The 144179-nt window shown below is 36.4% G+C and overlaps 3 protein-coding genes across 13 annotated transcripts in view; 1 reads left to right on the top strand and 2 right to left on the bottom strand.

Moving 5' to 3' along the window:
* The window catches only part of LOC139141078 (26S proteasome regulatory subunit 6A-B), a 48082-nt gene extending 29470 nt beyond the window's left edge, over nt 1–18612 (bottom strand). Inside the window, exons 1-9 of one of the 2 annotated variants that reach the window (XM_070710652.1) lie at nt 18492–18612; nt 17991–18071; nt 13961–14086; nt 9084–9191; nt 6393–6502; nt 5060–5150; nt 1830–1902; nt 1506–1576; nt 282–527 (exon numbers count right to left, since the gene is read on the bottom strand). In XM_070710652.1, the coding sequence (XP_070566753.1) occupies nt 282–527; nt 1506–1576; nt 1830–1902; nt 5060–5150; nt 6393–6502; nt 9084–9191; nt 13961–14086; nt 17991–18071; nt 18492–18536 (951 nt within the window). In that variant the 5' untranslated portion in view covers nt 18537–18612. The remainder of the gene's footprint in view (nt 1–281; nt 528–1505; nt 1577–1829; nt 1903–5059; nt 5151–6392; nt 6503–9083; nt 9192–13960; nt 14087–17990; nt 18072–18491) is intronic. The other variant, XM_070710651.1, reaches the window with a different exon arrangement.
* A 1797-nt stretch (nt 18613–20409) lies between these two features.
* On the bottom strand, nt 20410–59742 carry LOC139141080 (bifunctional arginine demethylase and lysyl-hydroxylase PSR-like). Of its 10 annotated transcripts, none has more exons than XR_011554125.1 (10): nt 59621–59742; nt 57935–58411; nt 55949–56060; nt 53998–54147; nt 51907–52012; nt 43497–43638; nt 26656–26838; nt 25999–26086; nt 21225–22588; nt 20410–21150 (listed from the first exon to the last, which is right to left on the bottom strand). XR_011554125.1 is itself a non-coding variant. In XM_070710653.1 (9 exons), exons 2-9 carry the CDS (start codon nt 58327–58329, stop codon nt 22472–22474), a joined length of 1293 nt encoding a protein of 430 aa, XP_070566754.1. In that variant the 5' UTR covers nt 58330–58411; nt 59621–59727; the 3' UTR covers nt 20410–22471. The 10 variants fall into 10 exon arrangements, 6 of the variants coding, with proteins under 6 accessions (XP_070566754.1, XP_070566755.1, XP_070566759.1 ...); XR_011554126.1 differs by having other exon boundaries at nt 20410–21094; nt 59621–59735; XR_011554128.1 differs by having other exon boundaries at nt 58282–58411; nt 59621–59714.
* An 8602-nt stretch (nt 59743–68344) lies between these two features.
* LOC139141076 (TBC1 domain family member 2B-like) lies at nt 68345–127566 on the top strand. The gene is made up of 30 exons (XM_070710649.1): nt 68345–68524; nt 71091–71173; nt 79261–79329; nt 79731–79805; nt 81061–81133; nt 82463–82531; nt 84582–84651; nt 85139–85289; nt 86182–86298; nt 91979–92011; nt 94851–94896; nt 95101–95228; nt 97081–97215; nt 97431–97530; nt 97911–98027; nt 98552–98658; nt 99580–99665; nt 111170–111272; nt 113142–113253; nt 113706–113792; nt 114091–114155; nt 115083–115158; nt 116201–116296; nt 117480–117545; nt 117785–117843; nt 118292–118435; nt 119092–119158; nt 121944–122123; nt 123350–123427; nt 125633–127566. Exons 1-30 carry the CDS (start codon nt 68357–68359, stop codon nt 125723–125725), a joined length of 2853 nt encoding a protein of 950 aa, XP_070566750.1. The 5' UTR covers nt 68345–68356; the 3' UTR covers nt 125726–127566.
* Nucleotides 127567–144179: the final 16613 nt, after the last annotated feature.

The following is a 144179-nucleotide window of genomic DNA, read 5'->3' as shown; positions in this document are numbered from 1 at the left end:
TACCTACATCTCATACTTTCATTAAAAGTATCTCAAAGTATCTGAAATAAATTGACCCTTTTTTTATCACTTATGATACATGTAGAATTTGCTACACTTATTCAAAAAGGTAAGTTCCCGATGTGATTAAACAGAAATGAAATTTTTTCAACAGATTATAAATTAAACATGAAACCAAGGCTTGCAAAGTGTGAATTAGATGGGTGCATGCAGCAAAGAGTAGATGTGCAATGCCAAGATATATGTTCCTTTATAGGATGCATGTTGAAGGCAAAAATCACCTTGATTTGTTCTGTGGATGAGAATCCATCTAACTGATTGAGTAACTCCAACATGGTTCTCTGGACTTCCCTGTCGCCGGCCTTTTCACTGTCAAATCTCTTGGTACCGATGGCATCCAACTCATCTATGAAGATTATAGCTGGCAGTTTCTCCTTTGCCAGGGAGAATGCATCCCGCACGAGTTTGGCCCCATCACCGATGAACATCTGGACAAGCTGTGGACCGGCTAATTTCAAGAAGGTAGACTGTGAAATGAAGAAAGCCAGAAAAGTATGAAAGTGAAGAACTCAAGAGTCAAACTTTCAATGAAAGGGCCAGCAGCTGATGATTGATGATTTTTCACTATCTTTATTTTAGCGTCCACTACAGTTTCTTGTCCCACTCCTAAAGCATGTTAATATTACAGTATTCAGCTTGTCAACTAAGCCTGTACATGTATACACTGCATTGTTATAGTTGACAAGTGATCCTGGTCCGGACTAGAATTCAAATGTAAACAATAACACAGCATTTTACACATACATGTACAGATGATGTGTTGACAAGCTAAATAGTATTTTTATTTATCCTATTTTATTCTCATCACAGATAAGTTAAAATCTGAAATATGAAATATAAATCTAATAAGGACAAATTTGAAAATGAAGAAACTATATGTAAGGGACATATAACAGATTAAAATCACATAGACAAGACCGCAAAGATATTTGTTTTGTAAAGATGCAGTGAATTGCAAAAGATATCACCATAAGCTGGAAATGCTACCAATGAACCTTCTCTTTGTAACATTGACTCTGTTATGAGGTATATGTACATTAGGTCCCCTCTTCTCTAGAGAGGAATGTTGAGACCAAAGAAAGAAACACTATCTGTGCATTCAAAAAAGATGACAAAAGTCTTCTTGAGGAATCACAGAAATACAAGGTCAAAAATATCCTAACAACAGTAAATGTGGAATATGACAAAAATTGCAGAGTAAATCATAGTCACTATTGCACCACACACTGCTGTCCTTGTGAAAGCTGTGTTTGACATAGGAAGTGTTTTTACATGATTTGGTAACTAGAACAAGAACTTGCGCACTTGATATGCTAAGCAAAACTGGTGAAAAATCAGGAGGAGTTACAACTACTGGCCCTTTAATCTGTTTAATATAAGATCTGAACATCGCAGGCTGAGAGTACCAAGTTTGCTATTGACTTGATTTGAAAGCAAAGCTTTACCTTTGTTTGTGCAGCACATGCCCTTGCCAATAGTGTTTTGCCAGTTCCTGGAGGTCCATACAGTAACACACCTGGAATAACAACAGTGTGAAATGGTAAGTGTTCCATTACACTAGCCAATGTGGGAAACACGGGCAAAATGTAACTTTTTGAGAGCAAGAAAATTTTTGAAGAGTGGCAGGTCATTTGGAGAACATGATGTGACGTATAGTGTACAGATGATTTTCCCTATTGCAAAAATAATTTTCTTACCAGTGACATGCTAATTGTTTGCCTGTTTTGATAAATTCCAAAAGTGGCACACGAGAAATGATTGTAACATACCTTTAGGAGGCTGAATTCCTAGATTTTCAAATCTGTCTTTGTGAGTCATCGGTAAAACTACAGCTTCCACAAGCTGTGAAATGTCAAACATAAAAATTATGAGTATACATGTAAGTCAATGCTATAAATACACTGGTGTGCGGAGGCTTTTTTAACCTGCATGACTGGTGTGAAAGAATAAAATCACCCACGTGAGGACTATTCAATCACAGCAAATTAAAAATAGTTTCATTCTTATTCTACTTTTACTATTTAATAGCTTGGAATTACTCTACCACTTTCTTTCAGTACATTGTACAATATACTTGTGGAGATGTGGCAAAGACAGTGTTTTGTGCTGTGGGCACTAAGCTGGCATAAATTATCTCAGTCAACAAAGTTAGTGTCTCGGTCTGTGGGTGTTAACGATGCGACTCAGGTTCAAAGGTCAATTTTAGCAATTTTTTTTTTATTTCAAATTTCGAACCACTGACACATGGTCTTTCTTTTGGGGAAAGGTGTTGGGTCACATCGTACCGGGAAATTCCTGAAATATTACTAAAATGGCAAACTATCAGCTACACCACGTGCCATTATTTCCCTTTTGTCTTAACGGTCGCGGATTACCGACCTCGATATCTTTGATAAACACGCAGAGATTATGTATAGGCTTTGCGGTATAGTGCGCATGCGCTAGCTTCAACGTTACGCTCAGCGTTTTGAACTCCGCATGTATCGGTACGGCAAACACGTCGAGCAGACCAAAGCCGGCGCTCGCGCTCCGTACCGTCGAAAAGCAAGCGAGGTCCACAAAAGCGGACCTGAAAAAGACGGCAACGTGCGCAAAGGTCGATTTAAATGTAAAACAGTCCTACTTTGGCTCATACTCCCTGCAATAACGATCAAGAATGCAGTGAAGAGTCAGATTTGGCCGAGGACGCAGACGATAACGGAGACGTGCTCAGTTCAACAACTATGAAAGTATTTGACACACTGCTTTTCGAACATATTAGGCTATGCTGATTACATACCCGAGTCCAAAAATTAGCCTGAGCGAGATGAAACTTCAGTTAGTTGCGATAATTTTATCACTCTTGCTGTACATGCTTGGTGTTAGTATCGTGTTCTTTTATATTTTTAAACTCAAGTTTCTATCGTGCAGTCTTTTCGTGTCTGCTGAGAAACCTTGAACAACACCGTACCCGACATCATGCGACATTTATGTCAAGGAGTTTCCCAAGCCAGTGCAGGAGTTCATACACAGATAATGTAGATTCACAAGAGCAAGTTCACCGATCTGCTAATTTTTCGAAACGAAATGCAAATATTTTTTTATTTCATGCTTTTTCTTTCTTTAAATATAAACCAAAAATTAAATTACGTCAAACGTGAATTGCGAGGGTTCACAAATGATTCTTGTGTGCGTGTTGTCTAAACTTATCAATTACCAGCAGACTCCACAGCTGCTAGCTGGACCTCAACACTGAACGTAAAACAAACCTGGCTCAACTTCTAGAAGTGCTGAAACTAGCAATTTTTGCTATATGAGGTCAGTCATCGAAAGTTTGACTAAAAGTGAAAATCTCCGAAATAATTATGTGTGCGCTGGTATTGCGCAAGTCGAGTGACTCCACTGTAGACTAGTCGATACTCTGTCTCTCGGAACACGCTGTCGATGACAGCCTGCACTATTCTACGCTACGGCGTGATTATTATTAGTTTGATAAAATCGGTACAAGAACACATATAAATAAAGTTTGAAAAAATAACACGAGTCAATCTCTCCCGTCGTAACGAAGGGCGACAAGTTTGCAGTGCTGTGCAAAAGCTAAGAAAATACGACAGACATTTTATGTTGTCAAGAGTTACGTGTGTTCGTCTCATCTTGAGGTAGGAAAACTAGCAAGTGACGTCCCGTTCGCACAGTGTCGGCGCTCACATGAACTTGACGATCACTTTTCACAAAGAACATGCATAAATTGCCGATCACGAGACAGGAAGTAGACAACTTGAGTCAAGAACAAGTGAATGCCCGACGCGATCGCGCGACGACAGCACATAAGTCTCGATCGGATAGACTTTTTTACGCAAGTTTTGACGTCTTCGTCTTGACTGTGAACTCTGGTAACCAGATTGTAACCGTTGAGACAACAGTATACAGTTAATCTACTAGTTAAACGTTCCAAAAATGGATTAAATCGCTAAATATCCCTCTGTGTTTGTTGTGTAAATACCACCCACTGCTGGCACTAAGCATTTGCCAGTTCAGTGTATAATTTCTTTCTATTTTCACACGATCTGCAATCCTAAACATATTCAAAATTCCCAAAACTGACTCTAAATATTTCAACTTAGTCCTGGTGTAAGAAAATTCGCAGAAAATAGTGCGCGAGTCGGACTTCTTGGTCCCAATGTGTGACGCATAGGTCGTTTACACAAATCGTCGATTTTCTCAGTTCCGTTTTTGGCAGTGCGTACATTATTCAAATAAGTATAAGTCGGCGGCGCCTGGACAGACTAGCCTGATTTTTCACCTGTGGACAGTGAATGAATATTTCTGAAAGACCGTGTCTCAGATTTCCGATAAAGGGCCTGGAAGTGAAGATATCCTGACAAACGTGAACAAAGGCCGATAATTTATGCAAAAAACGTCAAGTTGACACTTTGAAGATGCATTGTGCGAAAACAAAAGCGAATTTCAAAAATCCGGGACATGGTTTTTTGCCCAGTATACCCAGCCGTCGATTGCCGTAAACAGATTACCAAGGCCGATTGGAGATTTGTACTTACACTTTTTTGAGTAAAAAAACTAAAAAACACGTGTTTTTGAGTAAAACAGCCGTATGCGCACTGTTTTTAAAAAACTAACAAATTTTCTGAACTCTTCGGTGACCGAGCAGATAAAAAAAGTACCACATGTTGGGTGTGTGACCACGTCTTCTTCATGAAAATGAGGATTGAAAATAAGTGACAATGAACCTGAGTCGCTACCTTAAGCTGGCTCACTATCTGGGTTGACAAAGTTACCGACTTGTGCTGTTGGCGGTAAGCTGGGACGTTTTCCTGGGTTTCACAGTCATTTTAATGCACCTGGGACAGTAGTAATGATGATGCACTTGTGAAACCATAACATATGCAAATGGTAACTCAGCATAGAAAACCTAAGCATATGGACTGAATGTGAATGCATTCATTAAAATGTTCCTTGTAACGCCCTGAATCACAACCGTTCTGTGGGAAACTTGACTTACCTCTTGGATTTGTTTATCTAGACCACCGATATCACTGTACTGTTCAGTTGGCCTTTCATCCACCTCCATTGCTTTCACTCTTGAATCAAACCTGTCAGCAAGAGACAGTTGTTTAAAAAGTTGTATGCAGGAAACTTCACATGCAATAAGAACTGATTTCCAAGGAAATAGACTTGGGTGCAGCTTGTTTAATTATCAGAGATTATCAGAGATTTTGAAGGCAAAGATTTGTTGGTTCTTGTCACCCTATTCAGTGTTTTTGTTAAGGCTGGTAATCCGGTAAATGTTACCAGGGTTCCCTTTGATATATCAATGCAATCAGATGTAGGGACAGCAGAAATGTTACCGGAGTTCCCAAATCATTTCAGAACCTTAGCAAAAACACTGATACAATGTATTGCACATGTACACCATGTACACGCACATGCAATTCAACACAATAATTAGGTAGTACTCACTAAGCCTGTAGTCTGAGCTTTAACATTAAACTTACTATATCCTCCTCATGTGTGTGATATATATTTGTAAGTTTGAAGCAAGAGCCAATCTTGGCTCTTAAATGCTTTCATGAGCAAAAAAGTTGAAATTACTCATGAACAAGAAATAGAACTTATAAAAGTACCGCAATGATATAGTGTCGCTCACATTTGATCATAATTGGTACATTGGGTACCAAAGATCAACAATAAATGTTGTTTCTATCTGTTCAGTGCAGGAAAATTCTACATTGATGTTGTGACAATGATTTCAGAAAAACAACAAGAAATATTTAAACCAGAAAAACAAAAATGACAAAAGTAAATAAGGTCTGAAACTTTAGGTACTGGAGGTCAACTTTAGATACATGCATAGCAGAAACAGCTAGTCCCTCTTAGTTTGCGCAGGTCTGTTAATATGTAACAGTTCATAAACAATGACAGGAAATGACCCAAGGTCAGTGGAGTAGCCTGTTTCAGTCATTGGCATGCCACCATGCACTCCTGCACATTTGCAGGATTTCCCTTTTTCTTACCTCATTTGCGCATTTTTGACACTGACATGTTCATTTGAATAACGTCACACGTCAACCCCTGCATCTACCTGTACACCAAATACTGAGATGGTAGCTTTGACGGGATGGGAGCTTTTGCGTGTGACGGACATACATACCCACATACATACAGACGCCACCGACTCACCATAGAAGCTCCTTTTGGTATTTATATACATACCAAATGTGAGCCAAAAAAGATTTCTTCATAGATCTTGATTTTGGACAGTACAATATTATAAACAGTATGATATGTAAACCTGTCCCTGGTGGGAGCCAAGACACTACTAATCTGATACTTACTCTTGGGGCAGTGTCTCTAGAATGAGATAAGAGTCTTTATTAACACCGACGAGGTCACCTGGTTTCAGCTGTTCTGCATCCACAAGTCCTATCACAGGTAAGAAATATGTCTGAAAGGTGATAAAAGCACAGAGATTATTAAGGTGTAGAAAATAGCCAGCTGGCAAAAACAACCAGCTGTCAGCTAAAATTTGCTGGCTGTGAACATTTTCTTTATAGAAAAAGATAGGGACATTTGCTAAACTTTGATGTGCTCAAACACTACTTGTAACAGACTACACTTTTATTTTCACCACTTACTGCTGAAATCACTGATGTGTTCAAAACGTCAAAACAAAGGCCCAGCCGCCAGCGCGTCTTACCGCAAGATATTCCCAGCTGTCACTCAACTTGTCAAGTGAAAACATCAACCCGAAAAACTCAAAAGATCGTGGCGCGAAATAGAAAAGTTCTACCTGCTAAAGAAAATCTGTTAAACCACGCCTCCAATTTTGACCTCAAATTTCACGATCAACCACTTTCTCAGACGTTGTTCAGACTTTATGGTCCTGTCGACTGGCGCGGCCGGCAGCTATTCTGTCGTTCATCTTTGGAAAATTGTAAAATTGTGAGACGATGCACAGGATTTACCCGAACAGAACATCGACACGCCACGGGAGAAACAACTAGAAGCATGGCTCGAAATCATGGACTAGGACTTTGTGAAATATGCAAGAACTGGAAATCAAAGAACGGGATTTTGTTTGGGTGTTGTACAGAAAAAAATTCACATATTCATCACAGTTAGTGAATTTCTCATAGGCTACTGGCGCGGCGTCAGTTTTATAAAAGTCCATTCCCAAACTGACCATCGGCTTCTCACACCTCGTGCGACGGCACTGGTTGAGACATCTTCTGCACTATTGCCATATACGTCATTTTCTTTTTCTTTGAGAGATATCTAACGCTTTACACAATACAGAAGCGTTACCATAAATTTCGTAACCCACGATTGCTGAAACGGAACTTTTCGCCACCTCTCTGAATGACCAGAAAATCGCCAGTAACTTTATCCCCACCACACAGTAAGATTTCCATGACAATCAGCTCCTGTAACTGGGGCAAGATTGTCTTCCCACTCCTAAATCTCCTTTTGAGCAATTAGGGTGTCACAGGACGAAGTAAACCAGAGAATTGGTTCAAGTTGGTGAATTTTCAAAAAATAAAATGATCTGTAAAAGTTCATCGTGTAAAATTTGGCAGCCCAGGTCAGGTTTTCGTAGCGATCAAACGCGTTTTTATTTAGTCTGTGCAGCTACAGTGAGTTAGTTTGTGCTGGGTGAAACTTCCCTGTATCGCGTTCACCCCACTCAATGCGTTCATATCATCCTACTCACACGTTTCACATGAAAACAGAACACAAATCATTGCATTCCAAGGGTTCACCCAACTCACACGTTCACAAATCATGAACTTGAACCAAGTCTAGTAAACCAGTAAGTAAATCGAGAGAAAAGCTGTCCACAAACACGCTTCAAACACAGTGTAAGTGTGCGGTGGTCAGCGTTCGGAAGGTGGGCATGGTTTTATGTTTTTGGTCTTGGCAGTCAAACTTTTCTGTTTCGCGCGTCGATGTTTTGAATTTGGCGGGCTCATGTTTTCGGTTGACAAGTCTAGCTGACAGCCAGAAAAAGTTGCGGTCAGACATGCTGGCGGCAGGGTCTTTGTTTTTACATTTTGAATACATTAGTGATTTCAGCAGTGTGACCAAAATTTTCTAAATCCTGATTATTACAGAAGGAGGTGCAAGAGAACGAGTTTTGTTTTACCAAATTGTCCATTTTGTTGAAACAAGTGTATGTCATTCACCATATCCATTTTTTGAAAATTTTCCTAGTTGTAACTGAACAGATGTACATATCTGTTGTAGTTTAGCTGCACTACACAAATGACATTAGTAGGGCAAAAACTGCCCATTCTACATTAAACAAAGGTACATGTACTGGCTATCAAATTCATTTATCTCCAGGTTGTTTCATTACTTTACACTACAAGCCTTTCAATAAAACTTCTCACTGAAAGCATTGAGTATTCTTACACATTCCTAATTACTTGCATTTGACTAAGTAAGGCATATTAGTTGCAATATTTGAACGCTTCTTCAGTAATTTCTGGTGCTATGCACCTTGAAATGTGTGATTCTGCTAAATTACAGAGTCTATCATCTATGTGAAGACAAACATGATGAAATGAATTCTAAAACTTTGAAGAAATGTTAATGTTCTTGTATCGACAATGCATCCATGTTACATGCAATGCAAAATACAGTATATTATATCCCAAATGAGTGATAATTTGACCGAGGGTAACTGACCATTTGCCCTCTTTACATTGGACAAATAGTCTCCTGCCTCGAGGGTACACAGTCCCTTGTTTCAGCTATAATGTTTTTATTACATACCTCTCGCACAGTTTTCACCCCAAATGTTTGTTTTTAATAGCAAATGACAATCATATGCTTTATTTCCATGATAGATGATAATCTGTTAAAAACTTTCAGTCAAAACTATGTGGCCTGAATCCTATGGTGTGTGTGATATTCTATATACGAGGTATGCAATAAAACTGACATTACAGACTCTGTATGTCTGGTACAAAAGTCTGAAGGCCCAGTTGAGTAACAGTAATACAGAGACATAGAAGCATTCCTACCTGTCTGGTGGATGTTTTGATAACAGCACATTTGCCTTTCCTCTGAGAATCCAAGTCAACATTGGCACCATCTTCCTCGGCTTGGTCTTCTGGATCAACGTCAAGAAGCTAAGGATCAAATAAACCAAAGATGTATGCAGTATGGGATATGAATACAAGTACATCAAGAAAAACTGCTCAGTCTATGTTATAAATATCTTTCACTTTAGACTGGGTCATGTATAAAAAATAAAGGCAAAACAACACGCCATACATAGAAATAAGAGTATGCAACACCGGACTACAAAACAATAAAGAATACAAAAACAGATACTAATCAAACTTATGCAAAAACTGAACTTGTATTTCATTCTATTGTGACACTTCTTCCAGTTGACTATTTGCTTGTTATCTATCTATGTCACTCTATACATGGTTTGCGTTTTTCAGAATGACATGGAAGATATCACTTGTCAGATGACTACAAACCAAGGCAGCAATACTGACTTATATTTCCTTAGAAGCATTAATTTTGTGCCAAACTCCTAATTATGAACATAAAACATTTACAATATTATCAGCATAGATGTAGCAGTAACAGCATATTCGGTTTTGGTTTCAATTTAAGAATAAATTCCAATTCCAATTGGAAACATAGGGCCAAAGTCCCTGAAGCTACTATAGACATGGATACAAAATTAAGTATTTCCTGACTGTATGAAATTATCTCACTAAGGTCATCCTAGGGACATGTAAACCAAATATTAAAGCTGTCTGACCAGCGGTTTTGAAAAAACAAGCGACTCAACAGTTGACAGAGCTCTGCTGTGTTATGTAGAGAATAACCTTTTGTGAAACATGTATTGATGAAGAAGGTGGATATCTTTGATAGCTCATTTCAGGATGGCCTGACCAAAAATGGAAAAAAATTCTGTAAAAATACAGATTTGCACATTTCATAAGACTATATTAGTCTATAATAGCAAATAAACGAGAGTTGATTACATTCTAATTAAAGTAAACAAGACTTGCTTAAATCAAGATTTACGTCATAAAAAAACAGCATATCTGTCAGGTTATAAAGAATCTTGAGCTGGTTATCTTTTAATATCAGTATTTTCATCCTATTAACCAAGCACATTTTAACTTTCAAATTAACATTGTAAGTTAGTTCTGTTGAATAAGTTGAGACTGTATGTACTCAGAGAAAGCACACTGAAGAGACAAATGTTTGTAACTTAAGAAGTTCAAGGTCATCAAAAGCATTATAAGGAATCATGTAACACTTTCATTGCACTGTTTACACAGATTGCATAATTGCTGTAAATAGCACATGAGGAATCTTACAGCCCAGCTTTACCATAAAAACCCTATCACTTTGACCACTCTTTTAATTGACCACTCTATTTTTTCCTCAAAAAGTAATCTTATTTTATCCTTACCAAGTCAACCATAAATAGAAATTAGAACTTTCTCTATCTCTATTTATTTGACCACCCTATCATGACAAACTATTATGAGCAATTTCTTTTAGATAACATAAATGGTGGTTCAGAATATATCAACGTTGGGATTCAGGAAAGTTGCCTTTACATGTTCTAATCCTCAATTCACTATGAACTGTCAAAAAAAGTTGAACTTTCTGATAATTCCACACTAAAATTATTTTGGCTTTGATGATTTCCTAATTAATTCAATTATTTAAAATCATATTGATTATTTTTTTCTGGGTGAATTGATAGAGTTTATACAGTACAAGAATTACATACAATGTAAGTCAAACTTTGACCAATAATGACAAAAAAATTCCTTAAAAATACACATTTGCATATTTCATCACAATTTGAACAAATCTAAGTTGGGTTATCCCTAGGGACCTGTATACCAAATAACAAAGCTGTCTGACCAGCGGTTATGAAGAAGAAGATTTTTTACCAAAAACACCTTTTTTGGCATTAATTTGCCTATTTTCAACAATATCAAAAAATTAAAAAAAAAAGTTTCTCAAAATCATATTTTTAATCTACACAACAAATATCAAATCAGTAAGTACTGCGGTTCTCAAGATATTTGAGTGGACGGACGCCTCACAAACGGACATACATACATACATACATACATCAGGGTTCTCAAAAATTTTTGAAGTTGGCGGAAAATTCAGAAAAGTAGGCGGTTAGCTAATGTGTGCAACCAGGTTCCCTGGGCGGGGGGGGGGGGGGGGGGGGAGATAGTTCTAAGCAATTTCAAGCATTCTTATACAGTGTATAAAGGCTATTCCAACATACACACAGGAGGGAGGGTTCAAGCGGGGGGTCCCCTCCCTGAAAGCAAGAAATTTTTAAAATTTGAAGACATTTTGGAATAATTTCATGCATTATTGTACTGTATGAAAAACTATTTCAGCATGAGAGTGTTAAGGATTATTTTTAAATTTGAAGACATTTCTGAGCAATTTCATGCATTCTTATACAGTGTATAAAAGGCTATTTAACATACACAAAGGGGGAGGGTTTCAGGGACGTGACGGGGGTGGGCAAGAAATTTTTAAATTTTGAAGACATTTTGGAGTAATTTTATGCATTCTTGTACAGTATTAAAGACCGTTTCAGCATACAGAATAATCATTATCATTGCCAATTACAACATGTTTTCAAGGGATAAAGTTTTAAAAAAAGTCAGAAAAATTAATTTGATATCACTTGGGCCTGTCAACTACATTCAGTTGACAAGGATAATAGCAAAATTTCACCAGACTGTTGTGTAGAATTATGTTTAGCTCATGACTTGAACAAACATTTTGAAATACATCATAGAATGGGGCCTAGGGTTTTCACAACCCAGGTAACGATCCGCTAGAATCCTGACCAGCCTGGCTGTACAAAGTGTTTTACTGATTTAAATAAACTTGATTGAAGATACAGTAAAATCAAAGAGTTTATTCAATTCAATGAATTATAGGAACACAATTTTCAGTGATTTAATTCACTGTACTAATTTCACAATAAAACGAATCCGCGAGCTGATTATTGATTTTTTGCTGATGTTGAATATAATTGAAAAAGAGAGCTAAATTTCAGTGTTCATGTTTGATAAAACCTCAAACTATAAACGACACTGAACGCCAGCCTGTACTACACTGGTAGTCAATTGTAACACAGTACACACAACGCGATATCGGTCGACCTGAAATTTGACACTGTGATCGACGTAGCGTTTCAAAAGTACGAAAAGTGAGACTAAGTAATTTTTTGTTTATTTAGATTTGACCTAAACCTCCCATAACCAACAGACAAAGTCACAAAATCAAAGTTTTCAAGCGTCGACTTTCTCTTCCGCGATGCACACAACCACAGCCCCTCCACAAAGCGCGATGTCGATCGACTTGAGTTGAATATTGACATCGTGATCGACCATGGATAGATTGACGTGGCGTTTCGAAAGTATGAACACTGAGACTCAGTAACTTGTGGTCGCTTTAGATTTTATCAAAACCTACCAAACCCATCAGACTAGGCCCTACTCTTGCGCAGAAAACCAAAGCTCTCAAGCGTCGACTTTCTCTTCCGCGTTTGAGCGAAACAAAAGTCGGCTTCATTCGGAAATGGTCGGCTATTCGCGGGCATAACGTAATTGTATGTTAGTCCAATTTTCGGCTATACCCGATGTGAACGTCGGAATAATTCGGGCTGTGATCGGGCGAGCGAGGTTGACCTCGAGAGCGATGCCCAGTGTATAGTACAACACGTTCGCTGATCGCGGTACTACAGTGATAGCAACAAGTTCACCGCGTAAATTGCTAGACTACATATACCCACATCGGCACTTCTGAAATATTATCTGCGGCTTGCAAGACCACCAAAAAAATCTAATTATTGTTATCTAAACCAGAATTTCCGGGCCAGAGAGCGAAACAGTGCTGTAAAGTAGCCGGCCAAAATACGAAAGTAGCCGGTCAATTTGGCCGGCATCCGGCTAAAAATGAACACGCTGTACATACATACATACATACAGACTGACGCCGGACGCCGGACGGATACCCATCCCAATAGCTTCTATAGACTATAGTCTATAGTAGCTAATAAAAAAATGATTCCCCCTGGATTGGCTTGAACCTGTAGTGACTTCATTGAACTGTGGTCTGCACTATGCAATGTCAAATCAACATAACTATACTACCAGATCCATTATTGGCATGTCCTGACGGCAAAGTAAAATCTAGACCACATGGTGTAAGCTACTTGAAGAATAGTTTAGACAATTGGATATCTCAATTTATTGCCGAATATACTGTATTACATCATACACCAGTATATTGATGGCGCAAATGCAGTGATCTGATTGGTGGAGACGCGAAAAGAACTGTGGTATATTCGCGATATAACATGGCTGGCACACGCGCAAACTCTCGGCAAGAGCCAAAATCCTTTTTTTGACGTTCTATGCCAGAATTTCAATATACTATTATGATATAATAGCAATAAATTACACACATCAACTGTATATCACGATATTTTGACCAGTTCACTTCATATATGCACTCGCTATCGCTCGTGCATATATGTCGTGAACTGGTAAGAACCTCGTGGTATACCATCGCTGGGTGTGCTTTATTGCTTAATATATATTCCTCTCAGCAAGTTGACACCTTTGAAGATGCTACAAACTTTTATGCGTAATCACCATTGCAGTTTGGAACACCAAGAGAACACAATAGAAAGTAATCCATGTTGTCTATTGATGCTGTCACAGTATTGGCACAACATCACTTCAACATATATCATCATTTTCATGACTTAATCACTGTCTAGAAAACAGAAAGTAAAAATGATTAAATTTTCTTTGGAATCTGGAAATTTTAGATCCTACATCATCAAAAGCACACTATAAATTTGACTTACCTCTATGACATTTGATACTAGATAAGGTAAAGTTTTGTTGACTTTGATTTTTTCTGTATTTTCTTTGATTTTTTCTTTCTGGGCTTGCAGTTCATGGGATATCCTCATAGTCTCACTTTTCATAATCTACAGATGCAAATAAAAATGAATGCAAACCAGATTTGTAAGAATTGAATTCCACTCAAATTCTCAGCTCAGGGCTCGAAATACTTTTTTTCAAACACCTGTCCACTGGACAAGTCAAAATAAAAAGTACCTGTCCCAGTGAGAAAAGTACCTGTCCTAAATGGCACAATTTATTCTAAGAAATGATACTAGTTTCAATTCAATTCAATAAACTCATGCCTGTATCATATGCAAACTGGCGTAACAACAGTGTCAAGATAGCTCTGAGATATCTTCCAATCTAAGAGATTTGAGACATGACCTTAGATAAATCAATATAGCTGCCTCCTGTAAACAGTGATTAGATATTATCGAATTTTCTTTTATTTTTTCTCTCAGGTAAATATCCAAATAATGATTTTCAAAATTGTAAAAGGTATATACTGTAACAGCGTTTTTTGTTAACGCAAAATCCTGCGTATTTACGCAAAATAGTCTGAAATACGCAAAAAAATCATGACTGCGTAAACTAATTAATACGCCTTGAGAAATGCCGCCCCATGACACGGACGTACTTGGCTCACACTACATTGCCTCAACGTGGTTCAATGCAGGACAAAAATAGAACATATGCACCTGCTTGCAAGTGACATTTATCATGATGCAACATTTTAGACTTGAGCGGACGGCAACTCTTTATGAAACCTTGTATTTCATCACCACAAAGCATTGTCAATCAGTTCTGTATAGACAATGACACTACAGATGCAAAAAATTGGAGAATCCATCGAGTCTACGTTGTTGGTAACACAATACAGTTAATCATGGTCATTTAACACTTTCCAAATAACATGCGACCTAATAGGTCGCATGTTATTTGGAAAGTGTTTACGGGTGACCATTTACACTCTGTAGGGTTGCATCTTGAGAGCTCCCGCTGGATTTTGATCAGTATCTGCTTTTTGTTGGCCCTTTGAAAACACTAATTTCATTGTCAGAAAGTATTTTCTTTGAAACTTTGAACATGAAGTCATTAGGCTGCTCAACGATCATATACGAGACATGCATCATGGCATTGCAAGCGTTCAGCTACTATACCTTGAAGCCCCCCGTGTTATTGTTTTTTGTTAACAGAGCATGCGCATTAAAGGAAACCCCCAAGTTCGACAGAAAAGACTACCCAACTCACTTCAGATACCTATTCTCACCAACATCGTACGAGTTGTTGATACATTTTACGCAAATAAGAACCAAGTTGCGTAAAATCGTACGCAAGTTTTGAAATTGTAACGGAAACGCTGTTATATAAATTTAAACTTATGAATATTTGCTGTAGTCAATAGGTTGAAATACTGGTTGCAGGCTGAAAAAACCTACCTGTCCACTTGGACAAGTGCTTTTCAAAACTACTTGTCCCAGGCCAAATTTCACTTGTCCGGGACAGGCAGACAGGTAATATTTCGAGCCCTGAAAAATGACAAAAATTGCCCCAAAACAGTAATATTTCCAATTTTGTCGTAATTTCAACAATTAGAAGGGTAACATCCTTGCAAACGTCAAATCCAAATTTGAGAGCAATCGGGCTAGCGGTTTCAGAGAAGAATAAATTTTACTTAAAATGAGAAAAATAACCAAAAAATTCAGCAAAAATATAAAATTCAAGATATCTTCACGATATGCATCAAACTGATTTTGATCAACCTTAGTAACCTGTATACCAAATATCAAAGCTATCAGATTAGTTATTCTTGAATAAAAAAAAATTTGACCAAAAATTTGGAAAATTGCCCCAAAATTACAAATATGAAAATTTCAATTCAATTTGTATACACTTGACTGAGGTCATCCTGAGGAACATGTATACCAATTTTCAAAGCAATCAGATTAGTGGTTTCTGAGTTAACCATTTTTTGACTAAAAACTGAAAAAATTACCTGAAAAATAGAAACATGCAAATTTCATCCCAAATTTTAAACACCTACTTTAGAATACCTAAAGGAACCTGCACACCAAGTTTCAACCCTATCTGACCAACAGTTACAGAGTTTTAGCAATTTGCAGGGTTTTTCCTTTTTTCCCCCTCATTTGCATATTTTTGACACTGACAAGTTCATTTGAACAAATTCACATCTCCACCCCTAGGTGCACCTGTACACCAAATACTAAGACAGTAGGTTCTGCCGTTTAGCTGTTTTTGATGTGGACGGACATACATACATACATACATACATATATACAGACATGCAAATGGGATGCAAATGAACTGATTCAGCTTATACGATAACCTCACATTGGTATACCAAATGTGAGCTAAAAATTGCCTTAAAAATACAAATGTGCAAATTTCACCACGATTTGAACAAATCTGACTGAAGTCACCCTAAGTAAACTGCATATCAAATTTCAAATCAATCGGACAAGCGGTTTCAGAGAAGAAGACTTTTTTACCGAAAACACCAAAAAATGCTCCAAAAATACAAATATGCAAATTTCACCACGATTTGAATAAACTTAAGTGAGGTCACCTCAAGTGAACTGCATATAAAATTTCGAAGCAATTGGACTTGCGGTTTCAGAGGAGAAGGCAATTGTTGACGGACGACGACAACGGACAACGACGGAAAATCAACCTATTTGATAAGCTCCGCGTCACTGGCAGCGGAGCTAAAATTTTCATTGTAGACCACACGGACAAATGTGTTTCAAATGATTTTGGCGAGAATGCATACATTGCTATCCATTATCACAGCAGTAGCAGCAGTCGAATAGCTGCAGGTCTGAAGGCAAAGGTTACGCATATAGATTTGACGGCTGGAGTTGAAAGAGTCAGCAAAGCACAGTACAATTGTACACTAAGCATGTTAAATAATTGAATGAAAAATAGCATTGACAATTAGAAATATTAGTGATAGTGCCGGTCCCAGACAAAAATTGACTTGGGAGGAAAAAAAACACAGCACTGAAACTACTTTGGCTGTAATAGTTAAGTATTGAAACAACCGGTTACTGGGAGATTGACACATGATTAACTGGGGAATAGTTGACTTTTCAGATTTTCAGACTCAAATTTACACCTCAACTCTAACATCAATTAGTTTTATTCATTCTATACTATTACCAGTTATGAACTGCAATGAAATGTGAAATATGTGGTGTAAGACCGTTTCAAAATTGACAGATTTACTGGTTGGAAAGTCTCTGTCTTGGTAAATCCTCGGAATTCAAGATTGCCTGATTATGTACATCTCCATGTAAGTTCTGTAGAGGATGTATACTGTTACAGTCCTCTGGCGTTAATCACTTATGAATTGTTGTATGTAATACGGTTTAACCCATTTCCTGCCAGACAGTATCACTTCCCCATCAGCCAAGTCAATTAAGTGGTTTTGAGCCAAAACATGGCATATTTTCACCCACTTGGCTTGGTATGTTATAGCATTTTTAGTCCATAAAAATCAATTTTACAGTATTTATGCCTTCAACTAAATGTTCAATACTATGTTAAAATACACCATATGAAATATTGTGTTTCATTAATTTTAACCATCTTGACCTGATGGTGAAAAATGGACTTGGCAGGAAAAGGGTTATGCCTTTCCGTATCAAAATATGTTTCATTTTTCTATTTTATGTCATCAATTCTTGTTCATGATAGTTTGAGAGTTCCGAGATTTTAATTTTGATGTGAACTTTGCAAAGTTCCTGAGATCTAAATCTGAGATTCTGAAAAGTAAACTCTACCGATCGACTTTTGCATAAATGTGACTTAGACAGGACATTTATAAGCCTTCTAGCAGGGTCCATAGACAAACGATAGAAATATTTACATATACCACTTGGGAAAAAAGAGGATTGATTTATATAATTATGTACTTGTCACAAGAATCTCCCTGTACTCTTCTGTTCATCCTATTCATTTACTCACTTTAATTTCGTTATCAAGAAGCCTCGTCCTTTGAATAATTTCTTCAGTTGACATCCGTAACACTTCCTCGCCGATGGACTCCTGTAAGTGTAACGGTGAAATAATGCATACTCATTGTGTGTACATATTGCCACACATCGTTGTTCCCGTTCGCCTGAAGTGCAGTTACCATGACACTTATGTCTCTGGAATCACGAACAACACAGGCTAGTTGACAGCTGATTGTCTATACTTATTTCAAATTTTATAAATGCAGATGAGATAGAGTGCTTGTGTCAAAATTTTCTACATAGTCTGCGAAAAGCTAAGCATGTATGCACGCGTGCATGTTCAAAATCAATGACTAATGATAATGGTTACTATGATCACTTTCGAAAGCTTGTGTCACGATGATTTTCCAGATATAATTTAGAGGTCTACATAGCTCTAGTCTTCCACGTTACAAGATATGTTTCTAGTGGAAATAAACTACATATTAGGGAAAATCACTATGAAATTTACCTCTCCATCCTCCCAAATCGCCTTGTCCTCTAAGGTCTGCGCCATTTTGGATTTAGTTTGTTTGAGAAAGCGTGTCTCCTCTGCACCGAAAACTTGACTGCGCGATCTGTCGACTGGGGGCGCACTTCGAACCAGAACGGGAAGGTGCATGGATGGTGATCACACGGACAGCAAGCACCAGCCTCTACAAAATATGGAGGGAATGTGGTCAGTACAACCACAGTCCCTCAAACCACAATAGAAATGACAGTTGCAGTTTTCTGTAAAATACTTCCTATTTTTTTATCAGTCTAATATGAAATGCAAGGGAAGACAATGCTACATGCAGCTTATACTTTTACTTTATTGCTCAGGCAACTACAGAATAACTTTTTAATATAGAAAGTACTCATAATTTGATCGTTCATGATGACACGTTTATTATTGTAATGGACCCCTTTCATGCTGGATAAAGGTGTATGATAAACTTTTTGCATCAGAGAACTAATAGAAGCAACTATTGAGTTACTGTTGATCCTGTCAAGACAAAGGGCCATCAAATGACTTCAATTATCTGCCGTTGGTACCGGTGGTGCTCTTTTCTTTACAAAGAGCCTGTCCAACGATATTTTTACTGGAACCAACAAAATATTTTTAAGGCTCTAGGATTACCTAGAGGCAGAACATCACGACAGGAAAATGGAAAGTTGACTGTAATCTCTGTCAAAGCTATTCAAATTTACTATTATATTCATACGGGTTGAAACTATTCTTCCTGATCATGTTATTGCCTGGAAATTGAAAATTATAATAACATTATAGGGCAACATGCAGAATGTAAAATGGAAACGTGAACAAAAAGCACACTTTTGCTAAACTGCATGTTGAGGATGAATGGGACAAGTATTTAAGTTGTATAACAAAAGTCCCAGCTCTGCAGCTGATTTATGTCTGCCGTACTTTCAAACTTACAGTTTACTCTTTAAATAAATGACACAATTACACCACAAAAAAGGTTTCTGTTTAAAGTAAAATGACATAACCTAGAAAAACCCTCTGACCCTAAACATTTTTTTCACATTTTCAAATACAAGTGAATTTTCTATTTTAACTATATTTTATGTGTCTCAGCCAACGACAAACAAATAAAAAAAATTCCTCTAACCCACCCACCATGATTTTCAGAGGCAAGTTACCAAGTATACACATAATTTTAGTTGGCCTTAGGTATTCACTATTTTGCTTTTGTGAAAATTTATTTTTTACCCCGGTTTCAAATGTTTGTAAAAAAATTTCACAATGACCTCTTATTCTTAGTTGTGGGTCAGATTTGTACAGAGCAAGAAATCATTTTGAAGAAAATGATACACTAAAGCTACACAGTACGCTGATGATGTGCTCCCTGGCAAAACATGGTTTAACCCTTTGAGCGCCAAAGTCAATTTTTGTGGCCTTTATAAAATATACCCTAGGCCCTGTCAAGTTTTTTTTCAGATTTTTGCAGAAATTTTGATACAAATCTGCAGCCAGCGAAATGTGATGTCCATTTGGGCCAAAATTATCAAAAACTTTACAGGAAATTCATAAAAACTGGTGAAATGTTGCAGTAAAATCTTGGTGGGAAAAATTGCAACAACCCAAGGGTTAAGTTAACATGAATCATACTCTTCATACGGACTTTTGACGGGATGCACCTGCCTGTTTCATGACAATTTTTTCTTCAGCAAGTGAACAAAGTATGAAATAATTAATTAGTTTCTACATCAAAATATAAGATGATGAAAGACAGCTCTGAAAAGTTTACAAAACATTAAATCAAGTGGCATCAAAAAATAAGATACTTTGCAATTAAAAGAGCCACAAAAATATCTAAAACTATATTGTATTATGAATGAAAAATAAAATCTTTCATAAAAGATGAAACAACAAATATGCTAAATTATCTTTGTATATTGCACAATTTATTTCACATCATTTATCAATGACCATGTCAAAACTAGAACTCTAATCACTTTGATACAAAAATGCATAAACTAACTCTAGTAAACGTGTACACTGATCCAAGTTGAAGAGAGCTGCTGTCTAGGTAACTAATAGTACTGAATGTAGAAATAACTTCAATTAAAAAAAAAAGTGAAGCTGAAACAGACTCTGAGTAGACGGTGAAGGTATACAGCATACTGTACTAAAATGAAGTTCTGAAAGGATCATTGTTGAAATACACACAAAGCAAAATGTACATTTCTTCAAGACCTCTACCGGGGTATGTGTACAAGGTGACTACACAAATATCATGAAATCAATTTGTGATGATCTCATCCCCACTGTAAGCAGTTTCATTGCTTAAAGGTGTTCCCTGCACTTCCTTCCTTCAAACCCTTTCACCACCATGGTTTGGCTCTAACCCTTTCCCCACCATGGTTTGGCTCTAACCCTTTCCCCACCATGGTTTGGCCCTAACCCTTTCCCCACCATGGTTTGGCCCTAACCCTTTCCCCACCATGGTTTGGCCCTAACCCTTTCACCACCATGGCTTGGCCCTAACCCTTTCACCACCATGGTTTGGCCCAAACCCTTTAACCACCATGGTTTGGGCCAAACCCTTTCACCACCATGGTTTGGCCCTAACCCTTTCACCACCATGGTTTGGCCCTAACCCTTTCAACACCATGGTTTGGCCCTAACCCTTTCACCACCATGGTTTGGCCCTAACCATTTCAACACCATGGTTTGGCCCTAACCCTTTGGTTTGGCCCTAACCCTTTCAACACCATGGTTTGGCCCTAACCCTTTCACCACCTTGGTTTGGCCCCTATAACCCTTTAACCACCATGGTTTGGCCCAAACCCTTTCACCACCATGGTTTGGCCCTAACCCTTTGTTATAAATGGTTAGTGTGGATCTGTTCAAAGGGAATTGAAGAGAGAGGGAGATAGGGATCAAGTTACATTGTACTCCAAACAACTCAGGAGATAAAAATGTTAAGAATGTTCTTTTCACAAATAGCACTTAAATCTATAAATCTATAAAAACTGCAGCTTCTTGGCAAAATAAAACATGACAAAAGTCTAAATACAAATGAAAATAAAACCTACACATCGTCTTGGATCATGTGTATGATAGTACACACCAGTATATGAATTCACAAAGTAGGAATAGAAGTGATGTGTAAAATATGTACACTACAGAATATGAATTCACAAAGTAGAAATGGCAAATCTATACTATCTAGCAAACTTTTAATAATTTATGTCAGAAAATAAAGTTACAAAATTTAAAAATAGTCTCTTTTCTCAAGGAACTTACTGACAATAATGGTTACTAAGAAGTACTATGATATGGTATTTCTTAAAATGAGGTTTTTCATCAACAATGATATTCTATGCATTTACACCCATTATATTAAAATTTACCAGAGATTTATACAATGTTCTTTATCCATCATATTTTTACATTTCCCAGAGAAGCAAAAGAATTGCAGGTGATAAAATTAGATAACCACAGCAACAGATATTCATGGATTGTGCATTCTACATTAACTCCTGAAATAATATTTCTCACTGCAAGATTCCACAGCAAATTACAGACAAATGATTATCTGCGTCATGAATGGAATTTGTTTCCTAATACAACAATTCCAGCTAATTTTTTAAATATCACTGTTCAGTCACAAATGTTACTTGGCCCTGTCTGTAAAAAGCTGGATTTAAATACATGATTCTATAAATCATCAATATTGCTAAAGTTTATTTCATATTGCCTTAAAGAGCATGATGACTTTCCTTAAACAACGTCCCCTACAACTGCTAAAATAAAGTGTCTAATAAACAATAGAAATGCCTAAAATTCAAAGTTCAAGACCAACATACATCCAACATGGTCATGTATCCCAAGATCATTATGATACATTTGTCAGTCTGTACACATACATGTAAGGTCATGTATCTTCTAACAAAATTATTGGCACAATGAGAATACCATAATCATCAAATTACACATCACTATGGTAACCTTTGTTTATAGAGGTCTTCACCAGCGACCTGCTTCATGATTTTCTCTGTCACTTCTTTTCCCTTTCTCAAGATTTCCTTTGGTAGCAGTGACATTACAGTCTCAACCTGCAAAGAATTTCACACAAATCGTTACTCATCATATATAATTGAAAAATTAAGGTTTACATTGATCTTGACAAATCTTGCTGACTCAATCAGTGGGTTATGAAAGTCTTTCCTCATGTCAAAGCACTTTAAAATATTAAGAAAAGTTAAGTTCCTTACATAAAAGACATAAAATTCTTGAATTCAACAAGACAGACAAGAACAGTACACATTAGGGGAAGGCTGCATTAACTTGCATGGTACCTGAAACCCGAGTCCTTGCCTGACCAACTCGGGTGACAAACAGAAGACTTTTAATCCCCAAGGTGTGAATGTTCCATTGTTATGTTTATCTAATCCAGCTGGTGCCATTGTAGTGCCATTGTAGGAAAGGCAGGTCTGTGAAATTGATCCTCTAGGGAAGTCGGGTATTCCTAAGTTAATGGAGCTTTCCCGTAATGAATTAAAAGAAAGAAATAAAAAAATTGTAACAACACATAACATTAAAGGGTCAGTAATGCTAACTTTTGATGATTTTTCTAATTATAATCTTTATTTTATATATGAATACCAAGATGTTGAATCACTCGCTAATTAGTTTGTAATTGTTGTGTCTACACGTGTTAAATGTATTATTATTGTTCACAGTTGAATTCTGTTCAGTAACCAGAATTCACTTGTCAACAATAACAATGCAGTTTAAACATGTACAAGCTGAGTTGACAAGCTGAGTTGACAAGCTGAATACAGTGAATCATTAGGGGAAGGCTCCATTAACTCGGATGGTACCTGAAACCCGAGTTGCTGCCTGTCAACTCGGGTGACAAACAGAAGACTTTTAATCCCCAAAGGTGTTAATGTTCCATTGTTGCATTTATCTTATCCAGCTGGTGCCATGATAGGAACATTAGGGCTGTAACAACTCACTCAATACCACGGGCACCCACATATGCTTGCACATGGAACTATATTGACAGGAAAAAGTGAACTAACCACTTTTCAATGCAAGTAATATAGTTTCTTCTTTAATTTAGGCTCTAAACTAAGTTTTAGAAATATGGTGAAACAAAATATCGTTCTTCGTTCATTTTCATTCAAGTTTCCTATTTTCGGACGCTTCACTTCAGTAACGCGCATTGATCATATATGCAAATATGATCAGAACAGTATGGAACGTTCTTTCCACGTGTCCAGCTTTTTCATGCACATGCAGACAACGTAACGTGTCCTTACTCCAAGAGCTGCGCGTATCCTGTGACATCTCCGACAAAAAGAACGAAATCAATGAATTGCTAGCCAGAAACCGTTTGTAACAGTATGGCCATTCTTACATATAAGAAAGGAGAAATGGTAGAGGCAGTTGACGAGGCCGGCCGGTGGACGGTAGCATGAGTAATTGACTGTGACACAGAGCCAGAAGACAATGGAAAAATTTCAGTGACTTTCCCAGGGTGGAGAAGAAAATTCAATATGACTGTTTCTCCCAAAGTCAAAAGACAAAGTCCTACTCTTATGCAGAAAATCAGAGTTTTAAAGCGTAGACTTTCCCTTCCACTTAACCACGGCCCCTCCACAAAACGCGATGTCGATCGACTTGAATATTGACACTATGATCGACCATGGATGGATTGACGTGGCGTTTCAAAAGTATGAAAAATGAGACTCAGTAACTTTTGGTCGCTTTACATTTGATCAAAAACCTACCAAACCCATCAGACAAGGCCCTACTCTTACACAGAAAACCAAAGCTCTCAAGCGTCGACTTTCTCTTCCGCGTTTGACTTTCTTCTCTTTCGCGTTTGAGAGAAACAAACGTCGGCTTTATTCGGAAATGGTCGGCTATTTGTGGGCGTAACGTCAGTCCAATGGTAAGCTACACCCGATGTGAACGTCGGAATAATTTGGGCTGTAGTCGGGAAAGCAAGGTTGACCTCGAGAGCGATTCCCAGTACAGTACACGTTCGCAGATCGCGGTACTACAGGCTGATACTAGATAGCAACAAGTTCACCGCGTAAATTGCTAGACTACGGTACAAATAGCCACATCGGCACTTCTGAAATGTTATCTCCGGCTTGCAAGACAACAAAAATATCAAAATATTATTATCAAAACCATAATTTCGGGGCTAGAGAGCGAAACATTGCTGAAAAGTAGCCGGCCAAAATACGGAAGTAGCCGGTCAATTTGGCCGGCATCCGGCTAAAAATGAACACGCTGCAAACGGAGAGGCTTGTTGCGATGGACAAGTAGCCTTTGGCTTTTTGACCAGAAAAATAAGTGAGTGTTCATTGATAATTCAAAGACTGGATCCGTTGACACCAAAGTTTGCTCGTGACTTTTATTGCATTGCATGCACCTTTCCGCAATGCCACTCATTGAGTCTGAACTGAAATTGAAAGAGTATGTTTTAGTAAAAGTCCTGTTTTGTTGTGCTGATTTTCGCTACCGTACTTTCTTTTATAGGGTTATAAACATTCATACAAAGCAAAAAATCGTCAGTTTGTCTCCTTTCGATCGTACAGAGATATTGTGTGACAGGAAAACTTTAGTTCAAAGGGCAATCATCTTTGTGAACGTACCCTCAACAAGCTTAAATAGCTTTTCGTATGCAAAATCAGCGTACGTTAATTAACTGCTGGTATTGTTTAAACAGCATTTTATTGAAAGGGATTCTATAGTACCATTTTTTTGTAAACTTTTCATGCAATTTTATGAACTAAATGATGACCTCAAAGTAACAGCAAGTGCTGGACGGCACTTTTAACGCTGGTCGGAAATCCTGAGTGCTGGACAGAGCAGAGCCGTCATCAAGTTAAGCGCCAAATGGCGTGGGCCATGCTAAAAGTAGTTCCGGCAGTGCTAATGTTTTGTTTACACTAAAAGATAATCTGTTCGCATATGTTGACATAGAGATTAATCCTATGATAACCAACTCGGGTTACTCGGGTACTTCTAAGTTAATGGAGCGTTCCCCTAATGTCAAAATGCTTTGTGGAGTGGAACAAGAAATTAAGGTTGACATTAAAAACAAACATAGTTAAAAATTCATAAAAGTTAGCATTACTAGTCCCTTATGGCTCCTCCAAGTAGTGAATGAATAAGTAATTTAAAGAAACCTTTGAAAAAGTACCGACATTTTCTATTATTCTCAAGTTCAAAGGAACAGCTCCTGTTACCTGAAATTACCTTTTGAAAAACATGGTTGTGACTCTCTGAAATGAATGTCTAAGGATCCTTTTATCTCCCCCTCCCCATTGCACTGTACTTGAGTCTGCTTATCCTGTTGGTCACAACAGGAATATACCAAGGTCTGGTAGTTATTATAAAGAGGGGTTACAACCACACTCATTGAGTACAAACCAAAATATGTAAATTGCACTGCGGTTAAATAATTTACAGATTTGTTATCAGTTGTGATATGTATACATACCTGTTGCCGGGGCGACATTGACTCAAATCCAAACGGCAAGTCCTGATCTTCAATATTATCTGCTATTAATATCTCATGGAGGACAATTCTACAGAGAAAACAGAACATAAATAGATACTTTCTCTGACCGAAGCTGACAACACTTGAAAGTTCAAATAGTCACTATGTATCAACAGTTTTTGGTTAACAAATTCATAGACAGATTCAGATTCTTGCCTAATTTCTGCCATTTTTGAAACAATGGCCATAAATTGCCATCTAATTTGAATAAAAAGACCCTACAAAACAACTCAAACCCATGCATTGACAATTAAGGCTAATAAAGTGGGCCAATATTAGAATTTGAATGTCTAGCTTGAAAATCTGAATACTTTTCTGTTTGTAAGGAAAGTGTCGTAAAAACAGTAGATAAACAATCAATACTTCATATAGGCAGAAACAAAGGTGAGTAGCCATGAGTTCCATTTTTCTCTTTACAACATCACAAAAACACACAATAGACTGCTGATTCTGACTGTCGTGATTAAAAAGTACACATGCAAGCAATCTGGGAGCTTAAGAAGCCCAAAATAAATGAAGTTAACTGAACTTGAAATACTTAGAATATGGCAAATCGTATTCTGAGACCAATTTTTGCCTTCTTTTCAGGATACATACTCATAATTGTTTGTATTCATAACTTGGCTGCTGATTGCCATGGTTTCCTCCAGATTGTACGCCTGATGGAACCATCCTGTCGGTATGAGAAGCAACTCCCCTGGGTACTGGTCAAACTCAATGGCTTTGGCATGTTTGAATTTGGGGTATTTCTTAACGTCAACATCTTGGGTGTCAACTGGACTATAAGTGAAAAATGAATCAGAATTGAAGAACTTTGTTGAGAAAGCTGTGACTTTTGAGTAGTAGATTGTGTTGCTATCTTTATGTGAGTTATTAAGGTAGTAAAAGAATTGAACTTTTGTTCAAACTTTTCTCAATGAAACTCTAAGACACATTCTTACCAAATCTAGAATACCATTCAGGGGTCACCATGCAAATTTTGGTACTAGAGAGACGAATTACATATCATTTATTGATATTTGAAATTCAAAATGGCTGCCATCCCTGTGTTAAGTCCCTAGGGAAAATAAAATTTTGATTTTCAAAGAATTAAAACAGTGAAAATATTTGTTACTCCAAGAGCTTTAAAATGAGCCCCCAAAAGTGGTTGATCAGGAAGAGCATTGTAAAAGTTTGAGAGTCTGAATATCTGTCCCCGAGGTGCATTCTACCTTAATAGTAATTTTTCAATACATAAACTATATTGAGAAAGCTGTGACTTTTGAGTGGTAGGTTGTTTTGGCAGCTTTATGTGTGTTGTTAATAGTAATTTTTCAACATGTGAACTATATTGAGAAAGCTGTGACTTTTGAGTGGTAGGTTGTGTTGGCAGCTTTTTGTGTGTTGTTAATAGTAATTTTTCAACATGTGAACTATATTGAGAAAGCTGTGACTTTTGAGTGGTAGGTTGTGTTGGCAGCTTTTTGTGTGTTGTTAATAGTAATTTTTCAACATGTGAACTATATTGAGAAAGCTGTGACTTTTGAGTGGTAGGTTGTGTTGGCAGCTTTTTGTGTGTTGTTAATAGTAATTTTTCAACATGTGAACTATTGAGAAAGCTGTGACTTTTGAACGGTAGATGTGTTGGCAGCTTTTTGCGTTGCTAATAGAAATTTTTCAATACATGAACTATATTGAGAAAACTGGGACTTTTGAGTGGTAAGGGACGGTTCAGAATTTACTTGAGGGGGGGGGGGGTGGAGGATTTTCAGGGGGGGGGGGGGCCACCCATTTTTTCCAAGAAAATTTAGGGGGGCCAGACAAAAATACCAGAATCTTTTAGGGGGGCCAAGGAAAAAAAACATCAATTCAATATTTGCCCAGAATTTCTGATCTCTACAAAAGAGAACCATAGACGCTACCTGGGTGACAGATAAACTCAACATGTTCAGTTAAACTCCTTTAGCTGCCAAATTCGGTAATATTCACAGTGGTTTGTTTTATGCATCTACTGCAGTATCTTGTTCTCCTCCCTGAAGCGTCATGAAATGTCCAGTATTTAGCATGTCAACACAAACCATATAGTGAACAGTCAGGGTTGTTTTGTTGAAAAGAGATCTGGGATCAAGTCCAGACTAGAATTCATTTATCAACAATAACAATGGTCATTTATGTTTGCACTGGTATGTTACTAAATACAGCATTGGGTGTTCTATATAGTGATAGAATAACAAACAAATGCTGATACACAGAGATGAACATTGAAAAAATGCTAAAAATTACAGCAAATGTCTTTTTAAGGTTGGGTTTACCTTGTAGCTTGTAAAGCAGTTGAAAGTTGCATGATAAAGAAGAGTTAATTTATGCAAATGTATGCAAATCACCCGATTTCTTGGCTTCTTTTGCCTCCCAATTTCAAAATTTCCAAATTAGGATGGAAAATGCCAAATAAAATAGTTGTTTTTTTCTACACATACTCTCCTTTCAAGTGAAATATTACATTTCAGAAAATACTGTCTAGTTTTTGACTTAAATTAATTTTCATCATTAATACCAAAATTGAGGTTTTTTACCCGAAATATACACCCACTTCATCCTTTGAGTAAACTACTGCTACCATACTAAACTTTAGAGTCTCTGCTTTTTAAAAATATATGGTATGAGGGGGTTTCCTTGTCATCTTTGATGAGAAATATTGCTTTGAAAAAAACTGTGTTGACAACATGCAGCTCCACCTTAATTCAAACAAAACGACTTGCTACTCTGCCACTTCTTAAAGTAACATGGTCACGTTGGTTCTCTGGGATTTTGTCAGTGTCAGTGTCTGTGTCACTATCATATTCAGAACCAACACCACCATCATCACTCTCAATGACTCCATTGACAGAGGTTTCCCATTCAGAGTCACTGCTATCTGACTCTAACTCATCTGTGACATGAGTTGTTACAATATCTTTCCCTGACAGTTTTCTTAAATTGAATGAAGGTTGTGCATGTATACGTGGGGTTATAATTTGAACTTTTTCAGCTTTCAATTTTTTTTGTTTTGGTAATTTATGTTTATCAAGGTATTTATTTAATTCTTTTACGTTTAAATTTTGAAGGTTCCCACTCATGAGCAACTTTAACCAGTCATAGTCCTCGTATTTTTTATCCTCTCTTCTTTTCTGCTCCTTTTTTCTATGTTTCATTCTCATCAATTTTACCCTTTCTAAATTTTTTTGATGTTCTACATAATATTTTACAGTGCTTACATCTACTATAAACTTTTTTGAAAATAAATTTACGGCCGTCTCATCTTCAAGTTGCTTTTCAGCAAATAGTTTTTTAATGTTGAAAATAAAAATATTATGTATTACTGTCAAAATATATGGTGAAAAATTTACAAAAGGGTTGATTTTCCAATAATCCTGTATGTGCATCCAGAAGATCATGTGGCACTGCATCAATGCTATGGTGTCGGATTGTTAAAATATTTTGTACACAAGAAATTTGCTGTAGTCCAAGAAGTGATCTCAGTGTGTATGAGGCTAGGAGAAATGTGGGTAGGCTTACACATTGTGTATTGATGCTAATACTTTTGTGTCCCATTCATTCTGATATGTATAATAAAAGATTTCTCGGTGGTGGCTGGCAGAAAAGGCAAAAAAACAAATTAACATGTATTGTTTCATGTCATATGAAAACATGCACATCATGACTATTTTAAAATTAAAGTTTGTTAAAAAAATTTGAAATATGAATGCTCTGTCAATTTTGAAAAATACTGCTGACAAAATGTGAACTTTTACTTACACAGGGTTATCTGCATTTTAATATGAACATTGGATTGTGAATGGAATGAGCAGAATAACATGTGAATTCATGTTTTGGATAAGGTGTTTTGTTCAAGAAATGTTCTAAAATATTCCTCAGCATTGTTGCTTTCAGTGGCAGCTACTTGGTTTTATGACAACCAAATTAGAAAAAAAGAGAAAATTAAAAACAAGTTGGCTTTCACCAATTTTGATTGCTAATGTTTAAAACTTTCACCGTGAGTCTGCAAATATTCAGCATCATCAAATGAAAATGTATGCTGAACTTGTGCATGTACATGTACATCTCACTTTCCAGAAATATCTGGATATCTGCAAATGATCACAGTACCATTAAACTTCAAGATATATATCACTTTGCCAATTATCTGCTCCTCTGATTTTTTGGCCACCATTTCTAGCTGACATCTTTGCTTGTCTTTGTGTGCATCATATGTATCACTATCACTGAGACATAACGAAAAAAGTATTCATATTTAGTAATTAACTTTTCTTCAGAAATTTACAAACAGATATGTTTATTGCTACCCTTTCCAAAAGTGTGCCGCTTGCAGTCCCTGCAAATCATTCTTTTTATAGTCACATAACCCTGAAATGATTTGTTATATCATCAATTAAATGTCGAGTTCCTGCAACTTGTTAGACTGGATATGTCTATAGTGTATAAGCATGCATGTATATATAAGGGGGGGGGGGAGGGGGGGGGGCATGGAAAACAAGTCATCGTTGATGGACACAGTCCCCACTTGTTCATGGGTATTTGATTACAGGTCCTCTTCATTGGGTCTGTGATAAATACTTTTGAATGAATTCGCTTGATACATGTCTGAGTTATGGTTCAGGACATGAAAAAATCGTAACAAAATGGCCGCACAGTGGCCATATTGGATCGCATCACAAAACAAATTGATGTGCATAGCTATGACATTGGTCGATGTCCTTGTACCAACTGTTATGTAGGTCATTTACCCCACACTCATCATGACCTGAGTTCAATTAGTCTAGAACATTCTCAAGGTCACTGCCCTTGATGACCTCACAACCTTGAATTCAATTAGTCATGTTTGGAATGTTCTGGAAAGTTGATTAGTTGTGTAAGGGAGATAATTTTAGAACAGTAATTAGCATGTCAATAAAAGTTCTAGATTGTTCTTATATGCCTTTATAAAAGGGACGTGCACAGCTTCCAGTCAGACTTTTGGGATCGTGTCTCTTGTGTGTTACTAAACTCCAGCAGTAGTCATTCTCAAGACTTTTCAAGACCTTCACTGCCAACGCTGGATTTATACTGTGGATTTTGTGCAGTTTCAAGCCTGCAAGCCAAAGGACTGTTCATTCATCCGACTGACTGTTACAACTCTGAGACTGGAGCTCTGCCGTCCCAGCTGAGATAAGTAGTCTGTACACTTTTAAAGCTTGTACTCTATCCCTGACTTAGCAATTAGTTTTATTTTCGTAATAAATTTTGTTTAAACGTTAACTGCTGAGTTCACCCTTTTGTTCGTTTTCTCTGCACGTAACAAAATTGGGGGCTCGTCCGGGAGACGAATATTTTGAGCCGTTTGACAACATTTTGACAGCCTTTTCAAAACTACTATATACTGTGAACTCAGCGAAATTTAATCATGGCGGAATTTAAGCCAGACGAATTATGGATGACCTGATCAGGACACATTTAATTCCCTCAGAAAAGACAACCTCATTGCACTGGCCAATTCCCTTAAAGTAGATGTCAAAAGATCTATGCGCAAGCGAGAAATTCAATTCAAGATTGCAAAACATTTAGTTAATTCTGGCCATTTTGAAGAGTCTGCCTTAAAAGATTATGAGCCTGAGTCTTCCTTCGAACTCAAAAAATTAGAATTAGAAATTCAGGCAGATTTGGAGCTTAAAAAATTGGCGTTAGAAAAAGAAAAAATACAAATGCAATTACAAATGAAAGAAAAAGAATTGCAAATGGAAGAAAGACAGAAAGAAAAAGAAAGGCAGGAAAGATTAGAAATGGAAGAAAGACAGAAAGAGAGGGAATTGGAAATGAAAGAAAAAGAATTGCAAATGGAAGAAAGACAAAGGGAGAAAGAAAGAGAGGAAAAAGAAAAGGAAGAGAATTAGCTGAAACACCGACTGCAGTTAGAAATGAGACGTTTAGAGCTTGGAAAGTCAGGAAAATTCTTCCCTTCAGACAATTTTGACATCACTAAGCATTTCAGGTTAGTTCCCCCTTTCCAAGAAAAGGATGTTGATAAATATTTCCTTCATTTTGAGAAAATTGCTCAGAGTCTGAATTGGCCTAAGGAGTCCTGGTCTATGCTTTTGCAGAGTGCTTTGGTGGGTAAAGCCAGAGAAATTTACATTCAGTTGTCAGTAGAGCAGGCTTCAGATTATGATTCTGTGAAGGAATTAATTCTCAAGGGCTATGAGTTGGTGCCTGAAGCTTACCGTCAGAAATTTAGGGATTGTGAGAAGGTGAAAGATCAAACTTACGTTGAATTTGCTCGAACAAAAGAACAACTGTTGATCGTTGGTGTTCTTCGGAAAAGGTCAGTCAGAATTATGACAAATTACGACAACTTGTTTTGATTGAGGAATTTAAAAGGTGCATCCGGAGTGACATCAAGACGTTTATCAATGAACAAAAGGCAGATACATTGGAGGTTGCTGCACGTTTGGCCGATGATTATTCATTGACTCACAAATCTTCATTTCTCAGCAAACCATCCCAGTCCTTTTCCTACAGAAACAATGCAGGCAAATTTAACTCCTCCTTTTCATCCAAGAATTTTTCAAAGGAGAGTAGGAAATCAAATGAAAACAGTTCACAAAATTCAAGTAACACTTCCACATCATCAGATCCCAAGTCTCAATCTCCTTCTGACAAACAGTTCGGTACACTTTCTTGTAATTATTGTAAGAAAGACGGCCATTTAATGTCAGAGTGTTTCAAATTGAAAAGAAAACGTGAAGGTCAAAGTGGTCAAAGTGGATCTAAGCCCACCGGCTTTATTTCTTCATCAACTCAATTAGAGTCTAATAATGTGTGCAACACATTTTCTGAGGTTAAACCCCTCTTATCCCCAATTAATGAGGTCAAGGTCAATTCTTATCAAGATAGCATTATGGGTATTTTCGAACCATTTATTCATGATGGTTTTATATCACTTTCTAGTGATTTTTCTTCTGCTACCCCTGTCAAAATTTTAAGAGATACCAGGGCTTCCCACTCTCTTTTGTTGGCAGATACCCTGCCGTTTTCTGAAAAGTCATTTTCAGGTTCTAAAGTTCTTATTAAGGGGGTAGATTGTAATGACTACATTCCTGTTCCTCTCCATAATGTCTATTTGTCTTCGGACTTTGTTTCTGGACCTGTGACTTTGGGTATTAGGCCTTTTTTGCCTTTTGAAGGGATTCACCTTCTTCTGGAAACGACCTTGCTGGGGACAAGGTCATTACTAATCCACTTGTGACTGATAATCCTAGTTTAGATCAGGATCCAGAGCCAATTGAACAAGAGATACCCTATTTATTTCCTTCATGTGCCATTACTCGAGCCATGTCAAAGAAAACTTCCGAGAATCAAAATACTCTCAAAAATAATGTCACAGATGTTGACTTAATGACACCTTTCTCAGTCAGGTGTTTGACACGGATCATTCCGTTATCCCTCGTGGATTTGAAACTTCCAGTAAAACTTCTGCTGACCAAAGTCAGACATTTTCTAGATCAAATCTCATTGCAGAACAACACAAAGACCCAGATATTTTGTCTTTGTTTGACAGGGTAGATGATGAAGGTAAAACTTCAGATAGCTCTGTTTCCTATTATACAAAATCTGGTATTCTCATGCGTAAATGGAGACCTCCAGATGTCTTGGTTGATGACGACTGGGCTATAAACATCAAATTGTGGTTCCAAAGCCCTATCGTGCTGAAATATTGCGCCTGGCCCATGAAACGCCCTGGGCTGGTCATTTGGGAGTAAGGAAAACTTATCATAAAATTCTCAGTCACTTTTATTGGCCTAATCTCAGGCAGGATGTAGCACATTTCTGTAAAACTTGTCACACATGTCAAATGGTAGGAAAGCCAAATCAGACCATTCCAAAGGCCCCTTTACAGCCAATTCCTGCATTTCAAGAACCATTTAGTAGGATTCTAATAGACTGTGTTGGGCCCCTACCAAAAACAAGGTCAGGAAATGAGTACATGCTGACAATAATGTGTACATCAACTCGGTTCCCAGAAGCCATACCACTGAGAAATATAAAGACAAAGACTATAGTGAAAGCTTTAGTCAAATTTTTCACTTTATTTGGCCTCCCTAAATGTGTCCAGTCCGATCAAGGCTCCAACTTTATGTCTGGTATTTTTCAACAAGTAGTGGATCAGCTAGGCATTAAACAGTATAGGTCATCCGCCTATCATCCAGAAAGTCAGGGTGCTCTTGAGCGATTTCATCAAACTTTGAAAAACATGATTAGGACCTACTGTTTTGACACAGAGAAGCAGTGGGATGAAGGAATTCATTTTCTGCTCTTTGCTGTTAGAGAGTCAATTCAAGAGTCTCTTGGTTTTAGCCCATTTGAGCTTGTATTTGGACATACAGTCCGTGGCCCACTTAAGCTCGTTAAAGAGAAATTCCTATCAGACGATGATGATTGTCTGAATATTTTGCAATATGTGTCAGATTTTCGTACAAAACTCTCTAAAGCATGTGAATTAGCCAGAGAAAATCTTGAGTCATCTCAGCAGTCAATGAAAACCAAATATGATAAAAACACCTCAAAACGGAAGTTTGAACCAGGTCAAAAAGTTCTTGTTCTACTTCCGGTTCCTGGCAAACCACTCCATGCTCGTTACTTTGGGCCATATCTAATTGATAAGAAATTGAGTGATTTAAATTACATCATAATAACACCTGACAGGCGAAAACAAAAACAGCTATGTCACATAAATATGCTTAAGCCATATTTAGATAGGGATAATCCTACTAAGACAAAGCCTGTCAGTGCAGTCAGTTCAAACCATTATGAAGATAGTGATACTGAAACTGACTTGAGTGAAAATACTCTAAACTCAAAGCTGGGCTCGGTCAAGCTTCAGAACTCAGAAATCCTGGAGAAGCTGGAGTCTACAAAGTTGGCACACCTCCAGCCAGAACAACAACAACAGGTGAAAGAACTGCTCCATGAATATAAACACCTGTTTCAAGATGTTCCAACGAGGACAAACGTCATCTATCACGACGTTGATGTTGGGGACAGTAAGCCTGTAAAACAACATCCATACAGACTGAATCCAACAAAAGCGAAATATCTCCAGGAAGAAGTCAAATACCTGCTGGACAATGACTTTATTGAACCCAGTAAAGTAACTGGAGTTCGCCGTGCATACTTGTTCCCAAATCAGACCACAGTTATCGTATGTGCACGGACTTTAGGAAGGTCAACACTTTAACAAAGACAGACACTTTCCCAATCCCGAGGATTGATGACTGCATCGACCGAGTGGGAAAAGCCAAGTATGTGACAAAATTTGACCTACTGAAGGGATTTTGGCAAGTCCCTCTGACGGATCGTGCTCGTGAAATATCCGCCTTTGTTACACCAGACGGATTGTTCCAGTACAAGGTGATGCCATTTGGAATGAAGAACTCTCCGGCAACGTTTCAACGGATGATCAACGACGTCACATCCGGGCTAGACGGGTGTGCAGCTTACGTTGACGACGTCATCCTGTATAGTGACACCTGGGAGGAACACATTAAGCTCATGCGGAAGTTCTTCGAGAGACTGAGTAAAGCAATGTTGACTGTCAACCTTGCCAAATCTGAGTTTGGTTGGGCGAGGGTAACTTACCTCGGACATACTGTAGGACAGGGTGAGGTAAACCTGTTGATGCCAAAATCAGTGCCATTTCAAGTTTTCCATACCAAACTGCAAACGACAACTGATGCGCTTTCTCGGTATGGCTGGTTACTACAGAAAATTCTGTCCAAATTTCTCCACAATTACTGAGCCTTTGACTAACTTACTTAAAAAGAAAGTAAAGTTTGTTTGGTCAGAGCAATGCCAACAGGCATTTGATACACTTAAAGCCATACTGCAAAGTGCCCCAGTGTGTCTGCACCAGATTTCACTTTGCCATTCAAATTAGCTGTAGATGCTAGTGATACGGCTGCTGGTGCTGTTTTATTGCAAGAGGATAGTCATGGTATAGATCATCCTGTTTGCTATTTTTCACGCAAATTTAACAAATCCCAGAGAAACTACTCTACAATTGAAAAAGAGTGTTTATCTTTGATATTAGCTTTACAGCATTTTGAAGTTTATGTTACTTCTTCAAATCAGCCAATAGTGGTTTATATTGATCACAACCCTCTTGTTTTTCTGCAGAAATTTAAAGGCAAAAATCAGAGATTGCTAAGATGGAGTTTAATGTTACAGGAGTTTAATCTTGATATTAGACATATCAAAGGCAGAGACAATTTAATTGCAGACTGTCTTTCTCGTATTTAGAGTTTATTGTTGTTCAATTTCAAGAAGTTTTACTTTAGAAAAAAAAATTGAGTACTTAAATCTTTTTCAAGATTACATTTGCAAAAGAAAGATTTTTCTTTGAAAAATTTTCTTTTTTTTGAAGAGGGGGTGTTATGTAGGTCATTCCCCCCACACTCATCATGACCTGAGTTCAATTAGTCTAGAACATTCTCAAGGTCACTGCCCTTGATGACCTCACAACCTTGAATTCAATTAGTCATGTTTGGAATGTTCTGGAAAGTTGATTAGTTGTGTAAGGGAGATAATTTTAGAACAGTAATTAGCATGTCAATAAAAGTTCTAGATTGTTCTTATATGCCTTTATAAAAGGGACGTGCACAGCTTCCAGTCAGACTTTTGGGATCGTGTCTCTTGTGTGTTACTAAACTCCAGCAGTAGTCATTCTCAAGACTTTTCAAGACCTTCACTGCCAACGCTGGATTTATACTGTGGACTTTGTGCAGTTTCAAGCCTGCAAGCCAAAGGACTGTTCATTCATCCGACTGACTGTTACAACTCTGAGACTGGAGCTCTGCCGTCCCAGCTGAGATAAGTAGTCTGTACACTTTTAAAGCTTGTACTCTATCCCTGACTTAGCAATTAGTTTTATTTTCGTAATAAATTTTGTTTAAACGTTAACTGCTGAGTTCACCCTTTTGTTCGTTTTCTCTGCACGTAACACAACTTTGAATAAAATCGGTTGAAACATGCGGATATACCTGAGTAATGGCTCTGTACATGAAAAAATCGTAATAAAATGGCCGCCTGGCAGCCATATTGGATCGTATCACAAAACAGATTGACGTGCATATGTATGACATAGGTCAATATCCTTGTACCAACTTTGAATAAATTGGTTGAGATATGCCTGAGTTATGGCTCTGTACATGAAAAAATCGTAACAAAATGGCCGCACAGTGGCCATTTTGGATCGTATCACAAAACAAATTGATGTGCATAGCTATGACATTTGTCAATGTCCTTGTACCAACCTTGAATAAAATCGGTTGAAACATGCCTGAGTAATGGCTCTGTACATGAAAAAATTGTAATAAAATGGCCGCCTGGCGGCCATATTGGATCGTATCACAAAACTAATTGACGCGCATATCTATGACATTGGTCAATGTCCTTGTACCAACTTTGAATAAAATCGGTTGGAACATGCCTGAGTTATGGCTCTGTACATGAAAAAATCGTAATAAAATGGCCGCTTGGCAGCCATATTGGATCGTATCACAAAACAAATCGATGTGCATCTGTATGATATATGAAGTAATCCTTGTACCAAGTTTGAATGAAATCGCTCCAGGCATCTCTGAGATATCTGTGTGAACGGACGCACGCACGCACGCACGCACGCACGGACATGACCAAACCTATAAGCCCCCACGGACATCGACTAAAAAACCCAGGAAAGATGAGGGGGGGGGGGGACTAGATTTTTTCTATAATTTATTAGGGGGCCATGGAAAAAAATCACCCAAAAAATAGAAAATCCTCCACCCTCCCCCTGGAAGTAAATTCTGAATCGTCCCTAAGTTGTATTAGCAGCTTTTTGTGTTTTGTAATGATGTATTTCACATCTTTAAGACCTGGATTGTATGTATGTGGTATTCAAATCTGCTTTTACATTTCACTTTTTTTTGTTTTCTTTAACCCTTTGAGTGCCGTAATTTTCCAAACCAAAATTTTAGTGCAACATTTTACCAATTTTAATTAGATTATTTGTAAGTTTTTTGATAATTTTTAACCAAATGGGTATAACATTTAATTGGCTACTGTTCTTTGCTAAAATTTTGGCAAAAATCAGAAAAATATAGTTATCAAAACAAGCCAACAATTGTATGAAACATGGACGTGAATTCTTCTCAACAGTAGGAAGAAATTTAGCAAGTAAATTCACCACAAGTCGTCATCACAGACCCTTTGTTTCCTCCAACCGTATGCACACCACATTTAAATTCAATCCCACCTGTGCTGAGGTCGTTGAAAAATTGCTGCATAAATTATCTGTCAAGAAAGCTTTTGGTTTTGACGGTATGTCACCCAAATTGCTGAAAGCCGCTGCACCTGTGATCTCTTGGCCGTTAGCTACTATATTCAACTACTCACTCCAAACGGGTGATCTACCCAATGATTGGAAAATTGCAAAGGTCTGTCCTGTGTATAAGGATGGGTCAGTACTAGATACTTCAAACTATAGACCTATATCATTGCTGTCTATCTGTCTTAAAGTATTTGAGAAATTGTCCACCAACAACTGTATTTCTACTTAACTTCAAATAATTTCTTAGTGTACATCAATCGGGGTTCCGCCCATCTCATTCCACTGCTACTGCTCTTGTAGATGTCACTGACTACATTTTAGAAAATACGCACAAGGGTTTGTACACGGGTGTCGTCTTTCTAGATCTAAAGAAAGCATTCGACACCGTTGATGTTTCACTTCTTTAGATAAGCTTTCAGCTATTGGACTGCAGGACAATGAGTATACCTGGTTTAAAAACTACTTATTCAACAGAAAGCAATGTGTCTCTGTAAATGGTGTGACATCTGATCTTCTCCCAGTTGACTACGGGGTTCCTCAAGGATCCGTCCTTGGCCCCTTATTATTTATCATTTACATCAATGACCTTCATGGTCAGGTTAGCAACTCAAAAGTGGTTCTGTATGCAGATGACACTGCCCTGTTTTACGCTTCAAAGGATACTAAAGAAATTGAAACTAAACTGCAAGAAGATATGATGTCAATCAATGATTGGTTAAGCGAAAACAAGTTGACACTGAATGTTAAGAAAACAAAGTGTATGATGTTTGGACCGCGTAGAAAACTGCGCGGCGATTCAACTAATTTAAATATCAAAGTTAGTAATGAATCTTTGGAACAAGTTGATACTTTCAAATATTTGGGTTTGTGGTTCGACAAACTTCTCACCTGGGACTCACATATTGCCAAAATAAGAGCAAAAATTTCACAGAGGCTTGGTATAATTCGTAGAATCAGGTCTGCTTTACCGCAGAAAAACTGCCAAAATGTTAGTTACATCTATGGTTTTGCCAATTTTTGATTATGGGAATGTCGTTTGGTAAAACTGTACTAGTAAGTTACTGTCTAAACTCCAAATATTACATAATAGAGCTGGTAAATTAATACTAAATTGCCACCCTTACACCCCGTCATGTCAAGTAAGGCAAACTTTAAACTGGTATTCGCTACTAGAAAGACAGAATTTTCATATTTGCTCATTGATGTTTAAATGTTACCATGGTATAGCTCCACACTATTTGTTAGAATGCTTCACACGAGTCTCCAATACACATAAATACAATACACGTTTCAGTTATGCTAGCACTGTTTACATTAAAGGGGAAGTTCACCAAGGATGATTTTTACATATGTGCTAGCTTTGTGGTCACTTACCCCGGAAAAGCTATTTTCGCCATTTATAACTTGCAAGATTTTTTACAAAAAACAATAGAAATAGTACAGGAAGTTGCCCATGTAATTTGAATCATGGGAAAAAGCGCCAAGCTTGGAGCTTGCATAATGTAATATGGAAGGGACTATTTTCCCATGGGTATGGCATTGTCCACTCACCCATGCTTGAACCAGGCTGTGCGTATTTACATAATTTTTGTTTATACTGTTCATTCTTGCATAAACAATGAATCACTTATAATAAACTTTCCACTGTCAGATTTTGTGTTGCTGTTTACTACTGTGTTACTGTGAGTGGACAATGTGGGGGCCATACCCGTCCGAAGATGGTCCCTTCCATATCACATTATGCAAGCTCCAAGTTTGGAGCTTTTTTCCCATGATTCAAATTACATGGGCAACTTCCTGTACTATTTTATCGTTTTTTGTAAAAAATCCTGCGAGTTATAAATGGTGAAAATAGTTTTTCCTGGGTAAATGACCACAGAGCTAGCACATATGTAAAAATCATCCTTGGTGAACTTCCCCTTTAAACCAGCTCATAATAATTATGCAACACGTAAGTTTACTCATAGAGGTGGAAAGCTATGGAATTCATTACCTGATCACGTAAAGCAGGCAAATACTTTTAATCACTTCAAATCACTATATAAAGATCATTATGTATAGTTACTGTATAGTATGTGATTTTTGTCACAGTTCTGTAATTTATTGTTCTTGTGATTCTATGTATATTTATTGAGTGTTTGCTGTTTGTTTGTTTTTTATACTGAGTGAGGGCCTCAATGTAAAGAAGCTGATCAACTAGTTTGCGAGGCTTATTGAGATAACCTGAATAAAGATATTTAAAATAAAAAAAAATAAAATAAAAATAATAAAAAACATACATACAGACAGTCTGACATACACAGACTGGCACAGAGTGATGACATTGACACTCAAGTGTGCCCTGACCCATGGAGAATGATAAAGATATAATAAACAGCTGAATGTAATGAATAAAATAGTTAAATACAGGCCTACAGGTACACAGGGTGAATATATTACAGCAATTTGATTAGTTTCTTTTCCTTTTCTACTTCTGTGATAATTTTTAAGACGATCAGTCTGCAAGGCAGTTTATGTAGTGACAAATATGTTATCTTTTACAAGCACACAGCAAAGTGTTCTTGATTTTTCATTTACAAAATTTCACATAGCTTGAAAATACATAACATGCAACTAATGTTTACATTTTGCCCATACATCAGATACATGGAGAGATTTCAACATACAATCATCAACTCAGAAACCCTACAGGGAAAAGTAAACATTGTTTTCTTCCAGAACAGCTGGTGCATCCACATCTGGAACAACTTACAAACTTAACCAATTACACAAAGATGATGACACAAGAGATAAAGTTAAGAAATTTAACTGTGGTGAACTTGACATCATAAAATAATATACACTGAATGGACATTTGTTAGGAATTGTTTTCAAAATCTGCCAGGAACCCCCAGGATATCAAATGGTCTACCTCATTGACCATCTTTGCATGAGATACACAATGACCAGATGGCAGGAAGTGTGTCAGCTATTTACAACCTTGATACTCTTAAACATTGAAAAAATTTGGAATATATTTGTTGGAAACCAAACCTGCCAAAATCACCTCAGCTATGTTTTCTAATGATATTTTACCGCATTTCAACACGAAATACACAGGTTATCATATCAAATGCTTACTAAATCACCACATTATATACCCTTAGTTCCAGTAGGTATAAAATTACCAAAAAAAATCTTAAAAATACAATATGAAAGATGTCCCTTTAAAATTGACAGTTTCGCAAAGTTGCCCCAAAAATTCAAAATTCCAGATTTCAACCTCATTTCAATATATCATATTAACATAAACCCTAGGAACTTGTTTACTAAATATCAAAGCAATCAGACCGGTAAATTTCGAGAAACAAATTTTTTGACCAAAAATGAGAAAAATTGCACCCAAAATACAAAATTGCAGATGTCATCCTAATTTCAATATATCTTATTAACATAAACCCTAGGAACACTACATATCAAAGCTACAAGATCATTAGTTTTAGGAGAAAATTTTTTTTGACCATAAAAGGCAAAAATTGCCCCCAAAATAAAAAAATTGCCAGTTACGACCTTACTTCAATACATTATATTGAAATAAATCTTAGATACCTGTACACCAAATATCAAAGCCATCAGATCAGTAGTTTTTGGATGAAAAAACTGGAAATTGGGAAATTTGGGAAAATTGCCCCAAAATTACAAATATGATAATATCAATACACTTTGTACAAACTTGACTGAAGTCATCCTGAGGAACATGAATATTAACTTTCAGAGCAATAAGACGAACGATTTAAGTGAACAAGATTTTTTGACTAAAAACCGAAAAAATGCCCTAAAAATACAAACATGCAAATTTCACCCTAATTTGTGCACACATACTTAAGAATACCTAAGAGAATCTGCATACTAACCTTCAACCCAATCTGAACAATGCTTACTGAGTTTTAACCATTTGCAGGACTTTTCCTTTTTTCCTCCTCAGTTGCATATTTTTGGCACTGACATGTTCATTTGAACAAATTCACATCTCCACCCCTGGGTGCACCTGTACACCAAATACTAAGGCGGCAGCCGCTGCGGTTTAGGAGATTTTGATCTGGACCGCAGACTAACAGACATACATACATACATACATACATACATACATACATACATACATACACACAGACGCCATTTTGCCACCTTATAAGAATACCTCCCATTTGCATGTATACATATGCATATATGGGAGCTAAAAATTGACTGGGGTATCATATATTTTATAAAAGTGACAAAAATTGACTTTGGCCAAAGTCAATTTTTGTCACTTTTATAAAATATATAATACCCCAGTCAATTTTTAGCTCCCATATATGCATATGTATACATGCAAATGGGAGGTATTCTTATAAGGTGGCAAAATGGCGTCTGTGTGTATGTACGTATGTATGTATGTATGTCTGTTAATCTGCGGTCCAGATCAAAATCTCCTAAACCGCAGCGGCTGCGCCTTAGTATTTGGTGTACAGGTTAAATTTATGAATAGCAGAGAATCATACTTTACCATTGTCTGATTCATATCAGAATAACAACCCAAAGTTTGAAAATGGCAACGTTAAACTGTATTGTTATCTACAATTAAGGCCGAACAAAAACATTGTGCTGTTCTGATAACCCCGACATACCCTATTTTTTACCTGCCGATCCTTAAATTTTTAGAGCTATGTATAACATGGTAGTAAAAAATAAGAAAGAAAAAATCCGTAAAATCACATATTCAGTACTAGGCATTTTTTTTTTGCTTGACTGAGGATGTCTTTTATATTTTTCCCTTTTATATGTATGATTCACTTTTATGGAAATGTTGTGGCCAATGTTTGACCACCCAGAACCCCTGAAAAATGCATATTTAAAAATAAAAATATTTCGGAAAAAAAATTTTCATGCCAACCTACCTACCTTATTTTTGAAAGCCATGTTATCGGAACAGCACAATTTATTTTTTTTTGGCCTAATATTGACTGTGGGTTTTCCATATGAAATGGTCTATACATCAGTGAAAAGTTTGTCAAAACACTTGGCAATATCTATTTCTTACCTATTATACTTGTAACAATCCAGTGGAAATCCAGATCTTTGATCTTCCATGACATAGAGATAATGATCTTGACCTGGGGGGTAAAGTTTCCATCTTTTAATTCCCTTCAGGACAGCATTTGTCCCCGTCCAATTGTACGGATCTGAAATTGAGACAAAAGAATTAGAAAAAACTCTGTGATATTTTTGTTTACAGTTTAGCTCAATGGTTGATAGACGACCTTATTCATTGAGTATGTTAAATCATAACATCTATCAGCAGGGTTTGAAATTAACTTATTTCCCTGGTAGTCCACTTAGGCTACCATTTTCTGAAGTTGGTAGCCCTGTGACAATGGCTGGTAGCCCATGCATATTTTAGTTTAGGGATATTTTTTCATTAACATGACAAACAAAAAAGCTATTTTTCAAGATTCTGGCCATGAAGTGAATTTTCTAGTCATTTGATGTGAACACTTGCACACCTTTATAACCAAAGGAAATGGGTATAATGGACAACAGTGATAATCAAAGTTTGGTGACATATTGACAATCCATTTCATTCTCAGAGTTAACGGACTGGTCAGTTTCTTCAGCCTGGGGGGGCCGGTGGATTCATGGGGGGGGTCACCATGTTTTTTGACTTTGGTGATAGGGGGGGTCACCATGTTTTTGAAATACCCAATAGGGGGGGTCAGTGTGTTTTTGAATTTTGACACAGGCTCATCATTGCCTAAAATGCTAGTGTCAGCCACAAATTTCATCTTTCAGTTGTATTTTTCGGCGCGCCCTTCGGGCGCGTAACTTTAATAATCAGTCATATTTTTCAGCACGCCAAACTTTAACATATCAAGCATACATACATCAGAGATATCTGTATGTTCAATATTTTCAGCGTGCTCTTCAAGCTCATTACTTTAATATATCAGACATTTTTCAGCATGCCCTTCAGGTGCATGACTTAAATATACAAGGCATATATATCAGAGATATCAGGATGTTTCATATTTTTCGGCGCGCCCTTCGGGCGCCATACTTTGATAAATCAGAGATATCTTGATGTTTGTAAAGTGAAAGTGTACATTATGAAATCTGCATTTCATATGAAAAGGATGACAAATTCCTGATACTTTTCTGTTCTCTCCATGAGAATTCAGTATGAGAAAGCAACATGAACAAATATTTCACAATATATATTTGATACAGTGACTTATTTTAGAGATAGAAAAATGACAAGATATCTTTCCTTCTCATTGATGCAATTATTTTCTTTTGTGTCACAGGTTTTCTGTAGAAAGATGCTTTTTTATGAACAAAATAACAGTTAAAAAAGGCAGTTTTTGTCATTATTAGCTGTGCTTTTATGGTTTCAATGTTACAAGAAAAGGTCCTCTCAGACACTGTACACATCAGATTTGGCTAAAAAAGCTCTCTATGGCTCCTCAGGAGATTTAATTGGATGGTTGGCAAGTCTTAACACCCATCAAAGTTTTTGATTCACTGCTTTTTCCTCTTTGATATTAATGATTGACATCCATTTCTGTACAACAGTTCAGGACATCTGGTTAAGCATAGAAAGTGTGAAATACGTTCACAGCTCATTCAAAATACAGCTCATTCAAAATGTACTGTATTCAAACTTTAAGATTGACACTTTGAAATTCCTATCTTACAACTGACATGTTAACAATTTCATTAAAACATAGAATGACTATTTAAAATATAATATATATGTAAAATGTAAAATATAATATATATATATATATATATATTATATATATATATATATATATATATATATATATATAAAAATTTATGTCCACCTTTTTTTTACCTATGTCGCGCGCCGGGGGGGGGGGGTCACCCTGTTTTCGAAATTTGGAATAGGGGGGGTCACCCTGTTTTCAAAATTTGGAATAGGGGGGTCAGCCACTTTTTGACGTCGGCAAAAAATAATCCACCGGCCCCCCCAGGCCGAAGAAACTGACCAGTCCCTAACGTTGTATGCAAACTTTGATAGTCATCATGACAACGACCACGACCTTTTCAGCAAGTGAGACATACTGTAACAGGGTTAAAAATAGACCATGGGCTATGTAGGGAGGAGGCATAATATCTGTGCAATTGTGATTGATACATTTGATCAAAATGCAAGGAAAATGCGTTTTGATTGGCCATCATTTCCTGTGCCTGTCATCCAAGTACATCAGTATCAGATACTGAAACTTGGTTGCAAAGTTCCTCAGCATATGGTTGTCTGTGTAATTTGCATAACAAAGTCTTAGTCTGGACTTTCTGTTTCGAGCTGGGTTTGACAGCATTTAGCCTGTCCCAAAGTGAAGGACCAGACATGGCAGTACCGACTGAATTTCATGTCCCAGGCTTTGGTAGTCGGTGTGGGCTACCATTTCATGGATTTTGGTACCCCAGGGAAAAGTTGATAGTCTATATGTGTAGTGTTTCAACACTATCTCACATCTGCTCACTTCCATCAAGTAAACATCCTTGAGTCAATATACTGACTTGACAATCACATACCACAGATTAAACACAGGGGGCTGTCTACATGTCCGTCCCCAGGGGTGGGTAGGTGTTTCGTTGTATCGCTAATAAAGATATATTCTACCAACCTTTGGTGTTTCGGTCTTAACTTAGCACTGCCCTTGACAATCTTGCGTATACGTTTTATCAACATGCTGCGTCTATTATCTGATGAGTTTGAGTGCCTAATTAGCCAAAGTAATCAAGGGTAAATTACTAATCTGTGGACGCTCTCACCAGATTATCACCGGATTAAATTTGACAAAGTCAATAACGAACGCACCAGCAAGGTATAACTGTTCAGTTATACCTTGCTGGTGCGTTCGTTATTGACTTTGTCAAATTTAATCCGGTGATAATCTGGTGAGAGCGTCCACAGATTAGTAATTTACCCTTGATTACTTTGGCTAATTAGGCACTCAAACTCATCAGATAATAGACGCAGCACGTTGATAAAACGTATACGCAAGATTGTCAAGGGCAGTGCCAAGTTAAGACCGAAACACCAAAGGTTGGTAGAATATATCTTTATTAGCGATACATCGAAACACCTACCCACCCCTGGGGACGGACATGTAGACAGCCCCCTGTAGATTAAAGCCGCACTTTTCAATCCTAGGTTCTCGCATTAGTGGAGTTCTCCTCCCAGTCAAACACTTGGGCAGAACGATGTTTGATTTCTATGACATTAATTACACAAACTGATCTCAACCTTTTGTCACCTTTTGCTAATCCTGCAAACAGAGTTTATACAAAAAATTGTCTTCCAGTTGTGTTAGACTTTGAATATAACCACAGATTTCGATCAGCAGAAACTTCATGCTGACTGCTTGGCAGTCTCTCTGCGTTTTTGCGGCCGGGGAAAACTAAAAAGTGGCATTTTCTGGTGCGTGTGCCCGCATGTTGCCTGTTTGGTGACATGTCCATTTACAAAATAAACGCCGCCATAGCTTCGCGTCCTTTTAAAGGGAGGCTCCGCCTTTAAGCATCCATGACGAGATATATGTTACAGTCTTTACACTTAGACAATAAAGTAATCAGTTCTAGTTTAGACATCAAGCCTACAACAGTGTCTGTCCCTGAGTCCACACACATCACACACACAGACACATCACATTGGCGACGAGGATTAGCTAATGCGAAAAAAATTCACATACAAGCTACAGTGGATTGAGACGATCCGTACAATCAAAGATATCATGGCAACCGGAGCTGTTCGTCACTATGAACCATTTTCAGTCCATGCCAAAGCTGGATCCAATGCGACCAGATGGGAAGAATGGTTGAAAGGTTTCAAGCACCTCATGGAAGGCTTCAACATAACGGAAAACAAGACAAAACGTGCTCTACTACTTTTCCACTACGCCGGTAAAGACGTGCAGTATGATATCGAGTCAATGACAGAGGCAGAAATAGGTGGCAATGAAGATTACCAGAAGTTAGTCCATGCGCTAACAGCCCTTTACTCAATAAAAGTAACGAAAGCGTACTACAGACATCTATTTCATCAAGCCAAACAGAAACCAGGTGAATCAATCGACAGATACCAGGCAAGACTACGGGTACTGATCAAAAAGTGTGAATACTATGACAACGATGACGAAATCCTTACTCAAATCATCGAACACTATTCATCACAAAGAGTACGAAGACGAGGTGTACGTGAAGAAATGACTTTGAAGGATTTACTACAGTACATCCGATCACTTGAAATCTCAGAATCGCAAACTCATCATGAGTAAAGAAAATCCCCAAGAGAAACATCAAACAAGAAAATGGCGACAATGAAGAGGAAGAGGAAAGAGAAATAAATACGACACCGCTGAACAAGGACGAGCAAACAGAAGAAACACATGTGCCAACATCAGAACTGACACCGACCCAGGACAAAGGAAAGAGATATCAGGAACGAGAAAGACGTGCACCAAAATACCTCGAGGATTACGTGACTAAGTGAGAAAAGATTTAGTCAGCCAGAAATACACTAGTCCTGTTGGGGAGCAGAATAATCTCCTGACTAGATGTATACAGGGACCGGATAGTCCAACCCGATCTCTTAGCTAAATTAGAAATAGAATTAGAATGCATGCAATAGGATAGCAATATATTTACTTTCATTTTATTAATTTTAGAATTTCAAGTGGAAACTTTTTACTCATTTATCAACGGACAATATGAACTCTATTTTGAACTCTCTTATCAAACAGTCAACACATCAGCATCCAATCATTCAACATTTTGGAACTATTACAAATAATCCAAATTTAATTAAAGGAGGGATGTAGTGTTTCAACACTATCTCACATCTGCTTACTTCCATCAAGTAAACATCCTTGAGTCAATATCAGTGTGCGAAATAAAAAGAAAATAGCTTCAGGTCATAAGGACCTGCACCAAGCTAAAGCTTCAGGTCCTTACAGAAAACTGCCGGTCCTCAATAAAGGCAGTTGTAAACGACCATTTAAGTCAACTTCTCTTCAATACTATGCTTTTGAATGTTGTAATATTTTAATTTTTCATGTCCTTCATGTCCTTTTATCAATAGAGTCAGCAAGTATTCACTCCAAAAGACTACTGTTCACATAAAATGCAGAATAGTGTAAGTGAATGATCATGAAATATTCATCTACATGATCTGGAATCTGACAGGATCTGTCATGCGCACACATTTATCAATGTTTTCCACACGGGGGGGGGGGGGGGGGGGGGGGGGGGGGGGGGGGACTATGGACTGACAGGAAAAATTGACATTTTTTCTAGCATGTCAAATCCCCCACTCTCAGACTATAAAATGATGTCAAACACCCAGGGGCCGGGGAATGCAGGCTCATGCACTGGCTGCAGGTGGATGATGAAAGCGAGAAAGTTTGTCTCTCATGACTTTATATGGGGAATGTTGTTCTCTACATTGCTGTGTACAATTGTACACTACACCAGGGCATGTAATATTGTGATTTGAAAATGGTTGGCGAGCTGAAAATCACTTCTGAAATTAGCCAACGCAGGTGGTAGAAGAGTGAGTGAATAACTTAGTACCCTGAAAAAGTCATGAGTAAGGGGAGTGTATGAATAAATTTTTATGCAAACATTGATCGCTACGACTTTTTAATTGTAACGTAAAACAGAAGGGAGAAAATACCTGGTATGTATTTTTATATGACGTATGGATTACTTTCAAAATTTTTCAATAAATAAATATGCTTAAATATGACCTCTGTTGCATTCATGAAGAAACAGATGAAGTTATATTTTTAATTAAAAGGACAAGTATCGTAACTTTTTCTCAATTATAGAAATTGCAGACAACATGAATGGCACATTTTCTGATTGAAAAGTTTTGCCTGAGTGATTGCTGGGTCTCATCGCCCTTTGAAAGCTTAAAATTATTAAAATGACTCTGAAAAGTTTGACAGACACTCGATACTGCTGAAAACCATCGCGACACGATCAGTTATGATACCGTAAAATCTTAAAAGACGTAATTTTTGCGACATATAGGCCTATACAGTCCAGGATGACGGTGAGTTTTGCCTGCCTGTCGTAAAACGGTATACATGGAAACAATTTGAAGCCCTACTCTCGGCCTCTGAGAGTATACACGACGGATCGTGCAACTCGACAAAACTGTTAATGATAAGGCCGCTCTGTTTTATAAAATGTACACTTGTTATCACGTCAATATATTGTGCTAACAGTCCGTCTTGTGAACTTTGGTTGAAGACAAACTAGCAAGCAAGATGTTCTAGCGGTCCACAAACAAACGCAGCAAAACGTGCACTTGCCTGTTGACTGCAGGTAGCACAATTGGGCTGTCGTGTAACATCTAGTCCTTGTATCGGGCGTAGTTCAAAACCATGGAGGTAAAAAATACCTCCATGTTCAAAACCAAATATGTTTATTTTAGTCAACAGCACTGTTCTCGTAGTAGGTTTTTGTCTTAAACTCTTCTATGAACCGCTTATGTTTTGAACGCTTCTATGGAAAATCAAAGCAGAGAAAACGGAGTCAGTTTGATAAAATTAAGGGCTGTATTATGTACATTTGTGTACATGTAAATTCCAAACACTTAAAGTGTAGAACTAGTGAAGTGATTCAGGGTGTTGTTATCATATGACACAGATATGCTAACATTACCAGGCTTACACTCACTAGACGAGTATTATTATAATATTGTGTCACATTGTTTGCACCAAAATCAATGCATTCCATTGCTAGAATCTGCATGCACGGACGTAATTCATACTGATCTGAATGTAATCAGCTGCACTGTGCTCTGCGCGTCGATCGGAGGGATTAGACTTTTCGTAAATGTAAAAAGTCGCAATACCAAAAATTACTATGTTGCGACAGTGACAGTGTACCATAGATCGAATTCCCCACTACCAGGACACGAAGTGCGATCAATATCCCTTGTTGCCCCGCACTCCCACGGTGGAAAACATTGATAGGTGCATGACATTCAAGTTTGAATCACATGATTCAGAGTCAGTCATCATCTGCATCTGTTACAGGTCTTGATGGAGAAATTTTCATCATCTATTCCAAATTCCAGCCGGTCATAAGGACCAACATATTGCTAAAAACTTTCGGCCCAACGAGAAATCTGTCGGTCTCGGACCGTCGGACCGACGTTAATTTCACACACTGGTCAATATACTGACTTGACAATCACATTCCAGAGATTAAGCATCCATGACCTGATATGTTACAGTCTTTACACTTAGACAATAAAGTAATCAGTTCTAGTTTAGACGTCAAGTCTACAGTGTCTGTCCCTGTGTCCACACACATCACACACACAGACACATCACACTATGGACGTGGGACTACCGCTAATTTTGAGCCCTGTTATCAGTATAGGTATTACAGAGAGAAGAAGATAACTGTTTCTTGGATTTCCTTGGCAATTGAGGATAAAGAGGCAGGGAGCTAATTTAACATACTGTACGGGGCCATCAATAATAAAAGCTGACGCACGGCAAACGTAATTCTTTTGTTTAGGAGGGGGTAAGAGCTCATTTTGTTTATGTGCGTCAAAATCGCATAAGGATTTTCCGTCTATTGTTTTCGAAGTGCAACTTTGCAGTGAGAACGCAATACTACCTTCGCGTTTATCGAGGACAAAATGACCACAAAATACGGAGACAGAAAAGACAACGAAGAGACATACATGTGAAATAAAAACTTGTGTCCTTTTTCAACATGAAACATGTAGAAACATTTTCCTACGTGCGAAATATGTTCTGTGTCTTAAAATAGTGAAAATGCGTAAAGTGGAGGTTTACTATATGCACTTTCTGTATTTTTTCATGGGTGAGCGGATCGGAGAGGTGCGTGTGGGTTTGTCAGAAAAGTCATAATACGAAATTGATTTCGCATAAGAACTTTCATTTTGAGGGGGAGGGAGGGGGTTTGAAGTAAAACGAAGGAATTATGTTTCTTGTGCGTCAACTTTTATTATCAACGGCCCTTACAAGTAAGAGCATGCTTGCCTTTGGTATGATACGACTGTCACAAACTACAATGCAATCGGTGCAATATTGCATTCACTGTGAAATAAAACAACAATAATTTTGTGACTAATTACGTGTCAGTGCTACAAAAGTAAACTGATGTATATTTGTTTGTTTGAAGTATTCATCAATGAGACATGATCTGCCGTCTTCATTCAATTACAACATGAATGCTTACATTACCCTGCAATTGTATGATCATTTTTAGAAAAACACTGTAGCTCACATCATACAGCACCTTCATGATAATACTAACAGTAAACTGTCTCTTTTGACGGTTAAAAAAAAAAGAAGTCTAAATATAAGCTTAAAATTAATGCAAATAGCATGAATAATATGATTTTTTCTTTCAGTTTTCTTTCCAGCTCATGAACTCACCAATGTGTAATGATGATCTGGAGTGAGCTGTTCCCCATAGTAACATTGCATCCCATGGTCGAACTTCTTCAGGAAACAACTTAAAAAAGTCTTCTTGTAAATAAATCTGCAGTGTGAATGAAATTGTAACAGAATTAAAACTTAGTTTACTATACCTTGCACTATACATCTTGTGAGATCAATTCAGCCGCAAGTACTGTACTAAGCAATACAACCTCCATTTGGTTTGAAATGTTGGTTACCCAAACACTCATTCAAAATCTAAATACTGCTATCTATTTTTAAGGTATCAAACTGTGATGCGATTAAAGTGATTTGAAGATAAATATGATATGAAGTACCCAAAGACAGTAACTTTAACTTGACAGAAGAATGATGAAAAGGTTTGCAATGACAAAGAGATGAATGGGACAACAGACTATCAGTGACATAGAGATGAATGGGACAACAGACTATCAGCTGACATGGTGTAAGTACTATACAACACTAAAGTTCCCCTAATCAATTGTACAATCACACGCCATTTTAACAGAGATATTGTTCCTGAACTGTGGTTGACCATGTATTTTAAATTAACACCCTTGTACTACAATCCACTTGCCATGGACTATCAGACTTTCATGGCACTATTCTGTGGTTTTAGTCAAGAGAGTACATAATATGCTAAATGCCGTAAGGACTTCCTCCAGTCATATCACGATTAATCTATCTATGTGTTTGGCTTACTGCAGCACATCTCAAAGAGCTACTTGAGGGGCTTTCCATTTTGGTTCTGTCCATGTTTGTCTCATGCCAGCCATCTCTCAGGAAAGCCTCCATTTGTTTTGGAAAAGTTCCATGGAACCATAAGTCTGACCTTAATTAATCAGTCACATTCAAAAATCAGCAAGGAATGTGTCACCAGTGATACCTCCAGCAATTTAAAATGTTTGAAAGTTATTCTGACATTTGCTACAAAAGATAAAATAACTCTTCAAATCAGTTTTATTACCTGTATGACTATAATATGTCACTTTACTTTGAACCATAAAAGATATACCTATTATAATTTAACTTTACATATAGACATTTATTCAGTGGATCTCAAAAACTCAATCAGTTAATGGTGTTGATTTACTGACAAATCTGCTCGCCGATCATTTATCTTTCATGATTTTCTATTGTTCAACATTGACAACATATGCCACAGAGACTGTGGAGAGGCTGTGCACAGATGTGTAAAGTTTATATGTCATTCAACAGATTACTATAGCATCGGGTAATTTTCCTATATAAATATTAGAATCATAACATCAATTTCAATATCCTTATATAGAAATCGAGCTGTGTTCTTTTAGGACTATTTGATGCTGAACTTTACATCACTCTACAGCATATTGACATTCAAAATGGCCGCCATTGTGTGCAGGGACTTTATCACCATGCAGTTACTATGGAAAATTGAATGGTCTTTTGCCAGTACAGACTCAACCATACACTGGCAAAAATAAAACCTGGTTTCTGATAATGATCTGCAGAAGCTGTTCCATCATCATTATACATGTAGCAGAAATATATTTTTCTCCATATCAACCATACATTTCTACTGCGCAAGTGGAAAGGCCTAATAATCGGCTTGTATGCGTGTTCGGCAAAGTGTTGCTATTGACAATCAAGATTTCTCTGTTTCAGCTTGAATTCAGTTATCAACAATAACAACTATGCACCTTTCAATGTGTTCACAAATCTAATAGTATGTATTTCAGAACAAGTCTACTGAATACTGGGTCTTTCAGCACAAGTCAAATACTGGGTATTTCAGCACAAGTCAAATACAGGATATTTTTAACACGTCTAATATTGGGCATTTCAGCACAAGTTTTATACTGGGTATTTCAGCAGAAGTCTAATACTCTAGGTATTTCAGCATGCTGTAAGGATAATAATAGAATGTGGTAGAAAATTGTGAAATGTATATAGGTGACCCTTTGACCCCACTCTCTTGTATGCAGGTCCATCTATCATTAAAAGGATGGGAATGTATCGATGTTGTGTGGTGAAGTGTGTGAAAAGCTTTGAACTGGGATTAGTCACAACACAATGACAACTTACCACTTCCCCAATATCTGCCATCAGTTCTGGCCTCTGTTTGATGAACAGTTCATCTTCTAAGTAAGTCCACACATTGGGACGTCCCTCATGAACGTGATCAACAAAGAGATGTAAAGGCAATGCCAGACTTTCAGCCTTCTCAAGTTTACCCTTGATGGAGATAACATTGAATATAAGTCTCACAACCAATGGCAAGGTTTTTTCACCTTTGTGAACTTTCTATATTCAATTCATCATTGCATAATTTTAGAAGGTGAGAACTATGCCATAAAAGCATTAACTTTCCAATGGTGTTTAATTTGCTGTATAGATGAATGTAATCGTAATCCCATAGAGAATGTTAAGGTGGAATGCGCCTCAGGGACAGATATTTGGGCTCGCAAACTTTTACAATTCTTTTCTGATCTACCACATGTGAGGGTACATTTTAAAGCTCTTGGCATAAGAAACATTTTCACTGTCTTAGTTTTTAGAAAATCAAATTTTTTTTTGGTTATTGAGTTAACACAGGAATGGTGGTCATTTTGAATTTCAAATATTGGTACTAGAACCAAAATTTGCATGGTGATCCCCGATTTTTATTCTTGATTTTGAAAGAGAATGATTGAAATATTCCTTGCGAGGAAAGTTTGAGCAAAAGTTGGAGTCTTTTGCTTTTAAGGTGCAGACTACCTCAATAAGTAAAATGAATATCTATTGTTTTACAGAATGGATGAAGTTTTATCCATATGAAGATGTCTCAAACATCACAATACAAATTCCTTATATAAAACATCCTATAACAGTGACCGTATATCTAAATTTTTGGGAAAAAAGCTGCTACACATCAAGAATTAACATGATTCCCATTATACAGTTATATTTTTGTATCTTGCAGCGATCAAAAGAGAAGCATGTTAGGACACAAAGGGAAAAAAATAAGTATGACTGCACACATATCTTGTCCTGATTATCTTTCTAATAATATTCCATGGATATCTCAAAAGGTTGCATCATGGTATCTGTTTACCTTTTACAAGCCTGATTTTTACTTTTGTATGTGCTCACTTTTATTTGTAAGCTTTTACCTGGAAGAAGGCAACTTGTGTGTTGCCGAAACGTCGGTATATTTTAAATAAAGATCGTTAGAAGACAAAGAGTACTGGTTGAACTGCCTCCTTTATAAAAGTATCTATAGTTGTTGATCAAGTACTTGAAGTAGGCTCAATAGCATCTTGAGCATAAGTATTTTTCTTGAGACAAAAAGGGTTGGGCCAAAACCCAAGTACTGTAAAACAAGACACAATATGACATTGTTCATTTAATTTCCCACTGTTTGAGAGTAATCATTGTTTTAATGATTATGATAACATTTTAGCCCAGCAATATTTTCATTTAATATTTTGATATCATCAAGAAATGTCTGGTGATGTTCACTTCTACGTCGTTAGCAGTTTGAAATATGCCAAATGGACAATTTTAATGTTCTCCTACTTTTGAATTGTTGCTTTGATGAAAGTGACCTTGCAAAATTACAGTTGTTCTCAAACGTGATGATTTGAAATGGATATGCTTACTGCAATTACTGGTAACAATTAGTGGGACAGAACAAAAAAAATTGCTTCAAATTTTGCAATGCTGCAGGCTGGCTGAAACACTGAAGAAACTATTGACTTTTACTCCCTGTACTAACTCTGTCATTCATGTTTGACATGATGATCATGTCAACATTTAACCTTGAACAATACACTCCATGATTGAAATAAAAAAGATCAACACTTTTCAGCATTCAAACTGTTGTTGGGATATCATATCATACCTGTTTATCCATAAACAAATCAACAGATAATAAATAATAAAGAAATACATAAAAAACTCAATTCATGTATGATTATTCTGATTCAAAATGACTAGGATTTGCATGCAGTAACTATACAACATGCACAGTTTTAATAATTATTGATACACTTACATCCACAGCTTTCATGGCTACTCTTACATCGTGGTAATTTTTCTTGAAGAATTTCCCTGACCACTTATTGAAAGCTGGCCATTTTGGCACAACATCTGTCACTAACACTGGCCTGTTTGACAGAATAGAATTAGTCAGATGTTATAGAATGGCTACATTATCAAATGCCAGCTGGTAGTACGCTGGGATGTAATGTTTTACCCAGGATATATCCCTGTACATGGACAATGTAGACAATTCATTTGATATTGATATTTGTTCCATTACTGAAATTACAGTTTGTATCAATATGACAAACTTTACAATCATATTCAACACATTTAAGATTTGTTTGTTAAATTGCAAGTGAATGGGAATTCGTGAACAGTATCTAGAATATAAATGTATGGTGTTTTCTGATTCAGCTGATGTGGATGCTGGCCCATAGCGACATTCCTGTACAGTAACATGGTCAAATGTATTCCTCATTGTACAGAGAATCAGAAAGATTTCAGAAAGCCTTCTTGAGTTGTAATTATTTTCAATCCATACCCTTTTCCAAAGGGTCCTGGCTTTGACGCTTGAAGGTGTTTCAGTACATACTTTCAGGTGTGGCTGTGCAACCCATTCTATAAAATGAATGGTTTCTGAGAGAAAGGTATTGATGTGTAAGACTTGATGACAGCAATGCAGGCTCTGCATTGTCTGAATAAAAGCCCCCCACAGACTTAAATGCTCACCAGCAGACGAAAACATTATTTGTTGTGGTATGCCACCCTGTTATCGGCTTATTTGTGATTATAGTTTGAAAGTATTTCCAAGGGTATGAAAAACAAGTTAGAAGGCATTACAGTCATACAACCAATGGAGCTAGACTTTCCCTTAATAAAATCGAGCAAAATAATTCCTAAATCCCACTGATTTTTCATGGGAAAACATATTTAAGTAATCATATTATTAACATGTAAATAATTAAGGACATGCTGTAATTATGTTCAAAGCTAAATTTTGAAAGTAATAGCAACAAGGCAATCATATGGAGGCTATAGCTGTGTTCCCAAACTGACATGAAATAATATGTCAACAAAGTGCTTGGTTGGTAATATGTTCAACATGTTTGGCCTGAGGATACATGCACATGCCATATGCTGTTTAAAAATTGACATGCAGTACACAGTACTTTATCACTGCAATTATTTCAACAGACTGTGTGAACAGTCAAATGCCGTTGATAAATATTGGATTATTGCTTCTTAAAGAAATAACGTTTTCTTGCAATCTTGCTGAACGTTGCTGATTTTACTGATTACTTCAATCAAAATTTTGGAAATGATGCATAATTTTCCCCTTTTTGGTAGAACTCTGACCATCAATCATGTTGGGAAAGGTGTGGAGTGGAATCAATTTTACCACACATCAGTTGCATATAGTAGTGGCCTTTTAAATTTGCATATTGATGAGCACTGCAATTGGTTTTATAAATAAACTAACAATGGAGTTTCATTCAATAGCAATTCTTTGATAGCTTAGATTAAATGACCATGATGAAAATATGTTATCAAATATGTTGTTAAAGCATATAGCAAGCAAGTTTACTCCTCTCATGAACTTATATTGAAAATTACATCTGCAGCACATGGGGAAAGAGTGATCAAATTCAAGACAGAAATTAACCTTATTTTACTGAAAGAAATCATTAAAATTAGTTGTATTGTATTTCATGAGAAACTATAAATTTCCACTTAGAGAAATTGCATGAGATACCATGACAGCTATTCATTATTTAAGCACATGCAATGGCATTTTGAAGTGTGAAATATATTGAATAAAAAATTTAATGCTCTAGTAATTATACTAGTTGTCTGCTGGGTATACTTGTCCACACAGAGCTTTTTGATATCAACTTTGAAGCAAATTTAGTATCATTTAAATTTATCTAAAGCTAGAAAGAAATATAGAAAGAAATGACAACTTTATTTCTGAAATAAGAGAATTTAAAGTTTTTACCACTTGGCGTCATATACATCCAAGTATTCTTGCAAGCTCAAATTCGACCTCCTGTCAATGTGGTTTAGTGAATATGTCACATTGTAAAATGCAAGTTTCTCTTGCAGGCCAAGTTCTGGTTTGGTGCTATCGATGTTGAAGATTGTGTAGTGTGATTCCAGAAAATTTGTCTTTTGACTTCTGGACCATAATGATCCAAAGCAGACTATGACAATGACAAACAAAACCGCAGCTGCAATCAGAATAGATGAACTGTTTTTCCTTGAAAGCTGTATCTCCTCAACAGTACTCTGCTCTGTCTTGTCACTCTTATTATGTTCTTTTCCTTGTTTTTTTCCATGACTTGCCTTCTGCATGTTCTTCTGCTGTACTTTATGCCGTTGTTTCACAGTCATAGCTGATCACAAAGGTATTAAATACTTGTTGGAGGCTTGAAAGTAGTAGTGCTACCACCGAAAATTGTCTTGCAGGGATCATCTGAAATTTAATTTGAAAAAAGGATTGATGAATAAATATGACCACTGTCAAGAAGATTATAATAAATTTATATTATCCATTTGATCATTTTCAATTCATGGGACAGATGTCATCCAAATTCACTCCTGTGGCATCATTCACTTCATGGTCAATGACATTGATACATTAACCCCCTCCCTATAAATGTTCTTGTGGGACACTATGATAACATGCAGTCTCATGGTCATGGCCTAAACTGTTTTACCTGCTGTTCCCCTCCCCCCTGAAAGTTAGTAAACTAAATTGCTGATTGATTTTTGATTGCTTGCTTGCTTGATTGATTGATTGATTCATTAAATTTCTTTGTATGTGTTACGAGGACTTTTTGTAGGAAAAATGCAATGAATACAATGAATGTGATGGATGAGAATGTACTGAAAATGACGAGGAAAAATGAAAATGAAATAAAAAGTATGACTTTGATGCAAATATTTTTTGAAATTGTAGAACAAAATAATAGTTCTTGTTGATGATAACGATGATGATGATTTTGTAATTGTTGCTGTTGTGACGATGATAATGATGTTGATCATCAATATTGATAGCCCTGCGTACGATGCTGTGTGTTCCGCTACAGCTAATAGCCCCGCTCACCACAGTGAGTGTGGTGAGCGGGGCTATTAGCTGTAGCGGAACACACAGCATCGTACGCAGGGCTACAATATTGAAAAACACTGCTGAAAACAACATAATGGCATTCAACTATGCACTGTCTTCACTCATAAGCTCAGCGGAGGCGAAATTGCCGCCGACGAGATCTGTAATTGTGCAACTGCAAGTCTTGCATCCAATTCCATAGACCCTAGAGTATGATCCATGGCATGCCATAATATATCACATGAACCTGCAACGTGCGCTTCAACAAGCTTTATACAGGTTCTGCTTTCAAGGTTCTGATCACTCACCCAGATGTATGAATTTAAAACCAGGAATTGAAGAAGGTCATTATGGGGTTATGCCGGCGCGCCGCTTGCAACTTTCACCACAGTCACCTTGTGGTCTATTCCGCTCTGCGTCGCAGCGCCCCATAGACGTGTGTATATACTATATATATGCTTGAGAAGAACCTGACTGTGTTTTAGCCTATGCTGAAATTTAAACTACGTCTTCCCTTATCAATAGAAATGCTCGTCTTCAGCAGCGAAAAATGATTTTGATATACGAACTTACGCAACTTAGTGTTGGTTGGCGCCGTCTGTTCTGTACGGTCGGTCCTGAGCGAATTCAGTGCAATGTTTACATATCATATGTGTACTCTTGTCGTATTTGTATTCTGGTTCACATCCGGGTTACACCGGATACACCGGCGGCACCAAAGTTATGAGCGCCCCCAACCCGTTCAAGTCTCTGGGAAGTGCAGCGCATCCTAGATAAGAACCCTCAATGAGTAAAAACACCGGAATAAAGTTATGAGTCAAAATGAAAGTATTCTGAATAATCTATTTTGTAGCTGAACAGCATAGTGTTACAAATTTCCAAGTTTTGTTTATCCGGAATCAATCCGTGACATTATTCGGCCAACCATTTTTTCACCCTGAAATCAGAGAATGAAAATCGAAATATGGGCAAATTTCATGATTTCATTGGTTCACTTGACCATTTACATTAAAATTGGACCAAATTTCCATCTTGAATTTGCTCTGTTTGCATTCTATTTCTGAATTAAGAATGACACGTTCTGCGCGGTATCTTTTGCGGCCAACCTTATTTCTAATCAATAATACAACGGGAATTACAAATTGAGTGAATTACTAAATTGTAGTTGCCAGTGGTTTTCCCGAGTAGGAATAGCGACGTGAACTGCTAGCTGTGCAATGTTAACTGCAAATCGAAATTAAAAATTAGAAATTGGCACCATGTTACCAACTTTAGGGAGCTTCCATATTTTAAAGAGGTGTCGGCGGAAATCAGGGGGTTTAGTTTTACGACACGGCTGGAGTCAGACATTACAAAACACACTGTTTGTGGGGTTATTCTATATAAGCTTTATTTGTAGAACTATGGCAATAACAACAAAATTAAGATAGGAAATGAGTACATGGATTTAACTGCAGCAGTTGTCTGTAAAACTGTGACAGTTTACGAGCTTTCTGTAAACAGAACTACAGTACTGTTTTGAAACTAACACGAACAGTAAAATGGTACATTCACTTCTTGATATGACACTTTAGCCTACGATTAATCGTTTGATTCTGACGAGTTACTTTGAATGTCAAGTTCGTGGATGCCAAAACCCTCTACAGGGAGTAGTAAACTTGCCACTAAAAGTGACCCCTCAGAAGCCAATGATTAATTGTAGGCAAACTGCGGTCAAACGTCTCAGTAATCCGCGTAAAAGTGATCATTTGATTCTGAGGGGACTAACTTTAGTGTCAAGTTCACTACACCCTGTAAAGGGAGTTGACATCCGTGAATTTGACACCCAACGTAATTTGTCAGAATCAAAAGATTGAATTGTAGACAAAAAGTGTCACAACTATAGATGTATATACGAGTTCATTGTTCTCGTTCGTTTTAACTGTTGTTCTATTCATCGAATGTTCGTAAACTACTACAGTTGTATTGATGTAGACACCCGCTGCAGTTATTATCGCATGGACATCCATGACAGTTGTGTCAATACAGAGATTGTAAACTATTAAGGTTATACTCACATCGAATGTACATCGATTCATGGTTGTGTAAAGTAAAGTAAAGTAAAGTAAGCCTTTATTGAAATCGTATCCCAGTTGGGATCTTGATCATAAAGTACAATAAAGGTTTTGCAAAAACAACAATGAAAGAGTATATATAATATATATATAAATATAAATATCTATACATGAGGTCAACATATTAAAGGTTCATAAATAGTTTACTTTGTCTTTTTCATTTTGTCTTGTCTGAGTTTAAAACATGTATGTATGTATTTTCCCAATTCACATAGTGATGCTTTATCTGTCCTTGAAAAGATGCTTACAAGGTCTTGTGTGCCTCTGAATGCGTTTTTACAAATGTTTAGTTTACTGAAAAAATCATGTCTAATGTCTGTGTATCCTTTGCAATGAAAAAGAAAATGTATCTCATCTTCTACTTGTTTGTTTTGGCAAATTGGGCATGCTCTGTCTATGACATCAAGGTTTCTATATCTACCTGTTTCTATGTGTAGTATGTGTGCACTAATGCGTAACTTGCACAGGGCTGATCTGTGATCTGGGTTTTTTATAACATGAAGGTAGCTTTCGAGAGAGAAATCTTTTTTCAACTCTCTGTATGTGCGAAGTTTATTTTTATGGTGCCCTTGTCTGGTATCATCATGAATCAATTCAAATGCACATTTTTCAAATAGCTGTTTAACTTTTACATTGAAATTAGTTTTAAAGTGTTTGTCATTTTCTATCTTTACATTCATGGCATCTCCAATATTTACGAGCAGCAACGATTGTTTAATTCCTGACACCCAATTATCTGTATGTGCATTGTCCAGTTGACAACCCAGATCATAAGCCTCACGAGTCAGTGTTGTATCAGATTTCGTACTTATTTTTAACCAATATTTGACCATTTGTGTTATGCTTGAAACAATTAGAGGATATCTACCCAGTTCCATTAGACATGCTATGTTGGATGCTTTGTTATTCACTTTAAGTATGTGCTTGCAAAATTTAATGTGCAACTTTTCAATTGTGTTTGTTAAGTTTGTGAGTATGGTTTTTGCATTTGTGCATATGTCTGCAGTCCATACTTCTGTACAGTATAGCAGAATAGGTTTTATCATGGCATCAAACATTTGTAAATGGACCTTAATTGGAATATTTAACTCTGCAAAGAGTAACTGTCTCAATTTAAAACATGCCTTCATAGCTCTGTTTTTCAAATCAATTTGTGCTCTGTTTAGTTTTCCTGTAATATTTAACTTTATGCCAAGGTAAGTGTATGTTGACACATTTTCCAACTCATTACCATGTATAGTAAATTTAAATTTGTTGAAAATTTTCCCCGATTTGTTGAAAACCATGATTTTTGATTTGAGAATGTTTATGCCTAAATGCCATTTTTCACAATAATGCCCTACTGAATTTATAGCATTCTGTAGCCCCGTAGGTGTCTCAGATAGTAGAAGTAAGTCATCTGCATAAAGTAGACATGATAAAGTACTCCGTAATAAAGTTGGTGGGTCATTGCTGACACAATTAAGCGAATCTTTTATGTCATTAATGTATAGGTTAAAAAGCAGTGGGCTTAAGCCGTCACCTTGCCTTATTCCTCTCTCCATGGGAAAATGTTCAGTGAGTCCCTCTTTCACCCTAATGCAACCCTTCGAATTTAAATAAATTGACTTAATGATGTTATAAAATTTCCCTGTGATACCATACTTTATTAATTTGTGTAGAAGCCCCACATGCCAAATTGAATCAAAGGCTTTCTGAAAGTCTATGAAACAGCCAAAAATATATTTCCCCTTACTCAGATACTTTGTAAGTAATTGTTTTAAAACAAATATATGATCACATGTACTAAACTCTGGCATAAAGCCAATTTGTTCCCTAATTATAAGGTTTTCATTTTTAATATGAGTAATTAGTCTTTGTTTTAGAACTGAAGTAAAAAGTTTACTAATTGTACTTAGCAATGTTATCCCTCGTAATTTCTCGGGTCATTTTTGTCTCCTTTTTTATATATCGGTACAATAATGCCTGTGTTATGCATCAGGAAAGTGACCGCTAGCTAAGATTATGTTGAAAAGAGTTTTGATTTGTTTAATTAATACATGTCTACTTGCTTTTATCATTTCATTTGTTATTTTATCCATACCTGGGGCTTTCCTGTTCTTTAAAGTACTGATGGCTTTTTGAATTTCTAATTCAGAAATGGGTTTGTCCAAAGCTGATATCTGTGTTCCCAGCCTCTGTTGATCTATCATAACATTCTCATCTATTAATGGCAAATCTACCTTTGTATTAAGTGCCTTAAATGACTGTACCACCTTTCTTTTTCAATTGGTGTGTGTTCACTGCTATTATTTTGTGAATCTGATTTCAACTCATTAATCAGCTCCCAGTACTTATTTGGGTTTGATTTCCCCAAGCTGTCTAATTTGTTTAAAATCTGACTTTTAAATTCTCTTCTCTTTGTTTTAACTAGACGTTTATATTGTTTCTTTAAATTGTAGCACGAGCTCCGTAATTCAGTATTATATGGGTCTCTGCTCAACTTAGTTGATAATTTGTAAACATCATTTTTTAATTACCAAGATCATTGGTATACCACTTTGTTTCCTAGAGGTGCTTAACTTCTTGCCCTTTTGTTCCTTTTTTTTCCTTATAATGCGTTTATGGAGACTAGCTCCTGCTGTTTGTAGGAATATGTTGATAACATTGCACAAGCTGTATTAACTGACTGTATTGTGGCATCAAAATTTGTTTTTAAAATTATTAATGAGTGATGCAATGTGTGGATTATGTAATGCTTCATAAAAGTAATACCTAGAGTCGCAGTCCCATACAAAAGTAAAATCATTGCTACGTCTATCTTGATTAATTTTTATATTAGTATCTACATTATTTAAGTAGGCGTTAGTTTGTAACTGAAATTCAGTTTGGCAATGATCTGATATAGAAATGTTCAGTGGGTGAACCTTAAAAAATAGAATTTTGCTAAATAAGTTAGTACTGACGATACTATAGTCCACAGTACTGCTGCCATGCCTTTGGTGACAGGTGAATTTTCCAATACTGTCTCCAATACATCTCCCATTAAGAATTACCATATCGGTGGCCATGCACAGATCTAAAAGTTGGTCACCATAATAATTTTTCATTGAAATATCCTGTGAATTTCGTTTTTTGAAAGCAATGTCTGCATTTGATAAATGATAGTCGTCTTGTTCATAAATTGCAACCTCCTGTATATTCTTAGTACGTGCATTGAAATCTCCAGTGAGAATAATTGCCCCCTTTTTTGAAAATTTTGCAATATCTTTTTCCAACAGCTGAAACTGGTTTGACTCTTTCCAGCTAAAAATACTTGACCCTTGTGGACTAAAATATAGGGTACAAATAAAGATATCATCATCTAAGTTAAAAAAGTTACTATCTAAACGAACCCAAATAAAATCTTCAGAACTACTTTCCATCTGCGTAATACCAGCAGTAAAAATATCTCTAAAATAAAATGCAACTCCTCCAGAGGGTGAGCGTGCTTTTCTATGTTGTTTGGTTCTAGCCGAATGAAAATAACTATATTTTGAAATATTAATATTTGAGTCAACTCTTGTTTTTGTCTCTACTAGACTTAAAAAATCAAACCTTTCTAAACTACTTAAAAAACTGCTATCTCTAACTTTCTGTTCTAAATTTCCATAAATATTCCATGTAGTAAATTTCAGTGTACTTCTCGCTATTGCGGAACACACCATGTCAAGAGTTCAAAAGTAGTGACAGTGAAGTTAAGTATTGTGACATAAAGATACCTGATTCAAGGTCCTCACATATCTAAAGGACGGATGTCAATGATGTATTCATTTGTTGATAAAATTCAATATGTTCGTCAAAAACTCCCTCACGAGGTGCTTTCCTTTATCGTTATTGCTGTTGCTGTTGTGATTGTTGTTTGCATTGTATTTGTAATTCCAGGAGCCATTAGTGTTATACTCTCTCCCTCGATTAGTGCATTTCTTTGGAATGTGCTCTTCTCCAATCCTTGGATTTGGCTGATTGTTACCCATCTGTGTCAGAATAACTTTGTAGATGCTTCTCTTCATGTTTGCCACTAGGAAAGCAGTGCCTTTGTAATTTGGATGTACTTCATCTTCAAACAACTCCAATCTAATATTATTCACTCTGTCTTGGAAATTGTTTTGTATGAAGTGTAGGTTTTGTGAATTGTCACTCATGAAATGGAGAGTGTCATTAAATTCACTGCTGGCGTGATTGAAGGTATCATTGCCTAACCTCGGTAAAATGCTTGATATAAACACTTTACTTTTTGGATAGGTTGCTCTAGTTGTGTCGATTAGATCTTTATACTTCTTTTGGCACATGTCAAGTGGTGTCCCGTTTGCAATGTTATTTGATCCAATGTGTATTACATATCATTCAATTTTGTTGGTGTTACCATAGTTAAACAAACATCTAGAACTGTCTTTTTAATGTCTGACGCCCGAACAGTGTTGAAAAACTAAATCCCTTGCTATCTACCGCCACCCCGTCGTCAAAAACGAAAGTTCCCTAAGTTGGAATCACGTGGTGCAAATTTCTAAATTTTAATTTCGATTTGCTGTTAGGCCCTAACATTGCACAACTAGAGGTTTCGTCTGTAAAGTCGCTATTCCTACTTAGGAAAACCAACACAATTTAGCATGTTACTCAATTCTCAATTTCTATTTGCATTTACTGATTAAAAGTAAGGTTGGCCGACAAAGATATCGCGCTGAACGTGTTATTCATAATTGAGGAATACAGCGCTAAGGAAACACACCTAAGGGATCGTTCAGTTTTTACGGCGGGGGGGGGGGGGGCGGCAAAATCTTGTCGCCGGTGTTCAAAAAAGTATAGAACCCCCTGCATTTTTCGTGATAAAAAGATGACCCCCTTTGTCAGACGAAAAAATTTGATGACCCCCCCCCCCCCGCTGAAAAATAACCAAAGCCTACATGTCAACCCGCACGGTTTGGATTTGAACTCCGGTACGCGGCGCACTTTATTCGTGTAGCAGAGATGCCAGTGCACAAACTTCTCAGCCACATCCATGCAAACGTCTGTTAATTAGGACGACTGTAAGGCAATTTTAACTTCATTTCCATAGATAACTTATGTCCATGGTCATTGTATAAAGTAAACTTTATTGGAGTGGTTCGCCAAAGGCAGCCCTCCGGTTAAGAGGGTCATGGGCCATTACGTAAAGTCAACTTTATTCTAGTGGGCCACCAAAGGTGGCCCGCTGGTAAAGAGGGTCGATCATGGCCATGGCATAAAGTGAACTTTATTGTAGGTATTATGTTTTTGAAAATGTGGTGACCCCCCTTTCCTACCAGTGAAAAAGCGATGACCCCCCTTTCGCGGATTCCAAAATTACGATGACCCCCCCCGGATTTTGCCGCCCCCCCCCGGCCGTAAAAACTGAACGGTCCCTAAGATCGAAATTTGGTCCAATTTTAGTGTAAATGGTCAAGTGAACCGATGATATCATGAAATTTGCCTATATTTCGACTTTCATTCTCTGATTTCAGGGTGAAAAAATGGTTGGCCGAATAATGTCACCGAGTCACGTGTAATGTTTTCTTATTATTGATGACTCAAATACTTTTCTCGAAATTAAAGTTAAAAAGGTAAAATCGAATAGTTTGATACGTCAGAGTTTAACCATTAGAATGCAAAAGTAAACTTGTGTTCAAAATTTTCGAACATTGTTTTTCATCAACAAAATAACATTTTCAGGAAAGGGTGAAAACGATCTATGATACCTCCGATGTTTCAATTGAAAATTGTAAAAACTACGATATCATTATAGGCTCCGTCCACGAGCTGGAGTAATGAGTTACAGGAACACAAACCAAAGTTGTCCGAATTTTAACGATAAATATCGCGCTTGCATTACTATATTTAGTATTGTTGTTGTAAATGTAAATGCAAGTATTCTGTCTATTGTTTAATGGGTTACTGGGTTAACTCTACTTAGCAGACCTTAGACATATCATGCAAATGGTCAGATATTTGTCGTTACTGCGTAGTATACTGTATACATTCAATTTGGCATATTGAACAGTAGCAGCAACAACGAAGTAAATGATGACTTCGCTTTTTTATCTATTGAAGGAAACAAAAGAAAGACGAAAACAAAATCCTAACTAATTTCGGAATTCCGAAGTCCGAAAAGTACGCATATAATGTCATAGGTGTATATTTGTAGGCGGTTTACAAATATAACACTACAGAAATGTGTTACCCTAGAATTTGTGCTACACCGTTCCAAGCTTCGCTTGCCAAGGCCTGTCTGTTCGGGCAGCTGGATGCTTCCCGTATTTAGTGGAAGACTCCTGTCTGGCTAACGAGCCGTGCGAGCGGACGATGCGTTCCAAGAGCATGTGATAAGCAATCAGCTGGGTGATTTTTAGATATCATTTGAAAAATAAGCCGCACATCTTGTTTTTAGACAAAAAAATTAGCAGATTTTTTAGAAATTATTAAAAAATTCCATTCAGCTGAAAATTTTAGGAGATTTGCAAGAAATTAGCTGATATTTTTTCCTGAATTGCTTTGTTCTTCTGAAAAATCAGTTGATATTTTTTCCCGAATTGCTTTGTTCATCCAAAATATCAGCTGAATTTTTTAGTGAATATGAATTTTAAAATGACATTTTTAGGATGTGAAATATCTTAACTGGAAAGTTATGGTACAATTATATTCAGTATTAGGGGGCCTATAGTAACATGAACTTTAATATCTGGTCAGAAAATTTGAGAAATTTACGCCGCTTTGTTCGGAGATCAGTTCGGAATGCGTTGAAAGTTACTCGCCCATGTTGTCTTCTTGAACTTGGCAATGATTATTTTCAATACAACGTGTACATTGACGGTAAAAGCGCCGAAATTATACTGTACCAAGCACAGGTCTACAGTCTACACGGCCCATTGCCCGAAAGAGGACAGTCACTTAGGTTAAAGGTCAAATTTCTTACACGGTATTTGTACTATATAACATGTATAATATGCATTGGGACCTAAATTACTCCTTGATATTTCTTACGAACATCAAAATACAACAATGCAATTATTTGACAACAGTTTTGCTTCACCTTTATAATCTATGGACAATCCTGTCTTTCAAATTACTTTATTTACATATTGCATTTATAGTAATATTCTGATTTAAATCCGGAAGTTTGTTCTGAAGGTCTTCGCTTGCTTCACACAGCTTCAATACAAACATGGCGTCGGCGGGTACAGAAGAACGACGCTCTGCGCTAGAAGTTCCGACTGCAACCTTGATTTCCTTCGACGATGTCGGCGATTCTGAGCCAAAGCAAGAAACTCAGATTAAAACGGAAGAACAGAGGTGCAAGAAAGAAGAAGAGAAACCAGAAGAATTCAGCCAGGTAGAGTGAACACAGACAAAGTTTAGTGCGCGAACCGGGCCAAGCACCTGTACATAGTTGTGAACACCATGTCAGTATGTGTATTACATGTTCAGAAGGGACGACACTGTCCATCACTGGTAGAGCGCAATAAAGAATGTTTCCATACGCAAAGACAGTGGAACACAAACAGAAACTACGTGTTTAATACTTAGAAACTATGCGATTCTACCATAGTCATTTTACTCGTACACAGTTTCAGTTTTTGTGCGGAAATACCACGCCCCCCAAAAGCGAGTATAAGTATACTATTAGTAGAACCAGAGCCTTTATTAAAGTTTATTCTCGACTTTGCACGACAATCGTGCTAGCTGTCCTGTACTGCACAGACACATGCGGAAGTTCAAGGAGACAAAGAAATGTGCAACAATAGCAATGGTAAACAGGGAAGTTGAAAAAAGACATTTAAAAATAAGGGAAACCACGACAAGAGAAACGAAAAAACTCTTGCTTTGAACAATTTTGCCCCCTGCTACTTAAATATAATGCAGAACAGCCATGTACAGTGTACTGCTTAACATACAAATGTAATAAAAACGAAGATGTATAACGTTAAGAATTTTTAATTGTGTAACGCAATGTGTGTCCATGTACCCCTTTATTTCTTTTGTCAACAAACCAACATGGTTCTACATCCATTCAGTTTATCTACACGGAACAGCATGTGCAACATATAGTTTAATGTACACAAATTATAAACTGTGAAAGTAATACCTTTATGCTCATATTATAATCAAAAGGAGCAAAAACAGCAATCACTGCTCCAGGCACTCAGATATGTTTTTGATGTCTGTTGTAACCTTCAAACAATTTTAATTTATTAGTAATTGTCATGAAGTAGACTACAGCATTTGCAACTGTACAAATTGTGTTCATTCTGGTAGATCTTTTCCATGAAAATGAAAGACAGCATATAAACTCTTTCACCAGCATGGTGCGTCCCTTGCATCAGATTCTTTTCTCAGGAGAAGCTGGATTTGTAGACAGTGAATTGTGGTACAAGTATTGAAGCAGGAAATATGAAAAAGGGTTGTATTGCAGTTTTGTTGGTAGACCAGCTAGCACTAGTGTGCTGAATGGTTGTAAAACAATGTTTTGTACCCCTGAAATATAGTTACACTGTTAAATGTTAATGTTCAAATTTTATGTTTTATAGTTTGTTTTTGATTGTTTTTACGGTTGTATTCTGGCTTTATTGTGAACAGATGTTTTATTTTCTGTGGCCCAGACCAACCATGTGTTTTCCTTTGGCCAATGATTCAAAATAGGAAAAAACAACAACTACATAAAGTTTCAGTTATAGGTTCAATTGCCCAAACAGCAAATCAAAGCAAGGTTACATATTTCTCGCTAGTCACTACTTTACAAATGCTAGGATTAGCGAGCAACACAGTTCAATAACTTGATTAACTTTATATCTCATCTGGTATGTATTGATGGATTCATAAAATGTCAACACTGATCAGATGTGCTGAATAACAATTTTTCATGTAACTTCTGAACTTCTTCAAATGAAATCAGAATAGTATACCGGTATATTAGTCATGTCTTTAATTTCACCAGTATGGGTTACTTCAGTTGGCGGATACTCTGGAGTTTATCATGTGAAGTTCAAACATGTGACTTCCTGATAAGATAGGGTAACAGGAAAGTTCCTGTAACTCTGTCAGCATAACAGTGGGATGTGATTTAGCAGATATGCCGAACACATCAAAAAATAACTGTGTGTGCTTTATTCTGTTGTTCATATATTTAAAATGCAACAGTAGTCAGTTTTCTTCATTGTACAGTACCATGAACTTTAAATGTTCGTGTAGACAAACCATCAACACCTACACACATGTAAAAGAATCCATGGCTCTACAAGAGTTATAACAGATGCTTTTCAGTGTGTTACCTGATGTATCAGATATCGCTGGTGAGTAAGGCTCACATGATTCTGTTATTTCATTGTATCTCTGCTTCCTCTTGGAAACAGTGTCTTACCATGTCAACTGGCTGAACATGAAATTATCACATACTGAAATTGATTTTAGAGAAGTCAAGTGGAGCATCCATTGTATTGCATTAATTTCAACCAGTAAAACACTTCAATGATGCATAATTTTTTTTTTGTGCGACTACGTTTTGAAGTATCAGTTCATTCAAGGTAGTATGCACCTTGAAAATGAAAGACTTAAACTTTTGCTAAAAGTTTTCTCAAGTAATCTGTCAACCATTCTCTTCAAAATCAAGAATAAAATCAGGGACCATCATGTAAATTTGGTAATGGAGAAATAACATACCCAATATTTACTGATATTTGAAATTCAAAATGGCCGCCATCCCTGTGTTACTTCTATGGAGCAAAAGAAAATTTTCAATTTTTGAGAAACTAAGATGATGAACTTTTTTCTTACACCAAGAGCTTTAAAATGAACCTCCACAAGTTGTAAATTAGAGAAAAATTGTAAAATTTGAGAGTCCAGATATCTGTCCCTTACCTTTAATAAAGTACTTACCGGTACCTTTTATGCTTATCGTTCAGACAGAAACTTCAAAACCAAAACTGTGTGGATATCTTGACAAACTAGGCGCCAAGGGGCTGATAAAATCATACAAGACAAGATGGTAAGTAAATAAGTGTTTCATTATTGTATAATTACACTCTTATGGCACTTTAGTCTAGCGTTTGTTAGTATGTGGGGTTGCAAACCCCAAGGTACAATTGCTCGGGGACAGATATTTGGACTCTCCAACTTTTACAATATTCTTTTTGCCTGTGACTTGTGGGGGCTCATTTTGAAACTTTAAGCAAACAAAGTTTTCAATGGCTCGGTTTTGTGAAAATCAGGAATTCTTATTTTGCCCCTAGAGATACACAGGGATGTTGATCATTTTGAATTTCAAATATCAGTAAAGTTTGGGTAATTTATTTCTCCAGTACCAAAATTTGCTTGATGACCTCCAATATACTGATTTTGAAATAGAATGGTTGAAAGTTTGCTTGAGGAAAGTTTTAGCAAAAGTTGAAGTCTTTCATTTTTATCGCAAAAGTTGAAGTCTTTCATTTTATCGCAAAATTTCAGCCAGAAACTGAAACTTTCAGACCAAGATATTCTTCACACTTGAAGATCAATATTATAGGAATACTTTTCAGGGAAAAAACGAATTTCGTGTTTTCGACGTAAGATGCCCCGGTAAATGTGGAAAGCTACCTTAACTTGATAGATACTATACTAATGCAGTTTCAACTATGCTATTGTCTTTTTGTGCATTTCTTTAAGCAAAATGCTGTTGATTGACAGTGGTTGTTTGCACTTTCATTTCTCCACCACATTTTTGTCACATTTATAAAGAAAAATTAAGTACACCTTGTCAAGAGTCTAAGTCTTCAAGAAAATTTTTAAAAAATTGATCCTGGATTCTGCATAATCAGGGCTCAAACTGAACTTTTTTATCTACCGGTATTTGACTTGATCTACAGGCAAGTATCCAGAAAGTTTACTTGCCAAATGGGTAAACCTTGCTTGCCTCAATTTTTAGTTCATAGTTGGTATGTATATAAATACCATAAAGAACTTATATGGTGAGTTGGTGGCATCTGTATGTCTGTATGTATGTATGTATGTGCAGATGTATGTCCGTCACATGCAAAAGCTCCCAAACTGCTGTAAAGTTGTTCAAATGAACACGTCAGTGTCAAAAATATGCAAATGAGGGAAGAAAAAGGGAAATCCTGTAAATGTGCGGGAGTGGTGGCATTAACTGAAACAGCGCACACATCTGAGTTGGAGATTCCGTAATCTCTAACCTGTTGGTATGCAGTGTACCTATTATGTGTAGGAGTGGTGGCAGTGACTGAAACAGGCTACTCCACTGACCTTGAGTCATTTCCTGCCATTGTTCATAAACTGATAAATATTGGTAGACCTGCTGAAACCATATGAAGGATTGTGTTGAAATATTCTTCTGCTAAGACCTTATTTACTTTTGTCATTCTTGTTTTTCTGGTTTTAATATTTCTTGATGGACCAATTCAAACCAAATATGAGCACACTGTCCTTGACGGTATTTTTTTGTCTCTGTCTATTTTTTGTTAGCTCCCATAGCCATATGTATATATGGCAATGGAAGCTATTCTTATAGGCTAGGGAAATGTCTGTATGTATGTATGTCTGTATGTCTGTATGTCTGTATGTCTGTATGTCTGTCCGTCAACATCAAAAACTCCAAAACCGCTGCACATTTCATCTTGATATTTGGTGTGTACATGGATGATGGGCTGTAGATGAGATTTTGTTCAAATGAAGTTGTCATTGCCAAAATATGCAAATTAAGTGAAAAAATGTAAAAACAGTCAAAATTGAAAATCTCAATAACCACTGAGCAGATTACATAAAAAATTAGCATGTAAGTACTTTGGGCTGACCTGAAATAATTGTGCTTTTTTTGATTTTTGATATTGTTGAAAATATACAAATTAGTGCCAAAAAGGCGTTTTTGGTAAAAAATCTTCTTCTTCATGAACCGCTGGTCAGACAGCTTTGATATTTGGTATACAGGTCCCTAGGGATAACCCAAATTGGATTTGTTCAAATTGTGATGAAATATGCAAATCTGTATTTTTAAGGAATTTTTTTGTCATTTTTGGTCAAAAATTTATTTCATCAAAAACGCTCGTCTGACAGCTTTGATATTTGGTATACAGGTCCCTAGGGATAACCCAATTTGGATTTGTTCAAATTGTGATGAAATATGCAAATCTGTATTTTTAAGGAATTTTTTTGTCATTTTTGGTCAAAAATTTATTTCATCAAAACCGCTCGTCTGACAGCTTTGATATTTGGTATACAGGTCCCTAGGGATAACCCAATTTGGATTTGTTCAAATTGTGATGAAATATGCAAATCTGTATTTTTAAGGAATTTTTTTGTCATTTTTGGTCAAAAATTTATTTCATCAAAACCGCTCGTCTGACAGTTTTGATATTTGGTATACAGGTTCCTACAGATAAACTAAATATGATATATAGAATATATGATGAAATCTGCAATTTTGTATTTTTGGTGCAATTTTTGACATTTTGGTCAAAAATGTGTTGCTCAAAAACTACGTGTCTGATGCCTTTGATATTTGGTATACAGGTTCCTGGGGGTTCTCCTTGTGTGATATAGTGAAATTTGATGAAATCTTCAATTTTTGTATTTTTGGGTCAATATTTGCCATTTTGGTCAAAATATTTGTTTCTCAAAAGTTACTCATGTGATAGCTTTGATATTTTGTATACATTTTTATACATAATTATGATGAACTCATCAATTTCGTATATTTGCAGCTAATGTTGCCATTTAGGTCAGGCCATCCTGAAATGAGCTATCAAAGATCTCAACCATCTTCATCAATACATATGTCACAAAAAGTTGCTCTCTACATAACACAGCAGAGCTCTGTCGACTATTGGGTCGCTTGTTTTTTTCAAAACCGCTGGTCAGACAGCTTTAATATTGGTTAACAGGTCCCTAGGATGACCTAGTGAGATGATTTCATACAGTCAGGAAATACTTAATTTTGTATCCATGTCTATAGTAGCTTCAGGGACATTGGCCCTATGTTTAAGATAATGTTTTGATTCAGTAAGCATTTGAAATGGTAAACTGTATTTGGTGTTGAAATGCGGTAAAAAATAATGAGAAAACATAGCTGAGGTGATTTTAGCAGGTTTGGTTTCCAACAAATATATTCAAAGTTTTTTTCAATGTTAAAGAGTGATGGAGGGGGGGGGGGGTCCTGGCAGATTTTGAAAAAAATCCAAACAAATGTCAATAAAAAAATCAGCCACAGAAGGTTTGTCAAAAAGAAAAGGTGGGATAGTGGGAAAAAAAGAATGTACAGTGTATCGGATAAAAAAGATGTTCCTCATCAATCTTCCAGACAACCCCCTTTTATCAAATGGTACACCCCTGATGTATTTTTGTGTGCCATTAAACATGCAGTGTATTTTAGTTTAAGATGTCAATCAAGTTAGGTAAGGATTTGAAAGGAATAGTCAAGTTCACCACAGTTTAACTTTATCTCTTGTGTCATCATCCTTGTGTAATTGGTTAAGTTTGTAAGTTGCTCCAGATGTGGATATACCAGCTGTTCTGGAAGAAAACAATGTTTACTTTTCCCTATAGGGTTTCTGAGTTAATGATTGCATGTTGAAATCTCTCCATGTATCTGGTGCATGGGCAAAATGTAAATATTTGTTGCATGTTATGTATTTCAGTCTATGTCAAATATTGTAAATGAAAAATCAAGAACAGTTTGCTGTGTGCTTGTACAAGATAACATGTATGTCAATTAAATTATATAAAATAATTAAATATTAAATATTAAATTAAATTATGTCAATTAAATATTAAAACTGCCTTGCAGTTTGATTGTCTTAAAAATTATCACAGAAGTAGAAAATGAAAAGAAACTAATCAAATTGCTGTAACATATTCACCTCAGTGTCTGTAGGCCTATACTTAACTATTTTATCATTACATTCAGCTTTTTGTTATATCTTTATCACTCTCCATGGGCCAAGGCACACTTGGGGTCAATGTCATCACTCTGTGCCAGTCTGTGAATGTCCGTGAGTCTGTCTGTATTTAGGCGCATGTTTCATACAATTGGTGGTTTGTTTTGATAACTATATTTGGTATATAGGGATAACCTAGCAATACAATTTTTTTGACAAAATGTGACATGACTTCGGTGACCTTTGACCTCAAATATACATATTTGTCCATAACTCCAGTAACCACAAGTGCTACACCCTTCATGTATAGTATGATTGGACACCTTATGCCACATATTGTACCTCATTAATTATGTGCATATCTAATTTTGAGCAAGCCAATAGAGCCAGAGGTCTGATTTTTGATATATAGGGATAACTATAGGAGAGAATTTTTTTTTGACAAATGTAATGTGACCTCGGTGACCTTTGACCTCAAATATACATATTTGTCCATAACTCAGTAACCACAAGTGCTACACCCTTCATATCTGGTATGATTGGACACCTTATGATGCCACATATTGTAGCTCATTAATTATGCACATATCTCATTCTGAGCAAGCCAATAGAGCTGGATGTCTGATTTTTGGTATATAGGGATAACTATAGAAGAGAAATTTTTTGACCAAATGTCATGTGACCTTGATGACCTTTTACCTAAAATATATGTTTTATGTCAATAAATAAGTAACTACAAGTGCTATGTCCTTGTATTTAGTAGGATGGGAGACCTTATGACAACACATGCTTTACCTCATTAATTTTGCACACATCTAATTCTGGGCAAGTGAATAGAGCTAGAGGTCTGATTTTTTGGCATATAGGGATTAATTAGCAATATAATTTTTTTTTCAAAATGTCATGTAACCTCAATGACCTTTGACCTTGATTATACATATATATGCATATCTCAGTAACCACAAGTTCTATACCCTCCAATTTTGATAGGATATTAGACCTTAAGATGTCACATCTTGTACCTCATTTATTATGTGCATATGTATTTCTTGGCTGGCCAATACTGCTAGAGGTCTGATCTTTTTTCCCGATTTAGAACCATAACTTAGACATGCCTCATGTGTTTCAAATTGGGAACAACGACATAGACCTATTTGCCCATAGATCTCAACATATACACTCCAGTGATACTTCTTAATGACCACATTTCCCTGCCCCATCAAGACTAATACTCCTATTACAAGTGGGGACTGTCATTGTCAATGACTTGTTCAGTTAATGGTTGTATCACAGTATACGATATTTCTAATTCTGTATTTTTTCCATTTTCTATTCTGAATAAATACATTAAACATATTTCACTGTCTCCAGTACATTACATTTAAGTATTTTCACTTCATGCACTTTATCCCTTTCACACATGTTCAAATATCTGACCAGAGAACAAACACTAAATAGTCCAGGATGGGAGCTACAGTGTCATTGACGCTATTTTTTGTTTTGTTTGTATTGATGTTCTTGTCTATTGTCACAATCCATAAGTGTTGGTCTTTGTGATCTTTGCCTACTCGTCCACTGATATTCCAGTGTAGGGTTGGAGTCATAGAGGTGAAGGGGAGGCCCATCAATAGATATTAACATAAGCATATCAAGGGCTTATGATGAACAACGAAATAGATGCTTTGCGAAATCGCGAAATCACGAAATGACAACATTTCCACAACCCCAAATTTTTTTTTTCAATAAAGTCTACCGTAATATTTAAATAATGTCCGTGACCACAGCAGTTGGTTTACTGGGTTTAATGAACGGATTAGGTACGTAATGGAATATTTTGAAGTGACTTCAATCACGGTCGAACTACAAAGTGATACATGGCGAAATCATGGGCCGCCATGAAAATATCAGTATGAACACGTACTCCCACAGTCACTACGGTATCTGTTTAGTCAGGGGAGTTGTGAAGCTTCACAAATCTCTCACGAAATAAAGCCATAACATTTTGGAATTGAGGTTTTTAATCTTCAAACACTAGCTGTCGAAACACAGCTATCTGTAGGCGGGAAGCATGCGTAGCTATACGATGGCGGGGTTGACCTTTGATCTGCATAGCTCGCTTTGCATGACAGGGCTGGTTTTCGCCGGAGTGCTCATGGGTTGAATGAGATGACCAATGGTGGCAGATACGAATGCTTCCCTCGCATTGATAGAGAAAAGTAGGCTTTGTGGAAGTTTACAAGCGAGGCTGGGTAGTGTGTTACCGGCGTTATACGGCCTCCCACCACAGCCTTGCAGACTGATATAGAAAAAACCGCTGTGGCTCCTCAGAAATACGGTGGGCAGTTTTGCCGAAAACAGCCCATTTTGAATCCAAAACTGGCATTGATCTTCGTTTTCGAGCACACCCACCTCGCCTAGGTACACGATGTACCCAGCCGCGCTTGTAAACTTCCGCAAAACCTACTTTTCTCTATCTCATTCAACCCATGAGCACTCGGGCAAAAACAACCCCGCCACCGCATAGCTTAAGCTACGCACGCCAACAGATAGCTGCATTTCGACAGCTAGTGTTTGAAGATTAAAACCTCAATTCCAAAATGTTATGGCTTTATTTCGAGAGAGTTTTGCGAAGCTTCACAACTCCCCTGACTAAACAGGTGACTGTGGAAATACGTGTTCATACTGATATTTTCATGGCGGCCCATGATTTCGCCATGTATCACTTTGTAGTTCGACCGTGATTGAAGTCACTTCAAAATATTCCATTACGTACCTAATCCGTTCATTAAACCCAGTAAACCAACTGCTGTGGTCACGGACATTATTTAAATATTAGATTTTATTGAAAAAAAATTTGGGGGTTGTGGAAATGTTGTCATTTCGTGATTTCGCGATTTCGCAAAGCATCTATTTCGTTGTTCATCATAAGCCCATATCAAGTGTCTTTGGAGTCAGTTGCGACAAGTGCAAGTTTTACATTAATGAGATTAGATTTCTCTAGGGAGGAAAGACAACAGCTGGATATCAATGTGCATTGCTGAATGTTGACGTCTCGCAGATTAATAGTTGTTGGCTTGTCAGTGTAATCACCGCTTCAGTGACTTGAAACTCGATAACAGTGAGCATTGTTCAACAAAATTTATTGAGTCTTTTATTTCCAAAACATGTAAATTTGATATCAGTCTGTCACTTGCCCAAAGGGGAAAGTGCAATTGATTTTTACTTGCCTGATTTCAGGTTTTACTTGCCCAGGGCAAGTGGGCAACCTTTAAGTTTGAGCTCTGGTAATGAAAGGTGGTAGATGCAAAAAGTATGAAGAATTACCATACATTACTGTGTTTCTTATAATTATGTGATCTGATTAAAGAAGTGACCCTATTGTAATCAGATCAATAGGATTGATTTATAACACTTGGTTTTGATCAACTAGTTATAACATACACAGCTGTCATTTCCCTGCATAAAACTGCTGCTACTAAAGACTATGAAAGAGCAAATATTTGCTGTAAGAAATTATGTAATTTTCTATTTACTTACAGCTCATCAAACTTAAAAGCATACAGTTCAATGTTTTGGATGTTAGAAGCACTGAAATCTTTGTGTTCTTCAATGGACAGCCATGATGAATGTTTCTGCGTGGTGTATTGAGACTGTCTGAATGTGTACTGAAGTACACTAAGTAACGTCTGAGCGTAGTCTGTGTAACTACACTTTAGCAATGATTACACAAGTCAACATTATGTGCACTTTCTTGTGTGATTTGATTTCCAATCGATTTATGATAATCGTGTTTGTATTTACTATTATTCTTCTGGAGTACATTCCACTATCACAAATGACAGAACTAGTATTAAAGCTCCATAAGTTGTATCTTTTGGCTATTTTTTCAGAACTTGTTTTGTGGTTTCCCTACAATTTCTGCATTGAATCCCTAAACTGTAATTTAATGCCAAGTATTTAGCATATCAACACAACCTATATGAGTATAATCTCCATTGTTATTGTTGAAAATTGGTTTCAAGCATGACACATGGATTACGGTCAGACACGGTAGTTGATATCAGAAGCAGAATACTGAAAAACTTGCCACAAGTTACAGCTTATGTCCCTTTAAAAAAGTAATCTTTAAAAAATTGATGATATGATAGTACAGAATTTTCATCTCTTCTGTTACTGATGAGACTTACTTATCTTGTTTGTTGTAAAGGTTTATTTATGACCCAAGACGATGTCAACTGTACTACTACAGAACACCGAACGATTTTGTTCCGCTTGGGTAAGGAGTTTTTACATTTGAGTGTGCATAATGAGTTCATTTTATACTGGAACACTGATGAACTTCCCATTTTCAAAAAGGTAATACAGAATATGTGACATGTTTCAGCAAATTGGTTCTTTCCAGTAACTAATAACATTCTTGACATAACTTTATAGAGAGCAATCATGCATATAACCAGTACCATTCAATAAAAATTTAAGCTCTTCCCAAAAATGCTTCCAACATTCTGTTTGTTCCAAAAATTGATTCCTTGCTGTCTTGGACTAAATATCCACTTTGTGAATAGGGATATCAAATTTGATGTGTTTTGATATTCATTTTCCAATATTCATGTTCCAATATCAATATTTCAGACTTGCCATTTGCAAAGAATAAAAGAATCTCACTTTTGTTTTCAGGTCGATTGAAATTGCAAATGCATCATTTACATTTGACCAAAATGACAGTGAAAAAAAGGGCCAATTTGAAATTGTGTAAGTATAGACGTCTTTAGTACGGAGTATTGTTGAATGAGACCAAACATATTCAATTACATGTAACCAGAGTGCTTCAGGAACAAGAACTGGGAGAAAAAGAACAGTTAAAATATTTTTGCTTTTGCTTTACCAAGAAGTTACTGATGTTTGCTCCATGATCTGATGAAAGCATTATTATGTCTTTTGAAAATGTAGATTGTTGATGAATGAACTGAAATGTCACCAGTCACCAATTGCAAATGTAGATATGTTACTAAATATAGCATTGTATGCTGACATTTAAAATGCTGCAATTAACAGAAATGCAGATAAATTTGGCTTTTTATTCTATTAACATTTATGTAGTAACCTTTTGAATGCCAAAGTCAATTTTGTTGCATTGATAGCATATATATATATATACATTCCTTCCTGTGAAATCAGAATTATATGGACTGATTTAGTCTGAAATAAAGTGAAATAATAATAAAATAAATGTATACCAAACTTTCTTTTTTGCAGATCAAGACTTCAAATATTTTTGTCAAAAAGTAGCTCATGGAAATTGTTGTCCATTTGTTCTAAAATTATTAGAAAATATTACAGAATATTAAAAAAATGGTAAAATGTGTGATGAAAAAATTTGATGGGAAAATTACAGCACTCAAATGGTTAAAAAATGGATTTGTGTTTCTGTCAATCTTGTGTATGTTATTGTATATTGTAGTAAGTTTTGTCAAAAATATCACTAAGACATATAGAGGATTTATTATTTAATTTATATGATATTATTTATTCAATATTTATTTATATATATAGAACTTGTGACATCATTAGGAGTGTGCCCTGTGGTTAGTGAAGGTGTGGTTGATTTTCAGGCAATAGGGCTGTTCACAATTGATGTTAAATAAATAGTGTCTGCATTTTTAAATTATGCTTTTGAAAATTACGCTTGCAAGAATGACGAAAATTCATCTCAGTAGGCGACTGATAGTGTAACAATGAATACTAAAAGGCATATTCATGACTCAGAGTACAAGCTGGAAAAACGGCCATGCATGCAACATTGATAAAATTTATTTGCATTTAAAGCAGTAGTGTCCAATGTTGAACACTTACAGCTATATTTACTTACAAATCTGTAACTGTGAACAGCACTAATTGTATCAATGCAGTTTAACCTACACCCAAGGTATTACTCAACAATGGACAGTTCAACCAGCTTAACTTTTGTTCGGCTACTTCAACCTATTTTTCTGTTTACATGTCACAGAACAAAAGATCGCACCTATCATCTCCAAGCCAAGGATAAGCACACTATGATGTTCTGGTTGCAAGAACTTCAAGTAAGTGTCATGCAGAATATTGTGATATCACTGAGTACAGAAGTGAACTTGACTTAAATCAGATGTTATCTATTCCAATATTGCTTCGGTATTTTTCTATTGTTTAGTATGGTGACTTTGAATATTATTCAGGAAAATGGGAATCCAGTTCGATTAGTACGATCATGATCGTGATTTGCCAATCATTATCGTGATCGCCCTTTCGAATATGCCCAATAACAAGTATGATTGACGATCACAACAATCATGGCCCAGAGCGTGATTGGTGTGATTACAAGATGGCGGACAAGGCAGCCACCAGTGCTGAAGGCAGAAACGGTGCTAATTTTAAAGTTTCAGAGAGTAAAATTTGATCATTAAAGCAATATTTTAAGTGGATTGTAGTCACAAGATGCTGGTTTAATTGCTTCTGTTATACTAAAAATAAATACCATGATTTACACGAATTTTGAAAAAAATGCTTATTTGTTCAGAACACAGTGCAGGCTAGGCGCACTACCGAGTACATACAGTTAGTACAATAAACTATTCCACGTAATGAAAATTTGATGGAAATGTTTACCGATAAACTTTAACACCAGGAGAACCGTAGGTAGGGATCATTACGTATGCTGCAGCTCGGCAGAAATGCATCAACTCTGAGGGCAGCCGTGTCCACTGAAAACATGATCATGATAACCGGTTTTGCTGACAACCTCGATTTAGAAAATGATGTCACATATATCATAATCATGATCATGCAAATCAAACGCACCCCAATTGTCTGAGAGGGTGCACCATTGGTGCATCCAATTGTCTGAGAGGACACACCATTGGTTCATCAAATTGTCTGAGAGGGCACACCATTGGTGCATCCAATTGTCTGAGAGGGCACACCATTGGTGCATCCAATTGTCTGAGAGGGCACACCATTGGTGCATCCATGTCTGAGACGGCACACCATTGGTGCATCCAATTGTCTGAGAGGACACACCACATTACGGGAAAGCTCCATTAACTTAGGAATACCATACTTCCCTACTTAGTTATCAGAGGATCAATTTCACAGACCTGCCTTCACTACAATGGCACTACAATGGCACCAGCTGGATAAGATAAACATAACAATGGAACATTCACACCTTGGGGGGATTAAAAGTGTTCTGTTTGTCACCCAAGTTGGTCAGGCAAGGACCCGGGTTTCAGGTACCATGCAAGTTAATGCAATCTTTCCCTAATGATTGGTGCATCCAATTGTCTGAGAGGACACTTTATGAAAATCAATATTACAGATAATCACCTGATACAAATTCTATAATTTATTACAATTTTTTTCTCTCAATTTTACAGGAAAGGAGGAGAGAGTACAGTCAGTTGAGAACTTCACAATCCAAGGAAAGAAATATGGCATCAGTACTGGTATGTTTTATTGTGTAGACTTTTATTAGTCCCCACGGACACCGTCTGTGGCAACTTATAGGTTTGGTCGTGTCCGTGTGTGCGTGCGTGCGTGCGTGCATGCGTGCGTGCGTCTGTCCGTGCGTCCGTGCGTCCGTTCACGCAGATATCTCAGAGACGCCTGGAGCGATTTCATTCAAACTTGGTACAAGGATTACTTCATATGTCATACAGATGCACGTCGATTTGTTTTGTGATATGATCCAATATGGCTGCCGGGCGGCCATTTTATTACGATTTTTTCATGTACAGAGCCATTACTCAGGCATGTTTCAACCTTTTTTATTCAAAGTTGGTACAAGGACATTGACCTAATGTCATACATATGCACTTCAATTTGTTTTGTGATACAATCCAATATGGCCGCCAGGCGGCCATTTTATTACGATTTTTTCATGTACAGAGCCATTACTCAGGCATGTTTCAAACGATTTTATTCAAAGTTGGTACAAGGATATTGACCAATGTCATAGATATGCACGTTAATTTGTTTTGTGATACGATCCAATATGGCTGCTGTGCGGCCATTTTATTACGATTTTTTCATATACAGAGCCATAACTCAGGCATATCTCAATCGATTGACAAACTTGATACAAGGACATTGACCTATGTCATACATATGCACGTCAATTTGTTTTGTGATAATATCCAATATGGCTGCCAGGCGGCCATTTTATTACGATTTTTTCATGTACAGAGCCATTACTCAGGCATGTTTCAAACGATTTTATTCAAAGTTGGTACAAGGACATTGACCTACAGTATGTCACACACATTCACTTTGAATTGTTTTGTGATAAGATCCAATATGGCTGCCGTGTGGCCATTTTATCACGATTTTTTCATGTCCTGAACCACAACTCAGACATGTATCAAGCGAATTTATTAAAAAGTATATTTATCACAGACCTAATGAAGAGGACTCTATCCTCTCTGAGGACCTGTAATCAAAGTACCCATTAACAAGTGGGGACTGTGTCATCAACGATGACTTGTTCTTGTTACTTTCTTTGAATATTGACTGGATATCATCATTCTGATTTTCAATTCTGTTCAGTTATAGATGATGGGTGATTACTGCTGTGTTTTCTTATTTTAAAATTTCATGTATCAGAAAACATTCAGAGATTGTGTGCAGATTCAATATTGAATGTAATTTGTTTTATTTTGTTCCAATGTAAAGATTATCTTGCAGTCGTTTTGCAACCAGTCCATCTATACAGTTCATTAAGGGTAATTTTAACCCCAAAACACAGTCCAGCCCAGTGCTTTTGAAATCTGAACTTCAATTTAATATACATTTGCAAAAGGAGAACTCCAACTAATACACAGTGGTGACTCATTCGCTGGTGACTATTTGCTAATCAGTTGTGAGATATTTTGTGCCAGGAGATATAGTAAAACCTGTTGATAATTTACAACCAGTCACTTTAAGTTAAAATCTGTCAGTTTGAACATTGTACATTATGTATAACCAATTTGTTGTGTTCTTCTCATGCAAATGTACGGCATGTATTTCTTCATATATTTCAAAACCAAGAGAACAAGGCTGGACAGTACTTTTGAGCTAGCTGCACAGTTATACATAGTTGTTTCACTGTGTAAGGTTAGAAACTTGTATGGAAACTCTAATATGTTATGAAATGTCATATACTACGTAGTTGCAAGTCCAGAATTAAATTTGCAAATTGATTACATTTCAAAGAAAAATTACTTGAATTTGTGAAACATTTATCTGTATGCTTTGGTGTGGTGGTTATTTCCCACACCTTTGTGATCTATGCAAATAATAACAATGACAATATAACCTGAAAGTGTACTTGAATGTAGACATTTCTTTGTTGTTTAGTGACCTTTGACTTCATGTCATAAGATATGCAAGTGTTTACCCAACAGTTGGCAGTTGTTAGTAAGTGCATGGTTGTTTAACAGCCAACAATTGGTAAATCATATCTACCAGGTGTACATTAGATTGATTTTAATAGATGACATTATTCTATTTCTTTAGCGACCTACATCTGGCCTGTTACATACTTCTGAACCCAATGAGGAATCCAGCATATCAGAGACATTGACCGGTAATAATTTTTTAAATATTTTTCTTTGCAAGGTCATCTAAATTTCTGTTCATTCTTAAAACAATATTTTGAACATTTTGATCTAATATGGACAGTTTTATCCCTATAATGTTTCATATAAATATGGACATTGCCATAGATACAACTGTTGGTATTAAAAATATGAACAAAATCTTTATTATTGTTATAATTATCTGTTATGGAAGCAAACAGATACTTTACATTGTGGCTTTGCTTTAAAGGTATTGCAGAAAGACCCATTTTCAAAACACAACTGCACATGGTAAAATAGATGCGATATTTTGTCCATGTACATCTTTCTCAGGTGTGGCCAGCAAATGACTCTACCAAAATTATGGAGGATAAAAAAAGTTTAAAAGGATTCATAGAATATTCCCAACTCAATTATCACATTTTCTACTGTAACTTGCTACCGTTACAGTTTAGAGATGTATTTAATAAAAGCTATTGCTTATCTATCACACAGCTTTACCGTCAGTCATATCTCAAGTTGATGTTCCCAGTGGTACTGTGGGTGAAGAGTCTGCTCACACAAACTGTACAAATCATTCCGGAATATTAAATTGGTCAATCACCAACTGGAAAACTGAACTTCGGAACCAAATGACTACTTTTCGGTAAAGCTAAGATGCATAATTTTTCTGTTTGCAACAATACTTTTTGGAGTGTTTACTTGTAAACTACTGTACTTGGTTGAACAAATCCACTGGTCAGATGTCCATTGACCACCAAAAGTTTTGCTCTTAACCAATAATTATTAAGTTTGCAGTTGAATGCAAATGAATTAAAATCATATGATAAAGAATAAATGAAGAACTAGCAAACTAGACTGCAGGACCAGCAAATTGGACTCTTTGGACTAGCAACAATCAAAACTGCAAGACCAGCAAACTATACTGTATGACCAGCAAACTATACTGTTTGACCAGCAAACTAGACTGTTGGACCAGCAAACTATGCTGTAGGATCAGCAAACTAGATTGTGGGACCAGGAAACTAGACTGCAAGACTACTTATGACCAGAATGAAAGCTTGTCTTCAAACCAGGACCACTTAACCTGCCGATGAATAGACTTTTTCTGAGGATCCCCAACTACCAAATTTAATTGCTTAATAACCATTATGTATACTTGGATCAAATCAATTCAAATCGTTCATATTTTGCAGTTTGGTTTGATGTATTTTGGGAAGAAAATGAAGGTTTGGGTATTGATGCTCCATTTCAGGTTGGGGTGAAAGCAGACTACATTGACATCAAGATCATACAAATTCACAAGTCTGACAAGTGACTTTGGTTGTCTGTGATGTCAAACCATTTGATTTTGCTTATAGATAGGTATAGTATTTTCAGCTGTAAATATTCATAAATTATCATCGATATAAGAATACTGTCTCCCAAACAATGAGATTGAAATTATTTTTTGCTGGATATTTTTACTGCAAGTATTTGTGCATTCATTCTGTGCCATGTAAGAACTATTGACATTTGACCTGTTGACTGTTTCACAGAACAAGGACTCCAAGTAGTTCGTCTAGTCAGAACTCACGGCCCACAAGCACCTTCTATGACCTGGATGACGAAGAAGATTTTGTTATGTTGGAAGCAGAGAAAAATAAACAGAAATCGTAAGCCCTTTTAAAATTTGTTTACAAGCATTATCCCTTAACTCTTCAGAAAAAGACTGGGAAACAGCCAGTAATTTTCAACAGAATGGTGTAGACTTTAAGAAAACAAACACAAAATATCACATAAGGATTTATGCACATTGTAAGACTTTTTTTTGTTGATCAACACAATTATACTAAGAAATCGGTAGAAAACATGTCACTACATATTTGTATCATTTTCATATGTTTGCACAGCAATGTGCCTGATGGACAGATATTAAATTCTGTGTTTATTTATTATATTATAGCTTTGTCAATACCAGTGAATTTTGTGACGTCATATCCCCACATTATTACTGATAATGTATTCCATTATTCAGCATTGTGGCCCCACAAAAAAGGACAGCACATTTAAAAGGAGGGAAAGTATGGGATAAACCATATATAATACAAAAAACGATAAATCTTGATAATAGTGCACAATATTGATAATAATGTCTTACTGTACGATTTATCAATTTTTTGAGTCCTCCCACATGCACTTGTCGTCTGCTCTGTCTGGCTCGCGCTCAGCATGCAGTCCCCGTCCAATATGCTGTATATGCAGTACTACTACTACGTTGTTTACAACATGGTTCGCTTCGTGATATCATTTGCAATTGAATGCTGCTCTTCTCAAGAAGCCATCGAAAATCAAATTTATAGACACAATTAGAAATTTAAACATTTGAATAACATAGTTGAACTCTGTTGATATCGTTTGCAATTGAATGCTGTACTACTAGCAACATAATAATGATCGTATTGATCAGCTGATACCATGCAGCTCGCTGATCATGCTGATGTCGATGCATGAACATTCCGTTTTCTTTATGTCTGGCACTTCACCGTATCGGCTTTTTGAATGGCATGATATTGAAAGGTGATATTTGAAGTTCGATATAGACGGTAGGAATGCTATTCCTTTTCCTTTCCTTCGAACATGCATCGTTTTTTATTTCCAAATTGAACCGTGAAAGTGCTGCTCATTTTTTGTGTTGAACTTGCGTGTTCAGTGCAGTGTGGAGTGTGTGTTAATGTATACAGTATACGGAGTCAGGGCCAATCATGCCGTACAATGCTCACTGGTTTCAAACTCAGTTTAAATTTCCTTTTTTAGCTACTATAGACTATAGTCTATAGAAGCTATTGGGATGGGTATCCGTCCGGCGTCCGTCGTCAGTCTGTATGTATGTATGTATGTATGTATGTATGTATGTATGTATGTATGTCCGTTTGTGAGGCGTCCCGTCCACTCAAATATCTTGAGAACCGCAGTACTTACTGATTTGATATTTGGTGTGTAGATGAAAAATATGATTTTGAGAAACTATTTTTTTTAGTTTTTAGCTACTATAGACTATAGTCTATAGAAGCTATTGGGATGGGTATCCGTCCGGCGTCCGGCATCAGTCTGTATGTATGTATGTATGTATGTATGTATGTATGTATGTATGTATGTATGTATGTCCGTTTGTGAGGCGTCCGTCCACTCAAATATCTTGAGAACCGCAGTACTTACTGATTTGATATTTGTTGTGTAGATGAAAAATATGATTTTGAGAAACTATTTTTTTTAATTTTTTGATATTGTTGAAAATAGGCAAATTAATGCCAAAAAAAGGTGTTTTTGGTAAAAAATCTTCTTCTTCATAACCGCTGGTCAGACAGCTTTGTTATTTGGTATACAGGTCCCTAGGGTAACCCAACTTAGATTTGTTCAAATTGTGATGAAATATGCAAATCTGTATTTTTAAGGAATTTTTTTGTCATTTTTGGTCAAAATTTGACTTACATTGTATGTAATTCTTGTACTGTATAAACCCTATCAATTCACCAGAAAAAAATAATTAATATGATTTTAAATAATTGAATTAATTAGGAAATCATCAAAGCCAAAATAATTTTAGTGTAGAATTATCAGAAAGTTCAACTTTTTTTGACAGTTCATAGTGAAATGCTTACCATCTTGGAGGATTAAAACATGTAAAGGCAACTTTCCTGAATCCCAACTTTGACATATTATGAACCGTCATTATTGTGCCCTGTATGTTATCTAAAAGAAATTGCTCAAAATAGTCAATAGAGATAGAGATAGAGATAGAGATAGAGAAAGTTCTAATTTCCATTTATGGTTGACTTGGTAAGGATAAAATAAAATTACTTTTTGAGGAAAAAAATTGTGGTCAATTAAAGAGTGGTCAAAGTGATAGGGTTTTTTATGGTAAAGCTGGGCTGTATAAAGATTACTCATGTGCTATTTATAGCAATTATGCAATCTGTGTAAACAGTGCAATGAAAGTGTAACATGATTCCTTATAATGCTTTTGATGACCTTGAACTTCTTAAGTTTCAAACCTTTGTCTCTTCAGTGTGCTTTCTCTGAGTATGTACAGTCTCAACTTATTAAACAGAACTCACAATGTTAATCAAAGATATCCACCTTCTTCATCAATACATGTGTCACAAAAGGTTATTCTCTACATAACTCAACAGAGCTCTGTCAACTGTTGAGTTGCTTGTTCTTTCAAAACCGCTGGTCAGACAGCTTTAATATTTAGTTTACTTGTCCGTAGGATGACCTTAGTGAGATAATTTCATACAGTAAGGAAATACTTAATTTTGTATCCATGTCTATAGTAGCTTCAGGGACTTTGGCCCTATGTTTTGATATTGTTGAAAATAGGCAAATTAATGCCAAAAAAGGTGTTTTTGGTAAAAAATTTTCTTCATAACCGCTGGTCAGACAGCTTTGTTATTTGGTATACAGGTCCCTAGGGATAACACAACTTAGATTTGTTCAAATTGTGATGAAATATGCAAATGTGTATTTTTAAGGAATTTTTTTGTCATTTTTGGTCAAAGTTTGACTTACATTGTATGTAATTCTTGTACTGTATAAACCCTATCAATTCACCCAGAAAAAAATAATTAATATGATTTTAAATAATTGAATTAGTTTAGGAATCATCAAAGCCAAAATAATTTTAGTGTGGAATTATCAGAAAGTACAACTTTTTTTTGACAGTTCATAGTGAATTGAGGATTAAAACATGTAAAGGCAACTTTCCTGAATCCCAACTTTGATATATTCTGAACCACCATTTATGTTATGTAAAAGAAATTGCTCATAATAGTTTGTCATGATAGGGTGGTCAAATAAACAGAGATAGAGAAAGTTCTAATTCCATTTATGGTTGACTTGGTAAGGATAAAATAAGATAACCTTTTGAGGAAAAAAATAGTCTAAGAGTGGTCAATTAAAAGAGTGGTCAAAGTGATAGGGTTTTTATGGTAAAGCTGGGCTGTAAGATTCCTCATGTGCTATTTATAGCAATTATGCAATCTGTGTAAACAGTGCATTGAAAGTGTAACATGATTCCTTATAATGCTTTTGATGACCTTGAACTTCTTAAGTTTCAAACATTTGTCTCTTCAGTGTGCTTTCTCTGAGTACGTACAGTCTCAACTTATTCAACAGAACTTACTTACAATGTTAATTTGAAAGTTATAGTGTGCTTGGTTAATAGGATGAAAATACTGATATTAAAAGATAATCAGCTCAAGATTCTTTATAACCTGACAGATATGCTGTTTTTTTATGACGTAAATCTTGATTGAAGCAAGTCTGTTTACTTTAATGAGAATGTAATTAACTCTCGTTTATTTGCTATTATAGACTAATATAGTCTGATGAAATATGCAAATCTGTATTTTTACAGAATTTTTTTCCATTTTTGGTCAGGCCATCCTGAAATGAGCTATCAAAGATATCCACCTTCTTCATCAATACATGTGTCACAAAAGGTTATTCTCTACATAATACAGCAGAGCTCTGTCAACTGTTGAGTCGCTTGTTTTTTCAAAACCGCTGGTCAGACAGCTTTAATATTTGGTTTACATGTCCCTAGGATTACCTTAGTGAGATAATTTCATACAGTCAGGATATACTTAATTTTGTATCCATGTCAACTTTTTTTGACAGTTCATAGTGAAATGGCTTACCATCTTGGAGGATTAAAACCTGTAAAGGTAACTTTCCTGAATCCCAACTTTGACATATTCTGAACCGTCATTTATTGTGCCCTGTATGTTATATAAAAGAAATTGCTCATAATAGTTTGTCATGATAGGGTGGTCAAATAAATAGAGATAGAGAAAGTTCTAATTTCCATTTATGGTTGACTTGGTAAGGATAAAATAAAATTACTTTTTGAGGAAAAAAATAGAGTGGTCAATTAAAAGAGTGGTCAAAGTGATAGGGTTTTTATGGTAAAGCTGGGCTGTAAGATTCCTCATGTGCTATTTATAGCAATTATGCAATCTGTGTAAACAGTGCAATGAAAGTGTTACATGATTCCTTATAATGCTTTTGATGACCTTGAACTTCTTAAGTTTCAAACATTTGTCTCTTCAGTGTGCTTTCTCTGAGTACGTACAGTCTCAACTTATTCAACAGAACTTTAATACTTACAATGTTAATTTGAAAGTTAAAATGAAAATACTGATAAAGGTAACCAGCTTAAGATTCTTTATAACCTGACAGAAATGCTGTTTTTTTATGACGTAAATCTTGATTTAAGCAAGTCTTGTTTACTTTAATTAGAATGTAATTAACTCTCGTTTATTAGCTACTATAGACTAATATGGTCAGACAGCTTTAATATGTGGTTTACAAGTCCCTAGGATGACCTTAGTGAGATAATTTCATACAGTCAGGAAATGTCTATAGTAGCTTCAGGGACTTTGGCCCTATGTTTATTCATTTTCTACGTCCACAAATTCACTGGCATTGCCAAAACTATAAAATAATAGCAATAATGTTACCCTTCACGGTCCATAATGGACGAAAGCAAACTTTGCACGACATAATGTACCCGGCTTTGCCTCGTACATATGTCATGCAAAGTTTGCTTTCGTCCATTATGGGCCAGGAGGGGGCACATTATTGCTTAAAGCCGCACTTTTCAATCCCAGGTTCTCGCATTAGTGGAGTTCTCCTCCCATTCAAACACATGGCCAGTATGATGTCTGATTTCCGTAACATTAATTACACAAAGTGACCTCAACCTTTAGTCACATTTTGCTAATCCTGCAAACAGAGTTTATGCAAGCTTTTGATTGACAGTTAGTTCAAATTGCCAACGGTCATTGATTCCCCGCTATAAACGCTCGAATTTCCTAAAAAATTGTCTTCCAGTTGCGTTAGACGTTGAATATAACCACAGAGTTCGATCGGCAGCAACTTCACGCTGACCGCTTTGCAGTCTGTCTGTGTTTTTGTGGCCGGGGAAAACTACAAAAAAGGCATTTTCTGGAGCGTGTGCCCGCGTGTTGCCTGTTTGGTGTCCACTTACACAGGGAACGCCGCCATACCTTGGCGTCCTTTTAAAGGGAGGCTCCGCCTTTAAACAATAATGTTCTTGTCATTATGAATGTTTGCAATGATATTTATTGAACATTACTATTTAGAGAAATACCATTGGTAATAAAATGCAAATCACAGTGACATACAGGAAACACTAGATAGTGAAACAGCATGTGTTGATTTATTCACCAATTTTTGGGTAATTTGAAATCTTAAATTGTATGATTTGCCACTTTAACATACCGTACATAATTCACACTTACCATGTTTGTATATTTAATTTCTTTCCAGGCCAAAAGAGGGAATTGCGTCATCTATAAAAAAGTAATGTGATAATTTCATCAATTCATTTTGTTTTCTTATGTGTGTTCTGTCTTACCATCAATGTTTCCTATGCTTATATTTCTCAAAAAGTAGATCGTATGCCATTCAGTTTCTATTAATATGTACAATATATAAAATATCAGTGATTGTGAAAACTGGCCTCTATCAAAGATTCTTTACCTTAATTTGGAAAAAACTCTTTTTAGTCCCCACGGACACCGTCCGGGGGGACTTATAGGTTTGGTCATGTCCGTGCGTCAGTCCGTCTGTGCGTGCGTGCGTCCGTCCGTTCACGCAGATATCTCAGAGACGCCTGGAGCGATTTCGTTCAAACTTGGTACAAGGATAGTACCCTACCTCATACAGATGCACGTCGATTTGTTTCACAATGTGATCAAATTTGGCCGTGTTAGAGGACTTTTTAGTTTTCACCTCCATAGACTCCCCTGTATAAGGCAGTCCATAGACTCCCATGTATAAGGCAGTCCATAGACTCCCATGTATAAGGCGGTCCATAGACTCCCATGTATAAGGAAGTCCATAGACTCCCATGTATAAGGAAGTCCATAGACTCCCATGGATAAGGCAGTCCATAGACTCCCATGTATAAGGCAGTCCATAGACTCCCATGTATAAGGCCAAGAAAAATAAAAATTAAGTTTCTCATCGTATTCATATTGGAAAAAAGGATGCAGTGACACAGTTTTTAGTCCCCACAGATAAAGTCCAAGGGGCTTATAGATTGGGTCATGTCCGTCCGTGAGTCCATCCGTTCACGCAGATATCTCAGACACTTTGACAAAATGTCACGTGACCTTGGTGACCTTTGACCTCAAATATACAAATTTGTCCATAACTCAGTAACCACAAGTGCTAAACCTTTCATATACATGGTATGATGGGACGCCCTATGACACCACATGTTGTACCTCATTAATTATGCGCATATCTAATTTTGAGCGAGCCAATAGAACTAGAGGTCTGATTTTTGGTACATATGGATAACTTAGCAATACAATTTTTTTGACAAAATGTCACGTGACCTCAATGACCTTTGACCTCAAATAAACATATTTGTCCATAACTCAGTAACCACAAGTGCTACACCCTTCATATTTGGTATGATGGGACACCTTATGAGGCCATATATTGCATCTCATTAATTATGTGCATATCTAATTTTGAGCGAGCCAATAGAGCTAGAAGTCTGATTTGTGGTATATAGGGATAACTTAGCAATACAATTTTTTTGACAAAATGTCATGTGACCTCAATGACCTTTGACCTCAAATATACATATTTGTGCATAACTCAGTAACCACAAGTGCTACACTCTTCATATATGGTATGATGGGACACCTTATGACACCACATATTGTACGTCATTAATTATGTGCATATCTAATTTTGAGCGAGCCAATAGAGCTAGATGTATGATTTTTAGTCCCCACGGACACGGTCCGGGTAACTTATAGGTTTGGTCATGTCCGTCCGTCCGTCCGTCCGTCCGTCCGTTCACGTAGATATCTCAGAGGTGCCTGGAGCAATTTTGTTCAAACTTGGTACAAGGATTATTACCTATGCCATAGATATGCACGTCGAATTGTTTTACGATCCGATCCAATATGGCCTTCTGGCGGCCATTTTGTTTCCTGTATTTGATGTCGGTGTGTATGTTCACGCAAATTTCTCAGTGATGCTAGGAGCAATTCAATTCAAACTTGGTACATAGATTACTCTATATGTTATACATATCCACATTGATTTTTGTTTTGATCCAGTCTAAAATGGCTACCTGGCAGCCATTTTGTTTCCTATATTGACGACTCTGTGTTTGTTCACGTAAATTTCTCAGCGATGCCGGGTGCGATTGCATTGAAAGTTGGTACATATATTAATCCCTATCACATATATATAGCATGCCAATTTTTGTAATGATTCTATCGAAAATGGCTGTGTGACGGTCGTTTTCTTTCCTGTAGTAGATATCCATCAACAGGCTCCCCAGCTATGATCCATAGGGGTTCCATGATGGTATTAATATTAATGCTGTGTCCATTCATAGGATGTTGAATATACAAAGATTTACCAGTCAAGAAAAGCATTTTAATTTTAACAGTATCAATAGCTATTTTATAGCAAGCCTCTTCTTTACTGAACATCAGGACATTTTGGTTCACATCTGGCAGACCTTTTAATGTCAAGAGCAATTACTCAGACATGCCTGGACCAGTTTCTTGAATAAAATTTGAATTTCGACATTTAAAAAGCCAGGGCATGGCATACCTAATTCTGTTAAACATGGTAAAATCACCTAGCCCTTTACCACTACTTGTTTACAATCCAATCCAATAAGGGCATCAGTCACAGACAGGGCTTTGGCACCCGCATTCCTTCTTTCATGCACATCATGTCAACTTCAATTTTTTGTCACTTCCAGTGACAAAGTCCCAATTACAAGTGGAGACTATGTCATTGACAATGACTTGTTGTGTTAGAAAATTGGGTTTCACATCATGGATATTTATACAATACATTATTTTGTGCATACTACCAGTATATATTTCATCAACAAATTCCTTACAACATTCCTATGTTGTGATAAAATACCCATCAACAGGTAGTGTCAGCTCCTGTCTGTGTTTTTATACCTGGGCAAATTTTACCAGGGTTCCTGAGTAATTTTACTGTGGTTCCCCATGCAATATTGTGTGATGACAGAAATGGTAAAGGCTTGCTAAATCATCAACCTGTGGGGTCAACAAAAATACTGCCTATCATAAATTTATTTATTGAGGAAGCATCTGATTTTTGTCTTTTTATGTGTGTTTTTGTGCAGAAAGTTTACGTTGCCAAGACCAGGGAGTGACGGTGAACTTGCTCAGGTGAGACTTTGCAAATTTTTTTGGTTTACATGTTATTGCTTTGCATAATCATGAATTCTGTAAGATTGGTATGTCAATGTGATAATAGTTCATGCATTTATGTGATATTTTGTAGCACTTCCCAAAATTTTGTCAGAAATGATAGTCAAACTAATCAGTTTTGTAGTTCTCACAACAAGGTATCACTAATTCATTGTCCTACAGACACAGCTCCAGTTGACAATGCTGAGGGAAGAATTTGAAGACGTTGAAACAGAATTAAAAGCCAGTAAGGAGGTGATGGCACTTCTGCACAATCAGTTGAAGGCAACACAATTGGAAAAAGACTCTCTGTAAATATTTATTCATTTCCTTATACATTTGTGCCACTTTTTTTTAAACCAATGCAGTATTTCAGAGCAATTAGAAAAAAAAGCATATCAAGTACAGTCACATAATATATCCATTTCACACACTGTCTCATGATTTACGGATTAATTGATGGATTATTCAAAATCCAACCATTGATCAAAAGCTTGTCAAAACCAAGGATATTATGTGTACATGTACTTGATACGCACACATACATCAAAAATTGATATTTTGGCAGTACCAGTAAATTTTACCTGTTGAAGATTCCAAGAACCCACACCTTACATATTGTAAATGGTCAGTAGCCACATGTTTGTGCTCTTTATTAGCTCATATTTGGTTTTATATATAAATACCAAAAAGAGCTTATATGATGAGTTTGAGTGGCGTCTGTATGTCTGTATATTTGTGGGTATGTGCGGATGTATGTCCGTCACACACAAAGGCTCCCATACCGCCAAAGCTACCGTCTCAGTATTTGGTGTACAGGTAGATGTAGGGGTTGAGATGTGAATTTGTTCAAATGAACACATCAGTGTCAAAAATGTGCAAATGAGGTAAGAAAAAGGGAAATTCTGCAAATGTTCATGAGTGGTTGCATGCCAATGGCTGAAACAGGATACTCCACTGACCTGTAGTCATTTCCTGTCATTGTTTATGAACTGTTACATATTAACAGACCTGCTCAAACTAAGGGACGGACCATTAGATCTTGGGAGGGGGTGGTCACAATGAAATTGTGAACATCTTTTTTTTACAACTGTAAATTTCAAAAAAAAATTTTTCCAAATGAGAAAAGCTGTGCTAATATTTTTTACTAAGTAAATTTTCAGATTTATAATTTTTTTTAGTTAGATGCTGTCTGAGATACAATGTATATCCATATCACTAGCGCAAATAAGATTGCATGCTGTAACTACTTATGGCCCAGTGATTTATATTGCTGATAGATTCCGCGAAATGTTGCAGATCATCTTTTGACAAGCTGAGAAGCTGTTTGCAAAAAATGTGGTGAAATTTCAATATTTATGTTTTTAGGACAATTTTTGCCCTTTTTTGATCAAAACATCAATTTCTCTGTAGCAGTATGTCAAACTTCTGTCATTCTTGTTGTTTTTCTGGTTGTACTGTGCAGAAATTATTGTCATAACATCAACGTAGAATTTTCCTGCACTGAACAGATAGAAACAACATTTATTGTTGATCTTTGATACCCATACTGGTATGTACCAATTCTGATCAAATGTGAGCGACACCGTATAATTGCGGTATTTTTTTAAGAAGTAGTGGTCAAATTTTCTGACTTCATCAGAATAGTTTACCTTCTAATCAAATGGAGGTTGCACAGTGTGCCGCTTACTAAGTACCGTACACCTGACAGCAAACATTATGGATGTACAAACCAACCCAGTTGTACAAATGTCATTGACAGTATGTGTATTTCTATGCCAATTTGTGCATGTAGTTTGTACTGTTGTCCATTTAAATTCTGAATTTAATCTATTGTACTCATATTGGAAGCAGGACACAAGCTTTATCTTGTATGTCACATGTTTCCATATGACTTTTGATCAAGAAATGAATGTCATGACTTTTAGTGGAAGAATGATGTTGAGGTTCATCAATTCACCAGCACATACTCATATGTACCTGCATCACCAGGGGGCAGGGACACCACTAACCAGAAGAGTAATGCCACACCTGTTTTTGTCCCTTTAGGGCACATACATGTATTTCACATTTGTACACAGGTTTGACAGTGCATTAAGATTTTTGTTTGTGAAAAGATAGATTACCTATTGTCTGTTGTCTGTTTGATTACATCATGTACAGTGGTGCCTACCTGAAGTGTGACAATGACAAAGAGCAGGCACTACTCATCCAGAGGAAAGACAAACAACTTATCCAACTGAATCAACTCTTGGATGAATTCAGAGATGAGAGAGAAAACCTTCAGGATCAACTTAGGTGAGTAATTTGTTAGTGATTTGAAATGGAAACTGATCTTATGATGAAGGGTTGTTCTGTAAAAACATGAATTCAGAGATGACTGAAGAAATTCTAATTTATGAACCTAGAGAGACATCTACTATAGATCTGATAGAGAGTTGCCAGTATATATAGGTTTATATAGCAGTTTCTATTGAATCTCAATGGACACCTTGTACTTCTTTGATACACAGATCAAGTAATCTGGAAATAGAAGCCCTCAAAGACCAGAACAACATGCTCATGGAAATGATCAAAGCAAAAGATGAAATCGTGATCCGTTTGACCAATGAGGTGAGTCCAAGAAAAAGAGATAGCCAATGTCTGCCCAGGATCTGATGTACGTGCACATATGTTAACATGATTATAGCGGTAGAACTTGGAGTATTTATGTGTTTCTTTCTCAAGTACTATTTGTAGTTGCTAGTCTGTACCCAATGTTGAGTTGAAATAGACCAGTGTAGCAGTCCAAACAGTAGCTGTTTTTATCATAGAATTTCAAACTTATGCATTACTGAAACTGTACTGTAACTTACTTGTACAGTCAGTCAGTGGACTGGTTCCATACAATCCATGAAACAAAACCTGTTGACTGCACACATCTTCAGGTATTTCATACCACATGTACTAAAGATAACTTGACAATACATAGTGTACATTTTCTCATCCTATAGCTGTCTGAAGTGGAGGAAAACCCTGCAAATGCAGGCACATGGCCCAAACAGAGATCATCCAGCACAAGCAGTGCATTGAAGGCAATGGAAGATGCAAAGGAGATAGAGAAGTTAAAGGTGAGCTATGTGTATTACTCATAGTTGCAAAGAAGTTCATAAATGAGAGTTTGGAAGAAGTATGCATATGTGTAATTATTATTACTCATTGTAAATGCTACATATTTTTATCATGGATTATCTTTTTATGTTCTGAGTTTATTCAATAACTCTTGCTGTAGAAATTTCCTCAAGAAGTGATGATATTTTTGTAGTTCAGCTTTCTTGAATGCCACTTGTTTATCAACTATTCATCTCTGAGTCATCTTTCCTCATTGAGTCTTTAAACTATGATCGACAGAGAGGTTTATTTAACCGCAGCCTAAACACAGAAATGCTGCAAATGACACTTGAAACTGTTTTCCTTGTTCGTACTGAAGTTCAATGAAAATAAAGTGCCCTTTACTACATAGCCAACATGCTGGGCTGTAACCCTATTCTATGGATTGTTCTGGAAGATACGGGAATAATATCAGTGGGAAATGTCTGACTCAATCCCTTCTCATGAAATCCAAAGGTCTGATACTTTTCTCATTTTATTCCAGGATGCTTATCAAGCATTTGAAACCCAAAATAAATTTCTCAACAAGGAAATCCTAGAGTTAAATGAGCTGAGACAGAATGACATGGCCAGAGAAAGGAAATTAATAGAGTAAGTGTGTTGTACATGTCATCTTATTTTAGCCATCAATGTCACTCACAATGTTGTGAATTCTAGAAACCATGCAACCCTTCTCAGTAGTAGTCCCTGTTTGATAAATTCTTGAAATGGATCTTGAGATCTGGGTCCCGTGTTCCAATACATGTATGAGTGTTGTTTTGGTAATTAAATCCCTTACCTTAACTGATTTCATTTAGAGTTTTACACTACGTTGATAAACAAGTCATTCTCACCGGCTGATTGAATCAGTCTTGATTGAAGCAGCATATCTCAAGTAATGAGTTTTTCTTGAAAAGTTTACTGTGTAATCCTGGGTTTGGTTATCTTGCGTAAAAATCTATGATACAAATCAAGTGAAGCTAGGATATTTTAGAAATGTTATCAGTATAGCCAATAGTTCTTTTACAGGTTCCATGATGCAGTGCACGCTAGGATATATAAATTGTACATTACTCATAGAACTTTTTTGCTGTAGGGTATAAACAGTGTATGTTACTCATAGAATACTAAGGCAGATTACATCCTGACCTATATTTTCATTGCCCATGGATACAAAATATACGAGGCATTTTTTGGATTTGAAAATGTGTGTCATTCTTGTATAACAATCCATTGTACAACACAAAATAAGTATATTTTTGTTGTTACATGCATAGTGTTTGATACAGCCGTAGTGATGCATCATGGGATAACCGGGGAAAGGTCTATGCACAGTCCCAGTCAGAAATCCAGGGAGTAAAAAGTATGCCTGTACTATGACAAGCAAACAGTTTACAAATTGCATTCACAGCCAGTATTCCTCACTGAGTTAGGTTGTTGCCAAAGAAGTCACCAGCACAAACTACAAGTCAAAGACTTCAAAACCTTCAGATATTTCCAATCAAATCAATATAATTGTCCTTCACATTACAGAAAGCATGCCTTAGCTGAAGCAGAGTTTTTAAGAATCCAGAGTAAATACTTCTTGCTGTTGAAAGAAATGGATGCACCCAGGAGAGGTTAGTTGTATTACATTCTAATTTGAAACCCGAGATGTATTATGGATATGACACTATCACTATTTGCTTTGTCACATCTTCATCATTGTTCACTTTTGGTTGGATTTATGGCATCTTGAGTATGGTAATAGGGTGAGTAAATTTGCTCTGTAGATGTAGGTGGTCCCAAGTACTAATAACAATATTTAATGCTGTCATGAGTACAATATCAATATTTTTGGTGTTTTCAAGTAATAGCTATTAGTGCAAGATACGAGGTATAATGATATTCAAATATGCAGATTACATTAATGAGCATTGTTTTGGTATTAAAATTCCATGCTTATGACCCTTAATCAATGTGGAATATTTATGTACCTCTGGTCTTGCATTGTATAAGTAATAGTATCAATATGCTAAGTGGTACCATGGTCTGAAGATTTTAGGTGCTCCCGAGTATTATCACTATGTAAGATGGCCTTAAGTACTTCATATCGGTATTCAGGGTTATCTCTAAGTTTTAGTTCAGGTGGTTGAAATAAAATATCAGACGGCGAGGGAGCAGAGCAGCCGAGCAGGGGTTGTGCTCCCAACCGCTGAAGATTTTTTGTTAGCTCTCATTTGGTATACCAAAGAGAGCTAATCGTATAAGTAGCCATATCAGGCCAATTTTAAATATTGGGAATAGAGAATTGGAATGTACTTCAATCTAAAGATCTCACTGAGGGGAACAAAACAAGCCTTGAATGATCAAGATTGGATGAGTAGTTCCAGAGATACAGATTTTTAAAGTGATAAATTTTCATATTTTTTCTGCTGTTCATTAAAAGTTTTTGACGTTTTTAATTTTAATGAAGTTTTGATGTCAATATATCAGAAATAATACATAAATAACTTTGATGAAAGCTTAAAACCTGTGGCAATATTCCTTTTGAAACAAATGGTGGCCATTCACTCTGAAAAAACTTATTCAACTACAAAATATATGCGATCAAAATTTGAATATTATCTAATTTCACCGACCGTAAAAACAGTGCGTCACAGAAAAACTAAGTCCACCTAATTAAATATGCAAAAATTAAATATCTCGATTATTCTTCCACATAGAGACATAGAATTTTCAACTTGTAGGTTTTCAAACATGCTGAATTCAATGAAATCATTCAAAATGATGTCTGACTATATCCTATGTAGTTTCCCTGATCAGCCTTTCAGGTATGCTAATTTATGCAAATTATTACATTTCAAAAAGATTTATTCATCGTAAGTTTCTGTAATTAGCAATATGTCAGCTAAATGGGTAACTACAATCATTTGTGCCAGACTAGCCCATAAAAACCACTCATGGTGTGCAATGTATGCATTCTGCCACTAAATTTGTTTGCATTTGTTTTTTAAAGAAAGTAACATTTTGTTCAGTTTACGAAAATTTACCAGTCCCATAGCATCTTCTGAAGTAAATTCTAAATCACAGTGGTTTCAAACTTTCCAAAGATATGAGTAAATACTTTGTTTTACGTGAATATATACAATCTATGAGCACAGCCACCCGGCCTTGCTCGGTCATAACGTCAGTGGCGCTTGGGCTTCTAATTGACTCAACGCAATTGTCGATCAATTTCCATCAAAATCGCTCGTCAAATTTTCATGACACTTCACAATCTTACTAATTATGAAGTAAACTTTATCATCAGAAAGTCAGTCACCCCCAATTTTGCTGTCTTGACGTCAAAATTTTCCATCAAAGTTCGTTCATTTTGCATACTGCCAGCTGCCACCCGATGTTTATTAGCATTTGTTAACAATAAAGCCATATAGTCCATTTGTTCAGAAAAAAATTACAACTTCCATTTTTAAAGCATCGTCTGAAGTAATCCTGAATCACAGTGGTTTCAACTTTCCAAAACTACGAGTAAACATTTTGTTTTTACGCGAATATACACTCATCCAAACTGTCTATGCAGTACGCTATAGCGTACACACTGGCCTCACTCAAGTCACAATGTCGGTAGCTGCAATAATTGTAGCCCACGGGCCTTTGTTTACCATGTAGGCTATTCAGCCCTGGCCATGCCAGTGGCTGAATACCTAACATGGCAAAACAAAGACACGTGGACTTCAATTACAGGGCTCGACATAAGCGCTAGCCCACTAGCCCGAGGCTAGTAAATTTTCAAGAGGACTAGTAAAAATGTCTTCGGAGGTAGTCCTGCGGACTAGTGCAATTTTCAAGTTCCGTAGCTGTCCAGGAAAGTTTATCGCTACAAAACTAATGGGACGCCGGGCCACTCATTCGATAAGAATGAACCACGCCTCGATCATTTAAAAAAAAAATAAACTAACTTTTACCCAAACAAATTGGACAGTGAAACAGTGAAGCAAACTTTATTGATCACCAACTTAAAATGAAACAGTTTACCTGCTACGGAGAATCAAATGTACTGTACATGCCAGTAACATGGCCCCGGGAAACATGGCCGGCTCAATGCAACGCTGAGCATCAAACGGAATTGTCTGCACGTCGTGTATTTTGGTTTACTTGAAGCTCATCACTTCGCCTAAAAACATGAGCAACCCCACAATTTCGTTAAAACACTGTATCCTTGCCTTTCAAAGAAGATTTTTCTCAAGATTTCTTCAGGGGCATTCCCAAACAACACCTCCGATAGTTCGTAGCCAGCTTGACCCTGCTTTAGAATGCCTCCACATGCTGACCTCCATATATAGTCAAGACCCCCTAGCTTGATTGAAGCTGATCTTATAAAGAGCCATCTAGCTTGCCAAACAGTGCTATGACAAGTTGCTACTGCTTGTACAGGTGAGGGAATTCCTCACAGATAATAACTTGGTGCTAGCAACTTATTGTTTTGCCATTTTAGTGGAAAAGTGTAAATTATTGGGCAATAACAGTGAAGTGAACCTTAAAACAGTAGTGAAAAAACAACGTATGAAATGGGTGTATCAGACTGTCGTATCCAATCACTTCTGGGAGTCATTGGTTATTTTTGTGCTAATCACATTGTGTTACCAGTAACTGGCAAAAACTCATAAAAGACACAAGCACATGAAATGGTAAAATGCAACATTTTTACTATTAAAAACAAAATTTTTCACAAACCATTATTACAAATGAGAGGTCCTCCCCACAAGCTGGTCAATTTTAAAATGTGATATATGTCAAAAATATGAAGGCACTCCACTGGAACATTTGTGAATGGCTGTATGAATTTCAGTTCTGGAGAAACAAATCTGTCCCCACCATGAACAAACATGTTCTTTGCAAATTAATGCGCACTACCTGAGCTATGAAGGATTTTCCAACAAATTCATCCCTACCTCTGATTTTATTCTCGATGGCAATAGGCTATTTTCATGACCTCTCCTCCTACACAGGACATTTCATTCAGGTTATTTTTGTGGTTTATATATGATTCAAAGTTAAACATTTTGCAGTAAGCAAATGTGCTAGTCTTGCATGAAAGTTAGTTATTGGGTTTAAAAACCTTTGCGACAAAAAATATGAGAATATGTCATATACACCTCTTTACAACATGAGAGCAACATTTGGCTTTGCTTGAACAGGACTAGTAGATTTCATTAAGGACTACTCAAAATGAGCTGCTACTAGTCCTTCGGGCTAGTGGATGATTTGACCTTACGTCGAGCCCTGAATTATTGCAGCTATGTTGACAGCCAACACGGCAAACAAAGGCCCGTGGGCTAAATTTTTTGCAGCGGAAAAGTCGATAGTGGCACTCATGCTACCTCTCGATCGCGCTCAACATACTTGTTGATCAATTTCCATCGAAACCGCTCAACAAAATTTCATGAAACCTTCGAATCTTACTAAATATACACTAAATTTTATCATCAGACAGCCGCTCATACAAAATTTTGCTGTCTTGAGGTCGAGATTTTCGATCAAAGTTCTTCTTTCAATTTCAAACGATGACATCATGTGAATATCGCAACATCGGGGCTCTGACGCATTAGAAAATTATCTGACGTTTCCAACAAGGGGTCATACATTGAAATCGGCCCATACGTTTCAGTGGAATGTTCCATTTAATATAGGGGTCGCAAAATCACCCTTTTCTGGCGATCCACGCAAGAGAACAAAACCCAATTTTCAAGTTGTTATAACTTTTTATTAGTTTTATTTTTTCGATGTTATTTCTTTACAAATGAAAGAAGAAGTTTATGACAATCAAAATGAAGTATCACGAGTGAAAAAAACATCATTTATTTAGGAGAAATATGCCTTTGAGAAGCTGTTTGCAAAAAATGTGGTGAAATTTCAATATTTGTGTTTTTAGGACAATTTTTGCCCCTTTTTGATCAAAACATCTATTTCTCTGTAGCAGCGTGTCCAACTTTTGTCAACTTGTTTTTCTGGGTTAAATATTTCTTGTATTTTTAGCTCCGCTGTCAGCGACGCGGAGCTTATCAAATAGGTTGATTATCCGTCGTCGTCCGTCGTCCGTCGTCGTCGTCCGTCGTCCGTCGTCGTCCGTCAACAATTGCCTTCTCCTCTGAAACCACCAGTCCAATTGCTTTGAAATTTTATATGCAGTTCACTTGGGGTGACCTCACTTCAGTTTGTTCAAATCATGGTGAAATTTGCATATTTGTATTTTTGGGGCATTTTTTGGTGTTTTTGGTAAAAAATCTTCTTCTCTGAAACCGCTTGTCCGATTGCTTTGAAATTTGATATGCAGTTTGCTTAGGGTGACTTAAATCAGATTTGTTCAAATGGTGGTGAAATTTGCATATTTGTATTTTTAAGGCAATTTTTGTCATTTTTGGTAAAAAATCTTTAAAAATCTTCTCTTCAAAACTACTGGTCAGATAGCTTTATATTTGGTACATATGTCCCTAGGGATGATCTATTTCAGATTTGTTCAAATTGTGCAGAAATATGCAAATTTGCATTTTTAAGGCAATTTTTGCCATTTTTGTCAAAAAATGTATTTCTCAAAAAGTACTGGTCTGATAGTTTTGAAATTTGGTATACAGGTTTCTATAGATTAACTAAGTAATATATATTGAATTTCTGATGAAATCTGTAATTTTGTATTTTTGGGGCAATTTTTGCCATTTTTGGTCAAAAAATGTGTATTTCCAAAACTACTCATCTGATAGCTTTGAAATTTGGTATAGAGGTTTCTACAGATGAACTAAATGATATTTATTGAAATAATGATGAAATCTGCAATTTGTAATTTTGGGGCAATTTTTGCCATTTTTGGTCAAAACATGTGTTTCTCAAAAAGTACTGGTCTGATAGCTTTGAAATTTGGTATACAGGTTTCTACAGATAAGCTTAGTAATATATATATATTGAATTGCTGATGAGATCTGTAATTTTGTATTTTTTGGGCAATTTTTGCCATTTTTGGTCAAAAAATGTGTATTTCCAAAACTACTTATCTGATAGCTTTGAAATTTGGTATACAGGTTTCCATAGATGAACTAAATGATATTTGTAGAAATAATGATGACATCTGCAATTTTGAATTTTTGGGGCAATTTTTCCCATTTTTGGTCAAAAAATGCGTTTCTCAAAAAGTACTGGTCTAACAGCTTTGAAATTTGGTATACAGGTTTCTATATATGAACTAAGTGTGATATTTTGAAATTATGATGAAATCTGCAATTTTTATTTTTGGGGGCAATTGTTGCCATTTTTGGTCAGAATATTTTATTCTCAAAAAACTACTCATCAGATAGCTTTGGTTGACATGTTCTTAGGGATGATCGGATGTGATATATTCAAAGTATGATGAAATCTTCAATTTTGTATTTTTGCAGCTTATTTTAGCCACTTTTTTCTGGCCACTGCATTGAGTTATCAAAGATTTCCACCTTCTTCATCAACATGTGTCAAAAATAGTTATTCTGTACATAAACACAGCGGAGCTATATCGGCCGCTAGGTCGCTTGTTTCTGGTTGTACTGTGCAGAAATCATTGTCATAATAACATCAACGTAGAATTTTCCTGCACTGAACAGATAGAAACAACATTTATTGTTGATCTTTGGTACCCATACTGGTATGTACCAATTCTGATCAAATGTAAGCGACACCGTATAATTGCGGTATTTTTAGTAAAAGGTCCATTAGCTGTATCTTCTGGCAATATTTCCGTTAGTTTTGATTGAAATGATCACTGGCTCATGTTGAATAGCCTGTCAAATAACAGAGAATCGCATATTATTCGGAAACATTACGTGCCCTACAACTAAGTAACATGTGTTTTTACAACGAAAATTTCAATTTTTGTCCGGACAGAAATACAAACTCTGTTGACACGCGGATTGCAACGTAGGCATTCTTCTGCACCTGCGTGAGCCATTTACAGCAATTTCAAAATAAATATTCATTACTTATGCCCGGTACTTACGTCGTAGTCCATTGTCTGAGCATACGAGCACCTTGCGTAGCCAGATGTCTGGCAATCCACGACGCAATGCTGTTTTGATCCCGTAATAAACGTGAACTTGTACATCTCGCGTGATCGCGGTGTCACCATATCTGCGTTCTCCCCAGCATGCTGAGCATGCCAGACGTCAACAAACGAGCTCGGAAGGGCAACACGTTTGAACAAAAATTAGCAGTTTTATGTGGCTATAACATCACTAATCATGTTTGTTTCTTCGTAAAACAACATTTTGCAACAAATATGAGCCTCCAACATGGAATTTTCCGAGGTAAAAAATGGTCAAAAGTTACAAATAATGGCCCTTAAAGTAGTGGTAAATATCATTAGATTTCTTTTTCCCAGTTCCGCTCGCTCAAACTTTCGTCGCCATTGTTGTGTCTGCAGTTTGAGAAAATTCACATATGATCCCTTAGGCATGTTAGAGGGCGCTTCCGCTAATCACTGCAATTATTACATCTAGTGACATCTTATCGTACTGTATGTAAATTCCCATTTGTTGGAAAGCCTACGCAAGAACGCTCAATCTGATTGGGCATGACACATATTCAGGCAAGGTCATAAGTAGGTTCTTTTGTTTACTGAAGTACGACATCTTGGTTTTATCGGGATGTGTTTTGGCAAGTTTCAATTCGTTTTTTTCCATTACTTCAGACATTTACAGCCAATTATACAAGGCTTCTGTGAAAATACGGAATAGTACGTCACATTTGTGAAACCAGCCGGCAGGTCATGTGTTAAAGGACTCCCCTGGTGGCTAATTTTGTCGGCTGCTGGTTTAGCGAGAACTCTGGTATTGTAGGTGGTGCCGCATACAATTTAATAATATCAACATGTTACTAAAGGTGGTATCAATATTAATATAGAGCAAACAGCTTAAAAATCATGCTTTGTTGTACCTACCATACAGTGTAACCTCCACAGAGAAAGGGAAAAATTAACTCAATAAGTGTTTAAGTCTTAGGTGAACACATTTGTTGTCTAAATATATGTATATCTCTTAATAGTCTTGTTCACGGCTATTGTTGACTTTTATTAGCTCCGCTGTCAGCGACGCGGAGCTTATCAAATAGGCTAATATTCCGTCGTCGTCCGTCGTCGTCGTCCGTCATCGTCGTCCGTCGTCCGTCGTCTGTCAACAATTGCCTTCTTCTCTGAAACTGCAAGTCCGATTGCTTTGAAATTTGATATGCAGTTCACTTGGGGTGACCTCACTTAAGTGGTGAAATTTGCATATTTGTATTTTTGGGGCATTTTTTAGCTCCCATATATATGCATATGTATATATGCAAATGGGAGGTATTCGTATAAGGTGGAAAAATGTTGTCTGTATGTATGTATGTATGTATGTATGTATGTATGTATGTATGTATGTATGTCCGTCCACATCAAAAACTCCTAAACCGTAGCACCTACTGTCTTAGTATTTGGTGTACAGGTGCACCTAGGGATGGAGATGTGAATTTGTTCAAATGAACATGTCAGTGCCAAAAATATGCAAATGAGGGGAAAAAAAGGAAAATTCTGCAAATGGCTAAAACTCAGTAAGCATTGGTCAGATTTGGTTGAAACTTGGTATGCAGATTTCTTTGGGTATTCTAAATTATGTGTGCAAAAAATTGGGATGAAATTTGCATGTTTGTATTTTTTGGGTATTTTTTCTGTTAAAAATCTTGTTCTCTGAAATCACTTGTGTGATTGCTATGAAACTCAATATTCATGTTCCTCAGGATGACCTAAGTCATGCTTGTACAAATTGTATTGACATTGTCATATTTGTAATTTTGGGGCAATTTTCCCAATTTTTGATAAAAATTTTTTTTATCCAAAAACTACTGATTTGATAGCTTTGATATTTGGTATACAGGTATCTAAGATTAGTCTCAATGATAATGTATTGAAGGTATGTTGAAACTGGCAATTTTTTTTTATTTGGGGGCAATTTTTGCCTTTTTGGTCAAAAAATTTTTCTCCTAAAACTTTGATCTGGTAGCTTTGATATCTAGTGTACAGGTTCCTAGGGTTTATGTTAAAATTAGATATATTCAAAATTAGGATGAAATCTGCAATTTTGTATTTTGGCGGGCAATTTTTCTCATTTTTGGTCAAAAAATTTGTTTCTCAAAATTTACCAGTCTGATTGCTTTGATATTTAGTAAACCGGTTCTTAGGGTTTTTGTTAATAAGATATATTGAAATTAAGTTGAAATCTGGAATTTTGAATTTTTGGGGCAACTTTGCGAAACTGTCAGTTTTACTTGGATATCTTTCATTTGTATTTTTTAAGATTCTTTTTGGTAATTTTGTACCTACTGGAACTAAGAGTATATAATGTGGTGATTTAGTAAGCATTTGATATGGTAAACTGTATTTGGTGTTGAAATGCGGTAAAAAATCCTGGCAGATTTGAAAAAATTCCAAACAAATGCCAATAAAAAATTCAGCCAGAGAAGGTTTGACAAAAAGAAAAGGTGGGAGAGTGGGGAAAAAAGAATGTACAATGGATCGGATAAAAAAGATAATGTACCTCATCGATCTTCCGGACACCATCCCTTATCAAATGGTCCACCCCGATGTATTTTTGTGCGCAATTAACCATGCAGTGTATTTTAGTTTAAGATGTCAAGTTAGGTTAGGATTTGAAAGGAATAGTCAAGTTCACCACAGTTTAACTTTATCTCTTGTGTCATCATCCTTGTGTAATTGGTTAAGTTTGTAAGTTGTTCCAGATGTGGATGCACCAGCTGTTCTGGAAGAAAACAATGTTTACTTTTCCCTGTAGAGTTTCTGAGTTGATGATTGTATGTTGAAATTTCTCCATGTATCTGGTGTATGGGCAAAGTGTAAACATTGGTTGCATGTTATGTATTTCAGTCTATGTCAAATATTGTAAATGAAAAATCAAGAACACTTTACTGTGTGCTTGTAATATTTGTCAATACTTATACTGCCTTGCAGATTGATTGTCTTAAAGATTATCACAGAAGTAGAAAAGGAAAAGAAACTAATCAAATTGCTGTAACATATTCACTCTCAGTGCCTGTATAGGCCTATACTTAACTATTTTATCATTACATTTAGCTGTTTGTTATATCTTTATCACTCTCCATGGGCCAAGGCACACTTGGGGTCAATGTCATCACTCTGTGCCAGTCTGTGTATGTCAGTCTGTCTTTATATGTATGTCCATGTTTCATACAATTGTTGACTTGTTTTGATAACTATATGGGAGCGAACAGTGATGTTGTCACTATTTTTGGTGTTTTTGGTAAAAAAATCTTCTTCTCTCAAACCGCTTGTCCGATTGCTTTGAAATTTGATATGCAGTTTACTTAGGGTGACTTCAGTCAGATTTGTTCAAATCATGGTGAAATTTACATATTTGTATTTTTAAGGCAATTTTTGTCATTTTTGGTAAAAAAAATGTTTAAAAATCTTCTTTTTTAAAACTACCTGTCAGATAGCTTTGATATTTGGTACATATGTCCCTAGGGATGATCTATTTCAGATTTGTTCAAATTGTGCAGAAATATGTAAATTTGCATTTTTAAGGCAATTTTTGCCATTTTTGGTCAAAAAATGTATTTCTCAAAAAGTACTGGTCTGATTGTTTTGAAATTTTGTATACAGGTTTCTATAAATGAACTAAGTAATATATATTGAATTTCTGATGAAATCTGTAATTTTGTGTTTTGGGGCAATTTTTGCCATTTTTGGTCAAAAAATGTGTATTTCCAAAACTACTCATCTGATAGCTTTGAAACTTGGTATACAGGTTCCTACAGATGAACTAAATGATATTTGTTGAAATTATGATGAAATCTGCAATTTTGTATTTTCGGGGCAATTTTTTCCATTTTTGGTCAAAAAATGTGTTTATCAAAAAGTACTGGTCTGATAGCTTTGAAATTTGGTATACAGGTTTCTATAGATGAACTAAGTAATATATATTGAATTTCTGATGAAATCTGTAATTTTGTATTTTGGGGCAATTTTTGCCATTTTTGGTCAAAAAATGTGTATTTCCAAAACTTCTCATCTGATAGCTTTGAAATTTGGTATACAGGTTTCTACAGATGAGCTAAGTAATATATATTGAATTTCTGATGAAATCTGTAATTTTGTATTTTGGGGCAATTTTTGCCATTTTTTGTCAAAAAATGTGTATTTCCAAAACTTCTCATCTGATAGCTTTGAAATTTGGTATACAGGTTTCTATAGATGAACTAAATGATATTTATTGAAATAATGGTGAAATCTGTAATTTTGAATTTTTGGGGTAATTTTTCCCATTTTTGGTCAAAAAATGTGTTTCTCAAAAAGTACTGGTCTAACAGCTTTGAAATTTGGTATACAGGTTTCTATAGTTGAACTAAATTTGATCTTTTGTAATTGTGATGAAATCTGCAATTTTTATTTTTGGGGGCAATCGTTGCCATTTTTGGTCAGAAAATTTTATTCTCACAAATCTACTCATCAGACAGCTTTGGTTGACATGTTCTTAGGGATGATCCAATGTGATATATTCAAAGTATGATCAAATCTTCAATGTGTATTTTTGCAGCTTATTTTAGCCACTTTTCTCTGGCCACTGCATTGAGCTATCAAAGATTTTCCACCTTCTTCTTCAACATGTGTCAAAAATAGTTATTCTCTACATAAACACAGTGGAGCTATATCGGCCGCTAGGTCGCTTGTTTTTCAAAGAAAAGGAAAGGAATCAAAACAATGTTGAGGCATGTCTATGATGTAGATGCTGCATTATTTCAGTCAGATGTACCATACTCTGCGGGTCCTATTTAATTCCCTGAGGTTTTTGTAAAACAGAAATTGTAAAATTTAAAGGACAGTTAAAGGAGCTTTTTCAGGTGGAAATTTTATGAATGTAACGTTATCAATCATACATGTACTTGTACTTGTGAAAATATAACTCACAAAGGAAACTGTATTGTAGACTTATAATGGCATAATCCTTACATAGAAAGATTTTTTGATGCCTGAATATCAACAAAAAGCATAGCAATTTCTGTTAGAAAATGTGCGCAATGAAAACATGGTAACTTATTTTTGAAAATCTTATTTCAGAGGGAATGTCTGGTCCCAATGATGACATGGTGTCACGGTTGTTGCAGGAAGCACTGGAAACTGATGTTACAGAGACAGTCCAGAGACCACCCGGCCGCTTCAGGTAAAGTGGCTACCACACCTTCATATTCAATCTTTTCCAGAATATTTTATAATGTTTTTTAGCTACTATAGACTATAGTCTATAGAAGCTATTGGGATGGGTATCCGTCCGGCGTCCGTCGTCAGTCTGTATGTATGTATGTATGTATGTATGTATGTATGTATGTATGTATGTCCGTTTGTGAGGCGTCCGTCCACTCAAATATCTTGAGAACCGCAGTACTTACTGATTTGATATTTGTTGTGTAGATGAAAAATATGATTTTGAGAAACTATTTTTTTTAATTTTTTGATATTGTTGAAAATAGGCAAATAAATGCCAAAAAAGGTGTTTTTGGTAAAAAATCTTCTTCTTCATAACCGCTGGTCAGACAGCTTTGTTATTTGGTATACAGGTCCCTAGGGATAACCCAACTTAGATTTGTTCAAATTTTGATGAAATATGCAAATGTGTATTTTTAAGGAATTTTTTTGTCATTTTTGGTCAAAGTTTGACTTACATTGTATGTAATTCTTGTACTGTATTAACCCTATCAATTCACCCAGAAAAAAATAATGAACATGATTTTAAATAACTGAATTAATTAGGAAATCATCAAAGCCAAAATAATTATAGTGTGGAATTATCAGAAAGTTCAACTTTTTTTGACAGTTCATAGTGAATTGAGGATTAAAACATGTAAAGGCAACTTTCCTGAATCCCAACTTTGATATATTCTGAACCACCATTTATGTTATCCTAAAGAAATTGCTCATAATAGTTTGTCATGATAGGGTGGTCAAATAAATAGAGATAGAGAAAGTTCTAATTTCCATTTATGGTTGACTTGGTAAGGATAAAATAAGATTACTTTTTGAGGAAAAAATAGAGTGGTCAATTAAAGAGTGGTCAAAGTGATAGGTTTTTATGGTAAAGCTGGGCTGTAAGATTCCTCATGTGCTATTTATAGCAGTTGTGCAATCTGTGTAAACAGTGCAATGAAAGTGTAACATGATTCCTTATAATGCTTTTGATGACCTTGAACTTCTTAAGTTTCAAACATTTGTCTTTTTAGTGTGCTTTCTCTGAGTACGTACAGTCTCAACTTATTCGACAGAACTTACTTACAATGTTAATTTGAAAGTTAAAATGTGCTTGGTTAATAGGATGAAAATACTGATATTAAAAGATAATCAGCTCAAGATTCTTTATAACCTGACAGATATGCTGTTTTTTTATGACGTAAATCTTGATTTAAGCAAGTCTTGTTTACTTTAATTAGAATGTAATTAACTCTCGTTTATTTGCTATTATAGACTAATGTAGTCTTATGAAATATGCAATCTGTATTTTTACGGAATTTTTTCCATTTTTGGTCAGGCCATCCTGAAATGAGCTATCAAAGATATCCACCTTCTTCATCAATACATGTGTCACAAAAGGTTATCCTCTACATAACACAGCAGAGCTCTGTCAACTGTTGAGCCGCTTGTTTTTTCAAAACTGCTGGTCAGACAGCTTTAATATTTGGTTTACATGTCCCTAGGATGACCTTAGTGAGATAATTTCATACAGTCAGGAAATACTTAATTTTGTATCCATGTCTATAGTAGCTTCAGGGACAATGGCCCTATGTTTTTGATTTGCAGTTCCATACATGTAGATGGTGTCGTTTAACGGAAAGTACAAGCACTTTATTGGAGATTGTGTCTCTTTGCACTGTATTTCACCACATACGGTATGGGCTCATACAATAGCAAATACAACGTCAACATCCATGCCGGCACAAGAATCTGAAAGCCACAGATGTGGAAGATGTGGAACTGGAGTTACTCCTGTTAGAGTTTTTAAATGCCAAAATAAGATCTGTGAACCTTTTGTCTTTTTCAGTCAAGATGATGACTACGATCAGTATGGTTTCAGTAGAAAACTGGAGGGCATTGATGAAGATGCTCTTGTTTCCAGGGCAACAGATCTACAAAGGAGATCAGAGGAAATTTCAGTGAGTTTTAAAAATCGTACATCTCCATCAACAGTTATACAAGTAACAATTAAAAACTTGCCATGCGTGATACTAGAACATGTCATTGTGTTTGTGTGTGTGTATATATATATATATATATATATATATATATATATATATATATATATATATATATATATATATATATATATATATATATATATATATATATATATATATACACACACACCCTTGTCAGATTTTTGCCACAATTTTGATATAAAACTGTAGCCAATTAATTGTGATGTCCATTTGGTCCAAAATCATTTTTAAAAAGTGCAGAAAAATTCATAAAAATTGGTAAAATGTTGCATCAAATTTTTTTGGGGAAAAATTACAAAACTCTAAGGGTTAAGTGTCCTTATATGGCAAAACCACTTGTACATGCATTCCAGCATACTCCAATATTTGATGTGAAATTTATATTGTAGACAAAGGTGGTTGACCTCGAGATGTCCACCGGGGTTAAATGGGAAAACTACATCGTAGCACAGCAGAAAAGACCATTTACAAGATCGGTAGGTGCCCTTATTTCATTTGTTTCATCTCAAGCCTAATTCTTTGTGGCCAGAGCTTTACAATATGTAGTAGCATACTATAAATTAGGGCTTGATAACAACACAATTAAACCAGTCTACACAAAAGAGTCTGTCAAATGACATGTTTTCAGTTTTGCAAAGTATGTAGTACTTGTTCATACATTTTCTTCAAAATTTTTTGATGTTTGACTTTTGAATCAAATGAAATCAAGAATACTTGTATTATGTTACAAAAAATTTCATTTTAATACGAAGATTTTCAAAATCCTGCCCACAGCCGGAATTGAAGGCACTGATCAGAGCGGGAATACCAAATGAGTACAGGGAACAGATATGGAAGGGGTCAGTATTGTACATGTGTTTCTCTATAGTCTTCTCACATACAATCTCTGTGCTGTGTAGGGAATGTTTGTCAATTGTTTTTCAATATTGATGTTTGCAAATGATGTCAGTGTTCTTTCATTGATATGGAAAAGAAAATGTTTGTCAGCAATTTTGGAAATTGTGTATGCCAGAACGATAACAATACAACTTTATAGGTGACTGCCAATGTGACTATACACTAGAAAGACATATTAGCGGCTCAGACAACAAGTTGCAACAGCAGCCACATTTGCGACAAAATATGTCCACATGTTAAAGTGGAAATTCACCAGGGCTGGGTTTTACATATGTGCTAGCTTTGTGGTCGCGTACTCTGGAAAAGCCCTTACTAAATTTTTTACAATTTTTTACAAATAAGGCTAAAAGTAGTGGCCGAAGTTACAGTTTAGGGCTTCATCAACTTAATGTTTTTGAATCATGGGAAAAAGTGCAAAGCTTGGCGCTTTCATCTTGTGATATGGCAGGGACCATCTTCTGATGGGTATGGCATTGTAATTCACGTTCACAGCAGGCTGTGGGTATTGCGTATTTCCATAACTATGAATTATGTTATTTTGAATTTTTCTATCAATTTCATTGTGCTACTGTAACTAGTGCTCAAATTTCATGAATCGTTAATGAATTCATAAGTCACAGAGGTCAGGTTGATCGACAACTACGGTATGACAGGTTTTGTATTTGAAAATTACAGGTATAATTCTCTGTACATCAGTGACAGTGCTGATACAATGTCAGAATTGTTAAATCAACACAATTTGCATATCTTTTACTAAAGACTGAAGACAGTCCATCATCGGATTGTGATATAAAGTATGCCTGACTCCTTACTGTATGTAAAATTTTGAAAAATGGCTGACATTTTGTCTCATTTTATCTCCATTGTAGGTGCATTTATCATTTAATTCAGAGTGTGAAAGACGACAAAGGACCTGGTTATTATCAGCAACTAGCTGAATCTAAGGTGGGTATTTATTCACCGTCTAACCACAGTCAGCCAGCCTTGTATGTCCCACAGCAAGATGGCTCTGGACTCAATGACAGTATCCTGAATGAATATTTCCAACCTGAAATTAGTGATCATCTTTGGTTGAAGAGCATTGAAATTCCCGTTGACAATCATCAACATTGATGAATTCAATATCATCTGATTACAGTACAGCAGCCTTAACTTTGATTAGCGTTGTCTCCCAAGTACAATAAATGCTGATGGAGATATTATTTTACCCTTTTTGTTTTTTATTACAATTTTAACTTCTTGTGCTACTCTCAAAAGCCCACTATTCAACTTGCCAACTCTATAGTGTAGGATGCAATGTTATTGTTTACATTTTAAGTCTAGTCCAGACTAGAATTCACTTGTCAATAAAAATAGAGCAGTCTACACATTACAGGTTGGGTTGACAAGCTGAATACTTTGTATCCCAACATGCTTTGGGGAGTAGAACAAGACATTGTAGTTGACATTGAAAACTAACACAAGGAAAAAATCATTGAAAGTTCAGATACTGACCCTTTCATAATTTGAAACCCAAGTGTGAGTCCATTGCCCCTGTATGAACTTTGCTTGATTGCTATACCGGTATATCTCAGTATCTCAGAATGGCACTGCATAGCTCACTAAATTTGCAATTGAAAATGAAAATCTCAGCATGATGTCACAGGCCACCAGGGGGTCAAAGTTCAAAGACTAAATCAACAATATGAATTATTGCTGTTTTAATTTATTCAATATGCAAGACACTCAACGTTAATAAACAGTTGCAGTTTTAATCATTCATGCAAATAGTATATGCTGGTTTGAAAAAAGCTTTCAGAAATCTAAAATGTGTCTGAATGTAGATAAACTTACATACTTTTAGCACAATAAGGTTTTCATGCAGTATTGAGGTAGATAAACCTCTCACACTTTATAAAGAAGTCCATGGAGAGACATTGATTGAACTTTAACCACAGGGTTGGCAATAAAATCTATTTACCCTGATTTTCTGTGTTTGTTTATTTAGCTTTTCAAGCTGCATCCATCTGCCAAACAGATTGAGCTAGATTTGCTGAGAACACTTCCCAATAACATGCATTATGAAAATATGGACTCTGATGGCGTAAGTACAGCAATTTCAATTCTTAAAAACAGGTAGACTGTCGACAGTCCCTCGTGCCTTCTTTTGACCGGAGTCACTTTATTAAGTGCGGTAGCAATTCAACGTAGGTGATCGAGCGCCGAAGGCGCAAGGTTGAGTGCCGAAGGCACGAGGACTGTTATACCTTGTATGCGCCCTCACAGAACCGTATGAAAAAGGCGACGGTGACGTCACAACAAGTGACATGGAAAGGGGTGGGCTTAAACTGCAGTGCTATTCCTGGATTGTACGCGCTTCCCAGACATCGATTGACAGCGATGTTGACATGAAAACACAGAGCGGCTGTGCACGGTAAAGGAAGGGCCCAGCTAGTGGGGCTCATGGAATCAAAAAGTTGTTTTACTGGCATAGAAACTTGTTGGGTTAGGTTTTCAGGCACAGTATCCCTGGATACATGTATATGACGGGCAAGAGCAATAAAACACGACGATCGCGACAAGATGTTACAAACAATGGCAGTCTCCCTGTGCCCACAGCACTTCACTTTATCCGTATGGCTGAGCACATACGCTGTGGACTGAGACAGTCGACGGTCCGTGGCCCAACAACACTTAGACGGAATGCAGGGACGGCCGAAGCCCATTTTTTTGACTACTATGCTCAAAATAAGTTTTAAAAGTTTGAAAATTGATTCATTTTATTCAGTAAGTTCTAAATCTTTTCCGATCATGGCAGAAACTTGAAACCTCAGCTTACAGTCCACATGAATGTATGACCTGAAGGATGAACTTCCACTATCCAAATATGGTATTGTTGCCCCACCCATTACTATGATGCGATACTTCATGAATATGTAATAGCAAGGGGGATTGCGTGAGGCGTAACAGTCGCTTGTACCAGCAAATATGGGAAGCTACGCCAATACGCGAGACCAAGCGGTACAAGCGACAGGCGAGAGTCTAGAAAACAGATTGAAGAGAGAGTTTTCCTGTAAGAAATCTTTTTGAATAAATAAAAAAATAAATATAATGAATAAAACAATACAAATACGTTTGTCTTTGAAATTAAATATCACAGAAACTAGACAACAATGTCATGGTGTTTGTAGTACAGTTTGTATTATCACAAATGTTCACTAATAATGTAACACAAATTACTGTATATTTTTATACAAATCAGTCTTTATTGTTACTCACATTTTTAGATTCCGAAGTTACGCAGAGTTTTGTTGGCATACAGTTGTCATAATCCTGATATTGGCTATTGCCAGGTGAGGTAACATATATTGTTGCAGTTCATTTATTTATTGTTCTATCACAAACTTTTAATGTTCATTGTTGTACACAGTTCATGCATGGTACCATATGGATTTGTTTCATATAAACATTTATTCTTGGAGACCACTCAAATATTCCAGCTTAGTTGCATTTCCATCACCCTAAACTACCGAAAAGTTACAAAAAGAATTTGAGAGTCAAGTGAAAAATTGAATACATCTTTTGTTATCAGGGTTTGAACAGAGTGGCAGCTATTGCACTATTATTCTTGTCAGAAGAGGATGCATTCTGGTAAGTTGTCAGCAAAACCTTGTCATTACTGATACTGTGGAAATCTGCATACTTACATGTATTCTTGTCTCAGGCAGCATACACTTTTTATGAATAGTTACTGTTCAGAATGGTGGCAGTTTTGAATTTTAAAATTGAAGAATTGGAGGTACATGTACATGTTATCTGTTTTCTTTCCCCAAAATTTGCATAGTGACCTGATGTATGTCCTTGACTATGAAAGAGAATATGACATTTTTATCTGTTAGGTTTGTATTACTTTGATGCGATAAAATTGGAATATATGCTATTATAAGTGTGTATATTTGTCTGTGGACACTCAGGCTGATTTTTCAATGATTTTCAAGTGGTATCAACGAAATTCTGTTAAAATGTCTTACTGCATGTATGCAGTCACGAATTATGATATGAATCCCAGGAAACCTGTATGCCAGTCTGATAATTGCAGGTGTCTGGTAGCAATAGTGGAACACATCATGCCAAAAGACTATTACAGCAAAACACTGATTGGATCACAGACTGATCAGAGAGTTTTCAAAGATATCCTTGCAGACAAAGCGCCTAGACTCAGTGCACATCTTGATCACTACAAGTAAGATTCAAATCTTTTGTTCTGTAGGTGTGTGCATAATTAATGCAAGATAAACATGAATACATGACTTCACATGCTCGTAAATGTTGGACATTTGTCATCATATATAATGTAACAATATTTTAAAGTAATTTCAAAACCAGTGTTGTCAAGTTTGAAATACTAGAAATATCCACAAAACTTTGTGATGATAAATTGCCTTCTGCAGTCATGGAACCAAAAGACTTATTACACTTTTGTTCAAACTTTGCTTTCCTCAAGGATATAAGTTAACTTTTCAAATGCAGGATAACTAGCGGTCAACCTAGAAGATTTTGTACTAGAGAAGAAAGTACTTAATATTTACAAATGTTTGGAACTTAGCAAGCAAAGCATCACAAATATTTGAGAGTCTGAATATCTGTCCTTTAAGCTTATTCTTCCTATTTATACATTAACAATCTTACTACATGTCAGTCTGGCAAAATCTGACTCTACAGCCTGGTGTCTGTTTTTGATGAAATGCTAAGAGAAGAATGTAACAAATATTCATTTTGAAGGTAGATGTCTTGACTGTTATTAATAAAACTAATCTGGAATATAATAGAGTGATATCTTACATACTCAAAGTGTCTTTCATCAAAGCAACTGTCTATCTTTTTTCTTGTCAATTACAGTGTTGATCTATCCCTTATAACTTTCAATTGGTTTCTGACTGTCTTCTGTGAAACTGTCCCAATTGAGGTAAGGTTTTGCATCTCTGATTTTTTACAATAGGACATTGCAATTACGGACCTGGGTGATAACCTTCCCCTAAACGTGCTTATTTTAACCAGTTGGTTCAAGAGTTTGGACCAGAAGAAATCTCCGTACGTTCTTCATTTGAATTGTTATTGTTTTAAAATTTGATTGAATCATGAGACTCCCAAGTAAGCACTTCAATGTTCATGAATAATGAGAAATAATTTTCACAGATAATTGACAAGCAAGCAAGCAGCAATGCGTAGGTTATTCTGTGTTTGATATATTGTGTTGTCTCATTGGTCAGTTTTGTGGATTTTTCAAATTTGAACGGAAAACCTTTGAAGATGCATTGGTATTACTTCTTATTATGTGCTAAATGCTGCAACAAACTGGTTTCTAGCAACGCCTAAGTCAGTATCTTCTTCATATGTGATACTTGTTTGTTTTATTTGTATTTTGGCACCAGCATATTGTTGCTGATTGGATTGCCATAGAAACTGTTTTTTGCTCACGTGTTCACACACGTGAGCATATGGTTTAGCCATGTCTGTCTGTGTGTCTGTGTGTGTGTCCGTGTGTCTGTATCCCCATTATCTCAAAAACGGCTGAACATATTTCAGTCAAATTCAGTAGACATCTTCAGAATTCAAATGGCTAGAACTGAAAAGGTTTTGGTGGGCGTGGCTTGCATATTAATGAAGTTATCACAGTTTTAATTTTTGTGATACATGGTAGTTTATGGGAAGCATGATGACCATGGTTTCTGGACATCTCGACCCCTAACCAACTCGACCCCAGTCAACTCGACCCGCTACCAACCTAACCCTGGTTAGACCTTATAGCCTTGCTCCTTCATGCCAAATATCAAAGTCACAGGTCTTGCCAATTTTGAAGATTTTTAAAATATTATTTTCTGATTTTTCTATGACCTTTGACTCCCCTATACCTATGCAGCTAAGCTATGGCAATGGCTTATTCTGGCGTATGTTAAAGTCCAAGACAGCCAGCTTCTATTGGACAATGGCCAGTAGGGGACCAAATTGCTCTCCACAATTTTGGGGATTCCACTTGACCTTTGACCTTGGCATCTTCCTGCAACTCATTTATTATGTGCATTTCTAATTCTGAGCTAGCCAATAGAGCTAGAGGTCTGATTTTTGGTATATAGGGACAACTTAGCAATACAAATTTTTTGACAAAATGTCATGTGATCTCGATGACCTTTGACCTTAAATATGAGTATATGTCCATAACTAAGTAACCACAAGTGCTACACCCTTCATATTTGGTATGATGGGAGACCTTATGACATCACATCCTGTACCTAATTAATTATGCACATATCTAATTCTGAGCCAGCCAATAGAGCTAGAGGTCTGATTTTTGGTATATAGGGATGACTTAGCAATACAATTTTTTTGACAAAATGTCATGTGACCTTGATGACCTTTGACCTCAAATATGCATATATGGCCATAACTAAGTAACCACAAGTGCTACACCCTTCATATTTGGTATGATGGGAGACCTTATGACATCACATACTGTACCTCATTGATTATGCGCATATCTAATTCTGAGCCAGCCAATAGAGCTAGAGGTCTGATTTTTGGTATATAGGGATAACTTAGCAATACAATTTTTGGACAAAATGTCATGTGACCCTGATGACCTTTAACCTCAAATATACATATATGACCATAACTAAGTAACCACAAGTGCTACACCCTTCATATTTGGTATGATGGGAGACCTTATGACATCACATCCTGTACCTAATTAATTATGCACATATCTAATTCTGAGCCAACCAATAGAGCTAGAGGTCTGATTTTTGGTATATAGGGATAACTTAGCAACACAATTTAACTTGATTTTAGTCATTGAAACTTGCTATATACATCAAAGATACTGTGATATAACATTATTGAAAGTCAAAAGACATTTTACTTCAGCCAATTCCTAATTTGCATATTAAATGAATTTTCATACTTAGGGATATCATCTGAATTGACACGATCAAAATTGATGTAACTTGCTATGTACATTTCAGACACTGTAATACAATATTATTGAAAGTCATTAAGCATTTTCTCTTCAGCCAATTCCTAATTTGCATGTTTAATGAACTTTCCTAATTAGAGATATATATCTGAATTGACTTGACCAAAGTTGACAAAACTTGTTACATATATTGCAGATACCATGATACAACATTATTGACAATCATTAAGCATTTTTACTTAAGTCAATTCCTAATTTACATATTTAATGAACTTTGCTTATTAGGGATATATACTGGGATTTACTTGATCAAAGTTGGCAAAACATGACAACATTGATGATTATACCTGGTTAAAACAATATTGAAAGTCATTTCACATTTTCATGTCAGCTAATTTACAATTTGCATATCTAATGAGCTTTCACAGCTCGGCATATATGGCTTGAAGGACTTGGCCAATGGTAATTACACTTGCTATATAAAATGGTGATACAATGACAGCAGTCAAAGAACTTTAATATTTTTATTTCAGCTAATTACATATTTGTATACTTCATGACCTTTGAGAATTAATCGGCGGTGATTATTGTTCATTATGTTGATCATAATACTTTCAATGAAGTTGCAAACATGTGGCAAAGGTTCAAATTTACACATAACTGTATGAAACACGTGAGCATTTTCAGTTCATATCTGGTGTTTGAAAGTTTATCGTTCCCATCACATTAGGATCATTAAAATTTTCACAATGTAAATCATCTTTCACTCTTTTACAACCAGACCATGTTGAGAATATGGGATAGTCTTTTGTACGAGGGCAACAAAGTTCTGTTCAGATTTTCCATGGCTTTCTTCAAGTACTGTGAGGAAGAGATCTTGAAGTTGTCAGACTACATGGCCATATTCAACTACCTCAGACACATGTCTATGAAGATGACTGATGTTAGAAAAATAGCACAAGTAGGTTAAACACAAACTCTGCATTTGGTTTAATGACTCCGTGCAACAGTTATTAACATAAGCTTCCCTTTTAATGTCATCGTAACTTGAGAATATCCATGTATAAGTATTTTGTTTTACTCTGGTTTGCATATGTTTTATTGTTTTCGAGTGCAACTGGAAGATCTGAAAATGTCCTTGGCAAAAAAAACAAAACATGACAAATGTTATAACAAAGGGTGTTCCCCTCTGAAACATGAATTATATGCAAACATTACGTGTTCTCACTGACTTGATCACAATAGAATGATTTTCATTTAACCCAAGAATTTGAGATGTGAGCTGTGTTTCTTTAACAGCATTAGCTTCATTGGTCTCTCAGAGTGAATGGTATCGTATTCAGTGCATAATATTATGTGGAAATATCATATTGTAATTGAAAAATGCAGGGCTCGAAATCAGTGGTAGCCCCGCGTCCACTGACTACCAACTTTTCTCTGGGGCTACCAAAATTCATAAAATGGTAGCCCACACGGACTACCAAAGCTTGGGACCTGAAATTCAGTCAGTACATGTACTTGGCATGACCATGTCCAGCCTGTCACTTTGGGACCAGCTAGATGCAGTCAAACCCAGCTAGACATAGAAAGGCCAGACTATGACTTGGTAATGCAAATAACAAAGACGACCGTGCGGTGGAACTTTGCAACAAAATTTCTATATCTGAACTGCTGTACTTGAATGATAGGCACAGGAAATGATAGACAATGAAAATGTATTTTCGTAATGGTCGCATTTTCATCATAATGTATCAATCACAATTACATAGAAATTATTCTTGGTCCCTACAGAAAGCCCATGGTCTATTTTTAACCCGGCTACAGTATGTCTCAGTGCTGAGAAGGTCGTGTCGTTGTCATGATGATTATCAAAATTTGCATAACGTCCATTATACCTGTTTCCTAAGGTATTAAAGGTGTGCAATATTCACATCAAATGACTAGAAAATTCACTTCATGTGCAGAATCTTGGAAAATAGCGTTTTCTTGTCTGGTTAACGAAACAGGATATCCCTGAACTAAAAATGCATGGGCTACCAGCCTTTGTCACTGGGTTACCAACTTTAGAAAATGGTAGCCCAAGTGGACTACCAGGGAAAAAGTTAATTTCGAGCCCTGAAATGTCAGTGAATGTTTTAGGCAAAGACATTCTAATATAATGAAATGTTCCTTTCATACCGTTTACAGATTGCATTCCATGATTTGAATCCATTTCCAAGGAAACCAATCAACAACAGAAGAGCTTACCATCTTCAGCAAGTTAAGGTATATTTCCAAGGTGCCATGATATGGTATATTCATGGTTGCCAGAACTATTTTATGCATGGAAAGTATACGCCTGACCCATTATTTTTGTGTAATCTTATTTTTTGGTCTATGGTTGGACAAATCTGGTAAAACCAACTTTCCATCAAGCACGTAACAATTTTCAATTGCCTCTGATTCAGGAAACATTCACCTCCAAGCAAGAATGTTTTAAAGCTTTGCTTAAGGGAACCATCATTATTTACGGCTGGGGGGTGGGGTGGTCAGGAGGAATTTCATCCGAAACTCTGAAATTTTGAGTAAATCCCCCTTGCCAACCATGATTTGAGTAACCCCCTAACTCAGAAATTTTAACCCCACCACTTAGAAAAGTTAATACCAATAGATGTATTCGTAAAACCGACATAAATACAGCAATAGTGAAGACCTTTCAACTCCTGGCGTACCCTGCTAGATTATTATTATTATTATTATTATTAAAAATTCTTGAAAAAAAAAACGCACTACACATACGTCACAGTGCGCTGTACAGAACACACAAAAGAATAAGCGATTTTACAAAATACAAGTGTCAGGGAAAAAACGCACCACACGAGCAGACCTGCGGTGAAGAAAATGTACTGCAAAGCATGAACAAATCACTGATGATACAGATTAAAAAGATAGGTTTTCAAACCGCGTTTAAAAGACTCAAGATTATTATCGGTTATCTCATGACGGTTGAAAAAGATGAAACCAACAAAATGAAACAAAGTGACAACAAAATACAGATATAAAAGCTTACGCTATAACCAGTATCCAACCATATAGTATTGTTTTACTTGGATAGGTATCATGACAGGGTTTTCACCGGGATATCTGACAGGGCAGAATTTGAAAGTACAGGGGGAAAACACGCGAGAGGTTTAGGGGAAGTGTCAGAAGTGGCTGTCCCCTATCTTGCATGGAAAATTTTGAGAAATTGATGCAATGGTGCAGTCTGGTGCAATCTGACGTGTGTTTTTGATTTGTCTTTTACTGGTAAAACAGTTAGAATACCTCATGGGGAGCGCATGAGAGAGGGGTGTCCGGCCTCTTGCATAGAAAATTTGAGACATTGATGTGTTGAATGGTGCAATCTGAGAGGTGTTTCAATTTATTTTGCACTAAAAATTGATTAACCCTTCTTCTTTCTTTTCACATTTTAACCAACGCCCCCCTTTAAGTTTTCAGTTTTTTGAGTGACCCCCTCAGATTCCTCCGACCTCCCAAGGCTGTAAATAATGATTGCTCCCTAATTTTTCCCTGAACAAACCTTTAAACCTACCTTTTCAAACTCAAGAATAAACAGCAAGGGTTTCAATGTAAAAGTTGGTATTAGAAGCAAATTATCTAAACTTTACAGACAATACCAGTACAGTACATGAAATTCGGAATGATACTCTGTGAAATCTGTTTATCGATGGGCAAATTTTAGATTTTCACAGAACATGAAGATGAAAACTTCATGTAATCCAGGGGCTCCAAAATAAGTACACCCAATCAACGTACAAGAAAAGTCCTGTAAAAATATGCAAGTCTAAAAAATTCTCCATGAGTTGCACTGCTTTTCATCCCAAAGACACCAGGCATTCTCTCTGAAACAGTAAAGGGTCAAGGCATTTATGGTAAATTCAATTATATGGTGGGCATTTAGTGCAAGGGGCAAAAGCCAGCGACATATTTTCCAGACAACAGCTGATTTCACTTAACCTCACCAATACAGTGTCTTGTATACATACTACATGTACATTGTGTACATAATACCCAGAGTGTTTATATCTACAGCAGATTTCACTCAACTTCACCATTACAGTGTCAGGTATACACATATTGTATACATGAAATCCAGGATGTTTATATCTAACACAAACGAAGTGTAATATCAAAAAGTGGTGCTGTCTCAGTATATTATTGGTCATTTATTTGAAACTTTGTTCTCATGTAACACAGAGTGCCCAGTTTTATTAAAGCTAAAGTTTACCCAATTGAGGGCATAAGTACTTGAGATGGCATCTGTTTTGTGCAGCTTGCTGTAATTTGTGTTGGGCTGCATGCACACTATGTACGTACACCAGACCACTGTATCAGCAAGGCTGAGTGAAATCAACTGAATGTTATATCATTTGAAAATGAAAATTTACAATGAATTTTGTTGAAATCTGGAAACTTTTCCCACTACTGCAGGCTGAGTTGGCTGAGCTTAACAGTATAAGGGAAGAATTTGTAAGTCAAAGAACAGACAGAGATGAAGATATCTTCAGTGATGAAGACAATTAATAGTTCATCAGTGACGTGATTCTACATGAACTGTAGTTCATCAGTGACGTGATTCTACATGAACTGTGTAGTTCATCAGTGACGTGATTCTACATGGACTGTCAATATCATCTGTGTGTAACACTCTCTTCCAAAACCAATATGAAGTCCTTATTTCTTATTTCATCAGTGGTTTATTTGTACATGTCTAGAACGACAACCATGGTTCCCCATGGGGGAGGGGGGGGGGCAACTGTAGGTTTTTTCGAGCAATGTATTAAAATGTTAATAACCATACAAAAGAATACATTTTCATAACAGAAGAGTGTACAAATTATGTATTGTTTTGTATATCATCACCCTGTTTTAGCAAGCTGTGGAGAACACTGACAACCATATGTATTTGACAGTTGAACTAAATAGACAAGTACAGTAATCATTTTACAGATGTGTTTCTGTATTTTGTCTGTTCAAACATGCAGTAGATGAGTATGGATACTGTCTGTAGCAATTTGCTTACATCTTTTAACATGTACAGTGATAAAAGGCAACATTCTTTCTTTTATAATTTTCAAGGACAGTCACTCTTCAGATGGAGTGAAAAAATGAATTTACTTTAGGAAAAATGATATTTACTTTTAACAATTCATAGAAAGTTATAGAAAATATGTTCACATGGTCGTTGCCAGAATGAAATAAAATGTTTAAGCTGAGAAAACTCTCTAAGTTTCCATTGGGATATTCTAATCTCACTGAGAAAACGGTCAGCAACATTGATTAGATGTTTACTATGTGAATGGCACTTCCATTTTTAGTTCTGAATTTTTAGTTCTGTCAGCGATGCAGAGCTTGTCTAATAGGTGGATGTGTGGTATTGTCCGGCATCCGTCAACTTTTTTCATTACAAGTTTCTTCAAAAAACGGCCAGTCTGATTCCTTTAATATTTGGAGTACAGGTCTCCAGGGATGATCTTAATCAGATTTGTTCAAAGTGTGATGAAATAAGCAAATTTGTATTTTTAAAACAATATTTGTCATTTGAGGTCAAAAAATCTTTAAATATCTTCTTCAAAAGTGCTAGTCAGGCAGCTTTGATAGTTGGAATATAGGTCCCTGGGGATGCCCTTTTTCAGATTTTTCAAATTTGCAGAAATATGCAAATTTGTATTTTTAAAGCAAAAAGCAATTTTTGTCATTTTTGTTCAATTTTTTTAAACCAAAACTGCTTGTCCAATAGCTTTGATATTTGGTATACAGGTTCATACTGGGGGGTAGGGATGATCAAAATGTTATATATTCAAATTATTATGAAATCTACAATTTTGTGGGCAAATTTTTTTTGGTCAAAAAAATTTGTTCCTCAAAAGTGCTCACCTGATAGCTTTGACATTTGCCATACAGGTTCCTAGGTGTTGTCTTGATATGATATATGTGAAATAATGAAATCCACAATTTTTGTATTTTTTCAGCTGTTTTTGTAATTGTTGGTCGGGCCATCCTGAAATGAGCTATCAAAGATATCCACCTTCATCAACACGTCTCACAAATAGTTATTCTGTACATAAAAAGCGGAGCTCTATCAGCTGTTAGGGCACTTGTGGTATTTACATGGTACTTCCTGTCTTTCCACAAGACTACTTGCTTTTCCCTTCATCAAATGGGAAAATTGTACGATAAGCAGTGGAATGAACAAGTGGATAAAGCAGATGTTGTCACTGCATTCCATAGAACACTGGTGAACACTGGTGGATGTTACCAACTATATTCCCAAATGTGCAAATTGATTGTGACTTATAAACTTTAATATCTGTTATATTCAGATGCTTTCTGTAATATACCAAGGAAAAGTAATAGTAGTAATATTGTTATGATGATCCCCTCATGTGATGTTTCCAGACAAGAAAATCAACCCATTATAATTTGTGCACATCTTCAAGAATGTCTTGCCATTAGATAGTATTTTCCATGAGAGAGATTATAATCTTTAATCAACAAACAGACAGTGTATCATCTTCGATCAACAAACAACATTCCTTCTCTTTCAGAGAACAATTTGTTTTTGTTACTCAGTCCCTTCATTGGAATAATTTTCAACATCTTAGTTTTAGTAATACGATGTTGATTATGACCTTGCACCATGTTATTCAGAAGCACTGTTTACTTTACCACTCTCTGGGATAAACACTTTACTTGACAAAATCATTTTAGGGTAGATAATTAACACATGTCAGTCTGACTATTGAAAAGACTTTGGTAATCCAGACACCACATGGATTGAAATCCAAGGGTGTACATGTTAATGGGTCACATACAGTGTGAAATAGCCCTCAGATGTTAGAATTGCTGTCAAGTGTCACAAAATAATTTGACTCTTTTTCCTTACCAAACACTGGTGCCACTCTCAGTGGTACCACCCTATTGCCAAGTGTTGACCTATCTAAGAAATTGATACAGTCAGTCTGTTGCACCTATTTCTGCTCTAAGAACACTTGATGTACATGTAGCCTAGACCCATTATTCAGTTTTGGCCTTTGTCCACACTCCTCTGGCCTTGAGGTCCTCTTTTAGCTCCATAGAATGCAAAACAGTTCCAGTAGAGATGATAATGTCACTGGCATCCCTCTGAAAGTCAATCAGTCAAAATGCTCCTCTCATAATTGACCTTTGATGAGTAAAGTTGCTCATAAACTAGCCACAGAATGTGTGCCATAATATTACAGGATGAATATTAATAACCAACATCCATTTTAAAGTGGATCTTGAGGCTAGGTGGAAGTGTTGAAGGCCAAAAGCAGAGAATAGGGTCTGAACTACAATTGATGCTACACACATCTCTGTCGCATCTCTGTCTTTCATCTCTTGTTTTTTGGTAGAAAGACAATTTCGCTATTCTTTCATCTCCTCCTTGGCTAATATATACTGTATTCCTGATTTCATGATTTTTTACGTCCAGCAGTGATTTCATGGTCACTCAGCTTAACTCAGCATTTGGGGGTGCCACAGCATACCAGGTATTTAATCAAGAAAAGTTCCACTGTATCAGAAAGCATGTATGTGAAGTCAACAGTTTGTGAAATTACCAGGATACATTTACATGTATTGCCATGATGAGTAACATGGCACATTTGAGTTATTAATCTTTGTGTTTATCATATTACCATTACCAAAAATTATATCATTGACACACCATTTTCTAGCAATTAACTCAATGAAGCACTGCAGTTGTACATAAAGTGGTGCAATTTGCTTGCCTTTCTTTGAGTCCAATTTTCAGCATTGTATAATTGCTCCACATCTTTTGAGTGTAAATATTAAAATAGTGTAGCATTTAGTATGAGCGACGTGTCACTTCCATAGGTCCACAGAATAAATGCAATCGCTTTGAAATATAATATGTATTTGTTTTGATAACAAGAATACAACTGTATATAGAAGATGTAGCGCGCAAACAAATTCCTTAAGACTCAAAGTCTGCAACTACTTTGCAATAGTCGTCTACAGCTGATATTCCGTAATGCGTTCCCTCTTAAATAAGACAAAGCAAATATCCGATCTGAGTTTCACGTGGTTTATTCGAATATAAGCATGTCTTCCAGACTAAGAACAACAAATTCTCGGCGTAGAATGTTGTACTACAAACGTTGAGAACGTTTGGGAACGATTCACAATTTTGTGTGGAGTTGTATAAGACTATCGCATCAACAGGTTAAAAGCTGTTCAATCAAAATGGTCTTTACAAGCAATCTTGGCGAGAACTATAGCCGGTCGCCTTCAGAGACATGTCCACTCTCCGAAGGTCTAACTTAAAGTACCCAAAAGCACGCTTGGAATGGGTACATGTGCGCATTGCATAATACAAAAGGTAAACATTGAAGGACGGAAGTTGATGGTGAGTCATTTCACATGACTTTGAATTTGAACTAAGGCCAAATAAGGGGATGTTGATTTTGACTGTAACAGAAGAATTAAACTACTTTTTGATTTCACCTGTTTTTTTACCGAAAGTTAGAAGACACACAAAGACATTGAAAAGCAGTAAGCAGTTCAGGTTCTATGCACGTACATGTATACATCAGTAAGTGTCATCAGAGCTACTGTAATATTCACAGACTCCAAGTACAACAGTTGTACCACATTGAATATTACTTGTCCCTGTAGAATTCTATCTTCCACAACAATATTAATTTTAACTAGCTGAAGATATCAGCTTACAAAAACCAAACTGAAGTCAGTTTAGGTTTGTAACCTAATCTGTGTTCTTAATAATTAGAAGAATTCTGATGATATAAATAATGTTATGGAGATTAATCTGGTCATGATGCTATACAGTCAATAATAATGCTTAGAGAGCATAACCTGTAGAATATGTTAATGATATGCAAATGATGACAGCTATGCAAAGTATGTATACTTTTCCAACTCATTGAAAGGCCCAGTAGTTGATGACATTTTTGTTCCCATTTCAAACACAATTTCTTCGTGTTCTACTCACTGAAGCATATACACAGTATTCAGCTTATCAATTCAGCCTGTACATGTGTAGACTGCATTGTTATTGTTGACAAACAAATTCAGATCCAGTCCAGAATTTAAATATAAACAATAACTGTGCATTATACTTATATAGACTCTGTGTTGAAAAGCTAAATAATTTGTTTCAATGTGCTATGAGGAGTATATTACGAACTTGCAATGGACATACAAAACAAAATAGTGAAAAAAATTCATCAAAAGTAACAGTTATTGGCCCTTAAAGTGAACATGTATATGTTCAAATGCTTGTTCCAAACACAGGTCGAGTTGTGATAAGAGGGTCACGTGTGTGACCTCTGATGTCAAAGGTGATCTAAGTAACAAATCATAACCACTGTGTCCATTCACCAAAAGTTGTTTTATTAAGATGCAAAAACCAACTTTATACCACATTAAACCAACATCAACCACATCAAACCAAATTTGTACCACATTAAACCAACTTTGCACCATATTAAACCAGCTTCTTTACCTACTTAATCTCCAATAATGCAACTAGGAATTAAGTACCGGTAGTGTGTCTTAACCCCTTGACTACCAAGGCCAATGTATTCCTATATACCAGGCTCCTTATGTAAATATTGATAAAATATTGGGTGTGGTCATTGCATGAACACTGCTTAGAGTAAAAATTAAGTAAGTACCAATAAACCATATATTTTCTGAATCAGCATGAAATTCCCCACTTTTTCATACATAAGTTTTGTATTTCCAGGTCACGTGACTGATCACATGACACACCATGTGACCGAGTAGGCAAAGAATATGAATATTTGAAGATTCAGGACGTGTTTTGAAATCCATAAAATGACGCAAATTTGAATACAGTTGCAATTCTCATGGCATTCTTTACATCTATGTAATAATAACTACCCTTTACTTTATCTATAGATGTACCTATTTAAGATTTTTCATACAAAAGGCAGAGTAAATGAACCACAAACATCAGCATCTGACATGATTCTCTATTCGAAAATCAACACATTTTATATTTGTAAACACCTGCTTTATGTCTTCCTTGCAGAAACATGCATCTAAAATGGTTATGATTTATCAAAAAATAATTCACAATATTTAAAAATACATTTTAGGGAACAACGTATCACATGACCAAACACATGACCGGTCATGTGACCAGTCATATTGATAATATGGCTTCTATAAAATTTCAATGGCTCATTTTAGTAAAAAATTGTATTTTCTCTAGTTTTATTCACGAATATTGCTGTTAATAGAACATATTTACATATAAATCATTTGTTTTCAATAAATAAACATTTCATTTCATTAAAAAAACCATAAACATCTTCTCGATCGTCCGTACTTCTGAAAACTGTAAACAATCAGCGCGAGGCTTCTGTGATCAGCCTGACCTTTCAGGGTCGAGGTCATGGGTCACGACATTTGCTTCCGGATTTTGGCCATACTCGGACGTACGGGGCGCAATCACATTCAGGCCAGATCGGAATACATCAATCTTAGTCGCGCTGCGTGCCGACGCCGAAATTACGGGATTTTTAGCGACAAACACAAAGCAAATACACCTATTTAACTGTGCCGGATATTTCCGGCACTCTAGGTATATGGTAATTCAATATGGCGCCGGATATATCCGGCGCCATAGGTAGTCAAGGGGTTTAAAGAGGCACTCCCACTTGGTAACATTTTTAAAACACATTTTTTTAATGCCAACGGTCGATATTTGACGTGGCGACTGCGCATGGATCGCGAGATATCGATAAAAACATATCATTTTCCGAGCGTATTTTTCACATCCCAAAGTTTCTGATTATGACCCAAAATCCCCGAAGGTTTGTTGTTGTGCTGATGGACGATATTCTAGGGAGTCCAAAAACGTTTGAATGACGCTCACTGTGAAGACTTATATACATCATTATGCCTTTACCTCAGGTAATTTTTTTTAAAACTTCTCCTTAGTTTTTGCCATTTTTATTTTCTCAATCAGCTGTATTTGATTTTTAACCAATACCACATAGATATCAGTTTTTACGTGTAAAGTATTAGCTGCCTGTGATGACTACATTTTGTCGTCTACCACACAGTTACGCGTGGTTCGATACATAGCGGCCGCCACATGGTATGTGTCTGCATACCACGCGGCAGCCACTATGTATCAGCCAAACGTAACTGTGCTGGTCACCTATGCAAATTCTGGTGGAATCAGCAAACTTTGTTTTTCGTTTTTTAGCTGAGTCGGTGAGACTCGGCTTTCTCCCACGGGACATGACCGATCACCGACGCGAGTGGTACTGTGGCAAACAGACAGCAGCGTCAGCATAGACTCGTACTCCATAGCTTAGTTGACAATGGCCCCAGTGCCGAAAGTTCGATGTTTGGAAGTTGGAAGCTGAATTTAGGTGGGCCACCGGAATTCAAACTTTTACTTTTTTGAAGACATGTTTTTATCGATATCTTGCGATCCGCGCGCAGTTGCCATGTCAAATATGGACCATTGGTATTAAAAACATGTTTTTTCAAAATGTTACCAAGTGGGAGTGCCACTTTAATTTTAATGCTGAATAAACAACATTTACTGAAACTTTATGATCCGCGTCAAGTTTTAAATTACTTTCCTATTTGAACAAAGATATTAATATTTGTGCATATATTTGACCTTTTTTGACATAAAACCTCTTAGTAGGTCAATATTTGGATGAAAGACCTCTACAGGTAGGTAAAGCTTTAATGCCGTCACAGACAAATAGAAAGACAGACTGGCAACGGGTATTGTTCAAGGTGTAAAGCGGTTATGTAAGCCCTCCATGTACGCCTCGCCTCGGGTAGCTCTCCCCTCTCTTTTCCGAAGAGTGCCGACCATGCAACCTTGAGTAGTTTCCTGATTTTCGCCAATTTTTAAGTGAAAGTATGTTCGGCAAAAATTGTGTTGTTGTTGTTGTCATGTCGTGCTGAGTGGATTGGTGTGCTGGTGAAAATGGGATAGTTTTGAGCTTCCAGGAGGTGAGTTTTAACATTTTAAAAATTCCTCTCACATTTTTATGAATATATATAATGAGTGTGTTTGAACCAAATTTGAAAGTCTTTTATATCGATACCGTCAGACATTTACTCAATGGTTTACGATCACTCATATCGTCTTCTACAAGTACGTCGTGGGAGGAAATGTTTATAAAACTGCTGACGTGTTGTGTATTTATTGGCCTAAAGCAGTATTTCTACCCTGAGAGCACACAAAGTTGGTATGGTTGCTGTGCGACTGGCAGCATGATGCCCTGTCGTCCTCCTTTTTACATAATCTCAGGCAATTATTCACCACCAACGAAGTCTCGAAAACGTTTAACACCTGTGAAGCTTATTTTAATATGAAAAGGCCATAGTTTGTCGAGACGATTATGGATCAAACAGTGTCGCATTGCTACTCTGTCTCTCCCTTTGTCTGTGATGCCCTCAAGAACTTAGAGTGTTGCATTGCTTTAAGAAGACACCTAGGTACAAAAACCATCAGGCATCCTCCCTAATTAATAGAGACCAAAAGGCCAAAGAATTGGATGCCAAAAATTCCTTGACTCCAGTGTACACGTAGGGTCAATGACCCTGAGTAAGTCCGTGTCAATCCAAATTGCATAAAATTGTCTGTTGAAAGATTACAAAGAACATAACATTGTTACTGAGGAGCAATTTGGGTTTCGCTCTAAACGCTCATGCGAATCACAATTACTATCGACAGTTCATGACTCGGCAGTCTCACTTGACAAAGTGAAGGAAGTACCTTAATTTTGTTGGACTTAATAGTAAAGCGTTTTACTGTCCCCATGCACATAACTTGGACAAGATGTACAATTATTGCGTACAAGATGCAAACCATGAGTGGATTGCAAACTGTTTAATCAGACAACAGCGAGTTGTCACAAATGGCACATCGTCTGAATGGGTGGATGTGTAATCAGGTGTGCCACAAGGTACAATAACAGGTCCAATATTAGTTTTATCTTACATAATCGGCATAGCCCAGAATATTGACTCTTCGACCAAGTTATGCCGATGATTGTACTGGTATTCTCTACAGAGAAATTTCTAACGTAAGCGATTACATCCCTTTAAGGACTGGACACAAATTACAGGGGGTGGGAGACGGGGGGCAGTGTTTCTTGGGGGGTGGGTTGCCATTTTTCGTGCAAGAATTTTTGAAGGGTCATAAAATTTTGTGCAAGCCTATGGGGGAGGGTCACCTTTTTTCATGCATCAAAGCTGAAATTGCATTTGCACGTATTGAAGAATATTGAATACTGAAAAAAGAAAAAAAGAAATCCTGGCACTTTCATTTTCTGCCATTTCCATTTTCGGCGCGCCCTTTGGACGCAAGTTTAAGGGTATAATAAACAGTGTATTGATGATCCAAGCAGCCACATTGTTTTCATGATTTCTACTAATCAAACTCCTCTATTGTGCATAACTGTCCCCTATAATGACTCTTTCAATAACAATTTGGGAGATCTCTTATTTGATATCATTCTTCCATTGATAATAGATTGGGTATAGGTCAGTGTCAAACGTTCATGTTGCTGTATGTACATTTTTTATTTTTTGAGGACATTGACAGAATACAAACACTGCATAAAAACCCTTTAATACTTACTGTATTAACATGGATTATTGCCTGAATTTTAGCTGAAGAGTGCATATACAGATGAATACAGTCAAGAATCCATTTTTTGTATTCAGCAAGCCTGTATTCATGTGGATTCATGTGAATTCACGTGTATTATACTATAATACAGGCAACTCATTAATATGAATTTATCTGAATTATTGGGTTTTCATGCAGTGAAACTATTCAGAATAGTGCATAGTGTCATCAATAACACCTGGAAGTTTCAGGTCAAACAACTTTCGAATAACAATTTAGGATCAGATAACCTATGAGTTATTTGTAGCTTCCTCATAGCCTAGTATAGTGAGTCAACATTTCAGTGAAATTCCAAAATCAAATTTCTTGCACAACCATCGACTTGAAACCACTCTAGTCTAATCATAAACATTAATACTAATAATTAGGTGTACATAAATGCACAAATTTACCTAGTTTTGTATTGGAAAAAATATTCATAGTTTCATAATCGCAATCATACCAATCCACAATCCAATATGACATCAGGTCAGAATTCGTAAGACAATAGCTGTAAACATAGACACAAAACAGCACAGAACACACAGTAACTAGACGGTACACAAACAAAGTCATATTCATGAGAGAAAGATATATGGACCTCTGTCCAGAAGACCAAGAAGTGATGTCAGGTGCTTCGAAAATAGTAAGCGCATCCTGCCCCCACGTGGCACCCGCCATATATCAATCTGTAAGTCAGATGGGTAGTGGTCACTAACTAAGGCCCAATGTCACTGAGGCCATCAGCAATCATTTGTCGAAGAGAGATATTGTATTTATCTACCAGTTTGCGATACCTGCCAAAAAAGCGTTTGAATGTAGAGACAAGTCTTGCTCTGGTGTAACCTTGATTTAACAGTTTGTAAGAAAGATGGCCATGTCTCTCTACAAAATCACCATTTGAACTGCATGCTCTAGCATATCGAATAAGCTGGGAAATGTATACCCCATAAGCTGGTGAGTGGAATATTACTTATGAGGTGTGGAAAATTGATTATACTAAAGTTGAAATCATCTCTCTTGTCATATAGCCTAGTAGAAAGGGGACCATTACAGTCAAATTCAAGTAAAATGTCCAGATATGAAGCAGAAAAGGCCGTTTCTGTAGTTTCTTTAATCTCCAATTCTGGAGGATAAATCATAGCGAGATATTTACTGAATTCAGAGTTATTCATTGAAATAATATCGTCTATGTATCTATATGTTAGATTGAAAGTTCTAGCTCCAGAGACCTTTTTCTGTTTGATTAGGTTCTGGATGAATTCTGCCTCGTATGAGAACAGAAATATATCTGCAAGCAAGGGAGCACAGTTAGTGCCCATAGGAATTCATATACACTGTTGGAAAATGTGTCCTCCAAATTCTACAAATATGTTGTCAATGAGGAAATCAAGCATACTGATAATGTCTTTCTCGGTATAAAACACTTTAGTGTTAGTAACATTTTTAACAAAATATGTAGAATTATATCCTAACACCACATCTTTGTAACAGCGTGAACCTATTTGGCAGAAAAATGCTTGGCTGATGATGTTTTAAAACGTTCTTTCAATTTATCATGTGGTATTGTGGTATATTTTGTGGAAAAATCGAAAGTTTTAATAGATGTTATATTTGAAACTGATTTTGATTTCAATTTTTTTATTACAGAAGCCTTTAGGTCTACCACTTGCGGGGCTTAATTTTAAAGCTCTTGGTGTACGAAAATTTTCTACCATCTTTGTTTTTCGAAAATCAAAAAATGTATTTTTCCCCATAGTGTTAACACTGAGTTGGCCACCAGTTTGAATTAAAACTATCGGTAAACTTACAGTGGTCAGAAATTCAGTCTTTCTAGGTTTTGAACTTAGGGAGAAATTATCGGAGATTTTGAAATCGGATGATGGCAAAGTTTGAAGAGTTGAAGGTATGGGAAACTTGTTTATCTGAACCAAGTAATACGGATTCTACTACAGCAAACTACGGTCACACAGTACAGCCTACACCACAGCATAAATTTCTCCACTTGTATTATGGGACTCCAAATTCTTGTAGGGGATTGTTTCTTAATTAATTTATACACCATTGGGCATCTGCTCAAATCTATCCGTCATATGTACGTCACCACGACTGGAACTGATTGTACGATTTTGTGGTGTGACTCCAGTAGGTTCAAGCTAAAAGTGACCCCGTGTGACAATAAGGTAAATCGGCAAGATATGAGTTACAAGGGCACTAAATGACAGGAGATAGTCTTGAAAAAACTATATATTTTCTGCCGTTAAGATTGATTTTGATGTGATTTGTATCTCAGCAATTTTGAAATACATGTACATTGTGGAGCCCAGGGCTCGAAATTAGCGGTAGTCCCGCGTCCACAGACTACCAACTATTCCCTGGGGCTACCAAAATCCATGAAATGGTAGCCCACACCAAAGACCAAAGACCGGGATATAAAATTCAGTGACTACTTGGCGTGTCATGTCCGGTCCGTCACTTTCGGACGAGCTAAATTGCAGTCAAATCCAGTTGGACACAGTAAGACCAGACTATGAATAATACAGAGCAACTTATCCAAAAAGACATACCACACTAAGGCTTTTGAAGACCTTTCTTGCCAAACCAAAAATGTCATTTATGGCATTGACTGTACTTTGTGTGGGTTGATATATGTCGGAGAGACTGGAGAAAAACTATCAAAGAGAATGTGTGGCCATAGGTCAGGTATAAATAATAACTTGCCGACATGCCTATACACTCATTTTAACGGTCCTCGACATTCAATACTAAACATGAGAGTCCGAATATTGGAAAAAATCTACCATCCTTCCAATAGTTCTAAACTAAGCAGGAGCTACCGCAAGCAACGTGAACACTATTGGATCACTGAACTTGGTACAGCTATGTCCTATGGATGTAACGATAACATTCTAGGGGTAGGTAATTTATCCAGCCCTAGGGGGAGTCGTGTAAATGTGATGGGTTTATTTAACTCTCACACTAGAAGACGACGTAGCCATGGGCATAGACATGGTAATACCAGCAGTCCCCCAAGTTCAGTGATCTATTGTCTATTCTTAATCAGCCGTTAGGAGTTCACAAAATAAGAACTGCTTTGTTTGCTTGCTCCTTGCAGAAATTGAGATTGCTACTGTCAAGAGTTCAAACGATGAATATCAACCAAAACAGCCCTGATTATCGTTTAGTCCAAATTATTATTGATATCAGCAATTACCGGCTGTTTAAGCCAGTAAGGACAGAACTCTTGAACAGTGACCAGCGTTTATTTTTTCATGTACCATTTGCAAAAAAAGGGGGTTGACCAAATAAACATCAGCAATATTTTGCATGATAAGAAAGTTATGGAAAAATACCTCCATATTTTAAATTTCAAGAACCACCTCTAGTTTCTTACTCATACACAAAAACCATTGGTAGGAAATTTTTTAACTATAACAATGTCTTGAAAAATTTCAACTTTCCATTAAACAACAGCAGAACTTGCAATTGCTTGTCATCCCCCTTTGCTATAAACCACTTGGTCACATAATAACTGGTGACCTGACCATCATTACCAACAGTAAACTTCGGCAACTCTTTCAATATGGCCCAAAATATCGAGAGCCACAAAATATTAATTGGAAATTTAATTTCAGAATTATCATGGATGCCGCCAAAAAATATGCAAGACAGTGGGCTGCAGTTGAGGAAGTTGATGTGGAATGCCTCTCTGACTGGCTGAGCAAAGTCAGAGATAAATTAAAATCACGTATTTCACATTTCCGTTCTCACAGTAAAGATGTAAATACTTCCTCAGTATTAGATGACCCATCGGTCAAAGCATGCCTCGAGTGCTTTACACAACGAATATGTTGTAGTTCCTGCAGACAAAGCTTCAAACAACATCATCTTTGTCTGTAGGAATTATTATATCCAGTGTATAATAGATGAATTAAACCTTCATTCAGATAAGAGTAATACCACCTACGCTCTTTCCTCCCTCACTGATGAAGACATTTTTGCAAACCATTCATCTGTGCTCAATGAATTTGGCATTCCTTTGAAAGAGAAGGACAAAAAGCTGCCTATGTTGTATTGGATACCTAAACTCCACAAGAACCCTTACAAACAACGTTTTATTGCAGGATCAAGCAATTGCACTACCAAACATCTGTCACAATTATTGACTATAATTTTAACAACCATCAAAGATGGTCTTTTTCGATATTGTGACAAAGTGTATGAAACAAGTGGGTTGAATCAAATGTGGATACTTAAAAATTCAAAGGAATTGTTGCTTGATTTAAAAGTCAAGAAAAACAAGTTCAGCTCAATCCGAACGTTTGACTTTTCCACTTTATACACCACAATTCCCACGATAAACTTAAAACAAGGCTGTCATCTCTTGTGAAACAAGCTTTCCTGCATAAAAATGGCAGTAGAAGGTACCAATACATTACCATCAAACATAGGTCAGGTTATTCAGTAACAACATGGATGCCAAGCACAAATACACAGATGAAGAAATTATTAAAATGCTTAATTCTTAATCGACAACATATTTGTTAAGTTTGGCGGTATGACATTTCAACAATCTATCGGCATACCAATGGGTACAAATTGTGCACCCCTTCTTGCTGACTTATTTCTGTATTCATATGAAGCAGAGTTCCTACAGTCTCTCTACAAAGCAGGGTCTAAAAAACTTGCAAGGCGTTTTAACAACACGCACAGATATATCGATGATCTGATTAGTCTAGACAACCCAGACATATCAAATTACTTACATCATATTTACCCTGATGAGTTGGATATCAAAGAAACAACAGAGGGTAGGAACTCTGCTTCATATCTTGATCTGTTCCTACAAGTGGGTACTAATGGGCTATACACTAAGCTGTATGACAAAAGGGATGATCCCCACTTGTCAAGTAATATTCCATCTGCACCTGCTTATGGTGTGTACGTGTCTCAACTTCTCAGGTATTGTAGGGCTTGTGATTCCTACACTGATTTTCAACTGAGATACAGCTCATTGGCATCAAAATTACTGAGACAAGGATACACAACAAAAAGACTCGTTAGGACTTTCAAAAAGTTCTACGGTCGATATGACGACATTGTGGCCAAATATGACACCTCGGTCACACAAATGATTAACGACAGCATTCCCGGCTTTGACTTATTACAGTGATTCATATCCTGTATCTTTTCATACAATATCTAGACACTTTTGGGACCAATCCTGACGGGTGTAGCATGCTAGCAGGGTACGCTTACCCATTCCGGACACCTGGTACCACCACTAATTATCAGTGGTTCAGGATGGTCCTACTTAAATTTGTAAATCACAATTGTCCCATGGACCTGGTAATATATTACCTTGAATGGAAATGATTATTGGACCAGTTTAATGTCATATTTCTTATGCCAATTACAAAGACAACCGTGCGGTGGAACTTTGCAACAAAGTTTCAATATTTCAACTGAAGTATTTCGATGACAGGCACAGGAAATGATGGCCAATGAAAACGCATTTTCATTGTATTTTGATCATAATGTATCAATCATTGACAATATGCCTCCTCCCTACAGAAAGCCCATGGTCTAGTTTTAGCACTGCTACAGTATGTCAAGTCTCGACGTGCTGAGAAGCTCATCGTCGTTGTCATAATGACTATCAAAATTTTCATACAACTCTGAGAATGAAATGAGTTGTCAATAGGTCACCAAACTTTTGAGTATCGCCGTTGTCCATTAGGCCAAACAAATACCGTTTCTGGTCTCCGCGTGCATCATTTCAGAACCTGCGTCATGGCATTTTTGGGGGTTACATACTAATCAGTACAGCTATCCTTGATATCCCTGTTTGTATGTCCAAATATGCTAAACAGAAAACGGAAGTATTATGCAGCCAGTGATAAAACACATAACTGTTGCATCAATAAAAGAAAACCGCGTCGCCGCATCACTCTTGCTGAATGTCAAGGACCAGAAACAATTTTTTGGGGTTGGGGGCTTATACCTTTTTCCCTTGGGTATTAGGTGTGTAATTATTCACATTAAATTACTTAGAAAATTCCCTTCAAGGGCAGAATCTTGAAAAATTTCTTTTTCTTGTCTGGTTAATGAAAAACAATATCCCTAAACTAAAATATGCATGGGCTACCAGCCATTGTCACTGGGCTACCAACTTCAGAAAATGGTAGCCCAAGTGGACTACCAGGTGAAAAAGTTAATTTCGAGCCCTGGGAGCGGTAAGTGAATGGAAAGCCCGTGGTCACGCGACCATTGCAATTTATCCCGGCTGTTCATAACTTAGTTTAGGGTTTTGCCCCACGTAGATGCTGTCTTTCGCTTTTGCTTATAATGCTCAAATTGGAGCATTCACGATCGTTAAAACACACACATGAATTGTTCTATTCAGAAAAGACGGTCGATATTATCACTTCTCATTTTGTGTCAATTTTAGGGTATTAAATCCTCCCAAAGCTATGCTGCTAATTACTTATTCACTGGCATTTTACTATAACGGTGCTACTATCATGGTCGACAGTCTCAGCTAAAGTTCTCCATTTACAGGCACCTGGATGTAACGGATGGATGTAGGCACTTTTTGCAAGTGTTCGGTTATTAAAATTGGGGTCGATAAACAAGGGTTACCTTGTTGAACTCTATGACGCAACACGGTCTGCTGCCGTCAAATACGAAGCTCTGAGTCAACCACGAATTCAATACAAATATAACGGTAATAAAAATCATTATTTTTGTAGGACATTGCGGATGGTAGATAGTAGCGATTTCTGCGAAACACAACAGGTTTGATTTTCGCAAGCTAATAATGCGTGAAGTCTTTTATTGAGGCGCATACTACCGTAAAATTTACTTGCCTGTGGAGCTGCACTTTGAATTGAAAATATCGGCAAATCTTGGGCAATTTGTAATTGCTCTAGCACAAAAATTTGCACGGTGACCCCCAATTTTTATTCTTGATTTTGGAAGATCATGATTGAAATATTGCTGGAGAAAAGCTTTAACTTAAGTCTAAGCCTTTGATTGAGGCGCATACTAGCTTAAAGTCTACACTGTAAAAATAGCGGACGCTAGACGCGTCTTTACGCTTTCAAAATGTAGATTTCGGTGCTCAAATTTGAACGGCTGGTGTTCATATTGTTTACAATAGTGTTCGTATTATTAACATTGATGTTCAAAACCTGAACACGGAGTGTTAACAACCATCTCCTTCAAGTGTTCAAAAACTCAGCATTACAAAAATTTTACAATACTGTAAAACAACTAACAATCTTTATTGTTTTTGACTTTTCTATGGCTATATTAAATTTGTTACTGCCTTGCTGTCCGGCAAAGATACACGGATTTTGATGTAACGAATTTCACACTAAGTGAAAAATATTTCCTGTCTACAATTGCTGAAAGCATGTTTTTTCTAAAAAGGAAGTATACAAAATAATTTTACACGTTTATTACGGGTTGAAATTTTGAAAATTTGAAAAAAAAATCAGAAAACCACCATGAACGTTTTAATTTTAACATCGGCGTGCAAGAGGCGTTCTACTTCTGAACACTTGGTGTTCAAGTTTGGTGCCTTTTCCTATCCCATGATGTATCAAAACGGAAGTTGCGACATTTTTCTTGTAAGCGCACCCGGCTGCACCCTGAAGTCGTGATCGTGCGGAAGCAAGACCAGAAAGGGTAAGTTTTCTCTATAAAATAGTAAAAGGTATTAGATTTTGAAACACCTGTATTATTATCCTTTGAAATTTATTGTATTGTTCTTTGAAATAGCTTAACTACGTGAAGAAACCTTTTTTTTCAGTGGCTGGTATACCAACAACTAGCTGTGAATACGCAGTGGTTCTTTAGGCCATGGCCTATCGATCGATCTCACTCGGGTCAAGGGTCATCGTAACACAACTGTAGCGATAACCCTTGACCTGAGCGCGATTGATACGCCTTGCATAGTACCAGCGTAAAGTTGGCGTCATACTCATCCTCATCCTCAGGCTCAGGGGTCACGCGAAAATGAGGATGAGGATGACGCTACAGCGTCAGCTTCACCGGCGTCAGATCCGATCATTCCCGAATGTGTCTGATGGAATGATAAGTGTAAAAACGACTTTAAAAATGTGCTCCAAGTTTCATATCACTGTAAATGTTAATCAAAACACAGTGGGGTATGTATTTCATAATATTTAGTAACCTCTCCTCTTAATATCCGTTCTCACGATGTAGTTATAACGCAACATTCTTAGCCCTTAATTTCCTTAAAGTTCAAAGGTTGTATGTTTAATACGTTGACTTTTCAGGCCTCAAGTCATAGTTATACCAGTTAATTGTTTTATATATCCTCTGAATAATTAGGGCTTTCATATCGTCTTCATGGTGGCGATTTTTACACATTTCGGACCACGTATATTTTTTTGGCACCAATTTTGGAAAATCTTAACGCAAGATTTGAGAGGATACCAACAAACACATCCACGGATCCATGGACTGAAAATTACGAACATTTCCAAAAAACTAGTCTATATGAGATATTCTAACGATAAAATATTACCTGCGAACCAGTTTTACGATTCAAAAGAAAGTTGAGAAAGAATGGAGTTGTTATTTTCTTAAGTTTTGGGCGAATTTTATCATTTATCCGTCATCGGGTAGCGCAACTTCGGCAATCTTCGGATACGACGCTGAAGCTGACGCTGAGTAGCGTCATTTTCAGCGTCAGCTAGAAAGGTCACCTGAGGCTGAGGATGAGGATGAGGATGACGCCAACTTTACGTTGGTTTGCATAGTACCGCTGCGTAATCACAGCTAACACATTTCTTTTAGTAGACACAATCGCATGTAAAACATCAATTAAATATCGTAGAGTATACAATGTATTGTTTCAGCATATGAGAGTTTGGCTTTTTTATTTTAATCAGTTGATGACAAGAAGAAGCAAATATTTTGTAACAGTATTGAAAAGAGGCACTGTATATGAAAGTCTCTCCTTTTTCTTAACCTAATCAGCCCCTTGTCTTTCATTTAAAGTCTCATCTCGCCATATTACCTATTGTTGCATTATTTTCAGGATGTAAAAAGTTGGATTTAACTGAAAATCGAAGAGTTGTTACTGAAGCTGGTGGTACAGATAATGAAGAAGATTAGTTTACAGGTAGCCGTCTAGAAACAAGCTTGAGAACCTCAGTTCATCTCTAATGTAGATTTAAACTTCCGAGGGTCAGTAACTGAATTTTGATAAGTTTCTGTATTTTTGTTCTGAATTAATCTAAGCTTTGGTAGCATGTTATGATC

Source organism: Ptychodera flava, chromosome 9 (assembly GCF_041260155.1).
Source record: "Ptychodera flava strain L36383 chromosome 9, AS_Pfla_20210202, whole genome shotgun sequence".
In the NCBI taxonomy this organism is placed as follows: Eukaryota; Metazoa; Hemichordata; class Enteropneusta; family Ptychoderidae; genus Ptychodera; species Ptychodera flava.
The sequence above is the reverse complement of the archived record's forward strand: the minus strand, read 5'-3'. Positions and strand labels throughout refer to the sequence as shown.

Bases quoted from the DNA above. Each gene is read 5' to 3' on its own strand.
- LOC139141076 (XM_070710649.1), top strand. From the start codon at position 68,357: ATGGCGTCGGCGGGTACAGAAGAACGACGCTCTGCGCTAGAAGTTCCG. The intron at 85,290-86,181 runs GTAAAGCTAAGA...ACTGTTTCACAG, and splicing joins AACCAAATGACTACTTTTCG to AACAAGGACTCCAAGTAGTT. The intron at 123,428-125,632 runs GTATATTTCCAA...CCACTACTGCAG, and splicing joins ACCATCTTCAGCAAGTTAAG to GCTGAGTTGGCTGAGCTTAA.
- LOC139141080 (XM_070710653.1), bottom strand. From the start codon at position 58,329: ATGACTGTGAAACAACGGCATAAAGTACAGCAGAAGAACATGCAGAAG. The intron at 56,061-57,934 runs GTAAAAACTTTA...TCTGTCAAACAG, and splicing joins GATGTATATGACGCCAAGTG to GCCAGTGTTAGTGACAGATG. The intron at 54,148-55,948 runs GTAAGTGTATCA...ATCTCCATCAAG, and splicing joins TAGCCATGAAAGCTGTGGAT to GGTAAACTTGAGAAGGCTGA.